Source organism: Schistocerca gregaria, chromosome X (genome assembly GCF_023897955.1).
Source record: "Schistocerca gregaria isolate iqSchGreg1 chromosome X, iqSchGreg1.2, whole genome shotgun sequence".
NCBI classification, from domain to species: Eukaryota; Metazoa; Arthropoda; class Insecta; order Orthoptera; family Acrididae; genus Schistocerca; species Schistocerca gregaria.
In genome coordinates, this window is record NC_064931.1 from 763229082 (window position 1) to 763373260 (window position 144179).

At 40.2% G+C, this 144179-nt stretch overlaps 1 protein-coding gene across 2 annotated transcripts; it reads left to right on the forward strand.

Annotated features, from left to right (window-relative positions):
* The first annotated feature begins 323 nt into the window (after positions 1–323).
* LOC126299312 (tyrosine-protein kinase transmembrane receptor Ror-like) lies at positions 324–111694 on the forward strand. Of its 2 annotated transcripts, XM_049991130.1 has the most exons (12): positions 324–528; positions 23811–23997; positions 39191–39315; positions 39409–39731; positions 64787–65020; positions 65102–65244; positions 77447–77657; positions 95670–95890; positions 106984–107110; positions 107222–107357; positions 109421–109553; positions 109683–111694. In XM_049991130.1, the coding sequence occupies exons 1-12, from the start codon at positions 440–442 to the stop codon at positions 110445–110447; spliced, it is 2694 nt and encodes an 897-aa protein (XP_049847087.1). In that variant the 5' UTR covers positions 324–439; the 3' UTR covers positions 110448–111694. The 2 variants fall into 2 exon arrangements, with proteins under 2 accessions (XP_049847087.1, XP_049847088.1); XM_049991131.1 differs by lacking the exons at positions 324–528; positions 23811–23997 and having other exon boundaries at positions 39227–39315; positions 39386–39731.
* Positions 111695–144179: the final 32485 nt, after the last annotated feature.

The window sequence follows — 144179 nt, forward strand, 5'->3', positions numbered from 1 at the left end:
CTTACCATATTCTGTCATTGTCAACTGAACAATCACATTATCATTGTTGCTACGTTTTAGAGACAACTGAGCTACGAAAAGACGTGGTTGTAATGAATATTAGTCTCAATTCGAGCGCTTATTCCTCTGTTGGAATCATAATTTTTAGATATATACTACTTTGCAATATATGTCCATGAAACGATTATTAAAAAAAGTACATCGTATTTTTTATTGTACTCAGCGTAACTCGTACACGATATAGAGAGATGAATTATTTCTTACTTAAAATTAAAGATATTTCCTTTCACGCAAATATCGATATGAATCGTGTTGTAGTTCTCATTGATGAAGATCCTTGCTTGCGGCTTGCAGCAGTATAGGTGTAGGTGAAGTTTTGTTATTTACATTTTGAGAGGACGCAAACAAAGTGAATGTTTGAATGAAATGACATGCCAGTATGTGGAATCTGTGCTACATTCAAATTTTAATTATGGTTATAGACGTTTTTGGAAGTCCGCAGGAGGATTTAATGGCAAATGATACGTTGTGAGTATTAATTGTCTGAATGTTACTATTTGTTTTACATTGCCGACAGCGGAAAGGGCTGTCTGATGTGGTTATTTCAGTGGAGACACATACTGTTATGTTTTAGATTGCGTGAGCCAATTATAGCTACTATTCTGTAAAAGAATGTTTACTTTTAAAAAAAATCGGTTAATCGGTCTTTCGTTGACAACATTTAGCGTGCGCAAACGTTCACGCTTACGAAAATTATGGCTTATCACATTTTTGTTTTGCATCATGATATACCATTGGGTTTCAAGAGGGCTGACACTTTTGCAATAGGGTGTTAAAATAGGTCTCATTTGGTCATGATCAAATTGCTACAGTGGTCCAATGTTAACATGATACACAAATACTCAACGTCCAGATAATAATTACTGCCTAAAAAAATATAGAAGACTATAATAAACACTATTTCTTAATGAATGAGACAGAGATAATGTCTGTGTTGAAATATCTGTGAATGTACTGCCTTTTTCTTTTGAGTGGTTCACATTTATGGATGATACGTACGTGTGTGTGTGTGTGTGTGTGTGTGTGTGTGTGTGTGTGTGTGTATTATTTGAGCTATTTATTTTTCATAGTGTTATAGCAAATCCAACATCATTGTAAGATAATCCCTGGTAGAGCCAACCGAGTTAGGTGGTGCAGTGGTTAGCACACTCGTTTCACATTTGGAAGGACGATGGTTCAATCCCGCATCTGGCCATACTGATTTAGGTTTCCCGTAATGTTCGTAAATCGCTCCAGGCCAGTGCTGGGATGGTTACTTTGAAAAGGCACAGCTGACTTCCTTCCCCATCCTTCCCTAATTCGATGAGACCGATGACCTTGCTGTTTGACCTCCTCCCTCCAAACAACCCGACCCCCCCGGAAGAACCAATGAAATGAAAATGAATGAGTAATGTGGTCTTGTCTCTTTTGTGTTGAGGCATGCTTTTCTTTTCCTGTTACTGTTGACAGTCCAGTAGCCAGTGTAAAGTTCTGTTGTCCATTTTTCTTTCAAGACACCGTGAAGTTCCACATCTATTACGGTAATATCCAGATACCACTCAAGTGGTACATTTATAAAGTCATTGTGATTCATAATTTATTATTGGAATGTTGTAAACTGCCACATGTTTCGTGTGTTATGATAATGGTGATAGTGCCTGATTATTACCATGTTTCTTTGAAACATCATGTATTAGGCCTTCACGTACAACTTTTGAATGTAGCTGGACCTGTATTTTTAATATTTTAGTGGAAAATTCCCATGATCATTCTGCTCCTACATTATCTCATCCCTACATGTTTCTCTACTTTTCTTTGGTGCCATATACAACATCCTCGACCTGTGATCTATTCTACAAATATGATTGAAACCATTTATTTTCTCTCTGTTATGCCCATTGCTTCCACAAAGAATTTCATGACTAACAGTACTGAAAGCTTTAGAAAGATCTAAATTAACTCAACCATGCTCTTGTTGTTATCCAGGATTCTAATTAATTCCTATGTGTAATCCACTATTACTGTTTCCATACTTCTACCTGTTTGAAAGCGGTGTCGATTACTGTTCAGTAGATTGTGGTCGTTTAAGTGCTTGGTGATTTGTGGTTTCATTAATGTTTCAATTACTTTAGAGAATACTGAGAGGAGTGATATGGATCAACGGTTTTCTACTTGATGCTTATTGCCACTTTCAAATAAAGGTGTTGGTTTTGAGATTTTTGCTCTGTGGGGGAACACTTCCTCAGTGAATGATAAATTAACAATATGAGCTGACATTTTGTATGTGAGGCTTTTAATCACCTTTTCACAGGTATATGATGATCTAAAAAAACTAAATTTACTACTTTATGTTCACTAGTTGGAACCAAACTCGAGCTGTATGCAAGTGTGCGATCCATCAGTTTATCCTGATTTGTGAAATTTAAGATAAGTGTTTGACAAGCGTTTATTAAGTAATCTCATAAGTCTTTCATATTCTACACAATGGGGGTCTGTGGATCTTTTTAATTCAGGAGATAGCCTTTTTACAGTCCTACAGGTGGTACTAATACATAACATAAGCCAGGAACTAAAATTAGTGATCTGGCTTGAGTGGTATTTTGTCATTTTCTTCAGAAAATGCATTTCAAAACTGGTTGTGAATGCAGAAGAGTAAACATTGTTAGTGCCTGATTGTGCAAGTTCTTCTAACCAGGATTCATTCTTTAGACTATCAACAAAACTAGCACAGTTCTCCACAAAAAAATTTTTTCTGAGAAAGAAGTACATCACTTACTTTAACAATTATAGCTGGAATTGTAAGAATGAGGGCTTTGTGATCAAATAGCACTACATCAGTATTAATAATTTCTATCTCTGCAGTGTCCATACTTGGAAATATGTTGTCTATAAATCTTTCTGTTCTGTTTATTAATTCTTGTGGGGCTAATTATAAGAGGAAACATGTCGAAGCTGTGCAACGCATTAAGATATAGCTTCCTTGATGCAGAATAATTCACAAAGTTTGTATGAAACCTCCCACAAACAATTACGGTGACTTTTTCACTAATCTTATGTCCAGCAAAGACTCTAATTTATTAGTGAACATGACTGTCCCCTTTACATTACCTGTATACTGCTATAATTATTGTTACCCAGCTCCCCCATGCAACTGAACAGCATAAGCTTAGAAGTGCTTTTTGATACTCAGGGCTGTATAATCATCAGTAACAACAAATACAGAAGCCTACAATTCACACACAATCATTTGCACTATGGCAACATCCCCCCCCCCCCCCCCTCGCCCCGTCCCCATCCCCACCTGCCAGCTGGAGGAGCCAGTGGTCAACTAACTCCATTAGGACTTTCTTCATGATATTCTTCCACAAGTTAGAATATATCACTGCATAATGTAATAGGTGAACACCCATGAAATGCTTGCTTTTCCTGGCACCAAATGAAACTGCCGATTATTAGGTTGAATTCAAGACAGAAACCTCAAACCAATTTATTTGCTTTAAAGCTTTTCATCAGCATTATTAGCCATTTGAAGGCAGACCAGTATTCAAACAAGGAAAATCACTTTTGATATGCAATATGTACCTGCTGTGCCAGGTCAGAACTGCAGGAACGACACACTGGATCATTGAAACTGTGAGTCATGCCATGAAATTTTCTCTAATTACTTGGTTTTTGTAGCATCGTTTGTATTGACAGAAAGCTGGGTTTGAGATCCATTTCAGTACACAGTGTTAAGATTTGGGTAGTGCATGCATTATGTGCAAACTCATGGCAAGTTAGCAAAAGTTTCAGACTTGAGAGTAGCAGTGTTAATGAATTTACTGCAGCAGCAAATTAATGACTTGACATTACTCCTGCATATGCCTTCTGTGGTTCTACAGTCCATTGTGGACCTGTGCCCCTCTAACAATTTTCCACCAGTTGACCCTGGTTCCATGCTAGTGCTTTCCAGTTTCTGTATCCCATTGTCTACAGGTCTTTTTTGGCTTCATTTATTCATTTGGTTTACAGTCAACTGTGACTGCTTTGCCCTTCCCAGTTAGTATCGTCTTAGGTGCCTCTGTATCATCTATCCATGCCACATCGTTGGCCAACCTGTCTTGCTGTCTGTACTGTTTTATGGTGGCTATATGTGTGTGGTATGAAGCTCATTGTTATACAGTCTTCTGTGTGTTGCACATTTGCAGCAGGGGCCTGTTATTCTGCAGAGTACCTTCCTCTCAAAGACATCCAGCGTGCTGGTTAGTGGCAAAGTGGCCGAGGCATAAGTGAGCACTGGTCTTATAAGTGTTTTGTAGATGAGTAATTTAGTGGTCCGAGATAAGGGCCTTGAAGAAAATATTGTTTTAGGACAGATAAGCTTTGTTGGTTGCCACTAGGTAGTGGTTAATTTCACATGAAGTGTCACCACTGTAGGTCATAGTTGATCCCAGGTATTTAAACTCAACCTTCTCAAATTCACAGCCAGATAACATTACTGACTTCAGCATGTTTCCCCCTTTTCTCTTTTACAGGCCAAATGTTTAGTCGTAGACTCTAGCATACCAAGAAGCAATTTTTGACAATCTTCTAGTGATTTTAAAGTTTCCAACAGCCAAAAATACTTGAATTGGTGAGTGCTTGAAAACAGAGAAAATTTTGTAGAATATCAAAAAGATTCTCCGTCACCTGCAGGTTATCAGGCTACGTATAAATTTAGGACAAGGAATTTTTATCTTGCAAAGTGTTGTCCTGCATGTCATTACTGTAGTTACAGAAAAATATAGAATCTGCCCGTACCATCCCTCTATTTAGACCCATGACATCATAAGAACTGTGGACATAAATGATTCTTCAAAATCTATTGTTGGAGCCACAAGCTCATATTTCTGAAGTACATAAGCAAGCATGAACCAGAAACAAAACTCGTGTGTGTGAACTCTTCACATTCATGTTGTGTACTTGCATAATTTTGATAGCTAATGTATCTACATGAGGCGATACTAGATTCAAAACTGCTGAGAAATGTCACCCTCACTAGGATTGTACGACAAAGCCTGCATGCTGTCTCTTATAAACACCTTAGGCATTATTTCAGGCAATTTTGGCAAAACATCTGATTTAATACCTCCAGTCCCAATGGAAAAAGGGGGAAACTATTAAAATATATAGGCATCTTTGGAAAAGAATAAATGTAACTCTTTGAGAATGTTGGAGCAGTTATTAAATACTTATGGATAAATATGTGAAACACAAGATTGTTGCCCACAAATATAAAGACTTCCCTTTATAACATGGAACTTTTGTTTATCTTTCATAATGGTTCAGCATTCTTTTATAATCCATGATTGAAGGATTCTTTTTACAATTTCTGCTTCATTGCTTGTGTTTGAGTGTGGTAGTATCTGCCAAAATCATGGTTTTGGTGACAGACTGATCTGTAGTGTAACCCAAGGTGAAGGTTAGTTTGGTCAATCTGGTGGTGATTTGATGCAGGCAACTAACATGAATACAAAGTAAAGATAGTGGTAGCTAACTAATCTGTATCATAACCCAAGGCCCCGTATGTAAGATAATTTTGTTTATGAATACTGCAAATAGCAAAGCAAATTCAGAAAAGTTTAATTACATAGTCTCTGACAAATATATTAATACACATTATGGTATGTATGTATGTATGTATGTATGTTGTACATCAATATAAAAAACTGTGTATAATACATGAACAATGAACACTCTGCAAAAGGGGGGAGGGGGCGAAGTGCACCACATGTATCTTAAAAATTTGACGTTTAGGTACACTTAGCCCATCCTGCACTTTTTGCATCTCTTGCTCAAGATCTGTAAACTTGGCTGTTATTTATATGCAGTCTGCAACATCATAACATTGTAACAAATTGCAGGAAGGCCTGCAGAGGATCAGTGGTTGGAGCAGGACTAGAAAGTTGACCATAAATATAACCTATTGCACATAAGTAGGCAAAGAGGCACATTACAGTTGGCTTACAGTATTAGCGATAAATTACTGAGACCATTAACAGTGTAAAATATCTTGGAATAATTGTTTGGAGTGAAGTGCAATGGCCACATGAAACTAGTTGTAGGGAAAGCAGATTCCAGGCGAAGATGCTCTGGCGGAATCTTATGGAAACCTAATTCACACACCAAAGAATTTCTTACAAAACACATGTTTGGCCAATTGTTGAGTATAGTTCATCAGTCTTAGATCTTTACCAAGTTGGATTAATGCAAGAAATAGAGAAGATCCAACAAAGTGTAGCAGATTTCATCACAGGTTGATTTATAAATGCAAGAGCATGATCGAAATACTCATCAAACTCAAATGGTAGAAGCTACAAGAAAGATGATGTGGATCATAGTGAGGTTTTATTATTGCAATTCTGAGAACATACACTCCAAGAGAAGTTGAGCAAGATGCTACTTCCTCACACATAGACTCCACATCTCATGAAATACCCATAATGAAGAAGTTGGAGGAGTGGCAGTCTAAGCTCGCTGGAGACTCAGGGCACTGAAACTAAATGCCCCCCCCCCCCCCCCTGATTTGAAGTTGATGTATTTGTTGTGTACATTTTGTAAAGAATGAGTAATATAGATGTAATGCCTGACAAAAAATATTGAGTATTTACAGTGTGTGTAGTGTGTGCTCTAGAAAATGTACTATACACACTGAAAGATATAGGTGAGAGACAAATCAACATTTAGCACAGCAGCCACCAGGCAGAATGCAACAAAATAATTAAGAATAGGATAAAAAAATTAAATTTTCTTTTATATGTCAGGAAACAAGCTTGTACAATTATAATATCTGTTATTTTCGCTACCTTATTATGATATAGTGGTTACATTAAAGCACGTTTTCATACCTTTATTTTACTGAAAACCTCAATAACTTCATTGAAATGTATTTCATTTGAAACTTTTCTTTCAGTTGATAAAATGAACAAATTGGCTAGTCATTCTTGGTGAAGCATAGAACGAAGATAATTTTTCATTTGTTTCAGTTTGTAAAAACTTCTCTAGCATTATGCAATTGAAACACAAATGATCAAGAACTGTTTTAGTATAAGTGATGTGTAGGGCAGTGATCCACTGAAGACCCATTTAATTATAAATTGAAGGATTTCTTGGGCTGCCCATCTAGCGGCAATTTCCACATTTTTTCGGTTGCATGTAGATGCCTATGATACCTTTTTATTTCTTCTGGCTCCTGATCCTTATGAAACTCATTGTAAATTTCTCCCAGATTCAAGAGTGCTACACCTAGTGTCATTGGAAGCTTCAAGCAAAAATTTTGTTTCAACAATTTGGAAAATTTTGGTGATTCCCTTCATCACAGTGTATAGTTGTGACAGTTCTTGTATAAACATTGACTGATGAAATTTTCTCAAATCGATAATCCAGTGTCATGAACTAGTTCACCCAGAATTGCTATATTTACCCTTCTCCTTCCTCGTCAATCAATGTTAATGTCTAATCATTGGATTTTTTAGTGCCAAAAGTAACAGCATTGTCTATAATTGTAGTTTGTTCTATTACTAGTAAGTCATTCAGGATTTTTAAGTGTGTGTGTCATTTTTATAGACTGTGGATACTATTGAATTAAATTTATTTCCTCCTGTAGTGTGCCAAAATTTGATATAGGTCAAAAGGTGAAATCAAGTATAATGGGTAGCTCAGATGGTAGAGCACTTGCCCGCGAAAGGCAAAGGTCCCGGGTTTAAGTCTCGGTCCAGTTCACAGTTTTAATCTGCCAGGAAGTTTCAACTCTACATTAATTCATCGAGTTGGAGTTTGTATTCATGAAATAAACACTGTAATAACTATATACAACATTTGAGAAAGTAAGTTTTAGAATGTAATACTTGAGTTGAAAAATTAAAAAAATAGCTGGTAAGCTCATCACTGTACTTATACACATGTTTTTAAACTGTACTTATACTACACCTGTGTAGATGGCAAAGATGTCAAAAAAACATTTTGTGTGGACAACTAGTTATCATTCTACTGTTTTTAAGTCAGACAACATTTTGTGAAAATTCTAAAAATTCTGAATGCACTAATTGACAGTTGCCATTGCCTGAAAACACGTAAGTAGAGACCTCTGTTTGTACAGGGTGATTTCGTGATGATGTAACAAACTTTCAGGGATGAGGTGGAGAAGGGTAAATGTATCAATTTGAGGCGAGATCCCCTTTTCCGGAAATGACAGTGTCGAAAGTTATAAGCAAAAATCATTCTGATACCTCTGACTGTAGAATACATGCACTGGTACTGTTGTTGCTAAGATTGTAGAGTGGCAACTTCCTAAAAATGAAAAGTGTAGTAAACATGGGCTGTAGAAGGTGTATGTTAAGAGCACTTGTTTATCTTCACTACAGTGAAACATATTTCTTCTACTGTATGATCTTTGCTTTCCATATTTTTGCAGGAGGTAGTATGGACTGAAACAAGAGGGAAAAAATGCATTACATATTGACTCTAAAATGCATACCTTAAGAACTATGGCCACTTGTTCGGCAGAAGAGATGTCTCTCTCAGCAACAAAGATGAAGTAATGCTCATAACTCCTAAGGCTTGCATTTTAGATCCCACGTTTAATTTGTTCTGGTCCATACTACAACCTCTGAAAGTAGCGCGTCCTACAGTCTTAGCAACAACAGTACCAATACATGTATACCAGCGTCAGACGTATCAGAACAATGTTCACTTATAACTTTTGACTCAGTCATTTCTGTTTCAGGGTCTGTTACCTCAAACTGATACAGTTACCCTTCACCATCATCCCTGAAAGTTTGTAATATCATCACATAATCAGCCTGTATTTTGTATATGTATGGGGCTTCAAACTCCAAACTGTCACATATTTACTGAAAATCTTTTGTCCGTCTACATCTATGTGATTACTCTGCTATTCACAATTAAGTGCCTGGCAGAGGGTTCAATGAACCACCTTCAAGCTGTCTCTCTACCGTTCCACTCTCAAATGGCGCGCAGGAAAAAGATCACTTAAAGTTTTGTGTGTGAACCCCAGTTTATCTTATTTTATTGTGACGATCATTTCTCTCTATGTAGGTGGGCGCCAATAGAATGTTTTCGCAATTGTAGGAGAAAACTTGTGATTGAAATTTAATGAGAAGATCCTGTCACAATGAAAAATGCGTTTGTTTTAATGATTGCCACTCCAATTCATGTATCGTGTTTGTGGCACTATTTCCCCTATTTTGCGATAATACAGAACGAGCTGCCCTTCTTTGAACTTTTTCAATGTCATTTGATGGTCCCACGTGATACAGATCCCACACCACACAATAATATTCCAGAATATGGCGGACAAGTGTAGTTTAAGCACTCTCTTTTGTATATCTGTTGCACCCTCCAAGTAATCTCCAGTGAATTGCAATCTTTGGTTTTCTCTACCCACAACATTATCTGTGTGATTGTTCCAACTCAGGTCATTTGCAATTGTAGTCCCTAAGTATTTAGTTGAATTTACAGCCTTCAGATTTGTGTGACTTACTGCATAATCGAAATTTAGCAGATATCTTTTATTACTCGTGTGAATAACTTCACACTTTCCTTTATTCATGGTCAATTGCCACTTTTCGCACCACACAGATGTCTTATCTAAATCATTTTGCATTTTTTGGTCATCTGATGACTTTACAAGATGGTAAATAGCATCTGCAAATAACCTAAGAGAGCTACTCAGATTGTCTCCTATGTCGTTAATATAGGTCAGGAACAATAGAGGGCTTATAACACTTCCTTGCAGAATGCTGGATAGTACTTCTGTTTTACTCAATGAATTTCTGTCTATTGCTATGAGTTGTGACCTTTCTGATAGGAAATCACGAATTCAGTCGCTTAACTGAGGCCATACTCCGTAGGCACGCAGTTTGGTTAGAAGACGCTTCTGAGGAATGGTGTCGAAAGCCTTCTGAAAATCTAAAAATATGGAGTCAGTTTGACATCCCCTGTCGATAGCACTCATTACTTCATGAGTATAAAGAGTTAGAAAATATTGTTCTTGCGGAACACAACTGAGTCCATGCTGACTATGTGTCAGTAATTCATTTTCTTCGAGGTACTTCATATGTTACAAAAACCCTACTGCAAATCAACATTAGTGATATGGGCCTGTAATTCAACAGATTACTCTATTTCCCTTTTTGGGTATTGGTGTGACTTGAGCAACTTTCCAGTCTTTAGACACGGAACTTTCTTTGAGTGAGTCGTTGTATATAATCGCTAAATATGGAGCTATTGCATCTGCATACTCTGAAAGGCACCTGACTGGTATACCATCTGGACCAGAAGCCTTGCCTTTATTAAGTGATTTAAGCTGCTTTGATACACCGAGGATATCTACTTCTATGTTTCTCATCTTCACAGTTCTTGATTGTAATTCAGGAATATCTCCTTCATCTTCTTTGGTGAAGGAGTTTCAGAAAACAGTGTTTAATGACTCTGCTTTGGTGACACTGTCATCAGTGACTTCACTGTTGTTATCGCGCAGTGAAGGTATTGATTGCATCTTGCCACTGGTGTGTTTTATATATGACCAGAATCTCTTTGGGTTTTGTGCTAGATTCCGGGACAGAGTTTCGTTGCGGAAATTATTAAAAGCATCTTGCATTGAAGCATGCACTATATTTCAAACATCTGCAAAACTTTGCCAAACTTCAGAATTTTGCGTTCTTTTAAATTTGGCACGCTTTTCTCATTGCTTCTGCAACAGCGATCTAAACCGTTTTGTGTACCAAGGCGAATCAGTACCACCGCTTATTAATTTATGTGGTATATATCTCTCAATTGCTGTTGATACTATCTCTTCATTCCACAATGTTTCTTCGCTTACATGATCAAATCGTAAGGAGTGGAGACTGTCTCTTAAAAAGGCATCAAGAGCATTTTTATCAACTTTTTGAAATAGCTGTACTTTACGTTTCTTTTTGATGGTTGTGGGTGTTAAGATATTCAGCCTAGCAACCACTGCCTTGTGATCACTAATCCCTGTATTCATCATGATACTCCCTATTTGTCCATGATTATTTGTTGCTAAGAAGTCAAGTATGCTATTGCAACCATTTATGCTTCAAGTAGGCTCATGAACTAATTGTTCAAAAGAATTTTCTGAGAAAGCATTCAGTACAATTTCGGATGATGTTTTATGCCTGCCGCTGGCTTTAAATGTAAAATTTTTCCAGCATATTGATTGAAGTTGCCACCAACTATAATTATATGAGTGGGGTACATATTTGAAATGACTCAAGTTTTCTTTGAACTGTTCAGCAACTATATCCTCTGAGTTGGGGGGGGGGGGGGGGGGTCAGTAGAACGTCCAATTAATCGTTTAGTCCTATTGTCAAGTATAACCTCTACCCATACTATTTCGCAGCAACTATCTACTTCAATTTCACTACAAGGCAAACTACTTCTGACAGCAATAAATACTCCACCACCAATTGCATTTAATCTATCCTTTCTGAACACTGTTAGATCATTAGAAAAAATTTCTCCTGAGCTTATTTCCGGCTTTAGCCAGCTTTCTGTACCTATAACTATTTGAGTTTCAGTGCTTTCTATTAGGGCTTGGAGCTCTGGTTCTTTCCCAATACAGCTACGACAATTTACAACTACAATACTGATTATTTCTACAACTAACTTACTGTGTTTTACCTACTGCCATTTAGACAGAGGCCCTTTCTGTGTTTTCCTGAGACCCTCCAACGTAAAAAACCACCCAGTCCCTTCCACACAGCACCCGCTACGCGTGTAGCTGCTTCGTGTATGTAGTGATCACAGAGATGTGATCTTCTCTAGATTGACGTACAGATGACAAAATGGTAGATATCGAAATAGTTGACAGAGGGATAGAAAAACCATTAAAATTGCTCAAAAAAGGAAAGGCCGCTGGACCTGATGGGATACCTGTTCGATTTTACACAGAGTATGCGAAGGAACTTGCCCCTTCTTGCAGTGGTGTACCGTAAGTCTCTAGAAGAGTGTAGCGTCCCAAAAGATTGAAAAAGAGCTCAGGTCATCCCCGTTTTCAAGAAGGGACGTCGAACAGATGTATATCTCTAATGTCGATCAGTTGTAGAATTTTGGAACACTTACTATGTTGGAGTATAGCCATAGGCACGGGTTTCGAGGTAGATGCCGTGTTTCTTGACTTCTGCAAGGTGTTTGATAGTTCCCCACAGTCGGTTCATGAACAAAGTAAGAGCATATGGACTATCACACCAATTGTGTGATTGGATTGAAGAGTTCCTAGATAATAGAATGCAGCATGTCATTCTCAATGTAGAGAAGTCTTCTGAACTATGGGTGATTTCAGGTGTGCCACAGGGGAGTGTTGTAGGACCGTTACTATTCACAATATATATAAATAACCTTGTGGATAACACTGGAAGTTCACTGAGGCTTTTTGGGGATGATGCTGTAGTATATCGAGAGGTTGTAACAGTGGAAAATAGTACTGAAATGCAGGAGGATCTGCAACGTATTGACACTTGGTGCAGGGAATGGCAATTGAATCTCAATGTAGACAAGTGTAATGTGCTGCAAATACATAGAAAGAAAGATCCTTTATTTTTTAGCTACAATATAGCGGGTCAGCAACTAGAAGCAGTTAATTCCATAAGTTACCTGGGAGTTGGCATTAGGAGTGATTTAAAATGGAATGACCATATAAAATTGTCGGTAAAGCAGATGCCAGACTGATATTCGTTGGAAGAATCCTAAGGAAATGTAATCCGAAAACCAAGGAAGTAGGTTACAGTACACATGGTGACCCACTGCTTGAATACTGCTCACCGGTGTGGGATCCGTACCAGATAGGGTTTTTAGGAAGAGATAGAGAAGACCTAATGGAGAGCAGCGTGCTTCGTTACAGGATCATTTAGTAATTGCGAAAGTGTTATGGAGATGATAGATAAACTCCAATGGAAGACTCTGCAAGAGAGATGCTCAGTAGCTCAGTACAGGCATTTGTTGACGTTTCGAGAACATACCTACACTGAGGAGTCAAGCGGTATATTGCTCCCTCCTACATATATCTCGCGAAGAGGCCATGAGGATAAAATCAGAGAGATTAGAGCCCACACAGAGGCATACCGACAATCTTTCTTTCCATGAACAATACGAGACTGGAATAGAAGGGAGAACCGATAGAGGTACTCAAAGTACCCTCTGCCACACACCGTCAGGTGGCTTTTGGGGTATGGATGTGGATGTAGATGTAGTGGACTCCTGACCTCTTGATTCAGACCGTCCTCTTGGCTCTGCACCAAAGGACCACAGTCGGTTCTGCCAACGATGCTGCAGATTGTGAGCTCCGCCTTAATTTCGGAAGCAAGACTGGCAGTCTTTACCATTACCGAAATGGGCTACCACCTGCAGTTGGCTGCACTCTGTACTCTTCATGGCATCCGGAAGCACCCTTTCCACATCTGAAATGACTCCCCCCAGTATGCACACGGAGTGCACACTGCCTTCCTTCCCCTCGTTGGCAGCCATGTTCCTAAGGGCTCCCATTACGCACCTAATGTTGGAGCTCCTAACTACCAGCAAACCCACCCTCTGTGAATGCCCAGACCTTCCGAGTCGAGAAGCTACCTGTGGAATAGGGTGGACGACTGCATCCGGCTCAGATACTTTGCCAGCCACAGATAACACCCAAAACCTGTTTGTCAAATGAACCGGAGTGGCCCTACAGTCGGCCCCACGGAATGTCTTCTCTGTCTGCCAGACTTTGCAATGATCTCCCACTCGACCACGGGTGAGGTGTCACCCCAGCGCAGGCAGTACCTGGGGCGGGCACAACAGTTGATCGATCTGGGGACACGTGGGTCGTGCTCGATGTCCCTTGTATCTCCACTTCCAACTCCCCACGGTGATGCCCCTTGGCAGCAACCTCAAGCTCTGTGATGGAAGCCAACACTGCCTGCATCTGTGAGGGAAAGGTCACCAACTCAGCTTGCATCTGTACACAGCAATCACAGTGCCCATCCATTTCTGAACTCGCCCCTGTTTGAAACTCAAAAAGATATGTAATAAACAAACGGTGTACTCCTTGTTTTGGATTTCATTAAAAATGGTCTGGTCCTCCCAGGTCCAAAGGCGTGAGGCAGGCTGCCACCTCTGCCAACCCTATAGTCTGCCAGTGAGTTGGAGAAATTTGAGCTTACTGAGAGTCATTCTTCTCATATGCCATTCACGGATGGAAAGGGAAGGGGCAAGTGATGATCACTTTATCATCATACCTTGCAAACATTATTCCTTTTGCTAACTACAACTCCTTTTAATGTGTTCTGTATGTTTCACCTGGTTTTTCTGTTGCAGTGCATTTTCAGGTTCAAGAGAATTATCCATATAAATATTGTAGTTAACATAGACATTCTCCTCTAACAAATGAAAAACAGCTTTTACAACAATTCTGTTTCCCCCAATATCATAAAGCTTTCAACTGTACGTAGCATACTTAACAAAATATGTGGATCAGCTGAACCTACTGATACCAGATGTTGGCTTTCTCCTATAATATAATTATGAAAATGATGATGTGATGTATGATGTAATATGTCAGAAAGAGAAAGAGGAGAACTGACAATATTTCTTTTGTGTTTGTTAGTTTCTGGAATGTATGTTGTGGTGAGAGACTGATCTGTGTTTAGCTTGAGGTATGGATTTGGTTGAAACATTGCCGTTTGGTTGAAAGTGGGCAAAGTGGTATAGAACACTTCATTTAATGCAAACATTCTTGTTTGTACAGTATGTTGATATTCATTCTATGTTCGTCTGTGCCTTCATTTCTAGTGTCTACATGACAATCTCCCCTTCCAAAAAATTGTAGATTTGCCTAAAGATTTCCTTCAATGACATACACTTGAGGCATTCTATTGTTGAAATAATAACTCTGATTTAGTTGTTAATATCCAGGCAGTGGATTTTTAGCAAAGTACAATAAGCAAAAAAAAATATATTCCTATGCATGTACTTGTTCTAATTAATCTGTTAACAAACAATGTACGTTTTTCCAGTGTCCTTGTAATCAGAAGAGTTTTAGGTTGCCTAGGTATGCAAATGAGCATGTTTTCCTGCAGCTGTGTTGTAAATCATTTAACAGTTTCTTCATTCTTTGCACTTGCTCCATAACTTTCCCAGGATAACACTAAAAACTCTCTGGATATAAAACTTTCAGTCATTTCAGTTCAATCATTGTATTTCCCTTACTTTGTAGGTGAATGGACAGTCCCATACTGGAGACATCTGTAGCTGTTGCTTTGTTATCCTGCAGTGTAGACAATCAAATGTTGCACATGTTTGTTTGTTTCTTTTTCTCAACACAGTAAGTTGTTTCTTTTAAACTACTTTATTGTGTTCTTCTTATATTCCAGATTTACAATTTGTACAGAAACCAGATGGCAGTTCTAAGAGTCGAGGGACATGAAAGGGAAGCAGTGGTTGGGAAGGGAGTGAGACAGGGTTGTAGTCTATCCCCGATGTTATTCAGTCTGTATATTGAGCAAGCAGTAAAGGAAACAAAAGAAAAATTTGGAGTTGGTATTAAAATCCACGGAGAATAAATAAAAACTTTGAGGTTCGCCGATGACATTGTAATTCTGTCAGAGACAGCAAAGGACTTGGAAGAGCAGTTGAACAGAATGGATAGCGTCTTGAAACGAAGATATAAGATGAACATCAACAAAAGCAAAACGAGAATAATGGAATGTAGTCGAATGAAGTCAGGTGATGCAGAGGGAATTAAATTAGGAAATGAGACACTTAAAGTAGTAAAGGAGTTTTGCTATTTGGGGAGCAAAATAACTGATGATGGTCGAGGTAGAGAGGATATAAAATGTAGACTGACAATGGCAAGGAAATCGTTTCTGAAGAAGAGAAATTTGTTAACATCGAGTATAGATTTAAGTGTCAGGAAGTCGTTTCTGAAAGTATTTGTTTGGAGTGTAGCCATGTATGGAAGTGAAACATGGATGATAAATAGTTTGGACAAGAAGAGAATAGAAGCTTTCGAAATGTGGTGCTACAGAAGAATGCTGAAGATTTGATGGGTAGATCACATAACTAATGAGGAAGTATTGAATAGGATTGGGGAGAAGAGAAGTTTGTGGCACAACTTGACCAGAAGAAGGGATCGGTTGGTAGGACATGTTCTGAGGCATCAAGGGATCACCAATTTGGTATTGGAGGGCAGCTTAGAGGGTAAAAATCATAGAGGAAGACCAAGAGATGAATACACTAAGCAGATTCAGAAGGATGTGGGTTGCAGTGGGTTCTGGGAGATGAAGAAGCTAGCACAGGATAGAGTAGCATGGAGAGCTGCATCAAACCAGTCTCAGGACTGAAGACAACAACAACATGAGTAAAAAAGTATTCCTTCCTTTGAGTCTATATACAGCTGGCTGGCTTGTTTGCTTGCCAGGTTGGTGCATTGGTAAACGTGTTGGACTAACATTTCCTTGAAAAGCATAAGGCAAATTCCTCGATGTTTCCATTCAAAAATGTGAAGATGGATTATGTTCCCCATTCGTGTCTGACCCTTGCTTGTGCTCATCCTCTTGTGATCTTATCATTACTTGGACATTAAACGCCAATCTTCCTCACTTTGCAGATGACTATTGACTGAAACTTTTCAGTTTCCGAATCCAGCTCATTTACTAACTTCTATAATGTATGAATTGCTTGTCATACGTGCTAAAACTTCATCATAGAATCAGTAAATCGTTTTAATGTACTTTGCTAATGCTTTTGTTCATGGATATACACTACGTGATAAAAAGTATCCAGACACCTGGCTGAAAATGACTTAAAAGTTCGTTGCGCCCTCCATTGGTAATGGTGGAATTCAATATGATGACAGCTTCCACTCTCGCAGGCATAGTTCAGTCAGGTGCTGGAAGGTTTCTTGGGGAATGGCAGCCCATTCTTCATGGAGTGCTGCTGTGAGGAGAGGTGTCAATGTAGTTTGGTGACGCCTGGCACAAAGTTGGCATTCCAAAATATCCCAAAGGTGTTGTATAGGATTCTGGTCAGGACTCTGTGCAGGCCAGTCCATTACCGGGATGTTATTGTCATGTAACCACTGCACCACAAGCCATGCATTATGAACAGGTGCTCAATCTTGTTGAAAGATGCAATCGCCATCCCCGAATTGCTCTGCAACAGTGGGAAGCTAGAAGGTGCTTAAAACATCAATGTAGGCCTGTGCTGTGACATTGCCATGCAAAACATGGGGTGCAAGCCCCCTCCATGAAAAACACAACCATACCATAACCACCTCCTGATTTTACTGTTGGTACTACACACACTGGCAGATGACATTCATCGGGCATTCGCCATACCCACACACTGCCATCGGATCATATTGTGTACAGTGATTCGTTACTCCACACAACGTTTTTCCACTGTTCCGTCGTCCAATGTTTACGCTCCTCACACCAAGCGAGGCATCATTTGGCATTTGCTAGCATGATGTGTGGCTCATGAACAGCCATTCGACCATGAAATCCGAGTTTTCTCATCTCCCGTCCAACTGTCATAGTACTAGCAGTGGATCCTGATGCAGTCTGGAATTCCTGTGTGAGGGTCTGGATAGATGTCTACCTGTTACATATTATGACCCTCTTCAACTGTTGGCGGTCTCTGTTAGTCAACAGAAGAGGTTGGCCTGTACGCTTTTGTGCTGTAGGTGTCCTGTTGCGTTTCCACTTCACTACCACGTCAGAAACAGTGGACCTGGGGATGTTTAGGATTGTGGAAATACTACATACAGATGTATGACACAAGTGACACCCAATCACCTGACCACGTTCAAAGTCTGTGAGTTCCACGGAGCACCCCATTCTGCTCTCTCATGATATCTAAGGACTACTGAGGTTGCTAATATGAAGTACCTGACAGTAGGTGGCAGCACAATGCAACTAATATGAAAAATGTATATTCTTGGGCGTGTCCGGATACTTCTGATTACATTGTGTATATTCTGTTATCTGTATCACCACAGGCCTATTATTGTATGAAATTAATGTAGAATTTACAAACAAACGCTTGACACAGGTCCTATTGACAACATGTGGAGTGATTCAACCCATCTGCCACAGTTTTAGTGATGCACATCTGTTCATTTGTGATTATTGTAGTCATGTTAATTGGTATAAGTAAGCAGGTTAAGGAATTGTACAAAAATAAGTCCCATGCTTATATCTGTATCCACACAGACGAACCAAAACACTGTGACTACGTGGATAATAGCTTGTTTGTCTATCTTAGGAAAGAAATACATCACTGATTCTATATATATATATATATATATCAGGGATCTGACAGTTTGTTAATAGGTCTGTGGAGGTATGTGACATTAGATGTCCACACACATAAATAACGGGCCGCTGATTTGCGTATGCGGTGATGGCACGTGATAGTGACACAGGTGGGTTCCATAGGATTTACATCAGGCGAATTTAGTTGCTGAGACATCAACATGAGTTCACTGTAATGTTCTTCAAACCACAGTAGCACGATTCTGGCTCCGAGACATGGACAATTATACTGCTGAAAGATGACATTGCTGGTGGGAACACATCAAGGATGCAAGCAGTTTGCAGGTGTCAGCATGTCTTAGATTACTACCACAGGTCCCATGAAAGTGCTGGAGAATCTCTCCTGTGCCATAATAATGCTTCCACCTGCCTGCATCCGTGGTGCAGTGTATGTTTCAAGCTGTCATTCACCTTGATGAAAGCATTTGTGGAGATGACCATCGACCTAGTGTAGCAAAAATGTGATTCACATGATGAGCCGACATGTGTCCATTGATTAATGGTCGTGCACCAGCACTGTGCTCTTTTGGCAGAGATTCCACAGATCCGAATAAATTATACTTTACAGAGCAGACAAGCCCCCAAAACCCACATTCTGTGAAGAGTCGTGGACATCCAACAATGTGATGAATAGTGGTAGTTTTGCTGTCCTCCTACCTCTTTCCATAGGTGCTCATGACAGTAGCATGTGAATATTCGACCAGCTCTACCATTTTCAAGACATTTGTTCACAAGTCATGTGTAATAATATTAATGTGCCCTATGTCAGACTAGCTTATCTCCGTGTGTTTCCCCATTTGCAGCTCATATCTTTGGTAGGGTGATCCCCTACATAATTTTGTTACCATGTGATATGCTTGCAACACTATCAATTGGCGTCCAATGTCATGGTGGGCAGTGGTCGTAAAGTTTTGGCTGTTAAGTTTATACTAATATATAAAGACAAGTCATTGTTACCAAAAATCTTGAAAAGTGTTTGACTGATTGACTTAAAATTGTTACACAATACTCAAATGAATGTTGGAAAGTTCTTGATTGATTTACTTCAGATTTTTACACATTGCTCTAATGAACACTTGGGCAGACATAGGCTACGTATCTTTTTAACATATGTAATATGTAAACAGATATCTTTATTACTATATTAAGGGAACCACTGTTTAATGTTGTCCACAAAAATCTGGAAATGTAGTTGATCAGTTTACTTGAAATTTTTACATAACATTCTAATGTATATTTGCACAATATATTATAAGGATACATTGTTAGCAAAAATTTCGAATAATTCTTGACCAATTTACTTCATTTTCTTACACAATAGTCTAATAAATATTCAGACACATCGGCTATGCAGTTTTTTTAAACAACAATGTACAAAGTTTCTGTTATAACTGACTGTGAGAAAGAAAGTGCTGTGCTGCACTATGCTGTGAAAATGTGTAATTTGGTTTTCTTCCTTTCACTCAGTTTTAACTACAATACCAAGGGCATTTAAACCATTAGACAAATTGTTTCTTTCATATATATTCTTCCTCAGTAGATATATTTTTAAACAAAAATTGTATATGCAGCAATGTACCATTTTGTTTTCTTCCTCACAGTCACATTTTGCATAAATCAGGAAAGCTATATTTGTAGTTTATTGGCTTATTATTAGAATACTACTTCAGAATCTGAATTTGGAATAATAATAAACAAGGCTCAAGATCAGAGAGAGGGTGAAGAGGAGAAATGAAACATTTAAATTAAATTGAGAGTATGTATTTTTGTCATAGTTTGTGTTTGGGAAATTGCAATAAATGGAAAATTGAATATCAGAGGGGTTTAATTAAAATTGCACCACAGTATGAATGTTTAAATATATATATATATATATTCCCTATGTACTTCTTGAGATCACTGGTATGCAGCATTGTATATCTGACAGTTGCAAAGTGCGTTTTGATTCCTCACAGGCATAAGTGAATCATCCAGGCAGATATTTACAGTTATTTTTATGTTGTTTAATGAGTACACCAAGTTTTAATTATACATTTGTGTCATATTATATAAAAATGTTGAATGCAGAAAGCTTCAGCAGTTTTTGCACACTCCACTCACTGACATTCCCAATAAGTACCAACACTTATTCACTCATTTGTGGACATGTCTGTCAGATTTACACCTACCATCTTGTCTCACCATTTGAATCATTAACAAAAATTTCACTGTACACATGTAAGAAAGTAGTTCTACATCTACATTTATACTCCGCAAGCCACCTAGCAGTGTGTGGCAGAGGGCACTTTATGTGCCACTGTCATTACCTCACTTTCCTGTTCCTGTTGCGTATGGTTCGCGGGAAGAATGATTGCTGGAAAGCCTCCGTGCACGCTTGAATCTCTCTAATTTTACATTCGTGATCTCTTTGGGAGGTGTAAGTAGGGAGAAGCAATATATTCTATACGTCATCCAGAAACGCACCCTCTCAAAACTTGGACAGCAAGCTTACACCGCAATGCAGAGTGTGCCACTTGAGTTTGCTAAATATCTCCATAATGCTATCATGCTTACCAGATAACCCTGTGGCGAAATGCGCCGCTCTTCTTTGGATCTTCTCTATCTCCTCTGTCAACCCGACCTGGTATGTACTCCACACTGATGAGCAATACTCAAGTATAGGTCGAACAAGTGTTTTGTAAGCCACCTCCTTTGTTGCTCGACTACACTTTCTAAGGACTCTCCCAATGAATCTCAACCTGGCACCTGCCTTACCAACAATTAATCTTATTTGATCATTCCACTTCAAATCATTCTGCACGCATACTCCCAGATATTTTACAGAAGTAACTGCCACCAGTGTTTGTTCCACTATCATATAATCATACAATAAAGGATCTTTCTTTCTATGTATTCGCAATACATTACATTTGTGTATGTTAAGGGTCAGTTGCCACTCCCTGCACCAAGTGCCTATCCGCTGCAGATCTTCCTGCATTTTCCTGTAATTTTCTAATGCTGCAACTTCTCTGTATACTACAGCATCATCCACAAAAAGCCGCATGGAACTTCCGACACTATCTACTAGGTCATTTATATGTATTGTGGAAAGCAATGGTCCCATAACACTCCCCTGTGGCACGCCAAAGGTTACTTTAACGTCTGTAGACGTCTCTCCATTGATAACAACATGCTGTGTTCTGTTTGCTAAAAACTCTTCAATCCAGCCACACAGCCAGTCTGATATTCTGTAGGCTCTTACTTTATCAGGTACAGTGCGGAACTGTATCGAACGCTTTCCAGAAGTCAAGGAAAATGGCATCTACCTGGGGGCCTGAATCTAATATTTTCTGGGTCTCATGAACAAATAAAGTGAGTTGGGTCTCACATGATCGCTTTTTCCAGAATCCATGTTGATTCTTACAGAGTAGCTTCTGGGTTTCCAGAAATGACATAATACGTGAGCAAAAAAACATGTTCTAAAATTCGCCAACAGATAGATGTCAGAGATATAGGCCTATAGTTTTGCTCATCTGCTCACCAACCCTTCTTGAAAACTGGAACTACCTGTGCTCTTTTCCAATCATTTGGAACCTTCCGTTCCTCTAGAGACTTGCAGTAGACGGCTGTTAGAAGAAGGCAAGTTCTTTCGCGTACTCTGTGTAGAATCTAATTGGTATCCCATCAGGTCCAGTGGACTTTCCTCTGTTGAGTGATTTCAGTTGCTTTTCTATTCCTTGGACACTTATTTCAATGTCAGCCATTTTTTCGTGTGTGCAAGAATTTAGAGAAGGAACTGCAGTGCAGTCTTCCTCTGTGAAACAGCTTTGGAAAAAGGTGTTTACTATTTCAGCTTTACGCGTGTCATCCTCTGTTTCAATGCCATTATCATCCCAGAGTTTCTGGATATGCTTCTGTTTCATTGCCATTATCATCCCAGAGTTTCTGGATATGCTGTGGAAAAAGGTGGTACTTCAGCTTTACGCGTGTCATCCTCTGTTTCAATGCCATTATCAGCCCAGAGCTTCTGGATATGCTGTTTCAATCCGCTTACTGGTTTAACGTAAGATCAGAACTTCCTAGGATTTTCTGCCAAGTCGGTACATAGAATTTTACTTTCGAATCCACTGAACGCTTCACGCATAACCCTCCATATGCTAACTTTGACATCGTTTAGCTTCTGTTTGTCTGAGAGGTTTTGGCTGCATTTAAACTTGCAGTGAAGCTCTCTTTGCTTTCGCAGTAGTTTCCCAACTTTGTTGTTTAACCACAGTGGGTTTTTCCTGTCCCTCACAGTTTTACTTGGCACATACCTGTTTAAAACGCATTTTACAATTGCCTTGAACTTGTTCCATAAACACTCAACATTGTCAGTGTCGGAACAGAAATTTTCGTTTTGCTCTGTTAGGTAGTCTGAAATTCGCCTCCTATTACTCTCGCTAAACAGATAAACCTTCCTCCTTTTTTTATATTCCTATTTACTTCCATATTCAGGGATGCTGCAATCGCCTTATGATCACTGATTCCCTGTTCTGTGCTCGCAGAGCCAAAAAGTTCGGGTCTGTTTGTTATCAGTAGGTCCAAGATGTTATCTCCACGAGTCGGTTCTCCGTTTAATTGCTCGAGGTAGTTTTCGAATAGTGCACTCAGTATAATGTCACACAATGCTCTGTCCCTACCACCTGTCCTAAACATCTGAGCGTCCCAGTCTACATCTGGTAAATTGAAATCTCCACCTAAGACTATAACATGCTGAGAAAATTTATGTGAAATGTATTCCAAATTTTCTCTCAGTTGTTCTGCCACTAATGCTGCTGAGTCGGGAGGTCGGTAAAAGGAACCAATTATTAACCTGGCTCAGTTGTTGAGTGTGACCTCCACCCATAATAATTCACAGGAACTACCCACTTCTATTTCACTACAGGATAAACCACTACTAACAGCGACAACACGCCACCACTGGTTGCATGCAATCTGTCCTTTCTAGACACCATCTGGACCTTTGTTATAATTTCGGCAGAATTTATATCTGGCTTCAGCCAGCTTTCCGTACCTATAATGATTTCAGCTTCGGTGCTTTCTATCAGCACAGTTATAAAGTAAATGTTGTTACACAGACCATTTTGCATAGCTGCATATTAGAAAAGAGGGATGATGATGTGCATAAACTGCAGAGTTCCACATGCATGCTACAAGTCCAGTCCAGAATGGAGGAGTGCTTTCTTAAGACATATGTAATACAAATATGAGTTTTGGCTGCTGATGCCTTAAACCATTAAATTTGATACCTTTCTAACATAGAAAGAATTAACTTCAGACTATTAGATAGCATGCATTGTCATCTTAAAACTGAGTAGTGCTAGGTTTAATATGTAGCATGATTTTTACTATACTGAAAATCTTTTTCATTTTATAGTGTTTTAATTTGTGTACATTTTTTGTCAGATGCTGTATCGATGACCTAACTTCGCAGCCTGAACAGGATAAAAATTCGTTATCAGATAATTTATTAGGAGCAGAAAATTTCAGGCAAGATGCGTTACCTGAAAACATGACTTTGCTTGAGAGAAAAGCTGTACAAGCCACAAGTGAACGTATACATCAGATGCAAGTGGATGAGGGATTTTGTGAGGTGAGTATTTGGTATTCCAGTTCATACTGTAAATTCAGTGTTTTAGTTAAAGATTTAAGTGGATCATAATAGAATTAAATTATTGGGTGTCCCACTCAAACCTCCCTGATATCAAAGACTCGGAGGAAAAAAACCCACAGTAGATGGGACAATGAAAAATGCACCACAGTGTAGAGCCTCTCAAACAATTTATTAATTTATCATCAGTACACTTCTACATGTGAACCATTTGTAGCACGAAGAATATTGAGTTGATATTCAATTTCTTGCCAAGTTCTTTGTAACCTTTCCTCTGTTACTGTTGCAGACACATTAGTGATACCGTGTCGCAACATAGAAATGTCGTCCACTTTGGTTGCATATATGCAGTCCTTCACGAATCCGCACATGAGGAAATCAAGTGGTGTGATGTTGGATGAATGTGGTGTCCAGGCAATGGGTCCTCCGCGTTCGATTCAATGACTGGGAAATTTCTTATCCAGGAACTTGTGAACAGCTGTTGACCAATGTGGCGGAGCTCCATCTTGTTGAAAAATGATGTTGAGTTGCAAGTCCTGTATCTGAGGGTACACAAACTGCTCCACCATGACCAGATACACTGACCCATTCACTGTTTGTTGTGCAAAGAAGAACGGTCCAACAATCCTGTCATACATTAGCCCACACCAGACGTTTATTTTAGGGCTATCACAAACATGTCAATGACAATGTGCAGATTTTGCTAACCCCAAATGTGAACATTATGCCTGTTAATGCTTCCTGATAGATGAAACATTGCCTTATCTGAGAATAAACATCTTTCCAGGAAGCTGGCATCCATATCAATACACTGAAGCATATCCGCAGCAAATTGTTGTCGGTGTGGTTTGTCGTCGTATGTTGCAGACTTTGCACTTTGTAAGCACACATACAAAGACATTGGTGAACTACACGATGCATTGTTGATCGAGGTACATCAAGTTGCCCAAATGCTTGACGAATTGACTTACGTGGGCTTCTGAGAAACGTTTGTCTGATGTCCTCCACTGTCTCTTTGTGAAACTCCATAACGTGCACCGCCAGAATGTTTCAGAACACTTCCTGTTGCCGAAACTTCCTATGCCATTCCTTAATTGTTTTCACATCGTGTGGATCGCATTCATACACACGCTCACAATTTCTTTGCACAGTAATCAGTGATTTTGTTTCTGCAAACCGCTCTACTGCTTGCGTGCGCTGCTGTGGAGTCACCATTTTCATTTCATGCGACCATGCTGCACTCTGGTGACGATACTTGGCACTTCTGATGCAGAAATATAAATTCTTTGAGATGCTATACAATGAGGTGCATTTTTCATTGTCGTATCCACTGTGGCTTTTCTCTCTGTCTTTGAAATCAGGGAGGTTTGAGTGGGACACCCTGTATTATTGTGGACTGTATGTATTGCTTCAGTTCAACTCTATTTGAATTATTTGGTCTGTGGCTTCAAAACTTAACTGCTTATACTGTATCCACACACATGTAAACGAGTTGCAATAATTAAGAGTTCAATGAAGCTGATCATGTAGTACAACATTGTCTACAGAAACATAAAAGCTGATCAAAACAGCATGACATAGTTTGGATTGTCCAAAAGTGTAATGTCACAACTGTGTATACACTTTTAATGCACTGGAGGAGGTATTTCAAAATAATAATGTCAAGGTCATCCATGAACAACTAACTGCAGCCAGGGACTATTGTTCCTCCTCATTCAAGACCCATAAGTGTAGGGAGCAAAATTCAGTTGAAATGCAACAAGACTTGCAACTTGTAGAATCCTGATTATCAATGTATACAGTCATATTTGTAAAGGTTGCCTCTGTCCACTTAGATCAGTGGTGTTACCCCAGTAAAAACACAACAATGTAGTGCATGAAGACATATGACGGAGGAACAATAGTAGAGTGGTTGGTGGTGGTCTCAGTGTTTGCTGTATGATAAGGCACAATTTAGTATTGAATGGGGAGCAGATGCACTTAGTAACGTTTTGATGATACAGGGTTTATCAGCTTAATACAAGGAGAAGACCGCCTCTTTAGCTGAATGGTTTGTGTCCACTGCCTTTGGTGTGGAAGGATAGTTTCGAGTCCTGATATCCCCATGGATTTTTCTGAGGTAGGGAGGTCTGGAAAAGGGTGAACTCTGCCTTATGGGTCCACATGAGGAGCTGCTTGAATAAAGAAGCAGCAGCAGCATAATCATCAGGATTCACCTGCTGGCAATAATGGCTGTTGGGATTGGCAACCTGCTGATCCCACAGTCGTAGATTGCTCCTCGTACTGTCTTTTAGGCAGCAGTCAGCTTGCTGGAACAGGTCTTGTGCCTAATCTGTGAGTCGTGTTTTGTTTTATTTTTTTTTACATTTAATACTAGAAAAAAACATAAGCTGTGTATATCAACATATAAATGTGTAAAGATGTGCTTCATGAGGAAAGGACATTTGGTCCATTCATGACATCATTGAAATAGCCACCCCAGCATTAAAAATGATTTAGGTAAACCTACGAGAGATCAGAATGGCTGGATAGGGCACAAACCTCCATCCTCTCCTATCTGAAGCAGTGTTCTTAACAGGTGCACTCTCTCAGTTGGTTTATACCTAGAGTACAATGCTGTTTTGTTTATAGATACATGCAACAAGTTAGCTTTATAACATGGAGAACAATTATAAACTGTTCATTTCCCCTCTCGACACTTATCACTGCACTCTTCAGCAGAATTTATAAAATATGAGACAGTTACATATTTGTGTACAAGGCGCACAAATATTATGGTGGCTGGCTGATGATTTGTATATCTTTCTTGCATGGAGTCATCAAATCAGTAACTTTTAAAGATGCCAGAAAAATGATAATACAGTAATTATACTTGAAAGTGTGGATAACATAAAACCAATGGTAAATTTTATATCTGCTTTATATATTTTTCTCATTGCTGTTTGTACATTACTGCTTCAAACTGATTCATAGCACAGTGTTTGGATAGTGCCATTTTGCCATATATGGTACGCTTTAACCATGGTGGCATGCAAACAGTTTACAAACTTAGCCATTTTGGAAAAGCTTCTGCCCTGGGCCTGAATGCCAATAATCAAGCCCTTGTGGACATTATATAATTCGCTTCGTTTCCACATTCTGACAGCACTACAGCAAGTGCACTGTTTTCCATGTCGCCCCGACACACCATATAAACCCTCCATTGGTAGTTCTGCCACCTGCCTTATGTGAGTGGCTATTGCATATCATTGTCAAACATAGGCAACTTTCATATTAATTTGACTGGACTGTGTATGTCAATACACTTACTTGCTTAAACAATGGAATTAATTAAAAAAGAATATATTATTAAGTATTTATGCTGACCAAATGCTTCACACCAAAAATCTGTATGGATTACTCTATTTATTTGTCTCATTGCAGTTTTTGATAACAGCCATGTTCTTTTTAAGCATATGTCCACTATATACAGCCACGTAATTTAATCCCATAATTATCTCACATCTCTTGTGTGAGAACATGCTTTACCAGCATGGGACCCCCACCCCTTGCAGCACTATCTCCCTTTTTGTGCTGCAAGTCCATCCTTCTACATCCCCTTTTGCCATTCCTGTGGGTGGTCATCTTGGTGCTGATGATGCCTGCATTTTATGAATTTGGGCACTCATTGTTAGGGTAGGGAAAATTTCACAAAAATTATAACTTAAAAAACAATACAAAATTATTGGTTTTAGCAAAAGTGGCAGTTTTTATTAAATATTGCGAAATTTTTAATTTTTCTGTATAAAAGTTTTATAAATCAGAGGTGGTAGTTTACTGATATTCATAACTGATTGCTGTTGACTGTTAAAATTGTATTTTAACTTTTGATCTCCTCAAGGCAGATATTTGTGTATAATTTTAAATTGAAAGTTCATTTCCCACAAATGAAAATAGCACTGAATTTGGTAAAAAAAAAAAACACTGAATTTGCCAAAACAGTACCAAATTTGCAAACACAACACCAAATTTGGCAAAAAATAACGCTGAATTTGACCATAAAGCAAACAATTGTTTCCTGTTCCTACTCATTGTTTTTCTTTCGGCTGGCAATTCATATGTTTTATTCTTCAGTACATGGTCCCCATTGTTGGGTTTTGATCTACCATTCCTTGTCCAAATTTTACAGAAGTGCAGACTGTGCATTCCACCTTTTGTGCCTTTCTTTCCTTGCATTCTTCCATTCTGCCAAAAGTAATACTCCCAAATCCCAACACCGTAGCCATCCTGTAGTGGGATAGTCATCAAATGCCTACACAGTGGTAGTCCTCTGATCTGCAGGCATCACACTATTGGTGCCTGCACATATGCAAAGTAGTAGGTGTTCATTGTGGCTCAGTTACAGCAATTCCAGGCAGTAGGTACCCAGAAAGGTATCTGTTGCTGTAGCTGGGTGGTGCCACTGGGTAGAACCCCCATTCAGAGTGGTCCCACTAAGGCAGGTGACTTGCAAATGAATCACCCCAAACATTCTGTTGGTGGTCGCATCGACCCAGGATTCTCTTCTGAAAGAAAGCATTGCTAAAATGTGAAGATGGAAGACCCCACAATGTTTCCTTCCTTGGCTATGCTGTGGGACGAACATTGGGCTAGAAACAAGGGGAGAAATACTCGCCATAATACTGAGTTTGCTCTAGGATCAACAGGGACTCCGTTTTGATCACAAAGCCATATTCTTTATTGAACACTTTGAAGTCTTGTTCGGGGAAGTAGCTGTGAATTTAAAAATGGAAAGGGGTTGTCTTCTGATTTAAAACAGCATCCCCTGCTCAGTTATGGTTGTTGCTTGCCTGTGACAAGCTCAGTGACATTCCTGTAACTATATGCCCCCCCCCCCCCCCCCCCCAAATTATAGTCTGAATGTGTTAGAGGGTATCATCTTCCAATGCAACCTCCTTTCACATACCGATGATGAGTTGCAGGCCAATTTGGAGAGATGGGATCTGCATTTTGTCCATCATGTACAGTGGGGAGCAAAGGACAATAAGGTTGATACTGAGGTCTGAAGGTGATTTGTTGCCTGAAAAGGTCAAGGTGATGATGTATTGATCCAATGTGAAACTCTATGTTCCCTCTCACATGTGGTGCTTCAAAGGCACGAAATTCAGGCAGATGACTTCCCATTTTTAACACCAGTCCCATATGTAGGGATTGTGGACATCAATTATGCATGAATGCTACTGGTGCTCCCCCACCCCCTTCATCTGCTCTGTGTCCACTGCAGGGATCACCATTCCCCCTGTCTAGAGGAATGCACCATATTCCAAATAGAAAAGAAAATATAAGACTCTTCACTGACTCATGTATCAGGATGGCAGAAAGAAATATGATAATCTGCATCCAGTACACCAGTACATATGCCAATGACATTTGCTACTGCTATGACATCATCCTTTCTAGTGACAGTACCCTCACTCTTCTTGCCTTCTACTTTGTGTCTGTGGTGCCACTCGACTCTGCCCACTCTCATGATCAATGGGAGCCCTCCTACTTTTTCCCCCACACCCACTTGACATTCTACCCACAGTGCATATTGATACTCAACCCCCAGTTGATGAAGCAACTTCCCCCGTCAGTGAGTTTCATCGGGAAGGCATCCCTTGGGATGCTCTGCTCCGAGAACTCTGCAGATCTGCAACCAGATGCCAGCCAATGGCTGAAGAAGCCACAGGTTTATGGTCATAGGGCTTCACATTCCTCCTGTCTCCCTGAATCTAGGGCAGAAAAGCCCCACAAACATCGAAATCATGCGAGGAGGAGGAGGACATAAAAAAGACCTCCAAGAAAAAGGAAGCTCCACCTGTCCCCATGCCACAAGACCCTGCATGTCCCGACTCTGTATCCAAGGTGGAGTTCCTGGTGATGTCTGTGTAACCAGATCACCCCCCCCCCCCCCCCCCCCCCCCCACCACAGCCTGCTTAGGAACCTATGTGTATTTATGCCATAGCCTCCCAACCAGTGGCAGCAGGCAGCCCTGGGTCCCTTCATTCCCCCACAGTATACCAGTAGTGTGATCCTCCAGTGGAACTGTAGTGGTTATTTCTACCACCTGGCTGATTTGCAGTGCCTCTTAAGTGTTTCTCCTGTTTTATGGATTGCCCTGTAGGAAATGTGGTTCCCAGCATTGCAAACACCTACCCTCCAGGGCTGTCAGAACTATTTTAAGACTTGAGCTGACTATTCCAGAGCATCAGATGGCATTTGCACGTACGTTCTTGTCTCTGTCTATGGCTTTATCAGCTCTCCCCACCCTTCCTCATTTTGAGTGATTTCAATACTGAAAACCCCTTGTTTGGTGGCACTATGATTACTGGCCATGGTGAAGCTATCGAAACTTGGCTCGCAGAGCTTTATCTTTGGCTCTTGAATACCAGTGCCCCCACACATGTCTGCATGGCACATGGATCCTATTTGGCCATTGATCTTTCCTTTTGCTGTGGTCTTCTCCCCTCTATCCATTGGAGAGTTCGTGATGACCTATGTGAATGTCGGCGTCCAGCCAGTTGGGCTCTCAACAGTGCTGACTGGATGCCTTGGAGGTATCAACATGTCTGTCCAGAGCACAGCTACAGCCATTCTATCACCTGCTATTGCTCATGATTCCCTAATGGAAGACAGTACCTTGGTGAACTTCAGAAATCGATGTAGCCATTACAGGTCACAGACAGGCTCTCCAACACCATAAGCAATATCCATCAATGGAGCATCTCATTGCCATTAAATGGCTCCATTTCCGGATCTGCCAACTAATAAAATGACAGAAACAAAAATGTTGGCTATGATACATTGCTTCCATTGAACTGTGTACCCCCCTGCGGGTCCAGTGGTTAGAATAGGCCCGAGGTATTCCTGCCTGTCTTAAGAGGTGACTAAAAGGAGTCTCGCACTTTTTGGCCTTTATGTGATGGTCCCCTGTAGTGTTTGACCTCAATTTTTCAAAATTTTCCCGAAGAGCAAGAGCATACACTGAGACCTCTCACATCCTTCGTCAACGTGGATCTGCACTTCCGCACATTCTCCAGCTGTTGGGCGAGGTCATCCTCCTAGGTGTGTTTCCCTCCATCCTCTGTGCCATATTGCTTTCTGCACTGTTGACGATAATGGACTACTTAGCTCGTTTGCGCCTGATGTCCAGCACGGTAGCCAGTCTGTTGTGGTGAGGGTGCCATGTACCCTGTTGGCTGTAGCCCCCCTGACCACACAGGGATTGCTCTGCTGTTGTCTGTGCCGTTAACTTCCCAAGTATGCCAAGGAGTAGATGCCCATCACCCTGGGGCATCGGAACTCCCGGCAATGGCCATCCTGCCAGGTGGCCTTTGCTGCGGCCTAGGTGGCACCCGTGGGGAGGGCCCCTGGTCGGAGTGGATGGCATCAGGGTGGATGACATGCCATGAAGCGTAGTACGTCTGGTGGTCAAACACCAGCAGTCTCTAAGTGGTCGAGGTATCATCAATGCTAAGAAATACGACCCCAAATGGTCCCCTTCCCCCCTACCCCCAGGCCACAGCATGGGAGGAACGCAAGGCTAAGGATGGCAGCGAACCTTATTCACCCCAGTATCTCATATGTATGAGAGTTGATGTGTACTCTGTCTTGTCAATGAAACCTCAGTTTTTTGTGGAGCATTTAGAGGATAAGTTTTGGAAAGTGGAGGGCTTGTCCCAAATGCCGTCAGGGGCAGTCTTGATCAAAACAGCATCTTCTGCCCAGTCACGGGCACTACTCATCTGTGACAAGCTGGGGGATGTTTCTGTTTCCATTATGCCCCACAAGATCTTAAATATGGTCCAGAGTATCATATTTCAGAGGGACCTTCTTTTGAAGTCTGATGATGAGCTGCATGCCAATTTAGAGCGGTGAGGTGTCCGTTTTGTCCGGGCATCCACCGGGGTCAGAGGAATAATCAAGTTGCCACCGGTGCCTTCATCTTGGCCTTTGAGGGTGACACATTACCTGATAAGGTCAAGGTGATGGTCTACCGCTGTGATGTCAAGCCATATATCCCCCTCCCCCAATGTGGTGCTTTAATTGCTGGAAGTTCAGCCACATGTCTTCCCGCTGTACTTACAGCGTCATTTGTCGGGATTGTAGATGTCCTTCACATCCCAATACTCCCTGGGCCTCTCCTCCCATCTGTGTCAACTGCGGAGTGACCTCACCTTGCTTGCCAGACTGCAGGATTCTCCAGAAAGAAAGAAAAATAATGAAATACAAGACCCTGGACCAACTGACCTACACTGAGGCTAAGAGAAAATATGAGAGGTGTATATGACGTCAACCTACGCCGCCGCTGTGGCAGTGGTTCTACCATCTTCCGTTCCACCATGTACAGTTGACTCTCAGAACCGTCGGACTCCACCTGCCCCCTTCATGGTTGGGGGGCACTTCCCTCCCTGTCGCTCCTGCGCAACCTACTTCAAGAGCAACATCCCCCCAACCATCAGGGATGTCAGTCCCCACTTCTCAGCCGGAGAAGCCTGAGTCTTCTTCAGCTTCTTCTTCAGCCTAAGTCTTCTTCAGCTCCCTTCCCAGGTTCCTACCAGTGGCAAAGCTGACACCCGCCAGTGGCTGAAGCAACCACAGGTAGCTGGTCGTAGGGCTTCATGATCCTCCTCAGACCCTGAGACTGAATCAGTGAAGCCCTCCCAGCTGGAAAAACCTAAGGAGTAGCGAGAGAAACCTAAAAAGAAAAAGACTCCCCAAGAACCAAGACACTGTGGTGGCACCCACACCATCACTACCTACAAGCTCTGTGTCTGAGGATGAGTTGGAGATTCTAGTGTCTGCTGAGGACCTAGATCTCGCAGGGCCCTTAGACACATTGGATGTCGATCGCACAGGTACTCATCTGGTGGCAGCAGGTGACCCTGAGGCATAGACTGCCTCATTGAGTGTTTCATGCCTTACCAGTCTCACAATCACAGAGCTATGGCAACAGTTAAGCTTTACACCTGCTTTCAGCATAGCCCTCCCAGAAACCTGGTTCCCAGCAATGCGGACCCCTGCCCTCTGCAGCTATAAGGGATATTACAGGAACCACAGTGACTGTAATAGAGTGTCAGGTGAAGTTTGTGTCTATGTCCCGAACTCAGTATGTTGTGAACCTGTGCTCCTTCAAATCCCTCTTGAAGCTGTGGCTGTCAAGATAACTGTCTGCAATGTATGTCTTCCTCCAGATGGTGCAATACCCATGAATGTATCGGCTGCTCTGATTGATCAACTCCCTAAACCTTTCCTACTTTTGGGAGATCTTAAACATACATAACCCCTTGTGGGGTGGTGCCATGCTTACTAGCCGAGGTAGGGAGGTCGAAAATTTACTGTCACAACTCGTCCTCTGCCTCTTAAATACAGGTACCCTCACACATTTAAGTGTGGCACATGGCACATATTCAGCCATTGATCTCTCGGTTTGCAGTCCTGGCCTTCTCACATCTATCCACTGGAGAGCACATGACGACCTGTGTGGTAGTGACCACTGCCCCATCTTCATGTCACTCCCCCGGCGTCATGTCCATGGATGCCTACCCAGATGCTCTTTAAACAAGGCAGATTGGAAAGCCTTCACCTCTGCTGTCATTACCAAATCTCCCCCACATGGTGCCATCAATGTTGTTGTTGAGTAGGTCACTACAACGATTGTTCCTGTGGCAGAAAACGCATCCCTCATACTTCAGGGTGCCCCCAGTAAAAGACAGTCCCTAGGTGGTCGCTGGAAGTTGCTGAGGCAATTAAAAAGTGTTGACAAGCTCTGCAGTTACATAAGCGGCACCCTTCCACAGAGCACCTAATATCCTTTAAGCGGCTCCGTGCCTGTGTTTGCCAGCTAATAAAGCAACGGAAACAGGAGTGTTGGTAGAGGTATGTGTCAACCATTGGGTTCCATACGTCACCTTCCCAAGTCTGGACGAAGATCAAACGTCGTTTTGGGTACCAGTACCCAACAGGTGTCCCTGGCATTAACAAAACATCAATGTCGTGGTATCTACCGATGCCAACGCGATTGCTGAGCACTTTACTGAGCACTATGCTCTAGACTTTGCATCAGAGAACTAGCCTCCAGCCTTTCACACCCTCAAATGGCAGATGGAAAGGAAAGACCCCTTGTACACTACGTGCCACAGTGAACCCAGTAACGTCCCATTTACAGAGTGGGAGCTCCTGGGCTGGATCATATCCACAGTCAAATGATTAAACATCTCTTGTCTGACAGCAAGCGACATCTCATCATCATCTTCAACTGGATCTGGTGTGACGGCATCTTTCCATCGCAATGGTGGGATAGCAGCATCATTTCAGTGCCCAAACTCGCTGAAAACCTGCATGATATGGATAGCTACCGGCCCATCAGCCTCAACAACTTTCTTTGTAAGTTGCTGGAACGTATGGTGTGTCGGCGGTTGGGTTGGGTCCTTGAGTCACGAGGCCTACTGGCTTCATGTCAAGGCGACTTCCGCCAGGGTCACTCTACCACTGATAATCTTGTGTCCCTCAAGTGTGCCATCCGAACAGCCTTTTCCAGATGCCAACATCTGTTTGCCATCTTTTTTGACTCATGTAAAGCATACAACACAACCTGGTGACATCGTATCCTTGCCACATTGTATGGGTGGGGTCTCCGAGGCCCACTCCTGCTTTTAATCCAAAATTTCCTGTTGCTCTGTACTTTCCATGTCCAAGTCAGTGCCTCCCATAGTCCCCCAGTTTTTAGGAGAATGATGTTCCGCAGGACTCCGTATTGAGTGTGTCTCTATTTTTAGTGGCTATTAACGCTCTAGCAGCAGATATAGCTCTGTCGTTCTCACCTTCTGTGTGTGTGGATGACTTCTGCATTTCATACTGCTCCTCCAGTACTGGTGTTGCTGAGCGGTGCCTACAGGGAGCCATTCACAAGGCACAGTCATGGGCTCTAGCCCAGAGCTTTCAGTTTTCAGCCATGAAGTCATGTGTCCTGCAGTTCTGTCAGTGTTGCACTGTTCATCCAGAACCAGAAGTTTACCTTAATGATGATACACTCACTGTAGTGGAGTAATTGATTCTTAGGACTGGTTTTTGATGCTCGATTGACTTGGCTACCTCACCTTCATCAGCTTAAGTGGAAGTGCTGGCAGCACCTCAATGCCCCCCTCCGCTGGAGCAACACCAACTGGGGTGCTGCAGCTCTACAGAGCCCTTTTTAAATCCTGTCTTGACTATGGGAGTTTGGTTTACAGTTCAGCGGCACCCTCATCATTGCCTTTACTCAACCCAGTGCTCCACTGTGACATTCGCCTAGCGATGGAAGCTTTTAGAACGAGTCTGGTGATCATTGTTCTGGTGGAGGCCGGAGTCTCCACCAGGTTGAAGGTTAGGTGTGGATAACTGCTCACCAGTTACGTTGCACACATTCGTAGTTCTCCTGCGCATCCAAATTACCGTCTCCTTTACCCAACCACGGCGGTTCATCTCCCACATTTGGCATCCCAGGTCAGGGCTTACTATCGCGGTTCACGTCTGGTCCCTTCTGTCTGAACTGGAGTCCTTGCCTTTACCACCTGTCCTTGAGGTCCATTCACGTACACTTCCATGGTGTACACCTATGTGGCAGATTCTTCTGGACTTAAGGACACCCTGCGGATCTCCACTATCACTTCCTCTTGATTCTCGACATGTACCGGGGCCATGAAGTGGTTTACCCGACAGGCTTGATGGCTGATGGTCACGTAGGCTTTCGTATGTTCATGGAGGACATATTGAACAGTACTCTTTGCCAGATGGCTGCAGTGTTTTCGCTGCAGAGCTAGCTGCCATATTCGTGCTCTTGAGCACATCTGCTCGTGCTCTGGTGAGTCATTTCTCCTGTGTACTTGCTCCTTGAGGAGCCTAGAAGATATCAACCAATGTTACCCTTGCCACCCTTTGGTAGTGTCTATTCAAGAGTCCATCTATGCCCTGGAACGGTCCTGTCATTCAGTGGTGTTTATGTGGACCCCAGAACATGTCAGAATCCCAGGCAACGAACTTGCCGACAGGCTGGCCAATCAGTCTATGCGGAAACAGCTTCTGGAGATGGGCATCTCCGAAGCTGACCTGCGTTCTGTCTTATGGCGCAGGGTTTTTCGCCTTTGGGAGTATATAAATACTTCCGTTTGGATATTTTTTTATTTTAATATTTACATGTTAGTTTATAAAACTGGAAGGTGAATATTCAGTAATGTTGTCAGCCTGTTGATTCTAGAAATAATCTGGTTTAACTAAATGGCAGTTGGTCATGAAAGTATTAAAGTTCAAGATACTACTTGATTAATACCCTGTATGCAACTGCAATGGATTCCCTACTCTCATGTAAACTGTGCAGTGTTCAAAATTTTGCTAATTTATCCAACTTCTTAAATAGTGGCTTGATTAGATAACCAAAGGCACTACCTGATGCATAACAATTAGAGCAACAAAAGTATAAGGTCAAACCTGGAATTAAGCAAGCTAAAGAGCTCAAATAACGAAAGCCTTTTTGGGTGTGGATGAACTTTTAATTACAGATATTATTTAAGTTAACTTACTTTTGGAAAAGTGAAACTAGTTACTGAAAAGTATGAAATTACGGCTATTCAACTAGCTATGTCAATTTTCTTAAAGTTACTGATTAGCTCACACTAATTTTGCCATTGCACACTGTTGTAATAATTACAGTTACCAATTTCTCTTAACAAGCTAGGTTTCAGACAAAACTAATTATGTCTCTAGCATCAGCATACTGGAAACTGTACCATGAATAATAGGTGTCTGTAAAGTATTATACAAACAGTATTTTGGAAGTTTTGAGTATATACAGTATTATATAGATATTGCCTGTTTAATCAAACACAGTTGTAAAATAAGGAAAAAATAGTTCATTAAAAGGAGTATAATAATAGCAGGTGTATTAACTGTATTATTAACATTATCTAAAATAATAATTCTTATCATCAAATGTCAAATAAGTTATTGCTATCATCAAAATGTAAATGCAGCAGTAGGGCGTGAAAATATGCTGTGTGATAACTGAATTGAATTGTGAGCCTGTTGTGTATGTGTAGGTGTTGTCATCTAACTTTTATGATGACTAATCATACAACCTTGTAGCACTGAGCTACAGAACTAGTTACATATATTTAGTGAGCAAAGACAGATCATGTTTGCTCTAATAGTTGTCTCATTTATCAAATGGCTGCTTCTGAGATATTTTGAAAGCTGTTGTTATTAAGTGTACTGACTGTGTTGTCAGCATATTTATCAGAATTGTGGGAGTGTTTTGACAGCCATAGTACTGTGGAGCAGCTAACTGTCTAATGAAATTGTTGCTAATCTAGCAACATATTTCCAATAACCATTTTCAGACACATTCTTCTATGGGAGCAGACATTCTGCTATGAGCCATGGCTCATGTGACATTATCCACATACGCTGTCATTCTACTGTGCATGGCGAGGGTTATTTTAGATAGCCAAACTCTGTGCCCATTACCAGTGAATGCATATGCATTTGCTTTCTGACTTTATGATTGTGTTACATACTGGGTTCATCTGATAATGCTGCCTTTTTTCTCTTTTCGATAAAAATGACAATGTTATCTGAGTACACAAACCAAATCTACATATAAATTTTAAGCACAGATTTCATCTCGTATAGTGGCAGATAGCAATCCTTAAGGATATGTGGGACTTAATGGAACAGTACATCGGGTCCATTGATAAATATCTAACCTCAGTATAAACAGTGAAGACCACATTGTATATACAGTGCTTTGATATATCACATCAGTGCTACTACCATTTTATTAAATTACTGCTGCATCAGATTATTGTTTTGCAGAAGGAAGGAGAGAATTTGTGTGGAATCAGCTAGTTCTTAATGTTTGACTGATTTCAGCTCCTTCAGCTATTTGTAACTAGTGGATGAATGTTGTTAAGTGCTATTAGGTATCTGATGGCAACATGATATAAATAAAATAAAAATTACCACAGATTTTAAAATAAATGCACGTTGGCTGGCAAAGGAAAATATTTTAGCTAGGTGACCTTTGATGAAATAAATTTTTTGGGGCACACTGCATAGCAGAGACAGGAAAACAAAGAAATGGGTCAGAGAAGTGGAAGTGGAAGATGTAATTATAACAGTAATAACAATTAAATGGAAAGTGGGCAGTACATACAGGCAGATAAGTGGATGGTAGATGGACCAAGAAAACTGATTGCTAAATTCCAAGAGATAAGAAGAGGCAGAGGCAGTGACCTAATCATAGGTGAGCAGATAACATTAAACACTGAAAAGTTTCACATCATGGCAAATTGTTGCAAACACAATTTGTGGAACTTGCAGAAAACTAAACTGATCTAAACTGCACTAAGCGAGGTGGAGGTGGAGGTGGAGGTGGAGGTGGAGGTGGAGGTGGAGGTGGAGGTGGAGGTGGAGGTGGAGGTGGAGGAGGAGGTGGAGGTATCTGTATCAATATCATCTGCAGGCACTAGGAAGATGTATGCAAAATGCAGCTGCTGCCTGTTGGATTAGTGTCGAGGTCCGGTGTGCCGGCCAGTTTGGATTTCCATCTGCCTCGGCGAATGTGGGCTGGTTTCCCTTATTCCATCTCAGTTATACTATGTCGGCAATTCATGCGCAAACACTGTCTCCAAATACGCATACACCATAATTACTCTACCAAACATTGAGGTTACACTTGTCTGGTGTGAGATGTTCTCGAGGGAGGGGGGGGGGGGGGGGGTGTCCTCTGGAGGCAGAACCCCACAATAACTCTGGGTTCGGTGTGCAGGGCGGCGGAGGAGTAAGTGGACTGCTGTAGCCTGTTGTGGGGTTGTGAACCACTGAGAGCTACAGCAGGAATGAAGCCTCTCTGTCGTTTCTAGGTCCCCAGTTTAATACAATACAGTACCACTTAAAGGGTCACTAAAACTGCGTCTCTATATTGCAAGTGGCATATAGCAACTTAGTAAAAGTTCGCGATCCACATTGTGGGTAATGTGTCAGTTTCTGATTGTGCATCTGGGGTTATTACATTTTAACAATAATTTCATAGATCACTGAAACACTGTAGTGAGAATGATGTGCTTTGTGGGATCTGTATGCACTTTAATTTAATGGCTGCATGTTTTCTACTTTCAGGTGTACCAAGGAAAAACATGCAGCACATTTCTTGCAAATAAAAGTGTGTACATTCCTCTAGCACAGACCCAGATTATGCTAGAGCGTAAATTGGAGAAAGCATTTATGGTTGTCACAACTTCAAAGTGAGTTTATATCATATTATGTTTTACGATCCTTTCAAGAATGCTTGTAAATTAAATTTAACATTTACAGTCATTTTGTTTTTAACATTACAGAGATCTTTCAAAAGGTTGTGAAGCCTTTGCAAGACCTTCTTTATGCTATTCTGCATTTCCATTGTGTCACATGTCAAGTTGTGTTCCTGAAAATGGAAAGGAGAACTGTAAACCAGGTGCACGACCTAGGCGTATTTGTAGAGAAGATTGTGAAATTTTGGAAAATGAAATGTGCAGTATGGAATATGCAATTGCCAAAAGGCATCCCTTGATTGGGCAACAGGTACAGTTACCTGAATGTGATCATTTACCTGTACAAGGATCTCAGGCAAGCAAGGACTGTATAAGTCTTGGTATTCAACGTGCAGGAAACATTGAGCCAAGTGAGTCCTTAAATAACTCCTTTGTAGTGTTTGTAGTTATCTGTGTGTGTTAATATAACTGATCATTTCTGTTGGATAGTGAATTCCTTGTATCACTACATTGTTTGATTATAGAAATAGTTCTTAAATATTGTAAACAAACAGTCTTTAAGTATTTCTGTGCCACTTCCAGTGTCATTCAACAGAGTAGATATTACAACTAAATTCCATGATTGTTTTATACATTTGTGGCACTTGAAAAATGGAAGTAAAGTAATAAAATTTGTTAGTGATCTTAAAACTTCTGAACTCGGACTTGAAGAGAAAATCCTTGAAACATCAACAAATGCTATAAACTACAGTTCCTTCTTGTAAAGAAAATTGCTTGAAGAAGCGTAGTGAATAGCAGTTCCACATAATAAATTTTTATAACAGTAAAGTTGTTTAGGAATACAAGGAATTTGGGTAAAAAAGAAGAAAGCATACAAAGTGAATTAATTCAGTTAATACAAGAATGGAGGGCAATGGTGGTATGTGTCAGCAGACTATGTCAATATGTCACACTTCATACTCTACTATACTCTACTTTTATTTGTCAAAGCAGTTTAATGCGAAGTGTGCGGTTGCCACTGCTATTGGGAACTCAAAAGATGTAGAATATTGCAGTAGAGTGTCCAAAATCCCCCCCCCCCCCCCTTTTTGCCTTTTCATTCACAATAGGAATAATGGTTGTTGGTAAAGCTCCGTATGAGCTCTAATTACGATCTTCATGTCCTGGTCATATCACTACATGGGAGGAAGTAATATATTGAGCAACTCATCTGGGAATGTACATTCTTGAAATTTCAGCTGTAAACCTCTCTGTGATGCATAACACCTCCCTTGTAGTGTTACCATGGGAGTTAGTTGAGCATCTCCATAACATTGTCTCAGTAAGTAAATGTTCCTTAGATGAAACAAACTGCTCTTTGTTGGATCTCCTCCTCTCCCTCTCTCCCTCATTCATGCTGCTGGGTAATGGTGCCAGGATCATTAACAGTACTTGAGAAATAGTTAAACGGGTGTTTTGCATGCCTCTTCTTTCGTAGATGAATTATGTTTCCATAGGGTTCTTCCAATAAATCTCAGCCTGGCATCAGCATTTGTGCTAAAAGTGCACTTTTGGTGCCCATGGCATTTCCATTTCATGCTGCTGTTGATAGCAGTTCCCATGGTGAATGATAGGAAATGAACAAGACAAGTCATTAATCGAATGTGGGTAGCTGTAACAGGACAAGGCCTATCAGTGTAGATATATTGGAATGCAATTTGTTCAGGCATGGTGTTCGAATTACGAGCCCGCCCAGCATGCAACGGAAGGGACACGCATGTTGCCTCTGGCCGCTGGCTGAAGGCAACTTCTGCTCTGCTGGGAGCAATTATGGGTGCAGGTTGCATGGTTACCATGAGGTCTGTCTACTTGGTTTCGGACAAAGCACCAAACATGTGTGGGTTTCTTCGCGAGCATGTGAGAACAGAAGCGAGTTGCCTTTATAAAGTCTCAATAGCTTTGTAATCATCTATGCATGTGCAGCACAAACAATATTATGTACAGAGACACAGAAGGTGTAATACGAAAGAGGGTTCAATCGCGCATCTAATGATACAGAGATGTTGTCTGAGTGTTTTATATAAATGATATTACAGAGACAGACAGATTTGCTTATAATGTATGCACTTGATAATTTATAAATTTTATATGATCATACCACCAAAGAGGTTGAGCAATCAAATTCTTGCTCTTGCTGAGCCGCATTGATGAGATTATCATATGGTCCATAACTCTGATAATGAAGACGAGAGATTCAGTTTAATTTGGAAATTAATTAAATTCAGCAAAACTTGCATACAAAGACAGATACACTGAAAACATGGCAGTATGTATTGTCAGTGAATACTAGTAACTACATAATTATTGAGACTGTAATATTATTATTATTATTTATTATCCATTTGTATTCTTTAAAGTTAAATGTATATAGTTTTTTCTGTAGTTTGAATTTCATCAAAGGTACATAAATTCAGAATACAGCAATGAAAAGAAGAGACAAATTCTGATGAAAACGATATGCCAACTGTAATTGTAAAATAAATAACAAAGATGCCAAGAACATAAACAGTTTGCGACATTGAAAGCTCAAATTGAGTATAATTAAACTCTGATATACAAGCAAACTGTGGTTTTTAGAAAATTTTGTGATATATGTTTTTGAAGTAGAGTTTTAAATGCAGCTAGTGGCATGATTGCAATTTCAATTAACTATATGTATAAAAAATTGTGAATTTATGCTGGTGATCAAATGAGGGACCTACGCAACATCACTAGGTGCACTTCACGTGAGTGGGGGATCTGGAGAGGGGTGATTGAGACTTCAAAAGGCCTGCAGCCAGGTTCCTTGTGGTCTCTCTGTCTGTCTGAGCGTTGTGGGTTGGCATTCAGAGTTTGGAAGTTGGAGACGATTGGTTTTAGCAATGATATAGTAGCGACTTAGGTGTTTGAAAATACTTTCCGTGTGGACTCTGATGTATTTTGTGCAATATCTCAACTTAGTTTCTTTCACAGTCGCAGGACTTCAATTATTTGGGCCCAGTTTGTACTCTGATAATTGTGCTGTGTGCCACAACAGTTAGAGGAAAATGTTTTTTGTTTGTTTTTTATTTATTTACTTTTTTTTAAAAAAAAAGCTGTGAACACAACCTGGTCTTTTCCAGCTAGCTTACTAAATTTATGGTGTGTTGTTATCCATCACTGAGGGCTCGAGTCATATCATTTATCACTACACAATATAGCATTGCAGTAGCCAGCCACATTGTTTGTCCGTAATTCCTTATGCATTTTAAATTAAGGTATCTGGTGTTTTGTTCCCCTCACAGCAATTGACACTGTGCCGTTAGATCTGACGCTAATGACAGTCTTAGAAATTGTGATATATTATGGAAAAACAGTCAAATATTAGTGACAACCAAGATTATGAACTACTAGGTCCTAGACTAACTATGACCTTGAAAATCGCAACATTTTTCAGAAAAAAGCATGATTCGATTGAAGTGATTCTCATTATTTGTCATATACTATCATGCGATTGGCTAAGAGCAATGACAGTGAGTTTCCAACAGTAGTGTGCAACAAATGAGCCACAGACCCTGTTTGTGCACTTAAACCACTTTCTGTGTTATTTATTTTATGTGGTCATTCCACTTTTAATTGCCTCCAGATGGTTACTCCTAGTTGTTTTATGGTAGTAACTGTTTCTGGAGATTTGTCACCTGTAGTGCAATTTAACAGCAGTGGGTCTCTCTACCTATTTGTGTACAGTGTCAGTGTTAGGGTCAGTCCCTGCTACACACATTGATCCTCTGCAGGTCGTCTTGCGTTTCACTACTGTCCCTTGACATTGCAACCTTCATATAGATACAGTATTTCTTAAATTGTTTTTTCAGATCTCTCAAAGGTTCTGTGAAACTACCATAAAAGAACACACAAAAAACCTGTACAAAATTTTAAAAAATCTAAAACTAACCATGACTTACATTTACTACTTTAGACTTCCAGTATAACTGTGATACCGACAGTGAATAAGGATGTTTCTCCTGTTGGACTAGTGGCCAGTTTTCCTGCCCAGTCCGAACAAGTGCAGAAGGCTGGACGTTGGGAGCTCCAATGTTAGATGGGCAATGGAGCCACTCAGAGATTTGGAGGAGAATTTTCCAGTGGCTATTTATTGCTATGGGTGCAACTGGCTGCAAATTGTGGCTCTTGTCGGCATGAATAATGCTGCTGCTTGGGTTCTGAGGTCATCCTTGCTTCCTTTCAGCAGTTGGCTCATAAGTTTGAGGAACACCCCTTGGTATCAGTGATGAATGCCTGCTGAAATCAAAGATAGATCCACCACAATATTCTCGGAGAATGTTTGTGCTTGTAGATTCAAAATATAAAAGTTTAATATGATATTCTAAAACTGCAGGAGCACCCATAGTAAGGTCCCAGAATTAGTATTGCTTATTAAAGGTAATAATGCCCAGATAATATTAGGAACAGAAAGTTGGTTGCAACTAGAAGTGAATAGAAACAAGATTAAAAATACAGATTGAAATATGTATCACAAAGGTAGCTCAAGTAATTGCAGTATTGCAGTAAAGAATTCAGTAATAACTAGTGAGTTGTCATGGATTCCTAGTGTGAAATAAACTTGGTGAAGTTAAGCATAAGAAGTTGGTCAAACACTGTAATTGAATGCTTTTATAGGCCACCTGCCTCAGGAGCTGTGGTGGCACACAGCATTATAGAGACCTTGAAGAATGTTGTTAACAAGTTTCTTGATCACACTATTTTGATAGGGAGAGGCTTCAGTTGGTCAGGTATAAACTGGGAGACTTATATGATTGTAATTGATGCCAGATACAGGGATTTGTGTGACATTATGTGGGTCTGAAGACTTTGGTGAGCAAGTCCAAGCAGAACTCGGGACACAACAATGTATTCAGAGAGCCATGCCCAAGTATATCTCGGATCATGATGTTATATGAGGCACGAGCCACCAGTCACCTATTGCCAAAAAATGGGACTGGTTTCATATGAGAACAATGTGTTGACTTTTTGCTATCTGTTCCTTGACAGTTGCTGCCCTCTGTTGATAGTTTATAGAATAACTTCTGTAGAAGCTGTAGCAAACATAAGAGCTATGCTCGTGGCTGACTCAGCCACTGTGTGTGTGCATTGTCATGAGATTCATGTGTGTACTTGTTAGTTTTGACACATCCTGTATCTCATTCAAATATGTCACATCTGTTGACTGACAAAGAAATTTTAGAAATTCTAAAGGAAAAATTGAATGAGTCTGGATTGAAAGGAGAAATATCTGAGTGGGAACAGTCTGAAGAAATTGGCAAAGGACTCTTCTACAAAGATATAGCACTATCTCAGGAAATTGTTCGTAGTGCAATTATTAGCAATAGACTTGTAGGACGATACCTTTCTTATAAAATTCCTACAACTCATATGAAGCAGCATCTAACAAGGGTTTGCAAGATTTCTTTGGAGGAGATGACACAGTCTTCTGGTAAAGTAAGGAGGAAAGATACAAGCTGGCATTGCCCTGATTGCAGTATACTTGTCTGCATGTTAGAATGTTTGACTTTTACAAACAAAATTTGCAATTGATCAAGAACTCAACCGGCACTTTTTTTGGAAGGATAGTTAGATTTTCTATCATTATTGTTGTAAAATTTGTGATCTGTCACAGAACTGAAATAAAGTGAAAAACTTTAAAGTTCTATATTTTTTAAATTATGTATTTCCCTTTAAGATGTTTCTAACAAAGCTGCGGCAGTAATATTTTAAAAAAATGGCATAATGGCTGGTTTTCTGCGTCCAAAATTTAAGTGACTGAACTTTAAAGTGTTAACAGGCTTGATCAAAACATTATTATAGGAACATAAATCATCAACATATCATGTTTTGGTGTTACCTGTGGCGAACTTTTGTAGATGGAGCTGGATTTATTTGACCATGGAAGCATCAAACCATGGAAAAATATTTGTCTGAAAATGAGAATTCTCTTTTGTAATAGTTTTGTGGATGCTGGCTCCTGTTATGTAGTAGTTCATTGAACTGAGTTTAATGAGACACTCTTGTCTTGGTCACTGTCTTTCTTTATTATTGCTCCTTATTATGTGTTTCACTTTAAATGCATCTTCAGATCAAATCTGGGGTATAGCTAGCAGTGTTACATGTATAGACGAATATGTATAGATAACTTTATTTTTGTGGCCAGGTGAGAAAAGAAGCATTATATACATCATCTTAGGTGTGTAGATGTGTGATCATATAAAAATGACTATGGTTATAACGTTATCGCAGTAATGACAGTAATAACTGAAGACAGTAAAAAACACTGATAACAGTAATGATAGTGAACAACATTGACACTGATGGTACATGACTACCTGTAGGTATTTTTTAAAGTCTAAAATTCTCATGTGAATTCATACGCATTAAATGCAGTTTATATGCAGTGAAACTATAATTGATACATAACAGAAAATACATGTAATCATAATTAATCTATGTAGTTGTTCAACAAAAACATCAATAGTAATGTGGGATGTGAGGTATATGATACAGTTTAAGTGTGTTTCTGTTTTCTCTCTGGATCATTTCTTCAAATGCAGTTGTGGACATCATGGTCTTCAAATGAAATTTTGGAACAGACTGATGGTATTTTGTAATTTTGGCATATATGACGATATTCCAAATGAGGTTGTAGCACAGTGGAACTGCTTCAATTTAGCACTGGATTCTTGTTTTTTGACAGTGTGCCACCATCAACATGTTAATTGATGAGGCGTTTGGTGATCTTGCAGCCATTTCTCATCTCAACAGCATATTTTCAGACTTTATTTTAATTTCATTTAAATGTAATAGTGGCTGTGCAAGTCTCATGGGATTTGTTGTGGATTGCAATTCCAGTATCATGTACCTCACATTGCACATTACTATTGCTGTATGGATGTTGTTTTCATTAAATAACTAGCCAGATTACTTAATTTTATAGAAACTTCAGATAGATTGTTATATGTAAGGCATATGAATACACATGAGAATGTGAGACTTTAAAAAATACGTACGAGTGTGTCATGTACCACACCTGTCAATTTTGTTCACTATAATTACTGTTACCAGTGTTTTTTACTGTCTTCTTTATTACTGCCATTATTGCCATAATGTTTATTTCAGTCATTTTCATTTTTTGTGTGAAGGTTGCCTGGAAAGTAATCCACTGCATTTTTCCCCTCAGCCAAAAACAATACTACGAATGCGAAACGTTACATACATATTATATGAAGTCTCCTGAGTGAGCGCACCAAGTTTCCGTCACTTCCTACAGATAGCATAAGTGCATGACAGTTTCAAACTGACATCTGTAGGTGATGTACATTACAAGCACTGTAGGACAGAAACTGTGGGGAATATTCACAAACACTTGTGCAAAGTCTATGGAGCATCTGCTGTTGACAGAAGTACAGTTAGTTGATGGGCATGGAGGGTGAGGTCATCAGAAGGCAGTTTAGCAGAGCTTCATGATTTGTAGTGGTCAGGGAGACCATAAGGCTGTCACACCTGACATGTTGCAGCAAAATGTTGTTGTTTGGCCCATTAAAGAATACCATTTGTGGAAGACATTTTGAGGACAATGAAGAGGTGATTCACACAGTGAGGCACTGGCTCCGCCACCAGGACAAGTATTGGCACCGACATACATGCCCTTGTTTCGTGCTGGAGGAAGGCTGTAGAACAGGCTGGAGTTTACGTGGAAAAATAGGATTTGTAGGTAAAACACCATTCTTTCATGTGTGTAATTCTCATTATGTTCAATAAATCAATGAAGAATTGTTGAAGAAAAAAACTGTGGTGCATTACTTTCTGAGCAACCATCACATGACCCCACATCTAAGATGTTGTACATAGGGTTTCTTTCCTCTCCCGGCCTCAAAAATAAAGTTCCCTGTATGTTTTCCTCTATACGTGTAACACTGCTAGCTACAGTTACGCATTAATACTGCAGTCATATGGTTTTCTGCACATGTAACAATTAGTCTTGTTTCCCTATTAAAAAAAAATTCTGTTGTAAATGCAGCACTTCACGATTCAAGTCGCACATCTTTTGTTGCACAATAATGTCCACTGTAAAACAATTTAAAAATGTTACATGTTCATGCTGTAATTAGAATGTTTAAGGAGGGAATAATTGTTTCACATAAAAAGAAACTATACACTAAACATGTTTACTTCATAATGTGCCATACGGTAAGCATCAATTTGCATTTCGAATTTGGCTAAGATATTTTAAACTCTGACTAGATACTACAACTACAGTCCATAAGGTATGTGATTAACTTGTGCATCACCGCAATTACTCTAAACATTGTTTATATAAAAGTTTGTTCCATCCTTTTAATGTTAGTTCTCAGTACCAGCAATCTGATCTGAAGGTACCAATAAAGCAGAACACATGATCAGGAGCAATAACAATAATAATAATAATAATAATAATAATAATATAAAGTACAGTGACCAAGGTGAGTGTATTATTTTCATTTGAATGGTTTTAACGTTTGTCCCGTGTGACCAATTCTCGAGAACTACACCCAATTCAAGCATTCCAGAAATTATTATGCAGTTTAATACAACCTTTTCTTCTAAAAGTCTTTGCAGTGAGTACCTGATACTTTTTTGTAGAATTATGTTAATTGGACCTCAGGGTAAATCTCTATCATATTTCTGTTGAACAATTCATCTAGTAGAGCTTAGCCAAAATCCTGAAAGTGTATAACACACCAATGCAAGCTCAGCAGTGTGGACTGTATTGCTTGCCTTTATGTATGTGAAATTCTCTTCCCTCTTTCCTTTCCTGTAGTAGTTATACTTCTACATTTACTCTTATGTGCTGTAAATTTTTCATTGATTAAATAAGAACAGAAACTTAACAGAATGCAAGATCTAAACTTGATCTACAGGAAATGAAACACACAGAATTACTGAGGAATAACTTTGAGAGGAATGATATTTTGAAGATGGGCTTTTAAGCTGTGAGAGCATAAGGACATTGCACTTATTGGTTGTAACAAGCTCGATGCTGAAACTACTACAAATTTCTCCTAGACCAGATGTGCAGTGTAGTCCACAAAGCATGTCGGAAGAGTAGTGTATAAGTAGATGGTAAGCTTCAGGTGTGTAAACACTATCAAAGTGTGGGGAAGTGGTTAGCATGGGAGCTATACTTACGAAATTCTTGGTTTCAAATTTGCCTATTTTTCTTAAAGCACCAAATACACGCCTGTGTTGTTATTGTCTCCATTGTGGATGCAACTTAATGAATGTGGCTGTTAGGCTCTCACCTGCTATAACTTGAAGGAAGAATTGTGAATCACTGAGCATGGTTCACTGTTTCATTCACACAGACATAAGTTAAGAAATCTTCAGAACCATGAAGCAATATGACAATAATGGATAATGTGTGAACTGAAAGGTGCCCTAGTAATAAATTGTCATCTTACACATATATACCAGTACAAAGTGTACCAGAAAACTCCTGTGGGTCACGTGTGGCTCCTATTGTGCAGTATCCCAAGCCATCCAGTATTGCTTGTTGTAATGTCTCCACTCACTACAATTGTCTCTGTGATAATGTGTTTGGGAAGGCGGTGTTTGGCTGAGCGGTAAGAGACCGGATCTGTATTGTAAGAGTTGTAGGTTTGACTCCACCCAGCAGCAAATTGTTTTGTGCTCCTGCTTCAAAATCCGGTAAACTGACAAGAGACTTCCACAAAAAATATTTAACTGATGTGATGAAGCCCTACGTGCAAGAGAATAAGCGTCTTCTGTTGATTGACTCGTAGGGAGGAAAAACAAATCCACAAATATACACTACATGATCAAAAGTATCTGGACTACTGGCTGAAAATAACTTATCAGTTCATGGCGCCCTCCATTGGTAATGCTGGAATTCAGTATGGTGTTGGCCCACCCTTAGCCTTGATGACAGCTTTCACTCTCGCAGGCATATGTTCATTCAGGTGCTGGAATGTTTCTTTGGGAATGGCAGCCCTTTCTTCAAGGAGTGCTGCACTGACGAGAGGTCGGTCGGTGAGGCCTGGCATTCCAAAACATGATAAATGTGTTCTATAGGATTTAGGTCAGGATTCTGTGCAAGCCAGTCCATTACAGGGATGTTATTGTTGTGTAACCAATCGGCCACAGGCCGTGCGTTCTGAACAGGTGCTCAATCATGTTGAAAGATGCAATCACCATCCCCGAAATGCTCTTCAACAGAGGGAAGCAAGAAGGTGCTTAAAACATCAGTGTAGGCCTGTGCTGTGATAGTGCCACACAAAACAACAAGGGGTGCTTGCCCCCTCCATGAAAAACACAACCAAAACATAACACCATGCGGCTTATGAGCAGCCCCTTGGCCATGAAATCCATGTTTTCTCGCCTTCCACCTAACTGTCATAGTACTTGCAGTGGATTCTGATGCAGTTTGGAATTTCTGTGTGATGTTCTGGATAGATGTCTGCCTATTACACATTACAACACTCCCCTACTATTGGCCTGTATGGTTTTGTACTGTATGTGTCCCTTCATTTTTCCACTTCACTATCACACTGGAAACAGTAGACCAAGGGATGTTTAGGAGTGTGTAAATCCCATGTACAGACATATGACTCAAGTGATACCCAATCACCTGACTATGTTCTAAGTCCGTGAGTTAATAGTCGAAGTCCGTGAGTTACGCAGAGTGCCCCATTCTGCTCTCTCACAATGTCTAATGGCTACTGAGGTCACTGATAAGGAGTACCTGTCAGTAGGTGGCAGCACAATGCACCTAATACGAAAAACGTATGGTTTTGTGGGTGTCCGGATACTTTTGATCACACAGTGTATGATGGACTGTTCCAAGATGATGAGTTGACAATGTGCAGTATCAAAGTAATTCCCTCCAAACGTATGCCACTAGTGCAACCCTGCAATGTATACTTTTATCATGAGATAAAAAATGTCCAAACTGCACTTACCTCATTGAGAAAGAAGAAAAAATCACTTCCCGAGTACCTTGCATTAAACTACATTCCATTCTACATCACCAGCTATCCTTGCACGTATTCAGCGACATGCTGCAGTACACGTGGTTCGCCGCTGGACTGTGTGATAAAAGAAGCTGTTTTCAGAATGTCAATCAAGTTTGTTTTTGTAGGAGACATTAAAAAAACCATGTCACTGCAAAAAGGCAATGTTTATAATGTGCACAAGAGGCAGTCAAAATTATTGCTTACCCTGTTTCTTTGATGAATATTACCCCAGTACATGTAACTGATCAGTTGCAAAAAAATGGAAGTATCGATTTACATACATGACGTTCCCGTGTACGCGTTAACTACAATCCCTTTTTAACTGTTTGCAGTCCTGCATTTCATCCTATGCCTATACTTTTTGTGCTGGTTTAAATTAATAAAATAACATATGTGATATTGCGGTTAATTGTGATGTCAGGAGTGTACGCATTGTCAAGGAGCACAGAAATATTTGCCACCGGGCAGAGTCGAACCTGTGACCCTTTTAGTCTGTGAAACAGTAAATTGTTAATAACTATGTCATTTGTTGATCAAATTGAATAATATTTGGTATGGATGATCAGTAGACAAGGGTACATCGAGTGATTTATGCAGTTTTTGCAATTTCTGATCTCTTACCGCTAAGACAAACACCACTTCCTGAACGTAGTGTCACAGGGGCAGTTGATAAGGTGCACATGGCAATAGATCTGTATCAAAATTCCTTTTATTTCCTAAACACTTGGCCATCTGGAGTTTCCCCTTGGGGCACTTTCTTGTCTCACCATGCTCTACATGTACCATGAATATGGACGAATTCAGCGATGCTGAGTAGGCGTCCTCTCCTTGTTAGTCTGTAGGACAGATCTCCGCTCACAGCCAAGCTTGTTTGTAGTGTGTCAACTATGGCTTTTCCCCACATTTTTCATTATTTTACACCATTTGTCTGGGTTGGACCTCCACCTTTTCAAAATTTTTGATAGAAGTCAGGGTCAGAGTCATGTGTTTTATTAAACAGACCTCCCTCACCCGCATTTTAATTTATAGTGACTCAGTGCACAGTCAACCGGCTATTGATTGAAGTTAATCTTGTTACCCTGAGATATCTGCTATTCACGAGCTCTTGTGATCTAAGGCATACTACCTGCTTAGTTGTCTTTCTCTGGGTCCAGAGTCATGTGAGTATCCCAGAGAATGAACTGGCCTGTTTGGTTAGAGAATCAATTGCTCATTCAATATTCACTGTGATCATCTCAAGGGTGGATTTGTGGGTCCAAACAACACTCAGAGATCGAACGACACATGGTGGTCTCCTGCACCCTGCTATCGAGGTGTCTATGGCTGCATGACGTGCCCCATTATGTTCCTACTGGAAGGAATATACCAACCTATATTGCTTCTACATCACATCCTTCTGGCTCTCCATGCTATGCATAGTAATCTGTATTTTTTGTCTCTAATATTGGTGAATGATGTATAGGCAGTTGAACTGGTTTTTCATTTTGTCTGAGAATGTAGTTTTTATTTTCAGGTATAATGTTTTAAGGTAATGTCTGATTTAAACTAGTTGGAATCTGGCTTTTAAGGTCCAAAGTTGAGTTATTGTCGTGTCTGGTACTGTCTGCAGGTGGGTGCAACAGTGCATTGCTTCCTGCAGTGGTGGAAAATCGCTTCAAAGCTTCAATCTCCAACAAAAACCAAGGAAAAAATCTCAAATTCGTGCAAAATATAGATCTCTGTAGTGTCTTCACAGTATGATAAATCTGTTCTTAATTTCAGTTATAGCCAGAGGTAGATTGCTTTTGTTGATACCAATGAAATTTTCCTGTTCATAAGCAACTTCAGACTTATCACACCATATATTAAAAACTATTGAGTCCATGACCATACCTTTTTTCCTTTGACTGTCAAAATAAATTGCTTGGCAATGAATTGTTTCAGTATTGTGTAATGCATTGCATTTGCTATGCACAAACTTACAGTGTCATTTTTATATAGTTGTGTCAATATTTAACTCATAACAAGTATGAAGGTTAATGCGCCTCTCCTACAAAAGTAACATAATTCTGAAATTCACTTACAATATTGATCTTATTAGTGTCTCTAATTTTGATGTATAAACAATTAAAGACACCTGTCAAATTTTGAATGAATCAAGACAATCATAATGCAATCAAATAATATTTGTTTTACTGATTTGACATAGAAACAGGTGTATTACATACTGCGAAACATTAGAAATGCACACGAAAAAAAATGAACAAAAATATTTGAAACTAGTAACCACTAAAAATATTACAATAGACCCCACTTTTGTGCTCCTGGAATTAACATTTTACCACTGTTTACAACATTTTTATTGCTCCCGTCAAATTTACTATGTCCACAATGTTAATTCGCACCCAATTTTGTGTCAACATATTTATAATTTTCCTGCGATGAAAAAATGTTAGTGGAAAAAAAAAACTGGCGTAAAATGACACTGGTATTACGTTGGCCATCAAATAGTGTTTACAAATATTATGTGATTAAGTTCCTTGCCACCAGGGTGCTCTCCTTAGTGGACTTAAACCAATAAATGTGTAAAAGTTGGAACAATTTGTGCCATATCTCCTGCCACTACCAAATGCTACCCTGCATGGTGGCTGATAGGGGTGACAAATTTTGTATGAATAAAGGTATCATGACCAATCACAACAATTTTCAAACTGTCTCTATAGCACATGTGCAGTTTTGCAATTGTTATAATCATCGTCACACCTCTGTTGAACCATATTTAGTGTGTTTTGTCTTATGGCCGCCTGTAGTGATAGTTGACACCTTCATTCAGTTTGTGCTGCCCAAATGTTTTTGGTTTAAACACAGCACAAATTTCTTATATTCTCATTCTGAGCAAAACGTGTTTTAGGGATTTATGCTCATTGTTAAGTGCAATATTTATGTATGTATTTTGTGTGATGTTACACAAAAAAACAATGTGAGTGATAGTTTGCGTGTGTGTGGTTTTCTACATAACTGAGGAAGCACAGTACCAGATAACTTCAAAAAGATGACTACAGTTTAAAAGACACAGAACAACACATAGGCAGACACCACACAAAATACTTACGTAAATATTTGTACTTGATAGCGAGAAAAAATTCTCAAAACTCGCTGTGCTAAGCATGAAAAAATATCTTAACTGATGCAGTGTTTCATTATTTACATAATGAATGACAGCTGCAGGCGTTCGAAAAACATCGATAATGACGAATGAAATTGAGTCAAATGTTTCTGCTTCCCAATTACGAGTTCCCATTATATCAGCAGTTTTTATTAGATAATAAACCATTGATCGATAGTAAACAAGTCCATGACATGAGTGTTTTGATGCCTATTATGTGCACATATGTAAAGTGTGAAAATGCAAGGTGTTATCTCATACATAACTTTCACAGCTTAAAACGTTATTTCCCACATTTTACACCATTTTTTTGAAGTTCATTGAAAAGTGTAAAAGAGGGGTTTCACTATATATGTAACTCTGATGGAAACCTTAATTAATAAGTTATAAAATGAAATATATTTCAAATGCAGTCTCAACTTGCTGTAGAGAGATGATGGCAGCTGACTGAACGGTGTCCCTTAGGCTCCCAACAGGAAAGAATTGATGTTTAAAATAAATTCACAAACACAAGATTTGGTGAAAATAAGACATTCATTAAACTACACTTTATACTAGTCAATGGGAAAACACCACTTAATTCAGAGTCAGAGTTAGTGGAACTATTGGTGTTGCTGCTTATAATGACAGATATAATCAAGTTTTGATACACTTTTGTAATACACCTTCATTGTTTCCTGCTTCTTGTATCACTCAATTCACATTTGTCACTATTTTGTGTCAGTCTTTTAGTGTTTTTATCAATTGCCTCCTTATGAAGGTGTTCTACTTCAGAAAAAATACTTTTTTTATTCTCTGTAGCTATGTCATTTAACCTTAGCCCAAATGAATTGAAGTGACAATGGTAGGGAGGCAATATAAGTGCTTTATGCCCCAAAATTATTTATTTATTTTTTCTGTTTCATCCACAAGGTAAACTTGATACTTGAGCTTGTGTTGCAACACAAGTTCTAATAATTCTGCACTTACCAAATTACTGTCAATCAGTTTGTTACATTTCTCAAAAAATGTCGTTTTCCTTCATTATCTCTGTGGGTACCGTATCTTGTACAACCAAATGATATGGAGTGTTATCTGTAGGTTTTGAAGCTGAGTCTTCAAAACATTTCAAAAAAGTACTGTGGTAGTCAGAGGTCTCATCTGAATAACAACAGACAATTAGAAATGAAATATTCTGAATTTCCAGCATGTGCTGCAATTATTCTCTTTGCTGTTCAGAGCTGCCATACTACTGCTGATGGTATTGTCTATCCAGCCTTTTCTTAAACTGGGCCCTACATGCACCCATGTTTCACCAAGCTAAACAATATCTTCAGAATTTTTCCCTAATGCTTCACTAACAAAATGCCAATGCCAGGCTGCAATATTTTGGGATTGCCTCAAGGAACACACGTCTTCACATGACTAACTGCCTAAAATCAAACTGTGTTCAACACATTTTTGGAGTGTCCTAGGAGTGGGCAGCCTTGATCTTACCCCTGTTTTGATTACATCAAAAGCTGAAAGTTGCCTGAATCTCTTACTGCAGTGGCTCACTGAAGAATGGCTGGCTGTGTTCTTTATGCAGTGCATTATGTGTCTCAGCACTGTGGGAGCCGATAGTGCCAGGCTCCCTTTGCAGGTGGGAGCAGTCCAGTCTGCTACCTATCAAATGACAACTAGTTTAAATCAGACTTTACTTTCAGTTCAGGGCGGGGGAGGGGTGGTTGGGGCTGGGGCGGGGGCGTGGGCGTCTCCTGTCATGTGCTGGGTCTGGACAACCTTTGATCTTATCTCCCCTGCCATTGTCATTCTTCTTTTACTATGTTATTGTTGCGTTTAGATGTGATTATCCCTTTTTCCAGCTGCATACTGTTTTTGTCTGCCCCCACTTGCCTGGTGATCCGATTATTACTCTTGTCTTATTTTACTGTTGTTGGTCTATCTGATGTTCATAATGTTTTTAGCCTTCTCACTTTTACTATTGCGAATCTCCTGGCTACAAGGTATTCTTTTATGTATAACTGTCTTAGCCCCTAATTAGGTTGACAGGGAGTAGGATGTGGGGAGGTTTCTCTCACCACAGATAAGACCTGGGGATACCCTCATCTGCTCTCTGACCTGCATATTGTCCCAGACCATATAATTTTACCTCTCTTCAAATTATTTATCAACTCTGGCCTCAGTGTTGCTTTCAGTGCTTTGATTTTACCACTCATACATAAAGAAAGGTAAAAAGACAAGAGCTAGTAGAAATCCTTGGGTAACAGAAGAAATATTGAATTTAATTGATATAAGGAGAAAATATAAAAATGCAGTAAATGCAGCGGGCAAACGTCTCAAAAATGAGATCGACAGGAAGTGCAAAATGGCTAAGCAGGGATGGCTAGAGGACAAATGTAAGGATGTAGAGGCTTATCTCACTAGGGGTAAGATAGATGCTGCCTACAGGAAAATTAAATGGACCTTTGGAGAAAAGAGAACTACTTGTATGATCATCAAGAGCTCAGATGGAAACCCAGTTCTGAGCAAAGAAGGGAAAGCAGAAAGGTGGAAGGAGTCTATAGAGGGTCTATACAAGGGTGATGTATTTGAGGACAATATTATTGAAATGGAAGAGGATGTAGATGAAGATGAAATGGGAGATATGATACTGCGTGAAGAGTGTGACAGAGCAGTGAAAGACTTGAGTTGATACAAGGCCCCCGGAGTAGACAACATTCCATTAGAACTACTGATGGCCTTGGGAAAGCCAGTCCTGACAAAACTCTACCAGCTGGTGAGCAAGATGTATGAGACAGGCGAAATACCCTCAGACTTCAAGAAGAATATAATAATTCCAATCCCAAAGAAAGTGGGTGCTGACAGATGTGAAAATTACCGAACTATCAGTTTAATAAGTCACAGCTGCAAAATACTAACGCGAATTCTTTACAGACGAATGGAAAAACTGGTAGATGCGAACCTCGGGGAGGATCAGTTTGGATTCCATAGAAATACTGGAACACATGAGGCAATACTGACCCTATGACTTATCTTAGAAGCTAGGTTAAGGAAAGGCAAACCTACATTTCTAGCATTTGTAGGCTTAGAGAAAGCTTTTGACAATGTTGACTGGAATACTCTCTTTCAGATTCTGAAGGTGGCAGGGGTAAAATACAGGGAATGAAAGGCTATTTACAATTTGTACTGAAACTAGATGGCAGTTATAAGAGTCAAGGGGCATGAAAGGGAAGCAGTGGTTGGGAAGGGAGTGAGACAGGGTTGTAGCCTCTCCTCGATGTTATTCAACCTGTATATGGAGCAAGCAGTGAAGGAAACAATAGAAAACTTTGGAGTAGGATATAAAATCCATGGAGAAGAAATAAAAACCTTGAGGTTTGCCGATGACATTGTAATTCTGTCAGAGACAGCAAAGAACTTGGAAGAGCAGTTGAACGGAATAGACAGTGTCTTGAAAGGAGGATATAAGATGAACATCAACAAAAGCAAAATGAGGATAATAGAATGTAGTCGAATTAAGTCGGGAGATGCTAAGGGTATTAGATTAGGAAATGAGACACTTAAAGTAGTAAAGGAGTTTTGCTATTTGGGGAGCAAAATAACTGACGATGGTCGAAGTAGAGAGGATATAAAATGTAGACTGGCAATGGCAAGGAAAGCGTTTCTGAAGAAGAGAAATTTGTTAACATTGAGTATAGATGTAAGTGTCAGGAAGTCATTTCTGGAAGTGTTTGTATGGAAGTGAAATATGGACGATAAATAGTTTGGACAAGAAGAGAATAGAAGTTTTCGAAATGTGGTGCTACAGAAGAATGCTGAAGATTAGATGGGTAGATCACATAACTAATGTGGAGGTATTGAATAGGATTGGGGAGAAGAGAAGTTTGTGACACAACTTGACTAGAAGAAGGGATCGATTGGTAGGACATGTTCTGAGGCATCAAGGGATCACCAATTTAGCATTGGAGGGCAGCGTGGAGGGTAAAAATCATAGAGGGAGACCAAGAGATGAATACACCAAGCAGATTCAGAAGGATGTAGGTTGCAGCAAGTACTGGGAGATGAAGAAGCTTGCACAGGATAGAGTAGCATGGAGAGCTGCATCAAACCAGTCTCGGGACTGAAGATCACAACAACAACATACTTCCATAATTCAATGAAATTTCTATATGACATGAATGATTCCAGATGAACCACCACTTGACTGAGGGACTGATGACCTCGTTGTCTAGTCCCTTAAACCCCCAGCAACCTACGAACTGTGCCTACTGTTTCCTTACATTTTGAAGCTGTATGCCAGATGCCCCCCCCCCCCCCCCCCCCCCGCTCTCTCTCTCTCTCTCTCTCTCTCTCTCTCTCTCACACACACACACACACACACACACACACACACACACACACACACACCATAGTCACCTCTGCCCCCACGAGTTGTTGCAAGGTCTCTGAATGTTTTCATTCTGGCATGCAATGTATGTACATCACATGCTTTATGTGTCACTGTGACATAAATCTTTTTTGTGGCTTTTAAAGTGCATTTAACTAATAAATATCAGTGTATTATGAAGAGTGCAGCCACAGCTATGTATGTGGTAACATAATTTCACGGGCCTTGCGTATTATACAGTATGAATGACAGAACAAAAAGAGATCTTCTGAAGCTATAGATTGTGTTGTGCTCCAGTGTATTTTGTGATGTTAGCAAAGTATGTTATCTTGACCAAAATTTTACACCACAGTAATTATACAAGCTTGCTCACTCCATTGGCGTGTTTGGGACATGACAGTCCCACTTTGTTGTATTTATCTATCTCCAGTTCTGCCAGTGATGCACTGCTTCCTTCATCCAGTGATACCCATCACTCTGCAGTGGTTGTCATCTACTTCTTGGCCATCCAGGTGACCATCAGCCTTCCATCTTTGTCATATGTCTGACAGGCTGTTGTGTCAGGGACCAGTCTGACAACATGACGTGCCAATTGCAAACATCTTGCTGTGATGCTGTTCACTACCAAGGATTGGTTGGCTAACTCAGCTACCCATATTTGTGTTGCTTGGCCAAATGTCGGCTTAGAAATTTTGTGTATTTATTATTGTTCAAGACTGGGTGTTATTGCTCTTCTCTTTTGGTCATGCTCTGTTTTTCCATGTAATTCAGCAGTACTGGCATGATGGTTGTTTGTAGAGTTTCAGCTTGGTTTTCCGAGTAAGGAATTTGGAGGATAGAAATTTTTGGAAGTAAGAGTAAACTTTGTTTGCATTTCTCCAACTAATTGGTTTTAGACTTGTCTTCTATTGCAGTCATTTATATTTACACCAAGGTATTTAAAGTTAAGAGTGCTCTTGAAAGTACGGTTTTCTATATGAAGATCATAATATTGTTATGTAGTCATGTTTTCCCTTTGTATGACCATGTTTCTGTTTCTTCTTCATTAATTTTTGAATCTGTTTTCAAGTCAGTTTCATTTACTTCCTTGAGCATCATTTCAGATCCACCACTGTTATTTCGTACTAGAACTATTTCATCTGCATAGACCAGTATATTTGGTTGGTTATCTGTGATGTTTCCACTTGTTGCTTATTTGGTTCAACTACATTTTTCATGACGAGGTTGAAGATATGTGGAGATAGCACATCTTGTTCCAGTCCGGAGTTGCTCTCAAAGTAGGCCTTATGCAAGTCAGTGAACAGTTAATGGATATTTTGGTTGTGTTCCCATAAATTTGCAGTGGGCTTGTTGCAGAATATGCTGTCTCTTCTTGCTCAGTTTTTTCCAAAAAAACATTCTGGTAGTTCCCTATTATGTTCTTGGTATAGGTTGTGAGTCTTTGTAATATTAAATGTGACAGTAATTTGTATGCTGTTATTAGGGAAATTCCTGTGTAATTCCTATAGTTTCATTTATTTCCTTTTTTATGTATAGGGGCAATGATGTATTCCTTCCATTCATCTCAGCAATTTCATTCGTATTCTGTTAATTTCACTTGTTTTGCAGGTAAATTTTTTCAAATGTTTGGTTGCCTTTCCATACATTGGGTCATTTACAAGAGATTCAGTTGTTTGGAGGGTCAGCTTTCACCAATTTGTTTTCCTGTTCAGGGCAGTTCAATTAGTCATCAAACTAATTTTTCTGAGCTTATACACTCCTGGAAATGGAAAAAAGAACACATTGACACCGGGTGGACGTACCGCCGAATTGCTCAACACGTAGGGCATGAGGTCTCCACAGTACATCGATGTTGTCGCCAGTGGTTGGCGGAAGGTGCACGTGCCCGTCAACCTGGGACCGGACCGCTGCGACGCACGGATGCACGCCAAGACCGTAGGATCCTACGCAGTGCCGTAGGGGACCGCACCGCCAATTCCCAGCAAATTAGGGACACTGTTGCTTCTGGGGTATCGGCGAGGACCATTTGCAACAGTCTCGATGAAGCTGGGCTACGGTCCCGCACACCGTTAGGCCGTCTTCCGCTCACGCCCCAACATCGTGCAGCCCGCCTCCAGTGGTGTCGCGACAGGCGTGAATGGAGGGATGAATGGAGACGTGTCGTCTTCAGCGATGAGAGTCACTTCTGCCTTGGTGCCAATGATGGTCGTATGTGTGTTTGGCGCCGTGCAGGTGAGCGCCACAATCAGGACTGCATTCGACCGAGGCACACAGGGCCAACACCCGGCATCATGGTGTGGGGAGTGATCTCCTACACTGGCCGTACACATCTGGTGATCGTCAAGGGGACATTGAATAGTGCATGGTACATCCAAACCGTCATCAAACCCATCGTTCCACCACTCCTAGACCGGCAAGGGAACTTGCTGTTCCAACAGGACAATGCACGTCCGCATGTATCCCGAGCCACCCAAAGTGCTCTAGAAGGTGTAAGTCAACTACCCTGGCCAGCAAGATCTCCGGATCTGTCCCCCATTGAGCATGTTTGGGACTGGATGAAGCGTCGTCTCACGCGGTCTGCACGTCCAGCACGAACGCTGGTCCAACTGAGGCGCCAGGTGGAAATGGCATGGCAAGCCGTTCCACAGGAGTACATCCAGCATCTCTACGATCGTCTCCATGGGAGAATAGCAGCCTGCATTGCTGCGAAAGGTGGATATACGCTGTACTAGTGCCGACATTGTGCATGCTCTGTTGCCTGTGTCTATGTGCCTGTGGTTCTGTCAGTGTGATCATGTGATGTATCTGACCCCAGGAATGTGTCAATAAAGTTTCCCCTTCCTGGGACAATGAATTCACGGTGTTCTTATTTCAATTTCCAAGAGTGTATATCCTCTGATCCAGCACTCAATGTTAGTATTATTGTCATGAACTGCTGTCCACAGTTTATATTCCTTCCTGATGTCATTTACAGTGCAGTGTACTCTGCAGATATTGTTTCCTTTCTGGTCATTCTCAATACTGTTTACAGTGTGCTCCAGGTACAGCATTTTTGTGTTTCCAGAATCTTACTTGCTCTTTTCTGTCTCCCTGTAGTCCAGTTCTCATTCTATTTACCCCTCGTTATGTAGCCATGCCTTCCTGACTGTGACATTAGTTTTTACTGCTGGGTTGCATATATCGTTGAACCATTTCTTCCTCTTTCATTCTACTTTTGGTAATGCGTTTTTGACTGACATTTGAATCAATTTCTTGAAGTCTATCCAAAGTCCAATTATGTATTTAGTTTCACTTTTATTCACTTTTTCTATTGTTTTATCAGATACTGTAAATCTTTTGCTCACTTCCATTTATGACAGAGATTGGATTATATTAGATTCATTTTTTGTTCCCTAGACCCAAAAGTTTCAGAATCGTCCTTCAGTGATTGAACTTAATACTGCACTGCAAATCCTTAGTGTTTTCGGTGATTTGTTTTTAGTTTTTCTTCCATAGATGCAAGCACCAAGTTACGGTCTGAGATTTTGTTGGCTCCTTGATACATATTTGTATTGCTAATGGCATTTTATGCTTATTTTAGATTAATATGTGGTTTATTTGGTTTGTTGCCATTCCATCTACCGAATACCATGTTTCTTAGTTGTGCTTTAATAGCCATGCTTTCTGATTCAGTGTACGAGATAATTCTGAGTCCATTTTTATTGGTTTTCTTGTGCATGCTATAATGGCATATTGTCAGTAGCAAGTGTTTCTCTTTTGCTACCTTGGTGTCAATGATCATGTGATTTTGATGTTGTGTTGTAGTAAGCTGTCATGCACATTCTATAGTGGTTCATAGTAACTGTATTTTATAGCATCGTCTTTGTTGCCTGTAGATGCATGAACATTGTTAATAGAGACCATCAGTCTTTCATTCATGTGGAGCGTATTCTTTCATTTATTTCCCTGATCACCGTTTTAACCATCCAAGGTTCTGTGTGTAATCTCGAGGTAGTCTTATTTCTTAGATTGCAGCAATGTTTACATTGTACTTCTCAAATTCATCTTGTATTCTTCACATATGCCCAAGTTTCCACAGACTCTCTGCACCCCACATACTGATTCCGAAGTATATTTTTCATTTACCATGTTGTCATAGAGGGTTGTTTCATAAATCATCCTGATACATGAACAAAAGATTTGTAACAATTTGTTTCTGTTTGAGAGGGTTATTAGCCCTAAGCACAACCCCCAGCTGTGGGGCCCAGGTACTATTTTGTCAGGGTTACCATACCTTAGATGAGAAAAAATGAAAAAGAAGTAATTAAAGATAGCAGGGGACTGAGAGTTACTTATTTCACCCTTTGGAATTTTTACAAAATTCAACCCCAAGTGAAGAGTTCTTCAATGAAGATTGCCCTCAGACAACTTTGCTACAGTGCACAAAATTGTTTAATTTTACAGGCCAATGATGGAAGAACTTTTTTGCTGAAAATACCTTATTCTTGTGTTTTTTAGAGTGGTAAATCCAAATATGATACTTAAACTGTATCACCCACCATTTCTTCACATTTTACAGTTAAATTTATTAAATTAAGCGATTTTTATTAAAGAATTTAAGTTTTTATATAGTTAAAATAATGTAAAAAGCTGGTGTAACGAACCTAACCTTACTTTCCCCTTTCCTGTGCATGTGCTCAGTACAATGTGTAATTGTGGTTGTAAAAACTCTGCTGACAGTTTTTGTTATATTTGTGGTGAATTTGTGATTAACAAACACCAAAGAAACATTACAGACTTTGTGAAAAAGGCTTATTTATCATACTTTGTATCTAAACTCGGTGATCAAGATAAATGTTGGGTGCCGCATAAGGTATGTTATGTGTATGTTGAAGATCTGAGAAAATTGTCCAAAAAGGAGGAAAAAGCCTTTGGATTTGCTGTTGCTATGATATAGAGGGAGCCAAGAAATCATTCTGACGATTGCTACTTTTACAGTGTTGATATTACTGGTCATAATTTGAAAAACAAGAAGGTAATAAGCTACACTAATCTTCCGACCGCTATCCAACCAGTAGGGCATGGTGTAGATTTGCCAATTCCTGAAACAGCAGACAATTTAAATTCTATTCCAACAGAAATATTTTCTGATGTACAATGTGATTTAGATGAACCAGATGATGAATTCCATTGCAATACAGAAAGTCTAGAGCCCAAATTGTTTACTCAGGCTGAGCTTAACGATTTGGTTAGGGATCTGGGCTTAACAAAAGAAAAAGTTGTATTGCTTGGCTCTAGATTAAAAGAAAAGAACTTATTGGCAATTAGAACCAGCATATACATGTACAGAAAGAGAGAGCAGCAATTTTCCAAATTTTTTCAACCAGAAGGTGATTTAGTGTGCTGCTCAGACATTCCTGGTCTGATGAATGAGTTTGCCACTGGATACAAAAAGGAAAACTGGAGGCTGTTTATTCATTCATTCAAAACTAGTTTAAAGGCTGTTTTATTACACAGTGGTAACATATGCATCTATACCTGCTGGACATTCTTTACATATGAAAGAAAGCTATGAAAACCTAGAAATAGTGCTAAATAAAATAGGCTATTCTGCTTGTGGTTGGATGATATGTGGCGATCTAAAAGTAACATGCGTGCTCCTTGCTCAGTGAGGTGGGTTTACCAAATTTCCATGTTTCTTGTGCGAAACAGACAGTAGGGCTAGGGAACTGGTCTGTGAGGGAGTCTTTAAAACTTGGTGAGAAGAACATTCTACACAAAAACCTTGTACATCCAAAAAACATACTCTTACCACCTCTACATATAAAGTTAGGACTAATGAAACAGTTTGTAAAGGCTTTTGCCTAAAGATGGACCATGTTTGAAGTATCTCTGCCAAATGTTTCCACATCTTTCAAAAGCTAAAGTAAAAGAAGGCGTCTTTGTCAGATCTGACATTAGAAAATTGATGTTTGATTTTGAATCCACAATGACCTTAAATGAGAAAGAAGCATGGGTATCATTCAAGGAAGTCGTTACAAAGTTCCTAGGATGTGAAAAAGACCCAGAATTTGTTTCTATTATAGTTCCAATGTTAAATAAGTTTAAAACTTCAGGATGTTTAATGAGTCTGAAAGTTCACTTTTTGAACAGTCACCTTGATTACTTCCTGGACAATATGGGAGATGTTAGTGAGGAACAAGGGGTGTGTTTTCACCACGACATTAAAGTTATGGAAAAATGCTGCCAATGCCACTGGAACACCAACAAGATGGAGGACTACTGTTGATCACTTCACCGAGAAGTTCAGCAAGTGACTCATCAAAGAAAAAGCTACACAAGAAGCTTCAAAGAAAAAAGAAAATACAAACCAATTCCAGCTGACAAGTGAAACCTCTATTAACACACATCATTATTTTAAGTACATTAATGTAAATACAAACCGTGCTTATGTTGTAACAAAGCATTTCATTTATTTCCCAATTTACCTTATAGTATAAGATTTTTATACTATATAAAAAAACCATATTGCTTGAGAACTATGGGTGATACAAAAAAAAAAACAACTAAAGCTAGATTTGGATTCAGCCCCAAAAAATCTGTAAAGATCAGCTATCAAGGTAAAAAAAGTTTAAAAATTTTTTTTTTTCGGCGGTCTGTGTTATTTGTCTCTCTTCAAATTTCCCGTCATTTTGTGATATACGTTCTTCTGTTGACTGGGTTATTAGTCGTTTTCATTTTTGCATTGTTTAAAGAAACAAAATTATCATCTCCAAAGTGTAAACTGTAGCTCAGATAAGTATAGATTAATGTTTTGTTATTAAAACTTTGAAAGAATTCTTTAAACTTGTGATTTCATTAGCTTTTCATGTGAATTGAGTGCTGATGCATATTTCGTTAATTTTCAATTTTTAGGTGAAACCTGCTATTGGGGTCGTGGCGAGTCATATCGAGGAATAGCGGAGACCACCTCTATAGGTCGTTGCTCATTGTGGAGTCATCAGTTCAGTTATAAATCTTCTGATCATCCAGAAATAGGTGGTGGACACAATTATTGCAGAAATCCTGGTGGGGTGGAACCCAAACCTTGGTGCTTCATTGTTAATGATGAACAGTTTAGAAAAGAGCCATGTGATATTCCTCAATGCGGTATGCTGCTTCTCTTTACTGTTATGAGAAATTACCAAACTTTTTTGAAACTGTTGTTTAATTCATTGATTTTTCTTGCAGTGCAAAGCTTGTGGCTATACATAACCATAGCTTCAGTTGCATTTGTCATCATCATCATAGCATTTTTGCTGTATTGTTTCTGTCTCCGTCAGTCGCCAAGATCCAATACAAATCAAAATTTCAATGAACAGCAAGGTATTAAGGTAAATATGTTTTATATAATTAATGTATTTTTGTGTGTGAATGCATTATTAAACACATTTATGAGAGCAAAATAGATAAATTATGGTTTTCAGTGCTGTTTAACAAATTATCAAAGACTTTCTTTCTCTAGCAGTAGTTGTAGGAATTTTGTTTAGTAGTAGTGGTAGTAGTAGTAGTAGTAGTAGTAGTAGTCCACAGATAAACTGAAACAAAGGAATTGTAACTGCACATTGTACATTTTCCCTGCCTTTGTTGATTTGTGACATGCTAACTGTAGTGTTAAGTATTACACCCTGTAGTAAAACATTGTTTGCCAACATGCTGAGAGGTCAGTCTAACAGTATATGTTCACAGTGATAAACTGTGCGTTATGATAGTCAAGGGTTTTGCCCCTTGCATATGCTGTTGCTGTATGGTACTGAATACTTAGTACCTGCAACTACTTAACCTGTAATTTAAAATAATTGAAATTTAGGCTTGTGGCTGAATTGACTTCAGGTGATAAACAATGAGTCAATCTACAGTACAATAAATTATTCAGTCTAAACAAAACAGTGAACTACTGCTAGTGAGTAATTAATTGTGGGGCCATTGGATATTAATTGAAATTTTGACTGCATGTTTTAAGTCCAAAGTAGCATCACACAATCCAGATTCAAAGTTCAGAACATAACAGACCTTTTTTTTTTTTTTAATTCTTCCAGTCCTAAGCACTAACTCAAAATTTTATGAACTATATAACTCTCTCTTTGTGAAAGTGTGTAAATCTGTTCAACAATGGTTGGCTAACACTTAAGGTTTAACTGCTGCTCTGACTGACACAGCATTTTCATTGAAAGCTACCAATACCATTCTCACCATATGCCATGGCCACTTACCCTTGCACCTCACCAGTAAGTACATTCTGTTTCATCATTCAAACTATACAAGCTACATTTAATGGAAACACATCAAAATAAATATGCTGATGTGCCATTCAATACAGTAGCAATAACATAAGTCTTATCATAACAGGTATTCTACTGGCTGTTTAAATTAACAATAGATTGACATACAATATTATATTCTGAAAAGATTTTGAATTACCCTGTATGAATTTTCTGATTCACACTGTTTGCCTGTAATTAAGATAATTAGCATGAAGTTCCCAAAGCTGGTAATTACGTGAAAAACATATAAGTATATATACCTAAAGCTGTATTAATATTAACGTTATTGGATAGATAAAAAATATCTACTCACCAAGCACTGGCAGGAGAACACACATATAAAAGGTATTAAAGTTTGTAAGCTTTCAGAACCAGTGGCTTTTTCATCTGGCAGGAGGTTTGAAGGGGAAGGAAAGGGAGTGAAGGAAAAGGACTGATGAGGTTTGGGAAAAGGGATGGAGTTCAGAAAAGTCACCCAGAACCCCAGGTCACCCCTCTTCATTCACCTCAAACCGTCTGCCAGAAGAAAGTACACCTGGACCCGAAAGCTTGCAAACTGTAATACCTTTATACGTGTGGTCTCTTGCCGTTGCTTGGTGAGCAGATTTTTTTATCTATCAAATTACATGATATTTTCAAAAATTAATTATTTTTGATGCTATATTAGCCTGTGTGGTCATCATGCCTTATTATGTAGCCCTCTTGTAAGTCTTTGTTGTCATCTATCTCATTAAAAGTGTCACCTGTTTTCTACCTTATGTGCTAGTGCATTCGTTTATTTATCTGTACCACCTGCATTAACAAACACTTCGCCCCTAACCCTTATTATTAAGGTGTACTAATCCTATCACATCCATGTTGTTATTTGTCTTTGGAGCCTGTCTTTAATTAGCTAAGAATTAATGGCTTAGTTCATTGGGAGTATATTATGTCTGATTACTAATTAAGACATTATAGTACAGTCTTAAAGTGTTTATTGATGGTTCTGGCAACAGTTGCAGTTACTTATTAGGTGACTAGTTTTGAACCCTTACAGGTTCATTTTCAAGCCAGACCCACTAAGGTTTTATTGACAATGCCTGATATTAATGCCTGATTCAGGAGGAATGTCACACAATTTGTGAGGTGATACTTTGTGTGAAAATAAAGTGAAAAAGTCGTGTGAACATATGTCCAATTTTCAGTTGTTACGGAACCGGAGTGGGTGGATGACTACACACATCCATGAGAGGATATGAAGACAAGTGTGAAAATTACATACCAAAATGCTGTGTAGTTTCTGTGGTGAACTGAATAATGGTGGGTCAGATGACTGTTCCATCCTACAAGAGGTATGGGGATTCTCTGGCAGGTGGCAGTACTTTGACAACATACTGTAGAAACAGCTGCAAGCACACCCAGTGTGCAGTCGTGGATTGGGTCAGTAAGCAATCATGAGGTCATGTGCATGTCGTGCTTGAGTGGTGCTTAATTAAGTCAGTTGTGTCTGTGAATGCCAACATGCTGCATGTGTTCACCCATGCAGACTATGCAGACATGTTGTTTGTGTGTGGGTACTGTAATGACAGTGCCTGTGCAGCTTTGGAAAAATATCAGAGATATTTCCCTAATCGATGAACCCCCTGTGTCAGGGTATTTCCCAGGGTTTTTCAAATATTATTTGAATCTGGAATACTACCCAGTTTATGCGTAATGTCAACCTGTGAGGCCATCCAGTCAATTGAGGAAAAGGATGACATTGCAATGTACAATGGAGTCCCAACACCAGTACATGTCACATTAGCCATCAGCTTGATATCCCACAAATGTGAGGCTGGTGCAAGGGGTTGTATTCATTCCACATGCAGCGCGTGCAACATTTGCATCCAGGTGACTCAGTAAGCAGACAACAAGTGTGTGAATGGTCGGCTGTACACAGTCACTTTATTTACATTTAGTTCAGTAAACCCCCCACCATCAATCAATCAATCAATCAATCAAACTAACTTTGTTTATAGGTGAGGCTACATTTACATGCAATACTATCATGAGCACCCACAATTCTCATACATGGCCAATGGATAACCCACATTACACTAGGTAAACATGATTTCAAGTTAGATTCTCAGTGAGCATCTGGTGTGGTATGGTTGATGACATGGTAATAGGATCTGTGTTTGTGCCAAATCACATGACAGCTAATAGAAGCCCCCCTTGCATTTTTGGAAGTTGTGACTTTAAAGCAGCAATGCAAAATGTACCTGCAACATGATGGATCATAAATTCACTGTAGCAGACATGATCCCAGTCTCTGAATAACACAGTTCCTCAACTGTGAATTGGCTGTAGCGGACCCATTAACTGTACAGCCAGATCACCTGACCTAACTCCATTTGACTTCTGTATATGAGGCTAGTTAAAGGGGGATGTGTACGCTATGAAGGTGCATACACATGAAAACTTGTCGCTCACATCACTGATGGTGTTGCCTGCATTGAAGCCTCCCAAGATGATGTTCAATAGCAACATAACATACCCTCCAGTACATTGATAAGTGCATTGAGATGGGTGGTGGACTTTTTGAACACCTTTTGTAGGATAGATCAGTCATCTGTCTCACCATTATTCTGTCCACCTACACAGCATTTTGGTAATTAATATTCACACTTGTCTTCATTATCATGTGTGGATGTGTCTAATGCTCACCCTGCACCAGTCCCATAGTGATCGAAAATCAGACCTATGTTCATAGGGTGTTTTAGGTTTGATTCGCATGTAGAATCACCTCTTAAACTATGTGACATTGCTCCTGATTCACCCAGTATATGTGTCTTTCTTGGAAGTTACAAATTTTCTAGTAAATCAACTCTTTGTGAATTTTAAAACAAGAATAGCTCCTAAAGTTTGTATTGGCCTGATAAGTATGATTATATTGGCTGCCAAGGGAAATTTGTAATTAGACTGATGATTTCTTGGTAAGGGGGACATAGCACATTATCTTGAATCGAGAGTATTTGGCAGATGTAGACATAACTATGTAAGTGTCCCAAGGAAATGTCTTTGGACCCTTGCGTTTCATCTTGTATATTAATGACCTTGCAGACAGTCTTAAAAGTAACCTCAGAATTTTCACAGAAGTACTGTCTGAAAAAGCTGTGTGAATATTTAATAAGCTCTTAAAAACACTTCAAAGTGGACGAAAGGTTGGTAATTTGCTTTAAATCTTCATAAATGTAAAATTGTGCACATCACAAAATGGAAAAAAAGTGAAATCCTATGAATACAGTATCAGGGAGTCACAGCTGGAATTGATGAACTTGTACAAATACTTCGGTGTGACACTTCATAGGGATATAGAATGGAATGATCACATTGTCCCAGTTGTAGGTAAAGCAGGTGGCAGACTTAAGTTCTTTGATAGAGTACTACGGTAACGCAATCAATCCACAAAGGAGATCACTCACAAATAACTCGTGTGACCCATCTTAGAATATTGTCCAAGTTTGTGGGACCCACAGCAAGTAGAACTAACAGGGGATGTTGAATGTATGCAGAGAAGGGCAGCACGAATGGTCACAGGTTTTTTGACCCTTAGGAGTGTCACAGAGATGATGAATCTGAGCTGGCAGACATTTGAAGATAATTGCAAACTATTCAGAGAGAGCCTAATTACAAAGTTTCAAGAACCAGCTGAAAATACGAATCTGGGAAGACAATACAACACCCAATATATGATTCCTATAAGTACTGTTAGGGAAAGATTAGGTTAGTTACTGTACACCTTCCCCATGTGAATGGCACTCGAAGAAGCCCCAACAACTGACACAATGGGGAGTATCCTCTACCATGCACTTACCAGTGATTGTCATGCTCGACATGGTGCGTCACATCACAAGTTGGTCAGTGCCCAGTTTTACCCAAATTACCATAACTGGAATAACCTTGTTCGGTAATATCACTTACACATTGAGTTTCAGACGCGCTCTTAACACAGTTGTTGCTAAACTCTGTTATACTTTAAATGTTCTCTCTCTCCCCCTCTCTCTCTCTCTCCCTCCTCCCCTCCCCCTCCCTGTGTGTGTGTGTTTTTCTCTTTTTCTTTTTTGCATAAGTTATACAATAAAATTAAAAATAGGTAGGCTAGAAGGAAATTCTGTGTGGTTTAAAAATTTAGTCTGTTAAAGTACTATGTTACAGTACTATTTTAAACAATGGAACAAGAAGTTAATCAGACCTTCCCCCCCCCCCCCCCCTTACCCAAGAGGCATTTGCCTCAAGTCACCATCTGACCATGATCTTCCGATAATAAGGATGATATCTTGAACAAAACAATGATACAGGTGTCAAGATGGGCTTTCCATAAATTATGTAATGCTGGGTTTGTTCCTTTGAGATAACTATGGCTAATTTCTTTCCTTGACCTCGTCCAATCTTGTCATATGACCTGCCTCTAATGACTTTACATTCCTTCCTTTTCTCTTCCTAGGGGCAGCCGATTCACTGTCAGCATTTTGTGGAACACTTATGCTTATCAAATTGGATGTGAAACATGTCCATTTTATTTGTGTAAAACTATATTTGTATCGTAAGTCATACATGTGTGTAGGGAAAGGACTAACAGCTACACTTGTTTGACATATATAAGCGAACATAAAAGCAATAAGTCATTAAAACTGGACTGTTACAAAATTACGTGGAAAGATATTTAAAACGATCATACTATTTTATTGTGGAAAGCTGAAAAGTAAAATTGTTAATGCATAATATTGTAATGAAGAAACAGTATTAGTCATTTAACCAGTCTGGGGGATGACAGAAGATTGAGCATTGGATTGAAACAATATAAGCTCCAAGGGAGCTGGGGTCTGGTAATCACCACCAGGCCCACTTTGCTGTAAACTCTAACCATGCTCATGGAACACTGCACGTTTAAGAGAGCAAGGGTTGTGTCATCTGTATGGGTAGAGCACCTCCACCCCTCTGTGTGTGTGTGTGTGTGTGTGTGTGTGTGTGTGTGTGTGTGTGTGTGTGTGTAGGAGGGGGGAAGGGGGACAGTGTGCTTCATACTGACAGTGAGTATGGTCAGTGTCAGCAGAAAACAGTCAGTAGTGGGGCATCAGCTGCAATCCAGTTATATAAAGTTTTTCTGTAGAGGTATGAGGTCTGTTCAAAAAAATTCCGGAACTTTGTCCACAAAATTTTTCTACACTTACCTTCTACTTACTGTGCATGGCCTCCTTCAAAATACTCTCCTCCACAATTGATACCTCTCCCAATGCTGTTTCCACTTCTGGAAAGAGGCATCTGTGCCTGCAGCTGCAGTTGCAGTGACATTTTTAAAATATTAGACATAGTTCCATTAAACAGCATGCAAAAAAGGAATTGAAGCTTAGTGCACTAATCTACAAAGCTAACAAGACCAATAGTAGGTTCCCAGCTACAGTCGCACACCCTTCCTAGTAAAAAGGAAGTTCATTAACAAAGGAATTATGGTTCAAAATATTGAAAAGTCAACCTTTATTGACTCCTGAGGCATTGGGTTCCACCATTGCATTTGAAGTATGCCCAAATAAACTTTAAAAGCACTTATAAGTGGATGATCCTCCATGCCCCAAAGTTCTCTTGCAACTGTTCAAGTAATACCATCCAGAGGAAGACAAAATGGAAGTAAAACTATCCAGTAGAATAGTTTGCATCCTTCAGTAAAATGGAGTTTCTGAGCTGGGTGCTAGGTAGGGCTAACAACAGCCAACTAACCTTATTTGAACAACAAGGGAACATCTAGGAAACAGTTAGACCATATGACAAAAATTATTCGACCATATGACAAAAATTATTCAAAATTCTATTAAAGTATCTATCCACAAATGTTCCAATCATGCCAGGGAGTGTTGTTTCTCCTGGTGCAATGAAGGGCATAAAATGGTAAAGTCTGTGGCACAACCCCATAAACAGACCATCAGCCTGTCTGAAGGTATAGTGCAGCCTTTTTATTTGCCGCAGCACTAGGACGGGGAAGGGTGGCACGTCCTGTGGGCTGGCCAGCCTTACCCCTCACAGAGGTCCCTAATATTCATTTTGACAGCAGGATCACTGGACCTGGGGCTGTCCTGGAGGGACTAGAATGAAAAAAAAAATCCCTCCTTATAACTGGGATTGAAGCTTGAACATCCAAAATTGGCACTAGTGCTGTACCTGGTAGACCACCATGACCCTCACAATGAAGATTGTAGGTTTATAATTTTGGGACAAGTGGGTGGTACTGTAATGCTTCAGATGAAGGCCATTTGCAAACAACTTCAGTCTTTTGGCTGGGAAATGCGAAGGTTCACAGAGTAATTGAGGAAAGTACAAAGAGGTAAGTCTGTTAACCAGTCTGCGCCAGCTACAAGAGTGCGAGACTCAGTTAGGATATATCTGCAAAGGGCAAATTAAAATCTGCCAACATAATGTGAGACAATGGAGTAATTGTGATATCTCCCACAAATATAAATCTTATGACAATACAATTCCTTTGTTGTGCAACATTTGACAAGTTAACATATACTGCATTTAAGTGCCACATGGAAACTGCATACAGGGAGTAACTGGTGTTCAGTTCCACCAACCAAGGAACATAAACTGTCTCTTGTGCTGCCATGCTTCAACCTTATAGATATGTTACGGCATTTATGTGACAGATCAAAACTTATCCTCCTCATTCTTACTTGGGTGGAAATAATGGATTGAGTCTGCTCCTTTTACTGAAATAAGGAAACAAGTCTTCATGAGCAGGTAGCTTTCATAGTGTTAAACTTAACAATGTACATACATTAGACTTTCAAAGGATGGTGGAAAAATGTCTAGTTGTGATCCTAGAGAGAAGTGCTAGCTGCTATTATCATGGGTCCAGGAATATACTCTCTCAATGAAGTGATCCTATTAGAGGCAATAATATGGGAAGCATTCTTGTGCAGACACATTGTGTTGTCATGTTTTATGACATTTTTAAGGTTTGTGATACCTCCTGGCAGTACTGCATCTTATACCACCAAGTGAGGTGATACAGTGTTTAAGACACTAGACTTGTATTCAGGATGACAGTGGTTCAAATTGCTGTTCAGCCATTCACATTTATGTTTTCCATAGTTTCTCTAAATTGCTTAAGGCAAATGTTATGATAGTTAACTTGAAAATAATATGACCAGTTTCCTTCCTATTCTTTCTGCAGTCCATGCTTGTGCTAGTTAGTTAGTTAGGTTCATGTTCCTTGGATCATTTGCTTAATAAATCATAATTGTGTGGAATGAGTCATTTTATATTCACATCACAAATTATTTTGTGAATGTGCCTACATGCTGATCATTTGCAAACATTTAAAACAGGAAGACATAGACATAGGAGTTAGAAATTCCTACCCATTATGTTTTACATGTTATAATAATACATCGCTTAATGACGTCATTGTTGATGGAATATCAGACACCAGTCATCCTTCTTTTCTCCCTTTTTAAGGCACCTTCACACTTGGTGTTTCCATTGTTACCTTCCAGAGCTGATTCAGTTCTTCCACACACAGTGAAGTTTTAGGGACTGATTTGGAAACACACTGTCAGACTGATTCATTTATCAAGACAGTCTCTCTCAAAGAAGCATATGTAGTATGACCCAGTTAGTGACTGAGTGAGGTGGTGCAGTGGTTAGCACACTGGACTCGCATTCGGGAGGACGACGGTTCAATCCCGTCTCCGGCCATCCTGATTTAGGTTTTCCGTGATTTCCCTACATCCCTACATGCCGGGATGGTTCCTTTGAAAGGGCATAGCCAATTTCCTTCCCAATCCTTCCCTAACCCGAGCTTGCGCTCCGTCTCTAATGACCTCGTTGCCGACAGGACGTTAAACACTAACCACCACCACCACCAGCAGTTAGTGATTGAAATAAACAGAGTTACATGTGCAGCATGGAACCCAGTGCACTAACCTATGTGGATAACTTTATGGCCTTCTATTCCTCTAGTCTACCGCCAACTTTGTGTAAAGCAAAACCACATGAAAGTTGTACATTAGCTCTGCTTTTACTAAACATACTTAAGCAATGGAATTTAGTGTGTGACTGATCTTGTTTATACATTGTAGTCTGTTGTATTATAAAATTTGGAAACCAGTATGACACTGTTGTTTGCTTTCTGGGCTAAAGTGTACTTTGATGTCGGCAGCTCTTGCCTTACAAACTGAAATTGGCAATTTGTTGACATTGATTGCAGCCAATTGGGTGATGCTATATAGTGACCAGCAAGAAACACTGAATCTAATGATTTCTTTCTTCTTCATTCTACAAGTCGTTACGATCTTCTGGTGTTGCTACTTTGTTATAGGCAACCACATCATGTGCGAACAGCCTTAAAGAGCATCTGACCCTTGCTATAAGATCATTTGTATATATTGTAAAGAGTAACAGTCCTGTCATATTTTCTTGAGATACTCTGGAAATTACCTGTACATCTGTCGATTTTCTTCCGTTTTGAGCAATGTGTTGAGTTCTATCTGCAAGGAAGTCTTGAATCCAGTCGCAAATCTGCTCTGATACTCAGTAAGCTTGTACCCTTTACACTAAATGGCAGTGTGGGAGGGTTTCAAAAGCCATTCTGGAGTCAAGAAATATGGCATCAACTCGAGCACTGTTGTCTATGGTGCTGTAGATCTCGTGGAGGAACAGGGCAAACTGAGTTTCGCAGGATCTCTGTTTGCGGAATCCATGTTGATTTTTGTAGAGGAGATTTTCATTCTCCAAAAAGTCATAATTTTTTTTAGCATAGAACATGTTCCATAATTCTACAACAGATTGTCACCAACGATATTAGTCTATAATTGTTTGCATCTGCCCTACAGCCCTACTTAAAAATGAGAATGACCTGTACTCCCCTCCAGTTGCTAGGTACCCTTTCTTGCTCAAGCATTGTCATAGATGCTATCACAGCCTTATGATCACTGATACCATCCTCTATGTTACTTGATTAGGTCTATTTATTGCCAGGAGGCCTAAGATGTTACCCTCACGAGTTGGTTGCCTATCTATCTGCTCAAAGTTATTTTCAGACAAAACATCCAGAACAGAGTTGCATGAATCTCTGTCTCTGGTACAAGTTTTGATAGCATGACACTCTCAAAAGTCACCCCTATTGCAACAGCATGATCAGGAAAATTATTAATTATATTCTGAAAGTTTTGTCTGAATCGCTCTATCACTAGAGCTCTTGACCCCAATAAAAGCATCCGATTACCATTTTTAATTGAACTTTGATACTTAACTTCACTCACATTAATTCACAGTCAAAATCCATAACAACCTTGCTAGATTTTATCTAATTCGTTACTGAAATAAAGATGCTGCCACCATTGGTGACTCGCCTATGTTTATAATAAATAGTCCAATCTGAACTTCGGACTCGTTACCATTAACATCTGGTTTCAACCAGCTTTTTGTTCCTAATACTGTCTTTGCATTATAACCTTCAGTAAGTGATACTAATTGTGGACCTTTGCTAGCATGCTCCTACAGTTTACCAAAGTCATATTAACCTTTTCTATCTCTGATCTGCGATGATGAACATTCTCTGAGGACATTGTTGCTAATTTATGAGGCAAATTGTCTTTGATCCCAAGGGAGGGTTTCTCTAATCTAAAAAAGGCATTTGTGCATGCCACACGCACTCCACTATCCAAGTAGCCACTTCCTGCATGTAGTGCACACCTGACATATTAAGGGGAACCCTACAATTCTGCACCTGATAGTGGGTCAAGAAACTGGCATCCGATACCATCAGAGTTGTCTGAGCCTCTGGTTTAGACATTCCACTCTGTAACAAACTAGACTAGAGGACTGTGATCAACCCTGGGTATGATGCTACAAATAGACAGCTTAGCCTGCACCCCGCTTGCAATGCTAGTTCCCTTCACCATATCAGCCAACCACCAAAAGGACCCAAGGATGCCCTCAGAACGCAAGCAGCTGGTGGCTGATGACAAGTGTGACTGATGATGTGCCACTGTATGCAACCAGTTGCATCCATGCACTCGATAGCTGCCGGTAGAGCCTCCACTTCACAGGCGAGACGCCCTCTCGCAGACATAGTGAATGCACACTGGCATTCTTTCCCACCTTGCATGCTATTTCCCTTTATGACTCCATTACTCACCTAATGATGGAGCTCCCAATGACAAGCATATCAATCTCTGCACTTGTCCAAACTGGGAAGGAAAATCGGCTGCTGGCCCAACAAGAGAGGCATCGTGTGCTGGCTCAGAGTTATCATCAACACTGTGTGGCACCTCATACCTGTTGCCAACACATAGGGAACCAGCTACGTGATCTGCTCTCACTTTCGACTTCCAAGCAGTGATACGCAAACCCACCACTGGCTGCCACCTGCTCTCAGGTGAGAATGGATCGGTCAGATGTTGCATATCAGGAGATGCAATGGCACCTGTGTCACCAGGAGCTTCCAGCGGCACCAAAGATGTCGCAGGTCTCATCACCAGCACCCTGATGTCGCCACAACTTTGAACATTAGCCAGAAGTATGTCGACTGTAGCCAGCACACTTTCCAGCTGTTTACGGACTGCAGCCAGTTCTCCTTGTGTCCACTCACAACAAATACAGTTCCTAGCCATATCGTAGTGTGTAAAAAGCAGTTACAAAATCTCAGACGGGGCTACTGAGTTTCGAATGTACACAAAATATTATGATTAGCTCACTGCCCCATTGGGCATGTCAGAGTATATTGTACCCTGTATGCTGAGTAACCATGTGAAGATGGATTATTTTGATTTACTGATGGTGTGGGTCAAGTATTGCTTACGAATTTTGAGACTGTGTAAAGTTTTTTTCTCCAGAAATATTGTTTAGGTGCCAGCAGCTGCATTGTTGAGCTCTCTTAATTCCAATTACCAGCAGAAATCTGATGCGGTTCAAATTGTAGCAGAGATAAGTGGATTTTGTGGATTCTGGTTTAAATAGTGATGCACTGCCATGACACTGTAATTCTTTTTTTAAGATCAGACAGCAAGCATGTGTAAAACCATCTCTCATAGTTCATGAAGAAGACAACTGTCGTTTAAATGTAGTCCAGCAAGCTAGAATCATAGATCAGAATGATCACACATAAGCACATCAGTTATCATTCTCTTCAACCAGTGTACCCTAACATATTGCATGTTTTTATTAGTAATATGAGAATGGTATTATAAAGAGATGCTCTAGTGGTATTATGCTGATATTTATTGACCAGTTATTTGTTTGCATTTATTGACAGATTGCTGCTCTCAAATCGTCATTAAATTCTTCTCCTAATAAATCAAACAATAAAAACAATTGTAACACCAGCTACAACCAGATGATGGAAATGAACTTGTTGCTTCCAGCAACTAGAGAAGCTGAAGAAACTGTGTCAGCAGGCTTGAGGGCACGTGAATATGAACTGAAAGATGTGAAATTTTTGCAAGAACTTGGAGAAGGGGCATTTGGTGAGATTTTCCCCTGCAAAATTGTGTGTGTGTGTGTGTGTTTGTGTGTGTGTGTGTGTGTTTGTGTTTGTGCGCGTGCGCGTTTGTGTGTGTGCGCGCGAGCGCGTTTTCTCTCCGAACCATCACATGCAGTTCTTTTGGTGGTGCACAGTGTTTCAAACAATATGTGAAGAACTTGATACTAAGGCTAATCTTTAACATAAATATTAATTTAAGGATTTGTACATTTTTCAATAGTAATGAAGTTAAGCTGTCTGAATGAAACCCTACACAAAAAAAATCATACAAGTGAGTTGTTGAAAGTTTTCAGCTCTTAAAATTTGGTTGTAATTAATGTGAGTGACCAGTTTTTCTTTTATGTTTACCGTAATTCTGTAGACTTTACATTTCATCCATCCTTACAAGCAAAAATACAATACTGAGATATGAAGAGTGCAATGGCCAGCCTACATTAGGTCAAAATGTGCAGGGACTCAGTCCCAGTGATGGAACATTGATTTGTAACCATATAAAATTCTTCTAATAATAATGTAACCAGATTTGCACTACATTTACAAACAGGATTCCTGTAAAGTGATAAATTAACCATTAGGTTAATTTCATTGTATTCACATAAAACTACTATTGCAGCTGCATCTCAGTCGTATGATGTGGGTTTTTGTGGGACTGGCTATGTTAGTTACAGATAGTGTCGATGTTGCCACAGGCTAAAATTAGCAGAATAAATTTGTAGTTGTCAGTTGCTCATGAATAAAATTCCAGTTATTTAGCTGCATCTCCAATGTGTAGGCATTCAACTTCAAACTTTTTGAAAGTTGGGCTAATGATATATTGCTGCATCCTGGGTATTGTGCAGCATGCTGTGGTTCCAGAATGAAATTTTCACTCTGCAGTGGAGTGTGCGCTGATATGAAACTTCCTTGGAGATTAAAACTGTGTGCCGGACCGAGACTCGAAATCGGGACCTTTGCCTTTTGGCGCAAGTGCTCTACCATCTGAGCTACGCAAGCATGGCTCATGGCCCGTTCACACAGTTTTAATCTGCCAGTAAGTACATTGTGGTTGTTAGATGCTATCTGGTAAGATACAGGTCCCAGGATAGCGTCCAACCTTTTGCCAGTATTTGTCGTGTAATGTTGAAGAACTTCAGAAGTGTCGAGGAACTTAGAAGACTGCTTGGACCATTGTATTTGGAGCAGTATTGTATGTCAGCAGTGGCATATTCTTTTTGGGAGACAACTCAGATTCATCTTTATTTTGAATTGTGTTTGTGTTATCAATCTCTTTTTAGTATTAAGTGTTGGTTTTAATTGATGACCCACTACCAGGGGATAGCGCATTATCATAGGCCCTTCATTTTGCCAGGCAGGAGGGTTTCTACGCCTAAATGATGCTGAGGGCTTTGCCGGTGGTGGCATAGCTACTGGCAAGGCTATCCAAGTTGGACAGATCTCAGCAGATGGGCCTGACAAAGAGTACCTGACAACTTGGGGAAGGGAAGACTGTTTTTTTCCATAGGGAGCTCCACCAACAGTGGTAGGGTATGGGCACAATGACCCCATATTTTCCAAACCGGAGACTGACCATTCCCACCAGACTACTTCTACCATAAATTCTGGGCATACTTCAGGGACCATTGTTAGGTGCAGTGGTGCAACATTGTGTGTTTCGGAGAACATTGGCCTTGGCTGCACGGCCTGGACTCTGATGAGGGTACACTCCTCTGTTTAAAATTCCTCAGCCTTAAGGTGTGCTGCGTGCTGATGGGGTGAATAGCTCTTCAAGTAAAACGGTCTGTATCGGGAAAACTTTGAGGCACTTGCTGCCCCACAGTTGTATAAGGCTTACTCAGGCACATAGGACTCTGCCTAGGTTGACATTTCTCTCCCTAGTGACTTGTCTGAATTCTATGAACTAACCTCAATCAAAATCTACTTGTGACATGACAGGTGTACCATCAGTTAGTACTTACACACATTTAACAAAGAGACCTCAGATGGTCAGTCCGCCCAAGTAGTAGTCTCAGAATTATAGTAACAGGGCACTAGACTGCCATAACACTTTCATTGTAACCAAGAGAGCAGAAGGAACTTTCTGGAAGACCCTTTCAATATTGACAAGGGGCTGGAGGCTATTGCTGGGTCCTCAAAAAGCATTAAACTACTGCCGCACGGGTTAGCCGCATGGTCTGAGGTGTCTTGTCATGGTCTGCGCGTATCCCTCTGTCGGAGGTTCAAGTCTTCCCTCAGGCATAGGTGTGTGTTTTGTCCTTAGTGTATGTTAGTTTAAGTTAGATTAATTAGTGTATAAGCTTAGGGACCAATGACATCAGCAGTTTGGTCCCATAAGACCTTACCACAACTTCCCAACTTTCTGTTAAATGACTTAGTAATGGACGCCCACTTATAGTTGAAACTGCCACACCTACACTGAGAAGCAGGACGATGATACTGGAGATGGGATTAAGGGAGGGGTGGCTGTTTTTGTAGATGACTGATGCCACTCCTTTCCTATCCCTCTTACAATGTCCATACTAGTATCGTCATTTTTACTGTTTTCCGTCTTATCCTTTAGTTGCTTTAAATTCGTGGAGGTATGTGCCGTCTATGCAACTAAATGAAGGCAGTTTGTTTGTTGCCATACGCGTTTCGCTTCATTTATTTGGGAAGCATCATCAGTGGCCTGAAATACATGTTTCTTTTTATATATAGAATAAGCGTATTATCTGCTAGATATAATAAGTTGATATATTACATTTTGTCGTGTTTTTTAGGTTAGAAGCAACTTTTGTAGCACAAGTTCCGTAAAATGATGTATCTTTCGTTTTACTTACGATTTCCAGCACTGCTAACACATATATGTGTTTCTGGAGATGTATTTGTTGGTCTTCATGCTCCAGTTAGCCGAATCAGGTGTTTTTTAGCCACTTGTCACATCACATTTCACTTTCACTGCCATTTGGCGATCAACATATGTGTGTTTGCAGTGTGTAGTGTTGCCAACTGTTGTTATGTGTTTGTCTTTTGTTTCTGTTGTGTTTTGTGGTTTTCATTTGTTGTATGTCTGTGTGTGTGTGTGTGTGTGTGTGTGCAATCTTTTTTTTTTTTTTCTGTGGATTCATGTGTTTGTGAGTATGTGTGTGTGTATGGGGGGGGGGGGGGGGGGGGTAGGAGGGAGAGAGAGAGAGAAGAGGGGAAGGATATTCATTAATTATTTATCCTGGTTGCACTTCAGTTTGTTGTTGTTTTGGTGGCTAGCATGATCAGCGAGTTATTGTTTATATGGATTTGGTCATTGAGTACCTTCTTTTCCATTGCAATGGCTCTTTGTATGTGGAAGTTTTCTTGCAATGTCAGGAGGTTTTTGTTGTGATTATTCACTCTGATAACTGTCATGTCACATTCCATGTTGGATGGTTCATGTCCATGTTTTATCAGGTGTTCGGCAAAGGTAGAATGACTGTTCTCATATTTCCAACTTCTTATATGTTCTTTATACCTAGTTTTAAAGTTCCTGCTTGTCATCCCCAGATATACTGCTTTACATTCTTGGCACTCCAGCTGGTATATACCTGCTCCTTGGTATTTGTCTGGTTTTTCTGTTGTTTGTAAATGTGATTGGAGTGTGTTTCTTGTTCTGTAAGCTATTTGTAATCCCTGTTTCTTTAATATATTTGCTATCTTGTGTGTTGTTTTGTGTTTGTATGTGAGAGTATACCATTTTTTTCTGTTATTCATGTCATGAGTGTTATTGTTTTGTGTTTCTGTGTGTGCTGTAGTGTTTGTGGGGTTCTGTAATCTCTGCTTGTTTTCATTTTTCTTTAGTTGTGCAACACACCCATCAGCACAAATTTCACCCAAAATTAATAAATCTCACAGACATAGAATTAACTGAGAAAGAAACACAGCTATTAGAGAAAGGACTCAAACACAACATCAGCACAAAAATAGATAACCACTACATAGAAAATTTGATTGTAGAAACAGAAAGCATCCTGACACAGGAAGAGAAAAATAACACTATAAATATTGGACTAACACGAGAACTAGTGAAGAAAGAAATAAATAACATAATCACCATGTCAAAGAAAGAGCAAAACAGTAAACTTCAAACAGAAAAAAACACCACTAAGAAATTAAAAGAAAAACTGCAAGCTAACAACATCATAGTCACAAGAGCTGACAAAGGGAACAGCACAGTACTGATCAATAATGAACAATATATAGAAAAAACTATGGATTTCATCTCTTCTAACAATATCACAAAACTAAAATCTGATCCAACAGCACGCTTCCAGACATACATAAAAAACAACCTCAGAGAGATCAGACACATACTTACAGATAAACAAAAACAACATATCACACAGAAGAACCCAAAAGCACCAACACTCAGAAGCCAACCCAAGGTCCACAAACCCCACATTCCATTGAGGCCTGTTATTAATTTCATGAAGGCACCATCATACCATGTGGCAAAACACATGAATATAATCATAATGCAACACTATGAAATGAAAAACAGCAGAACAGTGAAAAACACAAATGAACTCATAACACATATAAAAGACTTACACATCCCACAAACAGCATCACTCATCTCTTTTGACATAGAGAACATGTACACCTCAATACCCACTGCAGACACAATAAAACTAATTGAAGAAAACTTATTAACACACAACAAACTACCTGTAGACAATATTAATGAAATAACAAAAACCCTCAAATTAATCACATCCCAAAATTACTTCCAATTTGAAAAGGAATTTTACTTACAAGAAGATGGGCTCCCAATGGGATCCCCAATTTCAGCAACACTAGCAAACATATTCATCAACTACATAGAAAACACAATCTTCGATACAGTCATCAGAAAGAAAGGATACAAAATTGTTTACTGGTACAGATACGTAGATGACATAATCTGTATGGTAGATGAACCAACAGAGAAAATTGATAAACTTCATACAGATATAAACAACATACATAAAAATATTCAATTTACCATAGAAAAAGAAACACAAAAGCAAATACATTTCTTGGATATAACAATAAAGAGAGAGAACAATAAACACACATTTGACATCTTCAGAAAGCCTACAGCCACAGACATAATCATACATGCTTCATCCAACCACCCACAAAATCAAAAATTAGCAGCCCTACGACACATGTTACACAGGCTAAATAACATCCCACTCAGCAAAGAAAATTATGAAAAAGAGTTACAAACAATACAACTGATAGCCACTAACAATGGTTACAGCACCCATATAGTACAAAAACTCAATGAAAAAATTAAAACACAACTAAAGAAAAATGAAAACAAGCAGAGATTACAGAACCCCACAAACACTACAGCACACACAGAAACACAAAACAATAACACTCATGACATGAATAACAGAAAAAAATGGTATACTCTCACATACAAACACAAAACAACACACAAGATAGCAAATATATTAAAGAAACAGGGATTACAAATAGCTTACAGAACAAGAAACACACTCCAATCACATTTACAAACAACAGAAAAACCAGACAAATACCAAGGAGCAGGTATATACCAGCTGGAGTGCCAAGAATGTAAAGCAGTATATCTGGGGATGACAAGCAGGAACTTTAAAACTAGGTATAAAGAACATATAAGAAGTTGGAAATATGAGAACAGTCATTCTACCTTTGCCGAACACCTGATAAAACATGGACATGAACCATCCAACATGGAATGTGACATGACAGTTATCAGAGTGAATAATCACAACAAAAACCTCCTGACATTGCAAGAAAACTTCCACATACAAAGAGCCATTGCAATGGAAAAGAAGGTACTCAATGACCAAATCCATATAAACAATAACTCGCTGATCATGCTAGCCACCAAAACAACAACAAACTGAAGTGCAACCAGGATAAATAATTAATGAATATCCTTCCCCTCTTCTCTCTCTCTCTCCCTCCTACCCCCCCCCCCCCCCCCCCCCATACACACACACATACTCACAAACACATGAATCCACAGAAAAAAAAAAAAAAGATTGCACACACACACACACACACACACACAGACATACAACAAATGAAAACCACAAAACACAACAGAAACAAAAGACAAACACATAACAACAGTTGGCAACACTACACACTGCAAACACACATATGTTGATCGCCAAATGGCAGTGAAAGTGAAATGTGATGTGACAAGTGGCTAAAAAACACCTGATTCGGCTAACTGGAGCATGAAGACCAACAAATACATCTCCAGAAACACATATATGTGTTAGCAGTGCTGGAAATCGTAAGTAAAACGAAAGATACATCATTTTACGGAACTTGTGCTACAAAAGTTGCTTCTAACCTAAAAAACACGACAAAATGTAATATATCAACTTATTATATCTAGCAGATAATACGCTTATTCTATATATAAAAAGAAACATGTATTTCAGGCCACTGATGATGCTTCCCAAATAAATGAAGCGAAACGCGTATGGCAACAAACAAACTGCCTTCATTTAGTTGCATAGACGGCACATACCTCCACGAGTCCATACTAGTAGTTGCAGTGGAAGTTCTCACATTGGTGTAGATCACAGTGTTCTTTATATCTTCCACCACATGATCTGTTGGATGTACATGCGCTGAAAGCTATTCGACGCACTTCCCCACCCATTCCTTCTTGAGTGATTTCATTGCACTCAGCGTGCTGAGGGACTCGGTTACCACATGCCCCAGGGGTGAAATTATCAAGTGCCTTGTCTATTTAGTCTGTCTGCCTTTTGAACTCTGGTCAGATGACACTTTTCTACAGCCACAGGGTCATCTCTGGGTGTTGACCTTCGGTTTTTCTCCCCAGCTCTTGCAAATTCAGTTCAGTGGGAAGTGGCCACAGATTTGCATTGGCCGAAAGCAGACTGCAAAGATGGTTGCTTCATAGGGCAAATTGGTAGCAACACAGTCAACAGGTGCCTTCGAACAACAGGAATGTGCCCATATAGTGAACCACCTGTATGAACCACTGAGCTACCGCCGATTCCACTCTCCTGTCTAGCAACCAGCTTAGACGCCACCCTCGATTCCACTCACCTGTCTAGCAACCAGCTCAGATGGCAGCATATTCCTTGGTGGATTGAAGAATGTCGCTCAACAATCAGAGCTAGGTGCACAGCTTTGTGGAAATTCAAACACCATCCAACTAAAGAAAATCTTAAGGCCGCAGATATATGAGAACACAAACAATGCAAGTAATAAAGAACAGAACAAAAACTCCTGGAAGGAATTCATGACTTCTATTAATCGGTCCTCTTTCACTGTATGAATTTGGGAATCAATAAGGCAGATTTAAGGCAAAGGTGGTACACTTCCCTTTATGGCCTTGTTGAGAAATGGAATCTCGTTGAACATGCCTAAAAGCATGGCTCAGTTTTTAGCGGAACAGTTTCTTCTCTCTCTGCATCATCTGGAGAAACTCCTGAGTTCCTGATGTTCCATAGGAATGTGGAGATGAGGAGACTGCACTTCTTGTGGAGGTCTATCATCATACATTCTCCATGTGGAGATTGGAATCAGCTCTGTGTGTAGCCAGAGATGCTGCTCCAGGACTAGATCAGATTCACTATGGAATGCTCCATCATCTGTACTCCAGAGCTATAGGCAAGCTCCTTTCTTATTTAAATCAGATGGACTTGTGCCCCACCACTGGAAAGAGGCAATATTAATTCAATTATGGAAACCAGGCAAGTATCATACAGGAATCCTTACACAAAAACTATATGGTGGGTGTGTCTTCAGTTCTTGTAAAAACGTATGAGACTGCTTGGAGGTACAACACCTTTCACCAACTTCATGAATGGGGACTACATGGATGTCTGCTGCTTCCTATCCAGTCATCACTCCAGGACAGAGGCTTTCAATATTGTGTTGGTGATACCTCATCTGACTGCTATATTCAGGAAAATGAGGTCTCCCAAAGCAGAGTACCCAGAGTCACACTGCAGCCACAACCAGTAGCATATCTGCTGCAGTCAGGAGCCCTGTTAACTGCTCTTTGTTTTTGAACAGCTTCTCGATCTTCCACTTTCCTCCAATCTTACAATGACAATGAAGCAATGGCAGCTGAACATCAGGAGGTTGGAAGCTTGGCCCAATAAAATTTGTTTTAGGTTCTCAGCAGAAAAGACTACTTGCGTCAGTTTTAGCCACTCATCAAAGTTGTAACCAACTGGAGCTCACAATGGGGGTTAATATTTTAAATTTTAAGGAAATGTGTGCTTCTTGGGCTTCCTGTTCAGCACAGAATTAACCTGACTCCTGCACCTGTAAGACATGCAAACTGAAGTTCGCATCATGTAGGAAGGTGGCCCTATTTTCAGCCATTCTGCACATCCCCCACCATTAACTACCAAAGCCAATAAGATTCATTCTTTCTTTGAGCGGCTAGCGGTGAGTTTCAGACTAGACTGCAAGAATCTCTCTATCCTGTATGCTGCACTGTTGTCGTGTTTCGCAACAGTGCCATTTCATTCGCGGAGTGACAGAGTTATTCATTCAGATGCCAGTGTTACTTTCTTGTAACAGTATAGTTGTGATTGTGTATCTGTAAATGTTTTAGTGTCATTTCCCAATTAATATGTCAGGTGACGGCAGTAAATGTGGAGTCCCTCACAAGCAACTTTAATTAAATTGCATGCTTGTGGAGTATCATCTTAGTTGTCCGAATGGATGATTTCCTGTCAGAAAGGTCAAAGTACACAGTAATTGTTGGAAAATCATTGAGTAAAACAGAAGTGATATCCAGCGTTTGCAAGGAAGTGTTGTTGGCCTTCTGTTGTTCCTGATCTCATAAACAATTTAGGAGACAATCTGAAGAGATGTCCTCTTTGACTGTTTGCAGATGATGCTGTGATTTACCATCTTATAAAGTCCTCACATGATTAAAACAAATTACAAAATGATTTAGACAAGATATCTGTGTGCTGAGAAAAGTGGCAATTGACTCTAAATAATGAAAGGTCTGAAGTCATCCATATGAGTACTAAAAGGAATCTGATAAATTTCGGTTTACAGGATAAAACACACAAATCTAAAGGCTATAAATTCAGATAAATCCTTAGGGATTACAATTATAAAGAACTTAAATTGCAACGATCACATGGATAATGTTGTGTGGAAAGCAAATCTGAGATTGCATTTAGAACACTTAGAAAATGCAACACGTCTACCAAAGAAACTACTTACACCACACTCTTTTGCCCTCTTCTGGAGCATTGCTATCCAGTGTGGGATCCACAGCAGATAGGATTGATCGAAAAAGTTCATCAAAGAAAGGCAGTTCATTTTATACTGTCACGAAATAGGGGAGAGACTGCCATGGTTATGTTACACGAGTTGGGGTGAGAATAATTGAAACAAAGGCATTTTTCATTGTTGCAGTCACCAGCTTTCTCTTTAGAGAGTGAAAACACTTTTTTGGTGCCCACCTACATATGGAGGAATGATCATCAGAATAAAATAAGAGAAATTAGAGCTCTCACAAAAAGATTAGTGTTTGTGTTTCCCACACGTTGTCGGAGAGTGGAACGGTAGAGTAATAACTTGAATGTGGTTCGATGAACCCTTAATTGTGAATTGCAGAGTAATCATGTAGATGTAGATGTAGACGTAGTAGTCAAGGAGGTTTGCATCCTCTGTTCATAACTTTTGAAAAAGTGAATCTGAAAGCGATACTTGTATTTTTGACATTTTGAAGACTCAAGAAGGAACTGCAGAGGTGTGTGTCAGCAAGAGAACTAAACAGAGAATAGTAAACAAAAGTGTCGGAGCTGTAGAAACTTCAGGAAAATTTGTTTTCGTGTTGCCTGGAAAGCATTGAAATTGCAAGAAACCTGTAACACTAATGGATGGTTTTGACTGTGATATTTTAAAGCACTCCATGTTTGAAATGTATATAAGCAGGGAGTACCCAACATAAAAAAACTTGTTACAATTATGCCTGAGCAAGATGGTCTCAAAGTTATACTTCACCAATGCAAAGAATTTTAAAAGACGTTGGTTTCAGCTCACCTCACATACTGGAGACCCCTGTGCAGTGCTGTCTCTCTCTAGCAGCACCTGCACGCCACTCTCCATATGTAATCACACACTGCCCAGTGCAGAATATTACATGAAGAAGGAAATGCACTTGATTAACTGCACTAGCCAGATGGAATGATTAATGGCTTGTTCATGTTCATGGAGGAATTAGATTGAATGATTGCATAAAGGACTGTGAATATGTTCACTGCTGGTCTGTCTACCACTTCATCCCACATCTCTACTGTCTCCTGTACCAAATACGGACTTTACCACACCCACAGGAAAGCTCGAACCCATGCTGACAATCAAGAACTGCTCACTTTTCACTCTGGGTTCTCCACAGCTATCCCACCCTGTTACAGAACTGAGGCCATACTGGGACACATCACAGGCCAATGTTAAATGTTTAGCCAGTGTAAAGGAAACCACACAGGGAGCCAAGCACAAACACTATTGAAGAATGTGATGGCCAGATTTGTGAGACCACTCATTATTAAAGCCTCCAGCTGTCTTATTGATGAAGATTATCACACTCCAGCAAATCAAAAGGATGATTGTGATCTGATGATAGGGAATTCCACATTTGCTATGGTGACCACTTTGAAGCCTGAGGAAAAGTCTATGTTCTTTAAACCTGTAAGAAAATGTTTCTTATCATGTGATTACATAATACACAAATTTCCATTCAAAGATGAAGTTTTAATGCATGCAGAAGTTGCAAATATTTGTACAATTGGCAAAGCATCATTTTCCAGCCTTAGATTTTTCATAAATAGAATTCCTAATATTCTAACTAGTGAAAGTGAACACTTAGATACAGAAGTTGATATTCTCCACTCTCAGTTCTGTAACTTTCAGCTGGAAGAAACCAACTTGGCAGCAGAGAGAATTGATGTTCAGTGGGCGTTGGTAGGTCAGATGAAATCGGCTGATGGGGTTCTTCAGTATGATAAACTTGCAAAGGTGATGCTGGTTATTTTGTCAATTCCACATAGTAATGTGGAATGTGAGAGAATTTTTAGCACAGTTACAAAGACCAAAACTCGGTTCAGGTCTATGCTTTCAAAAGTGTCTTTGGAGAAATTTTTAATTTTAAAATCAGTTAAAAAAGGCAAGTGCTTTGAGCAGAAATTTAGTTCAGAGTTTTTGAAGAAGGCTAAGTCAGCTACAGGTGTGCTGAATAAGTAACTACCGTAATCAGACAAATTCAGACGGATAAACTATTCAGATTATTTGCTAAGCCTAACATGTACATCCTGTATAAAATTGATTTAAATTTTGGTAAGATGTCTTACAGATATAAGATGCCATGCAAATATGGGTTGCATTATGAAATGAAAACTGTGCTAATGTCAAAACAGAAATCTAATAGACGTTAATTTGTTTCGCTGGATCGTAGTTTCGAACTGTCGTTCTTTCGAGAGTGCTTCACTTGAATGTGTGTGAATCCAAAGAAACTTGCAGAGCTCATCATTCATGTTGTTCAGCATGTTGAATGATAAATTATACAGTCCGAAGGCTCAGTATGTCCATTATTTAGTATTTACATGTAAATAATAAAGCAAATGTAATTGAGTTGTTACAGGTATTGAATTATTGCAACTTTAATCATCAGGAATGTGTGTTGTAATTTACAATGCTCCATCGCTAAAATTCTCCTGATTTTTCACTTTTGAAAGTTGGCGTGTCTGCCTCCGTCAATCCTACCTGGTAAGGGTCTCATAACGCGTAGCAATGTTCCAGCAGAGGATGGATAAGTGTAATGTAGGTTGTCTCTTTAGTGGGTTTGATGCATCCTCTAAGTGTTCTGCCAACAAAGCGCAGTCTTTGTTTTGCCTCCCCCACAATATTATCTATGTGGGCTTTCCAGTTTAAGTTGCACGTAATTGTAATTCTTAGGTATTTAGTCGAACTGAGAGCCCTTAGATTTGTGCGATTTATCGTATACCCAAAATTTATCAGATTTCTTTTAGTACCCATGTGGATGATCTCTCACTTTTCTTTGTTTAGTGCTAATTGCCACTTTTCGCACCATACAGAAATTCTCTCTAGATCATTTTGTAATTGGAATCAAACATCTGATGATTTTACTAGACAGTAAATTACAGCGTCATCTGCAAACAATTTAAGGGGGCTGCTCAGATTATCACCTACAACATTGATATAAATCAGGAACAGCAGAGGGCCTATGACACTACCTTACGGAACACCGGATATCACATCTGTTCTACTCGATGATTTACTGCCTGTCACTACAAACTGTGACCTCTCTGAGAGGAAATCACGAATCCAGTCACACAACTGAGACAATACTCCATATGCACGCAATTTGATTAATAGTCGCTTGTGAGGAATGGTATCAAAAGCCTTCTGTAAATCTAGGAAAATGGAATCGATATGAGATTCCTTGTCGACAGCACTCATTACTTCATGGGAATAAAGATGAGTTGCACAAGAACAATATTTTCTGAATCCGTGTTGGTTATGTATCAATAAGTCATTTTCTTCAAAGTGATTCATAATGTTCAAGTACAGTATATGCTCCAAAATCCTACTGCAAATTGAGGTCAGTGATGTGGGTCTGTAATTCAATGTGTTACTCCTATTTCCCTTCTTGAATATTGGTGTGACCTGTGATACTTTCTAGTCTTTAGGAACAGACCTTTCGTCAAGTAGCGGTTGTATATGATTGCTAAGAAAGGCACTATTGTGTCTGCATACTCTGAAATGAACCTGATTGGTATACCATCTGGACCGGAAGACTTGCCTTTTTTAGGTGATTTGAGTTGTTTCGCAACACTTAAGATATCTACTTTTATGTCACTCATGCTAACAGCTGTTCTACTTTTGAATTTTGGAATATTTACTTCATCTTCTTTCGTGAAGGAAATACAGAAAACTATATTTAGTAACTCTGCTTTAGTGGCACCATCATCTGTAACATTTCTATTGCTATTGCGCAGTGACAGTATTAACTGTTTTTTGCTACTGCTGTACTTTACATACGAACAGAATATCTCTGGGTTTTCTATATTTCATTGTGGAAACTATTAAAAGCATCTCACATTGACATCCACACTCAATTTCGAGCTTTTGTGAAACTTAGCCAGTCTTGGGGATTTTTCATTCTTCTGAATGTCAGTCTTATATCCCTGCAACCAAAAAGCCTACTATCTTTGCTTCAGTGGCACTCTTGTGCAGCGAATATATTAGACCATTCAGTATGTTTCATGGCTCCAGTTTCAAAAAGGTAGCCCAAGCATTCACATCTGTAGGAGCTGAAGTGGCTTGTGACGATGATGTGGAGGCGATACTCTGTCATCTGACTGCATTTAGGAATAGAGTAAATGCAACTGCGGATGCTATTAAACAGGTGCTGGTTCCACTGGCTGTTGCTGCTATTACCGATAAGAGCCTCTTTCCAAACTAGTATGTGGATGGATGATACACATAAAATAACTACACTACAGTGACTGTGTTCACTATTAGTTGAATGTGATGTGTGGAGTACAGAGTACTGTTCACCACTCCATTTTGTGATGAGGGTGGAGGGAACCAGCAGTTAACATCTTATCGGAGTTTGTTCACTGTTACAAGTCCTTGACAATTTCTGAGGACTTAATGAAGTTAGCACTTTTCATAACAGATCAATCCTGAAAGAGGTCACAAAACTTCCTTACACTTATCATAGTTTGAGAAATTGACTCAAACATACTTTTTAAGTCAGAGTTTTGAACATCGCAGCCAGAGCTAACTCATGTAGGAGAGACAGTAATCTTGGGTAAAGCAGTAGTGGCATATTGTAAGAAAGTTGGTCTTTCAAAGAGACCCGCAAAATCACTGAAACAAGAAATTGAAGTCCAATGGAACAGTTTGTTTCAGTTTGGGATACTTTGATCGAGATTAAGGAATTGCTCCAAAAAAAAAGACAAAAAAAGACCTAAATAAGCTTGCCATGTTCCTTAGCCCAATCAAAGAAGCTAATAATGATCTAGAATGTGACAACTATCCACTTCCCCATTTAGTACTTATGTGCAGTGTAAACTTTTGGATGAGCACTTGAGCCCTAATAAATTAGATAGTGATGCCATGGAAATACTTCAATTAAGATGCAGAACTTACATGAACAGAAGTAATTATAAGGTTAAACTACCTGGTACTCCAAGATCGCAAAATTTTGATGCTGAGCACTGAAGACTGAGATAATGTTTTCAAAGAGGTTGGTGTTCTGTGTCCAAACATTTCAGTTTAGTGAATGACTGTAGACACCTAATATTCTTTGCTCATGCAGCATGATTATGAGTGAATGTTGCTACAAATTGCATCATCCGTTTTTTCTAGTTAATCGTGGTTCTCATGAAAGAGCACGAGGGCCACCAGAATAGCGACAGCTGTTGAAGTTCCAGAGGTATGCAAGAAGTCTGGACCATCAGACAAACATCACGAAGTATTGTTGTACCTCCCAGTCACTGCTACTGAAAAACATGCAGAGGTGGAAACTGATATTGTTGGATGGTGGAAAGAACATGACACGACAGTTCTCTTTCTAGGTACTCTCTGTGGTTAAGAGCATACTAGGTATTCCAGCCTCAAGAGGATCTAGTGAGACGAACTTCAGTGCTCCAGGCTGGGTTGTTACTGAACATCACAGTCATCTGAACCCTAATGTTGTGGATGACGTTTTACTTTGTCAAAGTTGAAGTGATTTGAAACTTCCTGTCAGATTAAAACTGTGTGCCTGACCAAGACTTGAACTCAGGACCTTTGCCTTTCGTGGGCAAGTGATCTAAAAACTGAGCTACCCAAGCATGACTCACACCCTGTCCTCACAGCTTTACTTCTGCCAGTATATCGTCTCCTACCTTCCAAACTTCACAGAAGCTCTCCTGTGAACCTTGCAGAACTAGCACTCTTGGAAGAAAGGATATTGTGGAGCTACCCCATACTGGCAGAAGTAAGGCTGTGAGGACTGGGCGTGAGTTGTGCTTGAATAGCTCAGCTGGTAGAGCACTTGCCTGCGAAAGGCAAAGGTCCCGAGTTCGAGTCTTGGTCCGGCTCACAGTTTTAATCTGCCAGGAAGTTTCATATCAGTGCACACTCTGCTGCAGAGTGAAAATCTCATTCTGAAAAGTGATTTGTTAAATAATTTTGACAGAGATTAATTTATGATGATACTATACAGATATTAAAGTTAACATAACGACATTATATTATTTAAATTTAATGATCCTTTCCAGCAGTTTCCTAGAAACATCTAGTTCAGTTCCGTAAAGTTGTGATGCTTGCCCTAAATTTATTTTAATACTTAACACCATCACATCTTCATATTCTTGTACTGTTGTCTTGGACTCAATAACTTGTTGAGAGAGAGAGAGAGAGAGAGAGAGAGAGAGAGAGAGAGAGTGTGTGTGTGTGTGTGTGTGTGTGTGTGTGTGTGTGTGTGTGTGTGTGTGTGGAGTCTATCTGTTAGTGACTTCACATACAGGCAGAAAACCGTGACGAGGGACTTTAGATAGTTGTCATCCCATGTGTGATTAGCTGCAGTGCTGTGAGTCGTTGGTTATACTCGTGAACTTGTGTACTGGCTCTCCTTTCCATGGTGGCAGAATATAGCTGTACCCGACAACAGACTCAAGTGGCATGTTGTTGATTACAGGGGCTGGAATGGAGACTTGAGAGTCCAGTCTCTGAGCACACGGAGATGATGAGTTTGGAGATGACGTCAGAGGACCCAGTGGCAAGTTTAAAGCGAGTTCACGGAGTGTGTTTCTTATCTCTGCTGTGCAGTACCCTCAAAGGTGCCATCCCAATAAGGATGTTTTTCATCACCTGAAGCAATGCATTTGGGAAACCGGTAATCTTTGTCCGCAAGTAATGGACAGAGGTCATCCAAGGACTAGACATACTCCACAAACAGATGACGCGATTCTTGCAACCTTTCACCAATCATCTTGGTGAAGTACCCATGGTATTAGAGGGTAGTTACAGATATATCAAAGGCTGGTTGTTGCTGTGTTGCACAATGAAAAACTGCATCCATATCATTACACATTAACTCAACACCAGCAGCCAGAAGACCACTTTCAACGAGTACAGTTTTGTGGATGGCTTGTGCACCAAGTGGAAGATAATACAAATTTTGTAAGTAACATGATGTATAATGATGAATCTAGCTTCACTCATGAAGGTATTTTCAACCTCCACAATAGTCATTATTGGTCAGAACAAACACACGTCACCCGTGAACATGACTTGCAGCCATGCTTTGGGCTGAAATCGTGGGCGTAGTGTTTTTGGCCCCTTACCTATTGCCAGACAGATTCAGTGGGCCCTGTATTGTATGTTTCTTTGCCTGAGACATTAGAAAATGTTCAACTTGATATTCATTGACACTTATGATTCAGCATGATGGTGCACCTCCACACTTCGGAATGAATGTGCGTAACTATTTAAATGAAGCATTTTGAGGGAAATAGATTGGTCATGTAGGTCAAATGTTCTGACCTCCATGTTCCCTGCACCTTAATCCACTAGATTCTTATTTGTGGAAACATTTAAAGGGACAGGTTTATAGTACTCCACCCATGGATGTATACAGCGTAATAACTTGCATGCATGTCACTTTGGCAATGGTGGTGCATAGGATCTAGCCAAGTATGATGCAGGAAGGGGCAAAGTGTTTGCAAATGCAAGGTGGCCGCATTGAGCATCTTCTATAAAGTGAATATTGCTCGTGTGCGTCAGTACTGGCAGTGTAAAAATAAGCCTGGATGTCAAACATATAGTACTGAATTATCGTGCATGTGCAGTCTAATTTAGCCTATCTGTCATATTTTTTGTACCTTATTGCATACAGTGTGATGCTTAAGTTTTCCACAAACTTGACGAGCCTGCGTATCCGTTCCCCACATCATTGTCTTATCTCACTGAGCAGGGCAGAGTTCATGCTACCTGTTCTGGCCACACTGCATGCAGTTAGTGTTGCCAGAGCCTTGTTTTTTAAATCAATATCTATAAAACTTATTGGCAAGACTAGGTTTTGCCAGATATACTTTTGTCTTGAATTAGGATGAGGAATCGCAAACTCATCACAGAGTGCATTTTTTTCTCCACCCTCTATATTTCTGTGTTGGAAATACTGTATACACAAAAACATCATGTTTACGTACAATGATAACAAACATGGAAGGAATTTTTTTTAAGCCCTCGCATTTGGGTTTCCTGTTTTAACTTGTATAGAAATCATAATGATTTTTTTTTTTTTTTTTTTTTTTTCATTCTTTACAGGACATGTGGGAGATTACAACTCTAGCTGCACTTGTCATTCTTACTCCAACCAGAGACCATGTGTGCCATAAATCCCTACATCACCATACAGTTATATACTGCTCAATGAGTTGCTGTGGTTTAAGGAGCAAGTTATGAAAAGTTTAGATTTCTCGCATTTCTCAGTTGTTTAGGAACTGTTATCTGATGATATTTTCTACCATAAAATTGACTCAACAATACCAGCATAACATGTACTGGTTTCATGAACTCAGTTGAGATGTTTGTTATAACAGTTGGGTGTTTTATATAATTTTGATGATATTATTTTTTACATAGCTGTGCAAAACTTAACCTGTTTGAGGTTTTGAATAAACAGTACTCTACGTGTGTGTTAATTTGCACACTGAGGCACACTATATACTTGATGTTCCTTATCTGACTTGACTTAATTGCAGTGTAAGAAACCAAATGGAGAAATCTCATGTGGAAACATGATTCAAAATTGACTGAACTAAATTTATCCGATCTTATAGACCTGAAGGAAGTTGAATCCTCATTTGTCAAACAATACATAATGTCTTGTGTTTAATTTGTTTCTTCTCTGTAGGCTAAGATGTTTCATATTCAAAAGTATATTTGTCTGGAGCAAGCTTTAATTTTTCAGGGAAAGTTTATAAAGGGGAGGTGACTACCGGTGATACTGGTGATACACCTTTGCTTGTCGCAATAAAAACTCTGAAGGAAAATGCTACTCCAAAGACACAGGCAGACTTTAGAAGAGAGGTGGAACTAATGACTGATCTACGGCATTCCAATATTGTATGTCTACTTGGAGTTGTTATGAGGGGCGAACCGCTATGTATGTTGTTTGAGTACATGACACAGGTGAGTGATTGAGTTATAAATTAAATATATTCTTTGTATTTTGTGCCACTTATAAAAACTGGTTTTGCTTTGTGTGTGCAGAGTCTTCAGATGGAATGTACTGTGTATCTAAAAAACAAGAAATGCATTAATTTTACCTATTGTAATTTTTTTTAATGTAAAACTTTCTGAATGTGGAAAAAATAGTATATTTGACACTGCTAGGAACAGGATTGTATCAGTGGTCAGAAAAAAGTAAACCCTACCTATATTATCTCATGTTCTTATGTTTCTAGCAAAACTGAAATTAATTCTCAGCACAGACTGCAGTTAAAGTGTTAGTCAGTAGGTGGTATGGACATGCTGGAGGAGCTTGTATATTTGTTTCTCTTTTGCCGATCTATTCAGCAACACATTTAAGCCCATGTGTGCTTAGTTGTGTCAACATGACAAGCTGCAATTGACTGATGATGAATGCTCATGATGATGTTGCATACCAATTTGAGAATAATATGAAATATTTTCAAGAAAAAGTTAAAGTACTTCAGTAAATAGTGTTTGGAGCAAAATTCGTGGTGTTTTTAGTCATATTTGAGTTGAAAGTGGTTGCAGTTCAAAATTCCATTGTGATTTCATTTTCAGATATGACTTACAGTGGATGCAGAAAAGAAGAGTGGTCCTTAAGAGACAGCAGGAATGAGTAGTGGCATTATTACTTAAAATCGTGTGATAACTTGAGCAATTTCAGTGTTGGTCAAACTCCTATTTACAATCAACTGGAAACCATTTTCTTAGAAAAACTGAGAGTACTAGCAGTAACACATTTTAGAGTGCTCCTTTAGTCATACTTCATGTAGAAAAGACAGTACAAAACATTGATACATTTGGAATGCTGTATCGTTGTTGAGATGTGAGACTATGATTTCTCTGACAATCAGATTACCATACGTACTGCCTAAACTATAAACAGATGGATCTGCAGTCTTTGATCAGCTGATAGATGTAAATGTTGACAACACTGGGATTCCAGTCACAAAGTTAATGAATGGATAGGCACTTCTACTGCACATCAGTCATAAATTTCTCAGTAACAGCCAAAGCTGCAGAGTACAAGTCCTCCATATTTGTCTGTAGTTTTCCATACCATTTCCAAAAAAAAAGAGATTTGATTGCTTGTCGTCTACTATTGTAATTATCATATGCACAACCATCTGTAGTAAAGTTGCAGATGTAAGCAATGGAAATTAATTAGTAGCATGTTGACATCTCGTATGAATTACATCTCAACATTTTTTATGCATGTTTGATGACTGTAGTGAAGAACCCCTAGAAGCTTGCATTTAATGGCCCATTCGTGATTGTGAAATCACGAATGCCAGCTTTCACAGAATTACTTGATAGGCAATAATACACAGGTAGTCAAGCATGCTCCTTACAATTCTTGAAAATCTACTGCTGGAGTGTGGTAAGAAGGCTGTGATTATGGATGCTTCCATTGCTTGATTTTGTCCCCTGGGCTAGTCTGAACAGCTATCCTGTCAGAAAACTGTCATTGGATGTTGAAACTCATGTGGCAGGCAGGAAGGGAAAGGTTGCATACTCACTGAAGTAGGTTTCATAGTTTTCTGCCATGCTGTTCAGTGTTACGATAACTTGTAGCCTGCAAATATACATCAGTGTGAACTGGCCTTTTAGTACATGCTTTGTGCCAGTGTTTCATTTGGCTTACTTGGTACATAAATATCCAGAAAGGGTAATCCACAACATTTTTCTACCTGTATTGTAACTAGAACATTTGGACAGTGCAAAATGAAATGCTTCACAAACATCGATGGCCCTTTGGCTCCAAAAGGTCGCATCATGTATGAGTTGTTGGTGTACTGCCAAAAGCAGAAAGGTTTTCGGGCTGTCAGCTGTAGTGATTTTACTTTTGAATCCTCCATAAAATAGTTGGCACTCTCTATAGACAGAGGGCTTCCCATCAGAAACCCACGTACTCACTGGAAGTACTGGTTGTTGGGTACGAAGTATGTTAAACTAAGCACATGTTTGAACAGTGCCATAATTTCCTCCTCAGATGGGCCAGTGAGTTCCAAGGAGACTTATAAAGGACTTTTGTAGACAAAGTTACTACATTGATACTAACATAGAGATCCAGTGGTTGTAATATGTTTTCAGATGACCTATGGAGTCCTCAAATTTCCCGATTATGTGACTGAATTTGCCTAAGAGGGGTTCCAGCAGTGATACACACTGAGGTAACAAAAGTCATGAGGGCCCCAGGAGTTCAGCATTTGCTTACTGGGTATAGGCTTGGCAACCCCAGGTTCCTGATCTGGGGACTGGTAAGCACCACCAGTCCTCTGTTACCATAAGCTCTGAGTATGCTTTAGTGACTACCGGTGTTTAGGAGAAGGGACCTTGGCTTCACCACCTGTACCGTGAGGAAGGTACACACCTCTATAAAAAAAACCTTGACCTCAAGGTGTGCTACATGCTGTTGAGGTGAATGGCTTTTGAGCTAAAAGTCTCTAGCAGGCAACCTCTGGGGAACCTGTCGCTCCCAGTTGTACAAGGCTTACTCTGTTGTTCCCTAGCATCTTACGGGATCCGTATGGAATGGTCTCATCAAACTACTACTCCTGACTATAATTGTATCATCAGGTAGCACCTACATATACTCATAAAAGAGAGCTTCACTGGTCAGTCCTCCTTAGAAGTAGTCTCAGAATCATAGTAAGAGGGTATTAATATGCCATAACACTTTCATTGTAATCAAGAGAACAGGGGGAACCTTTGAGAAGGTCTCCTCTTTCTATGTTCACAAGATATTGGAGGGTATTGTTGGGTCCCTAAAAAGTGTCAAACAACTTCGTAATGGAGCACTTCTAGTTGAAAGTGCTAATTCAAACCAAGTATCTAAGCCTCTGGGATGTAAGGCCTTATGTGACTACCCAGTCGAGGCTGAGTTGCATAACGCCCTTAACTTTAGTAAGGGCATAGTTACCTGCTCCAATATAATGGTGAAGGACCCAGTGGAGTTTGTGAAAAATGGAAAATATGAGCATCACAGAAGTGCAGAACTGTATGAGAAGAGCCAGTCACACATTGGAAAAACCTGCAAGATTTATTCCAATGTTTAGTACTCCAAAATTACCTGAACACATCCTTGCAGGCTTTATTTTTCTTAACGTTCACCCATTCGCTCATAACACAATGTGATGCTTCAGATGTTAAAGATTGGCCCATACTGATATGCGATGTAATGGGAGTGCTAGGTGTGGCAATTGTGGAGGCTCAGCTCATGAATCAGGAAAGTTTTGTACGCTTCCTCTGGAATGTATAAAGTGCTCCGGGGATCGCCCAGTGTGGAGCAGAAAGTGTGAGGTTTACAATAAGGGAAGGGAAATTCAGGAGCTGAAAGTCGAGACACGCATACCCTATGGTGAAGCTAAAAGAGCTATGCAACCTCTAGTTTGTGCTGCTACTTTTGAATCAGCTCTTAAGAAACCAATTGCCAAGTGCCTCCACACAAATCAGACCGCAGATTCAAGTATGAGCACACAAACTTGTTGGTGTGCCAGTGGGGGAGACGCTACATCATTATGAAAGAATCGTGTTCATGATCCATGGAACAAGTAATATAACTAACTAACACTTGAACCAGAAATCATTTGCAAGCCATCTTCAATGGGTTTTACTACCTAACCCATATACCACTGCCCACCATCAGAAGCCTACTAAGCTGTTCCTTCAATCGTAGCAACCAACTCCCACCATAAGTAAGGAAAAAGTCCTTCAAAAACTAGTTTTAAGTCAGAGAAGGAGGCAGTTAAATTTTCATATCAGTGAGCTCTCTCCCCCTCAGATGGGGTCTATGCTCTTGAGGATATGGACTTCCGATCGAAGGAATCAGGAATTGGCCAACGTTCCCCTGACCTCCACAGTAAATCACTGCCTCCAAGTGAGATAGACAAGACCACCCGTCTGCAGTCGATGACTCCCACAGGGACTACTGTGTTGCAGTGTAATTTAAATGGATACCAACCACATTTGGAAGAATTACAGCTCCTGGTCCAGAAGAAACTGTTGTGCATCTGCTTTCAAGAGACTTATTTGAAAGTCACTGACACACCAGCATTACGGGGTTACCACCCTTACAGGAAGGATGATATTACTGGAGATGTGGGTAAAGTTGGAGAGACTGTTTTCATTGATGACAGATGCTGTTCCTCTCCCTTCACTTTTACTGTGGCCATACAAACAGTTACCATGAAAGTTGTAGCACCACTTAACATCACAGTGTGTTCTTTATATCTTCCACCTCATGATGCTTTAGATGCAGACGTACTGACAGAACTCTTCCGGACACTCCCACGCCCATTCCTCCTTGTGGGGCACTTCAGTGCCCACAATGTGCTGTGGGGCTCAGCAGCCACTTGCTCCAGGGATCGAATGATCGAGTGACTCATCCATTCTGAGAATATCTGCTTTTTGAGTGTGCTTGAGTTGACACATGTTTCCACAGCTACAGTGTCTTTTTCTTTGTTTTTATCCCCACTTGGACAGTGGCTGTCAGAAGACCACAAAGACGGATGATTTCAAAGGGCAAACTGGTTGCAGTATGGTCAGCAGGCTATTTTTGAGCAAAAGGATTTTGCACAGAGATGGTGACCCATATCAGTTGTGAGATCCAGTTGGCCACCACAGAGTCCATCTCCCAATCTAATAACCACCTCAGACAACAGCTCATATCTTGGTGGAATGAAAACTGTTGCTCAGAAATCAGGTCAAGACAAACAGCTCTATGAACATCAAACACCCTCCAACTATAGGAAACAGTCATGCCTTCAAATCTGCAAGAGCACACGGGAGGTGAGTGATAAAAGAACGAAAAAGGGCTCCCTGAAAGAAATTGACAAGTTTCATTAATCGGTCCACTTCCATTGTGCAAGTTTGGGAGTCAACAAGGTGGATTTCAGACAAGGGCAGTACACGTCCCCTTATAGCCATGTCAGTAAATGGGGTTTTGGTGGATGCTCAAGAAGTGGGTCAGGTTTTAACTGAACACTTTTTTTACTGTCACTGCGTCAGCCATGCAAGCTCCTGCTTTTCAGGTGTTCCGTATGAATGTGGAGATGAGGAAGCCCCATTTCTTCTTGCATATTGAGGAAGTCTGCAACTTTCAGTTCTCCATGTGAGAACTGGAATCTGCTCTGTCTGCAACCAGAAATACTGCTCCAGAATCTGATGAGATCCATTATGCCCATGTTTCATCATCTGCGCCCTGAAGTGAAAGGACAGCTCCTGTCTTGTTTCAATCAGATCTGGTTTGATGGACAGTACTCCATGACTTTGAAGGAGACAATATTAATTCCATTCTGGAAACCAGACAAGGACAGTAGTGCCCTTAAGTCACAGGAGTGTAGTCCTTACCAGGTGTACAGGTAAGACTCTTAAATGCATGGTCAACTGCCACCTCGTCTGGCTACTTGAATCCCAAGATTACCTGAGCTGCTCCCAGTGCACTTTCAGGCACAACCATTCCACCCTTGACGACTTAAGTCCACTATATGCAGTGATACTGGGAGTCCTTCTTACACCAAAACCATTTGGTTTGTGTGTTTTTTGACCTTGAAGAAGCATACAACACTACTTGGAGGTACAGCATCCTTTGCCAACTTCATACATGGGAACTATGTGGATGTCTGCCACTTCTCATCCAGTCCTTTCTTGAGGAATGATGTTTTCAACATCGTGTCGGCGATGCCTTGTCTGACTGCTATGTTCAAGAGAATGGTGTCCCCCCAAGGCAGTGTACTCAGTGGTTCGTTGTTTGCCATTGCTGTCAGTGACATTCCGTCCACAGTCGGGAGCCATGCTAAATGTTCTTTGTTTGTGGATGACTTCACAATCTTCTATTCTTTCTCCGATCTTATAGTGACAATGAGGCAACTGCAGCTGACCATTAGGAGGCTGGAAACCTGGGCCAGAACAACTGATTTTCGGTTGTGCTAAAGAAGACTAAATGTGTTAATTTTAACTGTGCTCATCGAAGTTTTGATCAACAGTGCTCACAGTGGGGGGCCAATTTGATGTTTTCAAGAAACTGTGCCCTTTTTGTGTTTATTATTTGATTTCCAATTAACATCGTTCTCACACCTGAAAGACCTACTATGAACAAAGGGCTTCCAGTCATTGAATATTTTGAAATGTCTTAGTGAAAAAACATGGGGAGCTGACAGGTCCCGCCTCCTGTAGTTTTTTAGGGCATTTGTTCAATCCTGTTTAGATTATGGCAGCATGGTGTACACATCAGCCCATATTTCCTACCTTAAGATGATAGATCCTGTCCACCATGAGGGCATTCGCATTTCGAGTGGAGCCTGTTGGACTAGCCCATTTCAGAGTCTGTGTTTAGAGGCCTATGAACCATCACTCTGAATTTGTCGGTGGCTTTGTTTTGCTCAACAGGCACTGAAAATCTCAGTGTCACCTCAGTCATTGGCACTTAGTGTAGTGATCCAACCCAACTTCGAATGGCTGTTGAGGAATTAGCTTCATGCAACCAAGCCATTCGGAATATGTGCTACTGACTGTCTCAAAGATCTAGATCTGTCAGAGCTCCAAATACACAACCAGGGATGGAACATGTTACCGCATTGGTGTCTTCGACCTGTACTCCAGCTTACATTTTTACAGCTTTCTTTTCTTCCATTTTAAATATGTACCACAGTTTTATTGTAGTTCATGCAGATGAATCCCAGCAAGAGAATGTCCTCAGTTGTTCTGCTGTTTTCCCTGCAAAGTGCATCTTCCAGAACAGTTAATAAATTATGATGTGGAGCTATACAGCATTCTGATGGCACTGGAGAGGATTCACAGACATCACCATACAAGGTTTCTTGTCTGTTCCAATGCACTTAGTGCACTACAAGCACTTCACCAAATGTATCCAGTAGATCAGTTGATTCAGCTCATCCATATCTCCTTCGAGCAGTTGTAACACCGTGGCAAGGAGGTGATCTTTTGCAGGGTACCTGGTCACATCTGGGTACAGGTAAATGTCATGGCTGACAAAGCAGCCAAGGAAGCATATCGGCATGGTGCTGTCCATCAATGTCCCATTCCTTTGCACACTATCATCTCATTTTCTGACAGACACATTATGCAACAGTGCGAGATGTAATGGTTGCAGGTGACAGGAAACAAACAGCAGTTGCTCAAATCGACCACACAGGCATGGCTGACTTCATGTCAGCCTCACCAGTGGAAGGGAGGTTCTGCTTACCAGGCTGCACATCAGACATAACCCTTTAACACATGGCCTCCTCCTCTAGCAGGAGGATGCACCACACTGTGCAGTTTGTGGTGTGCCACTTTCAGTTCAGCATATTTTGGCAATATGTGTCCTGTATACTGATATTAGGTCAGCCCTGAGTCTCAATTGAGGTCTGCCCGCCATCCTCCCCGCTATTGATTCCAGTTTAACAAGAGTGGTGAAATTTTGTGAACTGTCGGGCCTAACCCCTAAATTGGTGGAGAAGGGAGGCATTCTTTAATACGTAATAAACTGTGCCACTTGTGGGGACAGTATTCCTCCCTACCCATGAGAGTGTCTTGCTGAGTTAGGGCACTGATGACTATAATGTTGAGTGCCACTCACCTCAAATAATAATAATAATAATCATCATCATCATCATCATCATCATCATCGAAAGTCATGAGATACCTCTTAATATCGGTTCGGACCTCCTTTTGCCTGCTGTAGTGCAGAAATCAGTGTGGTATCAACTCAACATGTCGTTGGAAGCCCCTGCAGAAATGTAGAGCCATGCTGCTTATATAACCATTAGTATTTACAAAAGTGCTGTTACAGCAGGTTTTTGTGCATTAACTGACCTCTTGATTATGTCCCATAAATGTTCCACAGGATTGATGTCAGGTGATGTCGGTGGCCAGATCATTCACTCGAATTGTCCAGAATGTTCTTCAAACTAATCGCAAACAACTGTAGCCCAGTTATGTGGCACAATGTCATCCACAAAAATTCCATCATTTTCTGGGAACATGAAATCCATGAATTACTGCAAATGGTCTCCAAATAGTCAAATATAACCAGAGGACCCACTCCATTCCCTGTAAACACAGCCCATACCATTATGGAACCACCACCAGCTTGCAAAGGGCCTTGTTCACAACTTGGGTCCATGGCATCGTAGGGTCTGCCCCACACTCGTACCCTACCATCACTTTTTACAAACTGAAATTGGGCTCATCTGACGATTCTGCCATGCTCTCAGTTGTTAAGTGAAGGTGTCAGCTACTGTGTTGTCCTTGATGAGAGGTAGTATGTACAATTTTGGTATTCTCGGAAGACTCTTGACGCTGTAGGTGTCAGAATATTGAATTCCCTAACAATTTCCAAAATGGAATGTGCTGTTAATCTAGCTCCAACTACCACTCCACGTTCAGTCTGTTGATTCTCTTCATTTGGTCATAAGCATTTCAGAAACCTATTCTCGTGAATCACCTGTGTGCAAATGGCAGCTCTGTCCATGCAATGTCCTTTTGTACCTTGTGTACACAATACTACCGTCATCTGTATAAGTGCATATTGCTATCCCATTACTTTCCACCTCAGCGTAAAGTGTTTAGTTACAAAACGGGTGGATGTTCCAGTATTAGGTCCAGTGGGATCATGGGCAATCCAGCCTTACATAGCCTTAGTAGACCATTATGACTTGTAGATACAGGAGCGTTCTGGCATAAACTCTTATTAAAAAGGTGGAAGGGAACCCTTGAGGAGGGCTAGGGTTTTCTTCTAAATCCTGCCAAATGTGTTTTTGTGTAATTGGTGGTGTGTAAAATCCTGAAGTAGTTCATACACTACACATTAATATGACCACTGTCTGTGTTCAATGTCAACTTTCATTATCCACTCACAGGTGGTAGATGGTGGCATTAGCAGGGGAGGGTATATAAAAGCGTGCTGTGGTCACAGAAAAGAGTGCAGGTGTTGTCATAATGTGGAAACGGAGCCGTTTATCTGATGTCGAAAAGGAAAATAAGATTGGTGTGTGGGCCAAGGTTGCAAGCATTTCTGAAATGGCCAGGTTTGTTAACTTTTCACATGTTGTCATGGCTAAAGTATACCATGCATGGTAAAATGGCAGTATTGAAAACCAGAGCCAAGGCAACTAAGATGCACCATGGACCATGGTGACAGGGATGAACAATGGTAGCAGAGATAAGTACAGGCGAATAGATGTGAGCAGTTGAGCAACAGACTGCCCACGTGAACCAAAGGGCCACCAACAGTGTCTCCTCAATGACTATTCAGAGAATGTTGCTGCATATGGGTCTCCACAGCAGGCACCTGGTTCATGCACCCCTACTGACTGCCGTTCATCAGTGACTAAGGCTGGAATTTGCTTGCCAGTACCTCAACTGGATATCCACTGACTGGATATAGGTGGCCTTTTCAGATGAATCATGTTTTATGCTCCATCAGCATAAACTTCTGAAAGCAAAAACCCTTTGAAATCATTGAAAGGATCCCAGCTGGAGGAGGGAGTGTTATGATGTGGGGAATGTTTTTGTGGAGTTCCTTGGATAATCTCGTTATTCTGGAAGGCACACTGGATCAATACTAGTTCACATCTATCCTTGGGGATCAAGTTCAATGACCACCCATATGTGCAGTTTATTTTTTCTTGGCATGATGGTATCTAACAGTGGGACAATGCTATGTGTTACACAGCTTGCACTGTATGTGTGTGGTTCGAAACAAACTGTGATGAATTTTCTGTTCTCCTCTGGCCATCAAACTCCCCAGATTTAAACCCAGTTGAGAATATGTGGCACCACCTTGTTTGGGATGTTTGCGTCATAGATCCTTGATTGAAAAACCTAGCTCAGCTGCCCATGACACAGGAGCCAGCATGGCTCCACATATTTTTTGGTACTTTCCAGGACCTCACTGACTGTCTTCCTGCATGTCTCTCAGTAGTCTGTACTGCAGATGTTTTAGCAATTTTGAGTGGGACATGGCTTTGTAGAACTGCGTGTAAAATATGGCAACAACACATCACTGAACCATTTCCTTACTGTGTTTGTATTACGAAGCTGGTTTATGATGCAATGCTTTTCATTGTCACTAACAAAGGAAAGTAGCTGAATTCTGTACTGCCTGGGATCTGATGAATTCGGGTACCTCATACATTTGTGATGTTGAATCATAAAGTTTAGTGACGGCTTCCGACACTGTCTGAAATTTCTTCACTTAAGTATGCATTTGTCACATCTTGTGAAGTAGAAAGGTTATTTTCTATCCACAAAAATGTTCTATCAGATAAACACATGAGCTTAAGTCAAAAAAAAAAAAAAAAAAAAAAAAAAATTGGAGAATTTTGTTATTGTGTATTGTTTTAGAAGAAAATAAAAATAAAGAACTGAATTTTCGTATCACATATATACATTCTTTTGCTGCCTCATTATGCATGTTTAGTTATGTTCTACATGAATGCGTGCATGTTATTCGATTTGATAGTGAATGAAAATCCAGTCTCTATTTATGACTTAAGACTTTGTTCGGAAAGACAGTTACATTTTTACATAACATTGTTACATACAGATGTTTAAAAAATATATAATTATGTTGGAACAGAATATTAACTCTGAAACTGCTGGTATTAAATATAGAGAACACTTTCCTGAGTAGTGTAACACATCCCATATACAGTTTGTACTTGATTTTATATATGTGTGTGTATTTTCATCTTGTTCCCTGTATGTTAACCATGGACTTAAAACAAAAATACTATGAAATAGTTACTGAAAAAATAAGATTTGAGTAAGGCATTTTATTCTTGTGGTAATGATTGTGAATTGAATTGCTGTAACTCGCATAGGCATTTCATTTTGAGAGCACATGGGAACCATATTGGAAACATGTAACATATATTTTACTTTAATGTTGTCATATCTGTATTGATGAACTGAACTTGCATTTCTAAAACTGAGTATCTGTAATTATTTTTATGAAAAAATTCTTTTAATTTACCTTGTTTGTGGTAGTTTTCTTATCAGCGGTGTTATTTGAACTTTTACAGGGTGATCTTCATGAATTCCTAATTTGCCACTCACCTCGCTCTGATGTGTCAGCATTTAATGATGAAGGGAATAATCATGTTCTGGACCAGAATGACTTTTTGCATATTGCAATGCAAATAGGCGCAGGTTAGCAGTCATAGTGAAATAGTAATGTTCTAGTTCAAATGACATTATTTGAATCATGCTATGTTCATAAATTTTGTACTGTTTTATTCAATTTGTTTTCATTTTTGCTAGGGATGGAGTACTTATCGAGCCACCACTATGTTCACAGAGACTTAGCTGCTAGAAATTGTCTGGTTGGAGATAATCTTACTGTTAAAATTTCTGATTTTGGTCTATCAAGGGATGTTTACTCTTCGGACTACTACAGGTATGCAGACTTACTAATTCAGCACGTTACTATAGTGCGCGTCATTTACGATGGCGGCCGAGTTTAGGTTCGTTCTGCGCATCTGACGTCACAAAACACAGCCAATGAACAGACGACGATGTTGCCAGAGCTCGACTGCAGTGCAGAGCACAGACGAGTGTCTTCAGTTTTTGAAACATTGTCACAAATAAAGTAATTGAGCAAAAGCAATGTGTTGATAGCAGACTTTCTTTTATAGAAAGTTTGGAAAAAGCTTTCTTTATACCAATTGCTTCATATTCTATTAATTAATTAAACCAAACAAGCAATAAGCCTCCTAATTCAGGCGATACCAGGGAAAGGTGTTTGTATCATTCTCACAAACCGCTTTTTCGCAATAAAGAACAGCAGTAATTGTTTATTTCCTATTGTTCTTCGACAAAACGTAATTCATAGTCATACCAGTGTGTATACAGTGTTTGTTGGTACTTTGCCTCATATTTTACAATCCTCCAGGTATTAGTTTGAATGACGAGCTACATTAGCGTAATGGTTAAGGTGTTTGACTGCTAAGTGAAAGGTTCCGAGTTCAAGCCTTGTTCGATGCTTAATATTTTATTGTTTTTAAAACAATATTGAAGTGTCTTACTTCATGAATTTTATTCGCTTGAATGTAATTTTTTGAAATTGCTTTGTCTCTTCATTATAATCATAATAATTTTTCAGTTTTTCTAATTTTGTCCTCCAATATTTCTTTTCACAGCAATTAAAAACAATGAAAAGGCACACACAAAATATTAATGTTATCTGTTTGTATATCTTCTCTTCTGCAGTCGCTGTTTTACTATTCATATTGAGATATATTCTTTTGCGACAGTATTAAAAATATTATTTAGAGCATAATTTCGGCTCGTATGTTGCCGAGCTACTTGATTGTCTGACACAATTCTTTGCTTTGGCAACATCATCATATTCAATGTTTTTGTCAACTGATCTATGTTTTGCTGTCCATTGTGACAGACACAAATTGTTTGCGCACTGCGCCTCACTGACAATATATTTTAGTTTCTATGTTTTATTACAGCCACAATTCAGTTTTGTGTACTTCGTCAACTTTGTTTTGATCAGAACTTTTTAGAAAAAAGCGAAATGACTCTGGTATAAATAAAACTTTTATTACAGTCGCAAAAGACAGAATATTTCTCAATATTACATACAACACCTATCTGGTACTTAAATTAAATGAGATATTGTTATACAGTAAATTTTGAAATTTAGGTATCTTGTCCACATTTCATTCTCAACGTTGTGACAACTAAAATCGACCATAGAGAAAGTAAACGCTATGGACCTATACCTCTGTGAACTCTTCAAAATTTCGTGCAATGGTTTACTACATTTAATGCTGCACAATAACTGCATTGAACATCGAAACAAAATTAAGTCATTTATGGGGGGAAGGTATCAATCAAGAAGACGTGTAAAAATCAAATTTTTGGGCCAAATAGTTTTTGTGAAATAGGAATGATAAGTGTGTCAAAGCAGTTGGAACACCATGTGTCAGCACCGGCAAGCAGTGCAGTGATGACAAAATTGCACACAGCGTGGAATGCGGGGAGCACGTCTCTGTTAGGTTAATGCAGCCGTGGTGGCTTCACTTCATAAACTGCGCGCTTCTCCCCTAAACGTAAGTTTGCGAACTATACTATACTATAGCGCTGCTTCTCTTGGCACGTGCGTTGTTTGCAACTGTTAACGCAGCAATCTCTCGTGTCTGGGCGGAATTGAACTATAGTGCTGTATATAGTGTTGGGAAAGCAGCAATATAAAACAATGGATCTTTCACATAGTTTGTTAATGACAGTATTTATACTGAGGATAATATTGTTTCTATTCATCCGTCAAATTGCCATTTTTAACATGAGCAGGGATCTATCTCTATTGCCTTTCATACAGTCAGGAAATTGAAGCTGTTGTGGCAAGGTGAAAGTATTGTAATACTTTACTGCAAAAATAAATTTTGTTGCTATGCTTGTTTCATTTATTTTTTAAATTGTAGAATGAAATTATTATGTGTGTTCTAGAGTTCAGTCAAAATCTCTGCTACCTGTTAGATGGATGCCATCAGAATCTATTCTCTATGGGAAATTCACAACTGAAAGTGATGTATGGAGCTATGGTGTGGTTCTTTGGGAGATTTATAGTTATGGTCTACAGGTGATTGACTTCATTAACCTATTTCTGAATATTTCCAATTGATATTTCCAATTGATGTTTTAAAAAATCGAAAAATTATGCTTAGGTAAGCCAAATTAATGTATTAACAGGATTTTACTCTTGTTGCAGCCATACTATGGTTACAGTAACCAAGAAGTAATAGACATGATTCGTTCTCGTCAGCTTCTTCCATGCCCCGAAGACTGTCCGTCAAGTATATATTCACTCATGATTGAATGCTGGCATGAAATACCAAACCGCAGGCCATCCTTTCCTGAAATAAATGCAAGACTGCTTTCTCTGTGTAAAACCTCTCCAGGAAGTTGCAGCAGATTAATGAATCATTGTCTTTCAGGAAAAACGCCAGAACATGAACATTCAGTAAGCTGTGCAAGTTCACCAAGTAAAAACGTTGTAGATTTTGAAAACTACCCTTTTCATGCTGATAGTGCAGGATTGAATTCTGAACACTACAAAAAGGCATGTAATTCATCGTCATGCTCATCGCCAAATTTTGAACATCGTCAAATACAAGGTATGCCTCGGTATTCTAGTGAATCGAGTGGTCAATTTCATTATATTTCAGCTCCGAAGACAACAGCACAAATTAATAGCAACCAGCATTTGTTACCTGTATATCATGAAATGCAAGTGGATGAAGCACCACAGCAGAAGTGTCAAAACATTGTTCAGCATCTTGCACATAATGCAAACTTCCACATAGGTGTTGTGCAGCCCATGTGTTCATCAACAAAGCCATTGTCTCAGGAAACTGGGAACATAAGACACCAGAGTAAATATTCAAATAGTGCTCCAGCACAGATTATAGTGAGACTACCATCACCACACACAAAACAGGGCAACAGACATGATTCAAAAATATCAGATATTTGATCATTTCTTACCAGCAGTGTACTGCTTGTTATAATATGAAAATGCACTTAAGCCAAAATGCAGTTACTAGTCAGGTGTTTGGAAATTACAAGTGTTACTGACTGCCTTTTATAGCAGACCTTTTGATAAAAGTCTCTCTTGGAAGCAGCTCAGCAACAAAAAGGATTGTTACAGTTTACAAGAGAGAAGTTCCACAATAAATAAATAAGCAAATAAAAGAAAAATTCAGGACACCATTGTAACAAATCTTGTAAGAAAAAAAAGACTGTTGATCTCCATTCGCAGATTTCCTGCTACCTGGAGCTCGTACTTTATTGTGACAGATAAGTTTTAATTTTGCCACAGATTTGAAAAAAAGTTTCAATTTCATATCCCTTGTAAGATATTTCATATTTTATTTTTGTATGTAAATAATAAACATTTGACTTAAATGTATAAAATAAATTAACTGCTCTAAGATCTGGATGAAGTGTATGGAGAACTTGTGAAGAGTGACTGCAGTATTTATTAAAAGCATTTATATGTTTTATGTTGACAACATTGTACATTGTGTTGTATTTTAGAAGTGTACTTACTTTCCATAGTAGTAAGAAACAATCATATCGGCAGCTTTTTTTAAATTTATTATTTTGTATATTTGTGTATATGAATATAGGGTAACGCTTCCCAGAATTTATATCCATATCAACTTCATGTTGCCTTTTATTTTATGACTAATTTTGTAGTTCTGTGATTATCTGTAACAGAGAGACACTTTCTTGTAAGTTTTAACTTTTATGTTTTATTTATTTTAATTAATTATATATTTCTTAATATCATTTGTCAGTTTGGTAGGTGCTGTGTGATGTAATAAGCAATTTCCAGTCTGCTTGTGGACAACTTGACTGAATATGTTTAATTAAAATAAATTTATTTCATAATTGTCGATATCAATGAAATATGCATTGTATGTGATTTGTAATACAGATCTCTTTTTGATTCATTACTTTTGTGTGGAACATTATAGAAATGCTGAAATACTCGGTTGCCTGGCTGGGACCACTGATGCACTGCTCTATATTTCTTTTGTTGCATCTCATGTTAGGAAATCATGAACAACTGTACACTCTGTGATGCACGCATTTTGTAGTGTATTGACTGTGAATATTCATGCCTCACGGTAGGCAAGAAAAAATAAGTTTTATGCGTATTTATTCCCAGGGTCTGTGTTATAATAAATTGCACAAATTAAACATTTTTATAGAGTTGTTATGGCAGTGGTATTACTGGTTTTTCTTCTGCAGAACTAGCAAATGAAAATCATATGTATCCTGCATGTACTCATCCTCCATTTACAGTGTGGTTATTATTAAACTTTTGCTACTTGAGTCAATGGAAACCAAAAACTATTTACCATATGGGTACTCAACTTTTTTAGGAGTGATGTTCAGACTGTGCGCTGTTCAGACTGTGCGCTGCAGGATTTGTGTTGTTAGTATTGTTAGTGTCATTACTTGCCATTAAGTGCCAGTACTGACAAGGTGACAAAGGGTTGGAACACAAGTATCAGTGTGCATTACAGTTGCAAACAGTCAACATGTGTCTGGACAAGATGAGCAGGGCCCTACTCACAAAGCTGTTTCATCAAAATAACAGCAATAGTGCAGCTGCTCTTTACGAGTATCAATACATTAATGGAATACAGGTAGGTCCTCTTTGCACACTGGGGTTGAAGAACATTATTTGGAAGTTGAAATTGTGTCAGAGGCCAACAACCAGTTGTGCCACAAGTTATTGAAGTTTCTGTTGCTGTTGCTGAGAATGATGGGTGCAGCATACGATCTCCAGGTAGTGCGCGAGTTGTGTCATGACAGCTGAACATTCCGTGATCCACCATTGTTTGAGGCAGCAGTAAAGCAATCTCTAGTGCAATTGCAGGCTTTTGTGGATGCAAATGGTTTCCACATTGACCAATGTGTAATCTGAGCCATAAACATGGAATGCAATTAACAAATGTTACCCTCTTGTGTGGAAATTAAGTGTTTTTCTTTCAGCAATTTGTTAGTTACTATTTCTTCCACATGAGTTTACAAATATTTCCACAAAGTTTCACTCATATTTCATGGGGCCTCTCTCAAGTGACAAAAGTTTATTTATAACCACCCTCTATTATTAAAAAAATGAATGGGACGTGTGTGTGTGTGTGTGTGTGTGTGTGTGTGTGTGTGTGTGTGTGTGTGTGTGTTTTCGTTTTATTGTATACTGTTGTTCACTTATACAATACCATAACATGCCGCAGTAGATACAGGGGCAATGGATAACAATCTCCCCCTTTCACCTAGTCTGCATGCTCCTTCAGTCACATCTCCACCCTCATCCTCAGTTTGCAGAAATCTGTAGTCCTTGGGCCTGCACCCACGGGTGTCTATTGTCATAAGGTCTTGAACCTACTAAGCAGACAAACCTGGTGTAGTATATGTGTTATAGCACTGTACATAGACAAATAGACAAAATCTCAAGTATAAGATAGTATATAGAAGCGTAGTGAAAGAACAAAACCAGACTATTGGAAATAAGTTGTATGCACGGCAAAACTCCACAAAACTTGAGTGCGAGGAAGGCCTACTAGTGAAAAAACTGAAAAAGATGGAAGCCTTCATTCAAATAGTATTTTGTATTCAATGTTAACACACCTTTGCTATCAAACAATACTGTAGTGTAATTACAAATGTGGATCCAGTACCTCTAGGGACTCAGCATTTGGTTGCTGAGTGCGGGCTTGGTGATCCTGGCTCCCTGGGCTGGGGACTGGTAAGCGCTGTCAGTCCTCTGTCACCATAAGCTCCAGGCATCAGGCATGCTTCAGTGACCACCATTGCAGTCCAGTGGTGGAATGTTTTGCCTGGACCACATGGAAGGTACACACTTTATATATATCGGCATCAAGATATGCTACATGCTGATGAGGTGAATAGCTGAAGAGCTAAAACAGTCTCCAGTGGGCAATCTTTGGGACACCTGCCCCCCCCCCCCCCACCCCTCCCCCACTTGTATAAAGCCTGCTCAGGCATGTAGGGCTCTGCCTGGGTTGACAGTTGTTTCCGTAGCATCTCGTGATCCCTATGGAAGAGTGTAATCAAACTATTACTACTCATGAGACAAGTATACTGTCAGGTACTACCTACACACACTCACCAAAGAGATCTCAGTTGTTCAGTCCTCCCAAAATAAGTCTAAGAATCATATTAACAGGGCATCAGTGTGCCATAACACTTTAATTGTAATCAAGTGAACAGAGGTACCTTTGAGCAGGTTCACAAGGCATTGGAACGTATTGCTGGGTCCCTAAAAAGTGTCAAATGACTTCATAATGGAACACCTTTTGTTGAAAGTGCTAATTCAAACCAAGTATCTAAGCTTCTGGGATGTAAGGCCTTATGTGACTACGCAGTCGAGACTGAGTTGCATAACACCCTTAACTTTAGTAAGGGTGCGGTTACCTGTTCCAATACAACAGATATACTGTGCAGAGTTGTGTGAAGAATGAAAAAATATGGGCAGCATGGAAGTGCAGAACTATATGAGGAGAGTCAGTGGCAAAATTGAAAAATTTTGAACATTTATTCTAACATTTAGTATGCCAGAATTAGCTCAACATATCATTGCACGCTATATTCATCTTAACGTTCACCCATTTGTTCCTAACCCAATGTGATGCTTTAAGTGTCAAAGATTTGACCATACCACTATGGGATATAATGGGAGGGCTACGTGTGGCAATTATGGAAGCTCAGCTCATGATCAGGAAATTCTTGTACACTTCCTTCGAAATGTATAAACTGCTCCAGTGATCGCTCAGTGTGGAGCAGAAAGTTTGAGGTTTACAACAAGGAAAGGAAAATTCAGGAGTTGAAAGTTAAGATACACACATCCTATGGTGACATTAAAAAAGCTTTCAAAGCTAGGCAACCTCCAGTTTTTGCTACTTCTTTTGCATTGGCTTTGAAGACACCAATCGCCAACGGTGATGACTCCACACAAACTCTGACCACAGATTCGAGTATGAGCACATGCACTTCTTGGTGTACCTGTAGGAGAAACGCTACAGAAATAATTCGGAAGCTGTTGTCTATGGGTTTACCACCTAAGCCACGTACCACTGCTTACCACCAGAAGCCTACTGAGCCATCCCCTCAAACCAAGCAACCAACTCCTACCATAAGCAACGAAAAACGTCCTTCAAAAACTAGTTCCAAGTCGAAGAAAGAGGCAGTTAAACCTTCAGATCGGTGAGCTCTCTCCCTCTCAGAAGGGGACTATGCTCTTGAGGATATGGATTTACAGTTGGAGGAACTGGGAACCGGCTAATGTTCCCCTGACCTCCCTGGTAAATCACTGCTTCCAGAGGAGGGAGAACACCAGCCATCGCTGATCAATGGCTCCCCCAGGAACTTATGTGTTGCAGTGGAATTTTAATGGATACCAATAACATTTGGAAGAATTGCAGCTCCTGGTCCAGGAGAAACTGTTGTGCATCTGCTTACAAGAAGCTCATTTGAAAGTCACCGACACACGAGCATTACGGGGTTACCACCCTTACAGGAAGGATGATATTACTGGAGACATAGCTAAAGGTGGAGTGACTGTTTTCATTGATGACAGATGCCATTCCTCTCCTGTACCTCTTACCATGACCATACAAGTGATTGCCGTGAAAGTTGTATCACCATTCAACACCACAGTGTGTTCTTTATATCTTCCACCTCATGATGCTTTGGATGCAGATGCACTGATACAACATTACCAGGCACTCATGTGCCCATTCCTCCTTGTGAGGGACTTGAATGCACACAATGTGCTGTGGGGCTTGGCTTCTATTTGCTCCAGGTGTCAGATGATCGAGCGACTCATCCATTCTGAGAATATCTGTCGTATGGACTTGGGTCAGATGACTCACGTTTCCACAGCTACAGGGTTTTTTCAGTCAGTGACCTTTGTTTCTGTCCCCCAGCTATTGCAGACTCAGTTCAGTGGGAAGTGGGTACTGATTTACATTCTAATGACCACTTCCCGGTGTGGATTCATCTGTTGACTTGGACTGTAGCTGACAGCTGACCACAAAGATGGATGATACGAAGGTAAAATTGGCTGCAGTACAGTTGACAAGCTATTTTTGGACAAAGGATTGTGGACAGGAGACAGTGGGCTATATCACTTGTGAGATCCTGTGGGCTGCCACAGAATCCATCCCTTGTTTAGTAACCACTTCAGACGACAGCCTGTAACTTTGTGCAATGACGACTGTCGATTGTTAATGAGAACCAGATGAACAGCTCTGCGGAACTTAAGACACCATCCAACTACAGAAAATCTTCATGCCGTCATGGGAGGTGAGTGATAAGAGAACTAAGAGGGACTCCTGGAAGGAATTGACAACTTCCCTTAATCTGTCCATTTTCCGTGCACAAGTTGGGAATCGGTAAGGTGGATTTCAGGCAAGGGAAGTAAACATCCCCTTATGGCCTTTTCAAGTAGTAGGTTCTTGGTGGACGTGCCAAAAGGCATGGCTCAGGTTTTTGATAAGCACTTCTTTAGTGTCGCTACATCATCTAGACAAGCTCCTGCTTTTCAGGTGTTCTGTAGGACTGCGTAGATGAAGCAGCTCCGTTTCTTCTTGCATAATGAGGAAGTCTACAACATCTCATTCTCCATGTGGGAACTGGAATGAGCTCTGTCTGTGGCCAGAGACTCTGCTCCAGGACCTGTTGAGATCCATTATGCCATGCTTAGTCACGTGTGCTCTGAAACGAAAGGACAACTCCTCTCTTGTTCCAATCAGATCTGGTTTGATGGACAATACCCCATGACTTGGACTGAGCGAGGTGGCGCAGTGGTTAGCACACTGGACTCGCATTCGAGAGGACGACGGTTCAATCCCGTCTCCGACCATCCTGATTTAGGTTTTCCGTGATTTCCCTAAATCGCTTCAGGCAAATGGCGGGATGGTTCCTTTGAAAGGGCATGGCCAATTTTCTTCCCCATCCTTCCCTCACCCGAGCTTGCACTCCGTCTCTAATGACCTTGTTGTCGACGGGACGTTAAACACTAACCTCCTCCTCCCCATGACTTGGAAGGAGACAATATTAATTCCATTCTGGAAATCAGACAAGGACTGTAGTGTTCCTAACAATTACCGGAGTGTGGCTCTTACCAGGTGTGTGGGTAAAACTCTTGACTGCATTGTCAACCGCTGCTTCATCTGGCTGCTTGAATCTCAAGGTCAGCTGAGCTGCTCCCAGCGTGATTTCAGGTGCTACTGTTCCACCCTTGACAACTTAATTCTACTAGAAAGGGCAATACAGGAGTTGTCCTTATGCTGAAACCATTTTGTTTGTGTGTTCATTGACCTTGAAAAAGCATACAACATTACTTGGAGGTACAATATCCTTCACCAACCTCATCTATGGGGACTGTTGATGCCTGTCACTTCTTATACAGTCCTTTCTTGAGGACTGGCATTTTCGATATCACATTGGCAATGCCTTGTCTGACTGCTGTGTTTAGAGAATGGAGTCCCCCAAGGCAGTTTACTCAAATTCACATTGTTTGCCATTGCTATCTATGGCATTTTCTCTACAGTCAGGGGCCCTGTCAAATGTTCTTTGTTTGTGGATGACTATGCAATCTTCTACTCTTTCTCTGATCTTATGATGACAATGAGGCAGCTACAGCTGACCATTAGGAAGTTGGAAACCTGGGCCAGAACAACTGGTTTTCGATTCTCATCAAAGAAGACAACATGTGTTGATTTTAACTGTGCTTGTTGAAGTTTTAACCAAGCAGTGCTCACAATGGGGGACAATATTTTACATTTTCAATAAGCTGTGCACTTTTGAGGCATATTATTTGACTTGAAAGTAACTTGGCTCCTGCACTTGAAAGGCCTATGAACAAAGGGCTTCGATTCATTCAGTATTTTGAAATGTCTTAGCAGGAGCTGACAGGACCCACCTCCTACAGTTTTATAGGGCATTTGTTCTATCACACTTAGATTATGACTGTGTGATCTACGCATCAGCCTGTATTTTCTACCTCAAGATGATAGATGCTATCCACCTTGAGGGCACTTGGATAATGATTTGTGTCTTTTTGCTGGTACCTGGCAACATCAGGATACAGATAAATGACATGGCTGACAAAGTAGCCAAGGAGGCATGTCGGAATGGTGCTATCCGTCAGTGTCCCACCCCATTGCACGCCATCATCCCATTTTCTGATAGAAGTGTTGTGCGTCTGTGGGAAACGAGGAGACGGAATGGTTGCACTTGACAGAAAACAAATGGTGGTCACTCAAATCGACCACACAGGCATGGCTGACTTCATGTCAGCCTCACCATTGGAAGGGAGGTTATGCTTACCAGGCTGCACATTAGACATAACCCTTTAACACATGGCTTCCTCCTCTGGCAGGAGGATGCACCACACTGTGCAGTTTGTGGTGCCACTTTCAGTTCAGCATATTTTGGCAACGTGTGTCCTGTATACTGATATTAGGGCAGCCCTGAGTCTCAATTGAGGTCTGCCCGCTATTGATTCCAGTTTAACAAGAGTGGTGAAATTTTGTGAACTGTCAGGCCTAAGCCCTAAATTGGTGGGGAAGGGGGGCATTATTTAATACATAATAAACTGTGCCACTTGTGGGGACAGTCTTCCTCCCTACCCATGAGATTGTCATGCTGATGACCATGATGTTGAGCATCGCTCACCTCAAATCATCATAATCGTCATCGTCGTCATCATCATCATGGATCCATTGTTGAACCATTCCATTCCATAATATTGCCAATATATATAAAGCAATCTATGTTTGATAAGATGAATAGTTAAGTGTTTATTTGCTCTGAATTTTAACTTTTATACATGGTACGAACCTGGTCCACAGACCCCCCACAACTAAAATCAATGAACTGCCAGTATGGGCAGATTAATGGTAGAGGCTATTGTGACATGATTTGATAAATTATGGAGAGCTAAGACGAAAGGAGGAAGATACGAGGAACCATAATAAGCATCAGTTTATTGATTTGTAATTGCCTTACTCTTTAGAACTTTTGAGTGAATTCTAAACCTCACAATAGGCATTTGAAGCAATGATGATTCTGTCTATTACATTGTGTTACGTGTTCACCTGCTGAAAGTCATCTGTCAAATTTTCATTTACATCTGCCACCAATTTGTGGGATACTCATGATGTGTATAGAATTTAAATAAATTTCCTTCTGGGAATTATTGTTCTTCCAATAACATTTTTCCCTTGGAGACTGAATCTTACAGTCTTTATCATCTGTTTTTTATTCCCCGTGTGCCTGCACATTTTCTGTATACCATTTGAATGAAGAACATAGTTTTTTGTTTTTTCCTGCTGAGATCTCAATAGCTGACTGGTCTCTTCTGGAGCTCTGCTTCCCATGAAGAAATTTGCAGACCACGTGTACACTGATCAAATGTACTGGACACCCCTGTGCAATGTGGAATTGGCCTTCATGTGTCTTGAGAGGTGCCAATATAAAAGGTGGATGATAGTATTATGTTGTCAGTAGAGAAACAGTAACAGCAGAATGGATCAGTCAATAGAGCTCAATGACCATGAGCATGACCTAGCCATTAGATGTCACCTGAGTAACAAATCCCTTCTAAAGCTGCCCAAGTTATGTGGAATGGAAATGTGAAGGAACAACTCCAACTAAACCAAGACCAGGCAGTCCTCATGTACGGACCATCACATATTTTGAGAGGTGGCTGTAAAATGATCACATGAAACCGGCAGAAGGAATCACTCGAGTTCCCAAGTGCTACCAGCAGTCTAGCTACCACATTCACTGTGTGTAGTGAGTTATAAAGAATGAGGTGCTATAGTTGACCAGCTTCTCATTAAGCCACACATTTCTGTAGTCAGGTAAGCAGCACTTGAGATGGTGTGAAGAGTGACATCACTGGGCAGTGGCTTACTGGAAACAAGTGATTTGGAGTGACGAATCACACTATACCCTATGAAAATCCAGTGGAAGGATCTGAGTTTGGACAATGCCTGGAGAACATTTGTGCCATCATGTATAGTGCCAACAGTGATGGAAGGAGGAGGTGATGTTACTGCATTGGGGTGTTTCCCGTGGTTAGAACATGGTCCACATATTGTGCTTGAGAAAATGCTAACTGCAGGATATGAACAACTTTTACAGCATTGTGTACTGCCTGCAGTGGAGGAATAATTCAAAGGTGAGTGTATCAGCATGTCAGTCCACCCTGTCATAAAGCAGCATCTGTGAGACAGTTCACAAGATTTCACCACTCTTGTAACATTTTAATCAGTATAGGGGAGGATGGGGGGCAGATATCCATCGAGACTGAGGGCTGCCCTAATATCAGTATATAGGACACATGTTGTCAAAATATGCTGAACTGAAAATGGCACACCGCAAAGTTCACAGTGTGATGGATGCTCCTGACAGTGGAGGAAAACGTGTGTTACAGCTCTATGGCCGATGCGCAGCCTGGGAAGCAGAACCTCCTTCCAGTAGCGAGGCTGACATGAAGTTCACCATACCTGTGTGGTTGATTTGAGCGACTGCAGTTTGTTTTCTGTCACCTACGACCATTCAGTCTCCCACTGATGCATGATGCGTCTCTCTGAAAAGGAGATGATGGTGGGCAATGGGATGGGACATTGACGGGCAGCACCATCCTGATATGCTTCCTTGGCTTCTTTGTTGGCCATGAGACAAGAACATTCCTGGAATGGACAAGCTTGCCCAAGGTTCCGACCTGAACACAATAAAACAACATTGGGGTGAGTTAGAACATCGACTTCACCCCAGACCCCACCATCGAATATCGTTGCCTACTCTGGTTTCGGCTATTGAGGAAGAATGGGCTGTCATTCTTCCACAGACATTCAGACACCTCATTGAAATTCTCCCCAACAGAGATCAAGCCATCAAATGGTGAAGAGTGGATGCATCCAATAATAATGCCCACTGATAGGTGTCCAGCTACATTTGATCAGATAGTGTATGGCTCCCTTTGTTTGATCACATGTGCTTTGGAACTTAACAATGGTAAAACAAGAAAATAGTGCAAAAGAGGTAAATAGGAAAATTAAACTTTGGGAAACAAAAGCTTACACACAGTGAATACAAAAACAGTTGACTCAGTCACAAGAGAGTGGCAAAAGTGCTTTTGGCATCTGTGTGGACCGCATACACTGTGTCTTCATAAGCTGTCAACAAGAGGTGTTTGTCTGGTTTTCTTTGTTTCCTTACTATGCTGCATTATAAATGACACTGTGTCAACAGCATGTATTAAGTCATGGGGCGATTAAAAGATTTCTCAGTGGCAGTTATAGCAGAACCGAACAACAGTGGGAGGAATGATGTTCCTCTCCTGGCTGCCATTTGTGCTGCTCAGGACTACACTGATGAGCCAAAACATTATGACCTCTTGCCTAATTTCTTGTCTCTCTGCCTTTAGAATGAAATATATCACTGAGTCTTCATATCAAGGATCAAACAGTTTGTTGGTAGGTTTGTGGAGGTATGTGTCATAACATGTCTACACACAGGTCATTTAATTTGAATAAATAACAGATCGTTGATCTGCATACACGGTGACGGACCCTGATAGTGACCCAAAAGGGTACCACAGGAGTTACATCAGGCAAATTTGGTCACCGAGGCATCAATGTGAGTTCACTATAATGCTTCTCAAACCACTGTAGCTTGGTTCCGTCTCTGAGGCACGAACAATTGTACTGTTGAATGACAACATCACTATTGGAGAAGACATCAAGCACGAAGGGATGCAGGTGATTCACAGCTATCAGTGTGTTTTCGATTACTATAATACGGCCTCCACCAGTCTGCGTCCGTGGCATGCTGAACATTCCAAGCTGCCATTCATCTCGATGACACCATTTGTGGAGAGGACTATTGACCTAGTGTAGCAAAAATGTGATTCACCTAAAGAACACACTAAGTAGATGACACAATGGCAGCTGCACCTGATGTGAAAGATAATAAAAAGCGAAATTGGCATTGTGTAATAGTCAGTAACTATTTGCAAAAGTGAGTGACTATGAGGTTGAGGAGAGTGTAATAGTGATGGCCAGAGGGTAAATATTGTGAGTGGTCAGGAGAAAAACAGTGGTGGAATGGAAGAGTTTAACTTTGTAGCCAAAAATAAAGTATTATTTAATAGTGAACTTGATGATGATAGTGGGGTTAAACTAGAGGAGTCTTCTTTTTATGATGAGGCTGCTGATAGCCAAGTAGTGGAAATGTCAAGGCTTCACCTACTGAATGAATACTGTGATGACAAGGTAGAGGAACCTGATGTGGGAGTAATGAGTAATACGGAGGAAAAATCGGAAAGATGCGTTGAATAAGGAATGAGGGGAGGTAATAGGGTTTATTTAAATTTTTGAACAAAATGCACTGGGATATGTGTGCTAAGAACTAAACTCCACCCAAGCAGGCCATGAAGGCCCAATGGTACCGACCAGCTGCCATGTCATCATCAGGCACAGGTCTCACTGGATGCAGATATGGTCAGCACACCACTCTCCCTTAATCCCGCCTTGCACACATACATGTTAAAAAGGATTCGAGCTGCCAACGCTGCTTTCAGCTCACAAATGTTATACTTTTTCCACTTGTGAATTATTTTACAATGCTTAAACAATGTTCATAAGTTTCAAGTGTGCAGAATCAAAAATGAAACTGCAAGACACACAAACAGTCAAAAGTTTTTGATCACCCATAATAAAAATATATACTTTTTTCAATGTACAAATGGACAATAAGTCTCTTGTCAGATGGAACTGTATTGCTGGTCATTATCCTGATATCATAACTTCTTTAATGTCCCATTAATTCTCACTAAATCACCAACTTTATCACCCACAAAACATGCCCACACAGTGATCAATGCTTCAGTTTTGATGGTCTCCAGAAAGTTGACAAACAAACATTTGACGATGGCTCCCAAAAACTTCAAACTTAGATTCATCCATGAATAACACTGTGGATCATTACTGCACCCTCCCATTGCATTGTTTTCATCTTATTTTTTTTTTTTTTTTTTGTAATAATGTTCTTTGGCCGCCATGCACTCCTTTAAATCTTGTTCATGAAGACAGCATGCACTGTTGAGACAGAGATTGGGGCTACTCACATACTATTTACTTCTTTGCTAGTTTCGGGTTCAGTACTAGTCCTCTGGCATTTACTCTGTACACATATGAACTGAACTTCCCTATAGGATGTTACTCGGTGTCTTCCAGATTGCAAAACACTTGCATTTGCATAACCAAAATGCAGTTTAGAAAATTGGGGAATGTGTGGACTCGAACTCACGTCTGTGTGTCTACATTTTTGATGACGTTTACCCCTGGACTACAAGCTGATACAGGACTAACAGTTCAACACAGGGTTAAGACACCCTTGAGCCATTTCTGTATCAGAGTATCAGGTCACAAACTTTTTCAAGCCTAGTGCAGATCTGGGTCAGGTAACAGAGGATTAATGCAATGATTTCACTAAGGAGGATGCTGTGGTTATAGTGGGTGGTACAGGAAACAGCATTGACAGAGACTCTGAATATTCCATAGAGAGTGACCTGGTGAAGATAGCATCAGCAATGAAGCATCCGAGGGTGGGATTTGTGGCTTTGTTGAGACGCCATGATCAGCCTCATTTGAACTCTTCTGTAGGGAGGGTGAACTTGGAGTTGGAGTGGCTGCTTAGGACAAATATAGGGTCCCATATTGGTTTGATTCCTGTGGATGCTATTGATAGGTGGGACTACACTAGGCATGGCCTTCACCTCAATAGGAAAGGGAAGGGAAAACTGTCTGGCTTGATTGCAGGAAACTTAAGGGGGGACACTGTTACAAGTGGTAAAATACCAGTGGTCACAGGTGTCAGAGGGATGCCTTTTTTAGGATAGGGAAGGGGGTTAGAAAACGAGTTTTAGGAGAGATTGGCAGACATACTCAGTTTGAGAAAACAGATGAACAGGAGTCAGATTTTAGCATACAGCCTCCATTTAAACAATGTTTAACAAAAAGTAGTCAGACACTACCAGTTCATCTTCACCAAAGCAGTTATAATCCCATTAGTATGCAGAATCAGTTATCTTTATTACACCAGAACATTCCGGGACTCAGAAATAAAGTTGATGAACTATTCATTTGTATCGATAGAATGAATTCATCTAACCAAATTGACATAATCTGCCTCTCTAAACATCAAGTGACCACTGGTATAGATATGTTAGACATTTCAGGATTTAAGCTAGCTTCCTACTTCTGCAGAGTAGATATGGATGGAGGAGGAGTTGCCACATTTATTAAAAACTGCCATAAATTCAAGAACATAGACATTAATAAATTCTGTTTAGAGCAGCATCTAGAAGCATGTGCAACAGAAGTAGAGTTCCATAACAGATCCTATATAATAGTAACTATTTACCGAGCACCTGCAGGAAATTATAATCTATTCATAAATCATCTAGAAGCTCTTTTGGGTTATTTAACAGTAAGAAACAAAGAAATTTTGATTGCTGGTGACGTTAATACATATTTTCTAATTCAATCTTCCAGTAAACACTTACTGCAGTTAGTAATGTTGTCTTTCAATCTAACACACACTGTAAACTTTCCAACTAGAATCACTAAATCCTCAAGGACAGCAATTGATAGCATTTTTATAGACAAATCAAAGGAACAAAATAATATCATATCAAAACCTGTAATAAATGGACTGTCAGATCATGACATGCAGCTCCTTGTTTTAGATGTAAATTCTAAGCAGATTACCAAGTCTACTAAATCTAAGTACAGGAGAGTATTCAATCAACCAAAAAGTGAGTGTTTTAGTAAACTGCTCAAAGATATGAACTGGAAAGATGTTTATAGTGCTCATGACATGAATGAAAAATATAACACGTTCATAAACAATGTCAGTACCATGTTTGAAAACTGTTTTCCTCTAAAAGTTACTCAAATTAAACAGAAGTCTATAATAAAACAATGGATCACACAAGGAATAAAGATTTCCTGTAAGACAAAAAGGAAAATGTATTTGTCGACCAAGAATAGCTCAAATGCTGATGATTTAGCTAAATACAAGGAATATTGTAAAATATTTAAAAAGTAATTCAGACATCTAAGCAAATACACTATGAGAAGAAGATAGCAATGTCAGGAAACAAAATAAAAACAATATGGGATATAGTGAAAGAGGAGACTGGTAGAACCAGAAAGGAACAGGAGCAAATAGCACTAAGGGTAGGTGACACATTAGTAACCGATTGGCATAGTGTGGCAAATCTATTTAACAAGTACTTTATATCTGTTACTGATAGAATGGGATTATCAGGATCAGTAAATAATGTCCTTGAATATCTGAAACTAGCCTTTACAAATAGCTTCAGGTACATAAATATGTCACTCACTTCACCAAAAGAAATAACTTCCATAATAAAATCATTAAAAACAGAGCATTCTAGTGGTTATGATGAAATATCAACAAAGTAAATTAAGGCATGTTCTTGTGAGTTTAGTACAATTCTAAGTTACTTGTGTAACCAGTCAATTATAACTGGGACATTTCCTGACTGGTTGAAATATGCAGATGTTAAGCCTCTATTCAAGAAAGGGGATAAAGAGATGCCATCAAACTACAGACCGATTTCACCTTTGCCAGCATTCTCAAAAATTTTAGAAAAAGTAATGTACAGGCTGCTTCTCAACCATCTGACCACAAATAACATTTTATCAAGAACACAGTTTGGATTTCTGAAGGGTTCTGATATCGAAAAGGCTATTTACACCTACAGTGAAAATGTACTTAATCCATTAAATAACAAGTTACAAGCAGCAGGTATTTTCTGTGTTTTGTCAAAGGCATTCGATTGTGTAAACCACAACATCCTTTTAAATAAATTAGAATTCTATGGTGTCACGGGCAGTGCTGCAAAATGGTTCAAGTCATACCTCGCTAACAGGACACAGAGGGTGTCAGTGCAAGTGACTAGTGAATTAAGTCATCATCAGAATGGGAAGAAATTACATGTGGTCTCCCACAAGGATCCATCTTAGGGCCATTGCTTTTTCTTTGTACATTAATGATCTCTCATCAGTTACACTGCCAGAAGCAGAGTCCATTTTGTTTGCAGATGACACAAGTATTGCAATAAATAGCATGTCGAGTGTAGTTCTAGAAAGATCTGCTAATGATATTTTCATGGATACTAATAAATGGTTTAAAGCCAACTCATTGCCATTAAACTTTGAAAAGACTCCCTACATGCAATTCAGAACCTGTAAGAGGTTTCCAAGCAGCATATGCATAAAGTATGAAGAAGAGCAGATAGAAGAGGTTGACAGTCTTAAATTCCTGGGATTACAACTTGATAATAAATTCAGTTGGGAGGAGCACACCACAGAACTGCAGAAACACCTTAACAAATCTGTATTTGCAATTCGAGTGTTAGCAGACATAGGCGACATAAAAGTGAAAAAGCCTGCATACTTTGCCTACTTTCATTCCATAATGTCATATGGTATAATATTTTGGGGTAACACTTCAAGTCAAACAAAAGTTTTCAGAGTCCAAAAGCGTGTAATACGTATTATTTGTGGAGTAAACTCACGTACGTCTTGTAGAAACCTCTTCAAAGAACTGGGTATACTAACTACTGCCTCTCAGTATATTTACTCCTTAATGAATTTTGTCCTAAACAATATATCTCTTTTTCCAACAAACAGTTCAGTTCATACATACAATGCCAGGAACAAAAATGATCTGCACAAGGACTTAAAAGCACTTACTTTAGTTCAAAAAGGGGTCCACTACTCAGGAACACTCATCTTCAATAATTTGCCAGCAAACATAAAAAATTTAGTTACAAATAAAGATCAGTTTAAAAGGAGCCTGAAAGACTTACTAGTGGCCAACTCCTTCTACTCCATTGACGAATTTTTTAATAGAAACAAATGACGTCTTGTACATATTTATACTATTAGTATGGTTATTTCAGCTTAAAAAGAAAAGAAGCTGTCAACTCCTGCACTAAGTGTCAGTCCCCTGGAGGTCTTTTTGCAGTGGAGACCTTGCAGAGATTTTCAGACCTCTTCTTCATGTATGTCGAGATGGATGGCTCACTTCATAGATCGGTAATATGTGTGTGTGGCTCCTATCATTCAGCGTATGCAGTGATGTGAAGGACTTTGCTTCGGAAGGATTTGAGTTTGTTCAGGTGTGTAAGCGGTGGCATGGACTGTGTTGGCATCTGGTCCCTTTTTTGAGAACTCCAGCTCTCCCATCTGCCACCTGTTCTCTGAGCCCACTCATGTACATCTCTGTGGTGCATCCCCTGACCGCAACTCTGTCTTGACATGCCACAAGGTCCAAAAGACTCAGGTCCATCTGACATTCTCCGCCACCAGTTCTTCTCCATTCCTGACACTTTTTGGGGTTCCATAGTGGTCTGTATTGACAGCTCGATGGTTGCTGGTCATACTGGCTTTGCTTACGTTTATGTGGGATGTAATGAACTCTGCCCCTTGCCAGATGGCTGCAGTGTTTTCACTGTGAAGTTAGTAGCCATCTCTCGTGCTCTTCAGCGTTCTTGCAGCGGTAAGTCCTCCCTCATCTTTACTGACTCCTTGAGCAGTTTTCAAGCTCTTGACCATTGTTACCCTCACCATCCCTCGTTCCTGACTATCCAGCATTCCCTTTTTGCCCTCAAACAATGTGGACGCTCAGTGGTCTTTGTCTGGACATTGGTCACATTGCGATCCTGGGGAATGAACTCGCTGAGAGCCTGACCAAATTTCGCATGAGCAAGCTACCTCTTGAATTCGTCCCGGAGTGTAAGGTAACATGCATTATTAGCAAGTTTCCTTTTTTTGCGTGTTTTACATATGAATTTAGTGAGTTTTATTTTCCTGTGATTAACAGCAGTATACCAAGAGTTCGAAAGCAGCGCAATATGAATTCAGTGTGCAGTTTATCAAGTAATATTACGGAAAGTGTGTTTAGGATGAAAGTTAAGGAACATGGTGCGCCAAGATCCGATGTAAACATGAATCAAGAACAAAAATAGTGTAAATGCAGGCAAAGGTATACACACAATTTTAACAGAGCAAAGTACAATACAGTTGAATGGTTGTGTGTGCTGTATCACTTACAATGCGTATTTTTGTAATACGCAGGTATAAGTACGACAAATATAGTGCATAAATTATCATGGCGGTTGCTCAGGTTGCTCTTGTCAGCCAATCACAGCCCAAGTTCCGTGACGTGTTATGGAAACATCACTGTTTCATCAGAGGAACTCATAAACGCCGTGGTTTGAGAGCAGGAAACATTAAACGTCCGAAGTTTAGGAATGAAAATACCAACAACATTAGTGATGCAGCGAAGCTATCATTCGCTCTCCAAAATGCTTGTTGTGGTAAACTGTAGGGAAATGTAACGTTGGAGATAAATAAGCTACCTAGGGTGTGATATTGCCCTCCCCAGACCAAGGTCTACTAGGTTACCTCCAATCACCAAATGTCGCAGCCTTTCCCAGTTTGAAAACCACTTGCCATGCCTGGTTCTGCTCATCCTTTTCCTAATGTAATTGCTACAAACAGAATAAAGAGCATTCATATCCTTTCTTAACACGTTAACAAGCTGATCAATGTCACATTTAGAGATGACATCTGTTACTTTCAGAAAACCAAACTTCTTTTTAGCCTTGTCATGCAGAGTTGACACAGTACCACAGAGTACAGAACACGCTTCCACTGTTTTTTTGTTTTTTTTTTTACCTTCAGTGTGCAATATTTGTTTGTGAATGTAACTGGAGACACTATGTAGAAACTATAGGTGTTATACAGCCAGAAAAGTTTCCAGGAAAAGCCTAACTATAATGGGTACATTATTTTTACAATTGGACGTCAATAGTTTGCTCATTGAGCAATATGCAACATTGGAACTGTTGATGAGTTATTATCCGTTTATATTAACTTCTTAAGAAGAAATCAAGGCTGAGCCCTAAGAAAAGATACACAGTCGAGCAAAAGGCAGTGCAAACATAATATTTTTCATCTGGTTGCTCAAAAAGTGTGTTGTGCACTATGATACGAACCTGTCCATCGCAACTGGTATTTTCTGCTAACAACTGAGACACCGTACGGTTCCAGTGTAACGAAAACTAGTGACAAAACTGCATCACATGTTGTTACTAAACGATAATGCAATCTGCTGCTTTCCAAAACTTTGCCAGGTGTTTGGCAATCATCTCCCATGCACTTATTCTTCTGACCTCATGCCCCCCAAATGTTTACTTTTCTCGATCCTTGTCGAAGAACTGTCAAGAAAATTAAGTTATGAACTAAAATGCAACTGAAAGCTGGTTTTCTGCCATCTTCTAGAACCAGTAGGTTTCTACAGGCGTGAAATTGATAGACTACCTGAGCATTGTCAGACTGTTTCAAATACTCTGAAAGAATATACAGGCTGTCCCAGTAGGAACGATCAATATTCAGGATTTGCTTTGAAATATCGTTCCTGTCATATCCTTGACTAGATTTCCTATGGGAGCATACTGTATTGTTGATCAATGTTTACTGTTACATTCAATAAAATAATGGAAGACGCTATTAAAATACGCTCTGTGCTAATACAAATTAAATCTGTCTTAAAACATAAAGTATATCTAACACGAATATGCCTATGTTGTTGTTGTGGTCTTCAGTCCTGAGACAAGTTTGATGCAGCTCTCCATGCTACTCTATCCTGTGCAACTGTGCAAGCTTCTTCATCTCCCAGTACCTACTGCAGCCTACATCCTTCTGAATCTGCTTAGTGTATTCATCTCTTGGTCTCCCTCTACGATTTTTACCCTCCACGCTGCCCTCCAGTACTAAATTGGTGATCCCTTGATGCCTTCAAATCATGTACTACCAACCGATCCCTTCTTCTAGTCAAGTTGAGCCACACACTCCTCTTCTCCCCAATTCTATTCAATACCTCCTCATTAGTTATATGATCTACCCATCTAATCTTCAACATTCTTCTGTAGCACCACATTTCGAAAGCTTCTATTCTCTTCTTGTCCAAACTACACTCCTGGAAATGGAAAAAAGAACACATTGACACCGGTGTGTCAGACCCACCATACTTGCTCCGGACACTGCGAGAGGGCTGTACAAGCAATGATCACACGCACAGCACAGCGGACACACCAGGAACCGCGGTGTTGGCCGTCGAATGGCGCTAGCTGCGCAGCATTTGTGCACCACCGCCGTCAGTGTCAGCCAGTTTGCCGTGGCATACGGAGCTCCATCACAGTCTTTAACACTGGTAGCATGCCGCGACAGCGTGGACGTGAACCGTATGTGCAGTTGACGGACTTTGAGAGAGGGCGTATAGTGGGCATGCGGGAGGCCGGGTGGACGTACCGCCGAATTGCTCAACACGTGGGGCGTGAGGTCTCCACAGTACATCGATGTTGTCGCCAGTGGTCGGCGGAAGGTGCACGTGCCCGTCGACCTGGGACCGGACCGCAGTGACGCACGGATGCACGCCAAGACCGTAGGATCCTACGCAGTGCCGTAGGGGACCGCACCGCCACTTCCCAGCAAATTAGGGTCACTGTTGCTCCTGGGGTATCGGCGAGGACCATTCGCAACCGTCTCCATGAAGCTGGGCTACGGTCCCGCACACCGTTAGGCCGTCTTCCGCTCACGCCCCAACATCGTGCAGCCCGCCTCCAGTGGTGTCGCGACAGGCGTGAATGGAGGGACGAATGGAGACGTGTCGTCTTCAGCGATGAGAGTCACTTCTGTCTTGGTGCCAATGATGGTCGTATGCGTGTTTGGCGCCGTGCAGGTGAGCGCCACAATCAGGACTGCATACGACCGAGGCACACAGGGCCAACACCCAGCATCATGGTGTGGGGAGCGATCTCCTACACTGGCCGTACACCTCTGGTGATCGTCGAGGGGACACTGAATAGTGCACGGTACATCCAAACCCTCATCGAACCCATCGTTCTACCATTCCTAGACCGGCAAGGGAACTTGGTGTTCCAACAGGACAATGCACGTCCGCATGTATCCCGTGCCACCCAACTTGCTCTAGAAGGTGTAAGTCAACTACCCTGGCCAGCAAGATCTCCGGATCTGTCCCCCATTGAGCATGTTTGGGACTGGATGAAGCGTCGTCTCACGCGGTCTGCACGTCCAACACGAACGCTGGTCCAACTGAGGCGCCAGGTGAAAATGGCATGGCAAGCCGTTCCACAGGACTACATCCAGCATCTCTACGATCGTCTCCATGGGAGAATAGCAGCCTGCACTGCTGCGAAAGGTGGATATACACTGTACTAGTGCCGACATTGTGCATGCTCTGTTGCCTGTGTCTATGTGCCTGTGGTTCTGTCATTGTGATCATGTGATGTATCTGACCCCAGGAATGTCCCCTTCCCCTTCCTGGGACAATGAATTCACGGTGTTCTTATTTCAATTTCCAGGAGTGTATTTATCGTCCATGTTTCACTTCCATACATGGCTACACTCCATACAAATACTTTCAGAAATGACTTCCTGACACTTAAATCTATACTCAATGTTAACAAATTTCTCTTCTTCAGAAACGCTTTCCTTGCCATTGCCAGTCTACATTTTATATCCTCTCTACTTCGACCATCATCAGTTATTTTGCTCCCCAAATAGCAAAACTCATCTACTACTTTAAGTGTCTCATTTCCTAATCTAGTTCCCTCAGCATCACCTGACTTATTTCGACTACATTCCATTATCCTCGTTTTGCTTTTGTTGATGTTCATCTTATATCCTCCTTTCAAGACATTGTCCATTCCGTTCAACTGCTCTTCCAAGTCCTTTGCTGTCTCTGAGAGAATTACAATGTCATCAGCGAACCTGAAAGTTTTTATTTCTTCTCCATGGATTTTAATACCTACTCCAAAGTTTTCTTTTATTTGCTTTACTGCTTGCTCAATATACAGATTGAATAGCATCGGGGAGAGTCTACAACCCTGTCTCACTCTCTTCCCAACCACTGCTTCCCTTTCATGTCCCTCGACTCGTATGACTGCCATCTGCTTTCTGTACAAATTGTAAATCGTCTTTCGCCCCCTGTATTTTACCCTTGCCATCTTCAGAATTTGAAAGAGAGTATTCCATCAACATTGTCAAAAGTTTTCTCTAAGTCTACAAATGCTAGAAACGTAGGTTTGCCTTTCCTTAATCTAGCTTCTAAGATAAGTCGTAGGGTCAGTATTGCCTCACGGGTTCCAACATTTCTACAGAATCCAAACTGATCTTCCCCGAGGTCAGCTTCTACCAGTTTTTCCATTTGTCTGTAAACAATTCGCTTTAGTATTTTGCATCTGTGACTTATTAAACTGGTAGTTCGGTAACTTTCACATCTGTCAACACCTGCTTTCTTTGGGATTGGAATTATTATATTCTTCTTGAAGTCTGAGGGAACTTCGCCTGTCTCATACGTCTTGCTCACAAGATGGTAGAGTTTTGTCAGGGTTGGCTCTCCCAAGGCTGTCAGTAGTTCTGATGGAATGTTGTCTACTCCCGGGGCCGTGTTTCGACTTAGGTCTTTCGGTGCTCTGTCAAATTCTTCACGCAGTATCATGTCTCCCATTTCATCTTCATCTATCTCCTCGACGTATGTATTTCTTTTTGCCTGCTTCACTTACTGTATTTATGTATTTTCCCCTTTCATCAATTAAATTCAGTATCTCTTCTGTTACCCAAGGATTTCTTCTAGCCCTCGTCTTTTTACCTACTTGATGCTCTGCTGCCTTCAGTATTTCATTCCTCAAAGCTACCCATTCTTCTTCTACTGTATTTCTTTCCCCCATTCCCGTCAATTGTTCCCCTATGCTCTCCCTGACACTGTGTACAACCTCTGCTTCTTTCAGTTTATCCAGGTCCATCTCCTTAATTTCCCACCTTTTTGCAGTTTCTTCAGTTTTAATCTACGGTTCATAACCAACAGATTGTGGTCAGAGTCCACATCTGCCCCTGGAAATGTCTTACAATTTAAAGTCTGGTTCCTAAATCTCTGTCTTACCATTATATAATCTATCTGAAACCTTCTAGTATCTCCAGGGTTCTTCCATGTATACAACCTTCTTTCTTTATTCTTGAACAAAGTGTTAGCTATAATTAAGTTATGCTCTGTGCAAAATTCTACCAGGCGGCTTCCTCTTTAATTTCTTAGCCCCAATCCATATTCACCTACTACGTTTCCTTCTCTTCCTTTTGTACTGTCGAATTCCAGTCACCCATGACTATTAAATTTTCGTCTCCCGTCACTACCTGAATAATTTCTTTTATCTCACCATACATTTCATCAATTTCTTCATCATCTGCAGAGCTAGTTGGCATATAAACATGTACTACTGTAGTAGGCATGGGCTTCGTGTCTATCTTGGCCACAATAATGCGTTTACTACGCTGTTTGTAGTAGCTTACACACACTCCTATTTTTTTTATTCATTATTAAACCGACTCCTGCATTACCCCTATTTGATTTTGTATTTATAACCCTGTATTCACCTGACCAAAAAAGTATTTTTCCTCCTGCCACCGAACTTCAGTAATTCCCACTATATCTAACTTTAACCAATCCATTTCCGTTTTTAAATTTTCTAACCTACCTGCCCGATTAAGGGATCTGACATTCCATGCTCCAATACATAGAATGCCAGTTTTCTTTCTCCTGATAACGACATCCTCTTGAGTAGTCGCCGCCCGGAGATCCGAATGGGGGACTATTTTACCTCTGGAATATTTTACCTAAGAGGACGCCATCATCATTTAATCATACAGTAAAGCTGCATGCCCCCGGGAAAAATTACGGCCGTAGTTTCCCCTTGCTTTCAGCCGTTCGCAGTACCACAACAGCAAGGTCGTTTTGGTTAGTGTTCCGGAGCCAGATCAGTCAATCATCCAGACTGTTGCCCCTGCAACTACTGAAAAGGCTGCTGACCCTCTTCAGGAACCACACGTTTCTCTGGCTTCTCAACAGATACTCCTCCGTTGTGGTTGCACCTACGGTAAGGCTATCTGTATCGCTGAGGCACGCAAGCCTCCCCACCAACGGCAAGGTCCATGGTTCTGGGGGGGGGGGGCGGGAATATGCCTATGTCGGCATGAATTAGTAAGATACTATTGTCTTTGGACTTTAAAATGGTCTATGTTTATTTACTGTCTTTTGTCCGGTTCAAGTAAAATGTAAGTATGACATTTCATAAATAAAACTGTGTATTCACAGTTACCAAACGTATATCAGCAGAAGCGGAAACAGACAGTATAAGCTGCGAAGTATCATAAGTTCTTCGTTCTTACACTAGGAGCACTGGAAGTAGCGAAACTAATTTTATTGGAGAAGTATTCTTAAGTTTTCCTTATACATTTTCGATCTGGCTACTTGTAGCTTTGGCCCCACTGTTGGCAAGGACAGATAAACAGCAAAGTAAAGGGCGACATAACCAGTCACACACTGACAGAGATATGTATGGGGTATAACGTCCCACATCACATGACCTTCATAGACTACCAAAAGGCGTTCAACGTAACTGAAACGTGGACAGTATTGAGGGCGATGAGCAGAGCCCACTTTGACTGAAAATAATACCAAATTAATCCGCTACATGTGTAAGAATGCCACTCTACATGTGAAAATATAGCAAGACTATATCACTGTAAAGGTTCCCGCGAGAAACACCATAAGACAAGGAGAGACAATATCATCTAAGTTATTCATCTTCGCTCTGGAGGATGTGTTAAAATGCTTATTCTGTGGACATAAAGGTATCAGCATAGAAAACGTCTCAACCATCTTTGCACTGTAGACGATTACATGTTCTTTATCAGTGACACAAATGAACTATCAAAAATGATCAGAGGTCTCAAAGATGCTTTTCGAGCCGTGGGCCTCAGAATTAACTTTCAAAAGACCAAAGTCATGAGCCATGACAATATTACAGCCTCCATCGAAAACCAAGCTCCGGAAGTAATAAATTGATAAGTGTATTCGGCATAAAATCTAGCTTGGAAAAGGTACATAACCAGAGAGCAGTGATCACCCTGCAAATTGGCCTCACCTGGATGGCATGTGGAAAACTTGGTTACATTTTCTATAACAGTGTATTCCTAGAAAATTAAAAACGAAGCTTTATGACTCATGCAACCTGCCAGTAACAACATTCGGGCTCTAATCTATGGCACATGCAACAAGCACTCTGCATTGGAGTGAGTCTAAGAGACAGGATCAAGAATGAAGAGACAGGAAGAGGAGCAGGTCATGTGGTCAGGAACAAATTCATATGGGCCACAACACTGATGCAGTGGTGTCCAAGGGACCTAAAGAGAAGTGTTGGACATCCTCTGAGAAAATGGACAGAAGACATCCAGCGGCATGCAGGAAAAGCCTGGATCCAGGTCACCCAAAAAAAGATCGACATGGAAATCTTTGGAAGAGGTCATGTCCAGGAGCGCATATCTAGTGGCTGAAGAAGAACGTCATGGCACAGATGGCTCTAGAATTTGCAGAAAGTATCAATACGCTGCTGATTCATGATGCTAAACTACCACTACTTTATTTTAACAGTGTCATTGTTAACCAGTTTATAACCCAGACTTATTTTCTGTCAGTGAAAAAATTATTCAATAGTGTGTGAATAGCACCAGCGCCACTGCACCTCATAAACAAAACAGACTCATTACATGCCATTAATCACAACAAAATGCCCCCATGCTTGCATCTTTCTGCCAGCGAGTTAATTTCCTTCCCAGCAGACTGTCACCTCATTGTGGATACTATAAACAAGTGTTACAATCTACCAAACCATCTTACACATACACTTTCTTCTCCTACCAAAAACACCTACAATGAATGTCTCCTAAATTATGATACTGGGTACAGATTTATAACTAATTTACCAGATTCGTGTTGTCAGGTTTAACGACTAGGTATTTTGTTGTTACTCTTAAAATGAATCCTTAATGTAAATGCGAATATTCTGCGAGGCAAATATCTGATGTTTCCATTCTTTCAGCTCCACCATTCAAAACGTGGTGAAGTATTCATTTATTACTTCCAGAGCATAGTTTTTGATACAGACCATAATAGTGACTGGGCTCATAAGTTTGGTCTTTTGAATATTAATTTTGAGGCCTACAGTTTGGGAAGCATCTTTGAGCTCTTAAATTATTTTGGACAGTTTGTTTGTGTCATTGCTAAAGAGTATGATATCATCCGCAAAGCAAAGACATCTGAAGCATATGCTACCTCTATCTCCCTGGGATAGACACTTTAACACATTCTTCTGAGTCAAGATGAATCACTTAGATGAGATTGTGTCTTCTTGCCTGACAGGCCTCTCATGGGGACCTTTCTGACAATCCAATCTTATTTTATTTTCAGAGATTTAGTGACATTCTCGTAAATGAAGCGTATTAATTTGGTATGTCTATAGTCAATGTGGATCTGCCTCTGTATCTGAGTGGCGAGTGTAGAAGGCTACAATGTGGAGGACCCAGGTTCGATCTCGATACTACCAAGGATCCTGCACTATTCCTCCCACCAAGGAAAAATCTTTGGTGGGAGGAATAGTGTGGTATTCACTCAACCTTATGGTGCCAACTGAACAGTTGCTTGACTGAGTAGTAGCTGCTCCATGGTCTTGAAAGTGTGCAAAACGGCAGGGAGAACAGTGTGCTGACCACATGCCCCTCCATACTGCATCTGCATGACACTGCTAGGCTTGAGACGACACTACGGCTGATAGACATCCCTTGGGGTTTCATGGTCTTGCGAGGAGCTTGTTTAAACATCCAATGTGGGCTCTGTTCATCATCCTCAATACTGTCCAGGTTTTGATCGTGCTGAACGCCTTCTGCTAGACTATGAAGGCCATGTAGTGTAGGACGGTGTTCCATGTACATTCTTCTACCAAATTTCCAATGAAGGAATGGTCATTTGGTAATTTCTGAAATTTTTTGCTATTGCCAGGTATTGATACAACTGTTCTAGTTCTTCATTGGATGCAATGGAAGCAGGTGTATAGGCACAAATGACAGTAATGCTAACTTACCAGTCAACTCAAGGAGCATATAAATCATTCTGTGAGAAATAGATATGGTCTTAGTGATAAGGAGTTAGCTGCTGTGAATTACCGGAGTTATGCCACCAATATGCGAATTTACGCCCAAATTGTTCTATAATAGAAGGCACCCAGACTTGAGGGCCGTAATAGCTTCGTGTTTGAGCCTTATCTCAGAAATTCTGAATATGTACTGTTTGATTTTCTGCAGTTAATGTTCCAAACAGCTGAGATGTTTTTTCTTTGTGTTTATTATGTTGTTTAATTTGATTAGTCTATTTTTGTCATATGAGTGTATTTCTACAACATTCCTTAACAACTGTACCCAATGTACTTATACTGCCTTGAAAACTTTGAATTTTATAATGTTTTCTTCAAAGTATTGCAGCTTCACATACGCCCCCTCCCCCCTCTCTCCCCTTAAGACATAAAAACAAATAACTATGACAGTTATTGATTTGTGATGTTTATTTTGCAGTCAGTGCATCTCAATATTGTTTGTAAGTTTGCTCTAGTTCCTAAACTTAGTTACAGAAATGCAAAAAAAGCTCACTGATGTATACACTGATGACCAAAATTAAAGCAACAAAGCGAAATTTGGCAAGGCTGCGATCATTTTGCCACAAAACTGTAGAAATAGGCGATAGATGAGTAGAAACAATACAAAATGTCAACAACTGCAACATGCATAGGGATAGGCAATATGTTCTTGGTTTTTTTCGCACACACATTCCGACAATTGTTTATGTGCTCAGTATGGGGTGTGGCGCTGTTCGGGAGTAGAATGGTAGAGAGATAGTATGATTGTGGTTCGATGAACCCTCTGCCAAGCACTTAAATGTGAATTGCAGAGTAATCATGTAGATGGCGGCAATACCGGCCTGACAACGGTGGGCCATGCAGTGAATGATGTCATCAGTCTCATGTTGAGGCAATAACGTCTATTCTGCCTGTAGAGTTGCTTTCAAGTCTTGGAGAGCGGTTGGTGGGTGCTGACGTGATGCAACCTGTGTCTCTAGTGCATCCCAGGTGTGCTGTGTGCGTTTCAAATTGGGAGAGTGGACAGGCCACACCATATATGCAATATTTTCTATTTCCAAAAAAAAAAAAAAAAAATCAACTGCCATGCTCTATGAGATCAAGCATAATCATGTATCAGTACGAAGTATGGGCCCACAGCACTTTGCAGCAACCCCATATGAGGTGTGAAGATCTCATTACAATACCTGAAAGCAGTTAAACCTTCCCATACAAATTCATGAAGAGGTATTCAAGTGGTCAACAGAAACCCTGCCTATACCATTAGGGATCCTCCTCGATATAAGTCTTTTTCCACAATGTTTGGGTCCCAAAACCATGTTACACCTTACCTCCAGATGCGAATCTGTCATGAATCATTCTCCAGACCAAAGCAGGACTCAACTGTGAAAAGAACATTGGTCCATTGTTCAACCATCCAGGTGGCATGTTGAAAACTCCATTCTAGACGTTCTCTTCTGTAAAGATGCATCAGAGGTACACATACAGCAGGTCTCTGACAATAAAGCTCACTGTACTGAAGCCTTCTGTGTACTGTTTATCGCAATACAACACATCCGGTAGATACTGAGAGGTCAGATGCCAGTTGCTGTGCAGTAATAAGGCAGTAAGTAGTTTTTCTGAATGGTACCAGTCTTGCCTGTGCCATACTGCACCGCCTGTGACTGTGCACACAGCAATTTGTTCTGAGAAATCATTACATGCAAGGTTCCTATTTGCTTTCACCGCCCTGAATGAAGTGCATGCAGTTCTGTTCGTTTTCACCAACCTCCAGTCTTCTAAAGATGTCTACTGTGGAGACAGTAGCAATAGGTCATAGGTCAGTTGTCTTGAGGTGGAATGAGCTGTTAGCAAGGAACTGATGTCATGTAATTAAATGGTTCATTCATTAATTTTTAGGGATGCCACTCGTATTTATTTTAGCAGAACATGAAATGCTGCAAGTTAAAAATATTATTCACTGCATTTTAACAAGTCATACATTATTAATATACACTCCTGGAAATGGAAAAAAGAACACATTGACACCGGTGTGTCAGACCCACCATACTTGCTCCGGACACTGCGAGAGGGCTGTAAAAGCAATGATCACACGCACGGCACAGCGGACACACCAGGAACCGCGGTGTTGGCCGTCGAATGGCGCTAGCTGCGCAGCATTTGTGCACCACCGCCGTCAGTGTCAGCCAGTTTGCCGTGGCATACGGAGCTCCATCACAGTCTTTAACACTGGTAGCATGCCGCGACAGCGTGGACGTGAACCGTATGTGCAGTTGACGGACTTTGAGCGAGGGCGTATAGTGGGCATGCGGGAGGCCGGGTGGACGTACCGCCGAATTGCTCAACACGTGGGGCGTGAGGTCTCCACAGTACATCGATGTTGTCGCCAGTGGTCGGCGGAAGGTGCACGTGCCCGTCGACATGGGACCGGACCGCAGCGACGCACAGATGCACGCCAAGACCGTAGGATCCTACGCAGTGCCGTAGGGGACCACACCGCAACTTCCCAGCAAATTAGAGACACTGTTGCTCCTGGGGTATCGGCGAGGACCATTCGCAACCGTCTCCATGAAGCTGGGCTACGGTCCCGCACACCGTTAGGCCGTCTTCCGCCCACGCCCCAACATCGTGCAGCCCACCTCCAGTGGTGTCGCGACAGGCGTGAATGGAGGGACGAATGGAGACGTGTCGTCTTCAGCGATGAGAATCACTTCTGCCTTGGTGCCAATGATGGTCGTATGCGTGTTTGGCGCCGTGCAGGTGAGCGCCACAATCAGGACTGCATACGACCGAGGCACACAGGGCCAATACCCGGCATCATGGTGTGGGGAGCGATCTCCTACACTGGCCGTACACCTCTGGTGATCGTCAAGGGGACACTGAATAGTGCACAGTACATCCAAACCGTCATCGAACCCATCGTTCTACCATTCCTAGACCGGCAAGGGAACTTGGTGTTCCAACAGGACAATGCACGTCCGCATATATCCCGTGCCACCCAATTTGCTCTAGAAGGTGTAAGTCAACTACCCTGGCCAGCAAGATCTCCGGATCTGTCCCCCATTGAGCATGTTTGGGACTGGATGAAGCGTCGTCTCACGCGGTCTGCACGTCCAGCACGAACGCTGGTCCGACTGAGGCACCAGGTGGAAATGGCATGGCAAGCTGTTCCACAGGACTACATCCAGCATCTCTACGATCGTCTCCATGGGAGAATAGCAGCCTGCATTGCTGCGAAAGGTGGATATACACTGTACTAGTGCCGACATTGTGCATGCTCTGTTGCCTGTGTCTATGTGCCTGTGGTTCTGTCAATGTGATCATGTGATGTATCTGACCCCAGGAAGGTGTCAATAAAGTTTCCCCTTCCTGGGACAATGAATTCAAGGTGTTCTTATTTCAATTTCCAGGAGTGTATTTACCAGCTTTATCTTTTGACACCAGTAAATGATTACATGTTACAGATTCTTAAACTGTTCCAGACTCACTGTTCCTGTACAAAATTAAGATCTGACCAACCACACCAGACAACGCATCTGTACACCGGGTACTACCCATTCTGATCTGATTAGCACTTAACTGAATTAGCATAAAATTGTAATATGACTGTCTGCATTAGACAATACATGTGTCTCCCACAACTATCCCTTCCGATCTGATTAAGTAGCGCAACTGCCTCACTTAGCAGCCCAGTCTAGGTGAGGCTCTGAAGATAACTGAAGAACTTCATGCGCCTTTTCATTTAGCATTTGTTTTTAGTTTTGTATGTAATTCTGTCTTTCGAAGTAAGTAGGCGATAGCTTGATATTTTTATATACCTATTTCAGACAGTTAAGTAAGTCTAATGCACCATTATTAAAATATTAATGGAAGAAAGTTATCGTTTTGCCACACATCCTCCAAACGTTATTGGCCAATCACATTGGTATATTACAAAGCCGACGGTCTTTCCCACAGGAATGTTACTGCTTGTATCTCACACATCTGATTACACAATGTGGATAACACTGTAATCTTTACTGCCCTGAGGGAAGAATCTTGGAGCTAGATATGATGGTTGCTAAAACCAAAAATACCACTATGTGTAGAAATTGGTCAGAATTGGGGGCAACAGATGCCACAGGACAGACTTCTCTAAGAAAGAGATGGTCCCACTTTTCAGTACACAACTTGACCAAGTAATCTTCGCTGGCGATTTTAACTACATGATCCATCGCAAAGATCAGACCCACAAAATTCAATAAATTGAGTGAACTGGAAAAATCAGAGAAGACCTAAGACTGATATGTGGGAACAGAAACATGGGGCACTTCCTGGCTTCACCTATATGACCAACTGCTCCACGAGCTGCCTAGACAGAACTTGTGTATCTGAGAATTTAAAAGAAAAAGTCCTACAGTCTGATATCAGTCCAAGCGCCTTATAGGATCGTATGGAGAATACATGCACCATTGATATGGAGAAATAACACACCCATTGAGAAAGAGAGATTTGGAAGATCAATCATATAACGGAGCCATATCATGTTGACTGAACTGTGTAAACCCGAGAAAAAAGGATGGCCTTAATGAGATACTCACACAAGAATAAGTATTGGCACAAGATCACTGGAGAATATTATTTCTAGTGCCTCAGAAAACTATACGAACCAGATGTAACAATAACAGAAAACTATAAACAGACTAAAAATATCCATGCAAAACTAGAAACACAAACAACAGGGAGGTTCAAGAGTATTGGAAAGGTTGTGCATAATTGCATTTGCGTGTGTTTGCAGTTCTTGTTGCTGCTCACACTCTGACCACTAGTGCATAGAGTTTATTTATGTGAACGCAGCTGTTTGTGTTCTTTGCAGTAGTAGTATTCTTTGTATTGTGTTTGTTGCATGTGAAAAGTCAGCCATTGTAAAGAAATGCAGTTATTTTAATTAACAAAATAAGTTCATACACAGCTCTATTAATCTATCTTAGCAAACCTCCACTATCCGCATCAGGTTATAGGCCCAGGCATCGCTCGGTTTGCGCGAGGAAAGTTGTTATTTCATACAAACTTTCGATATCCCTACTGTGACGTGTTTGGACGAAAAGAAGAGAGAAGTAGTCTGCAATGGCAGAAGTAGTGTCGTCAAAATACATCTCTAAGGTGGACGTGAAAAATTATCAGACATGGAAATTCCAGATAACTGCAATCTTAAAGGCTTACGGAATTCTCGATGTTGTAATTGGTACTCGAAATCAACCCAACGAAGACAACAGTGCCGTCTTGAAAGCGTGGTTAAAAAAAATGTAAAAGGTATGCTTCTGATTTCCACACCAGTAGACGATACACAGATGCAGAGTCTGTTGGTTTGTGAGACAGCCCACGAAATGTGGTACAAGTTGTGATCAATACATGAGTAACGGTCAGAAGTGAGCAAAGTAGCAACAACTCAACGTATTCATGAATATCGGACGAATGCAAATGATTCTGTAGTTACACATGCAGCTAAAGCCGAAAATCTAGCATTACAACTCAGAAATGTTGGAGAAAAGGTTTCAGATGTAGCTGTAATGGCGAAAGTCAGTGCGTCATTACCATCAAAATATAACACATTTAAAACAGCTTGGGACAGTGTGCAAGCTAGTCAACAAAATGTGGAAACTTTGATAGAACGTCTCATAAAAGAAGATCCCATTTGAATATGAGTGATGAAGAAATTGGTGCATTTGCGGTGATGCCCATCAACAGACAAAAGAAAAACGTAAGATATCCTGATAAAACCAAAAGTTCACAAGAACGAAAAACAAGATCACATGTGGAGTGTTTTTACTGCAGAAGCGTGGTCATACAGTTCACGGGTGCCAGAAGAAAAAACGAGACACAGAGAAACGTAAGAGTGGCGAAAATGAATCCGTGTGTGCATTTATCGTGTAGGCAGATAACATGTTTCGAGTTGTCAAAGTCAAGAGAGTCATATGCTTAGTGATTTGAACGTGAGCAGTCAGATGTGTAGCTGTTGGACATTGGTGTATCGTGTCATATGACTTTTTGACGGGAATGGTCTTCTAAGTTCTGTCCAGTGACTTGGGAGCACGTGTTACTGGGCAATGATAAAGAATGTTAAGTCGCCGGTGTTGGTACTATTATTGTCGGCAAAGAAGTTAGTCGCAAATGGAGTGAGGCATGTTTCGAAAATGTTTTGTGTGTACCAGGTATCAAAAAGCACTTGTCTAGTGTCGGAGTATGCATGTCGAAGAAAATCACAATAGATTTCAAAGAAGATCAAGTTGTACTAATACGTGACAGAGAGACTGTAGATGAAGGCTTGAACGAAGAGAACAATATTTATAGGATGTGTTTCGTGACATATTCTACAGTAGGGAGTGATGTTAATGTTGCAGTGACTGATCTGAAACAGTGGCATGAACAGTTAGAACATGTCAGTACACGAACAATTCAACAGATGTTACCAAAAGGGGTGGTCAAAGGACTAAATGTAAAAAACCAGGAAGATATTTTCTGTGAATCATGCCAGCTAGGCAAGGGACATCGGCTGAAGTTCAGCAACAAAAACACAAATCGTTCAACGGAACCAGCGAAATTTATTCATTCAAACGTGTGTGGGCCAATGTCAGTTGAATCAGTTGGTGGTGCAAAGTTTTTTTTGTCATATTCAAAGATGATGCAACTGGATACAGAGTTGTTTATTTTCTGAGACACAAGTCCGATGTCATTGATCGGTTTCGTGAATTCAGTAATCTTGTGTTGAACAAGTTTGGTCAGAATGTCAAAACATTACGTGTGGACAATGGCACTAAATACATTAATTATGATATGAAATAGTTTCTGAGAAAACATGGAATTCAGTTAGAAACAACTGCGGCATATACACCAGAACACAACGGTCGTCCCGAGAGGTACAGTTGCACCATTCTTGGAAGTGCATGCACGATGTTGGAAGCCAAAGACCTTCCGACGTTTTTATGCACAGAGGCGTTTAAAACTACTGTAAACATATTAAACAGGGTTACAACAAAACGTAATTTGGAGCAAACTCCATATGAGTTGTGGAATGCACGAAAACCATATGTTGGACATATTCGAGTATTTGGGTCAGATGCCTTTGCTCATGTACCAAATCAATTTCGCAGCAAGTTTGACGCCAGAGTGCAGAAAAGTTGCACTTGTTAGTTATCAAGGAAAATCAACAAATTATCGACTTTATGATCCCGTGAGTCACAAAGTGTTTGTATCGAGGGATATTACATTCAATGAGGTTAGCAAAAGCTCAGCGTCTGCGCAACAAAAAGTTCATGGTCCTGACTCAAAATACTGGAAAAAAGCAATTGGAGAACTGGAAGCATATGAATACAACAAAACCTGGAAGATAGTTCCTATAACTAATAGCCTGAATGTTATTGACTCAAAATGGGTGTTCACGGTTTTATTTGATCCAGGTGGTAACATCAGGCTGTACAAAGCACAGCTGTGCGCAAGAGGTTTCAAACAGGACTATGGTGTTAACTACAA

Excerpts from the sequence above, each read along its gene's own strand:
- LOC126299312 (XM_049991130.1), top strand. The coding sequence starts at position 440 with ATGTGGAATCTGTGCTACATTCAAATTTTAATTATGGTTATAGACGTT. Across the intron at positions 23,998-39,190 it reads TGGATGAGGGATTTTGTGAG|GTGTACCAAGGAAAAACATG; the intron begins GTGAGTATTTGG and ends TTCTACTTTCAG. Across the intron at positions 65,021-65,101 it reads ATGTGATATTCCTCAATGCG|TGCAAAGCTTGTGGCTATAC; the intron begins GTATGCTGCTTC and ends TTTTTCTTGCAG.